The sequence below is a fragment of the Microtus pennsylvanicus genome, chromosome 10 (assembly GCF_037038515.1).
Source record: "Microtus pennsylvanicus isolate mMicPen1 chromosome 10, mMicPen1.hap1, whole genome shotgun sequence".
NCBI lineage: Eukaryota > Metazoa > Chordata > Mammalia > Rodentia > Cricetidae > Microtus > Microtus pennsylvanicus.
Window position 1 is genome coordinate 102,475,817 of NC_134588.1, and position 144,179 is coordinate 102,619,995.

Below are 144,179 nucleotides of genomic sequence, written 5' to 3' on the forward strand. Positions count from 1 at the left end.
GTGGAGCTCATACTGAACCCAGAAAGCAGACCAGCAGTGATTGAAAAATGAGGTCTAGAAGTTTCTACCAGCACTTGAGGTCTTTATGAATGGAACTCTAGCGGAACTCCATCCAGTTTTGGACCTGGGCGCCTCAGAGGGTCTGAAGACCCTCAAGAAAAAAATTACAAGACTCTTCTTCATCTTCCAATCCAACCATGGACTACAAACATGTGGACCTCAGAGGAGAAGAAACAGTGGAACATGGCAACTCAGGTTCTAGAAACAAGCTCTCTTCAGAAGGACTGCAAGCCCTTTAGTTTGGGAAATACAAAACAAAATAGAAGCTCCTGCCTTGCACAGCAAATGAATGTATTTATGACAAGGTCTAAAGCCGGAGGATTCAACAGTCATGCTGACTTTCAGCATCACAGCTTCAAAATCTAAACTGTGGAGAGAAAAGTTCACTCAGCATTGAAAAATGAAAAAAATGGATATAGTCACCTTACTTTTTCCTATAAAGAAAGTTAAGTATATTTATCCAACTTCAAGGAAACTAAAGATCTGGCAACATTCTTAAGTGAACTTGGCTCTCTCTGTCTCTCTCTGTCTCTGTCTCTGTCTCTCTCTCTCTCTCCGTGTGTGTGTGAGTTGATGTATGTACATGTATTTGCATAAGTGTGTGAAGACCAGAGATCAACCTCAGATGCTGTCCTTTAGGATGCTCTCCATACTGTTTTTGGCGGCAGAGTCTTGCTCTTTAATCCAGGATTCATTAATCAGGCCAGGCTGGCAGGACAGTGAGAGGCCAGGGGTCCACCTGTCACTATGTACTGAACACTGAGATTGTAAGTACTCACCATTAGGCCCATTTTTATGTGTATTCTGGGCAACTGAACTTGGGTCTTCATGCCTGTGTAACAAGTACTTGACTCCCAAGATATCGTCCCAACTCTGTGAAAGAATCCTGACTATTGTGGAGCCATGGACATGAGAATGAAAGACGCAGTGGGAATTGCCTAGCCTGTGTTCTACAGGCTCTCCCTCCCACCACAGATCCCAGACTAATTTACAGAAAAGACAGTTGCAGACACCGGAAGTGGACAGCCCAATGTCACAAAGGTGAGTAGAGACTTGGAATTGTAGATCTGGTCTGACTTTCCATCAAAAGCTAGACTCTCCCTTCATTACTTACCACTTCACTGACTGATCCAAAGTAAACCTGAAACAATCATGCCTTGTTTTGTATTTCTACTAGAACTCAGATTCTAGAGATGATGGACCATGTGTACCACACCTCCAGTTTCCAGATGAAGTGGTCAAGGATCAGGGACATTGAGGAACACTTCAGAGTCATATTGATAGTGGCAAGCTAAAACCAGAACAGACTTCCTGTTCCACCTATCATTCTTACGAGGCAAAGCTGTCTTCTGTCATGAATGTATGGTCATGTCTTTGTTTATCAACTCCATAGCATTGAACATAGCTAGCGAGGGTTCATGACTATACAGAAGTGAAGAAACATTAGGATGCCATGATAGGTTATCTGTGCTTCCTTCTTCCGCTTGGACAAGTATATTAGTTGTTTTAGATATTTTCCCTCTGCCCCATGGGTGGTGTTATTTGGGGTAACCAGCCCAAAAACTCACTGAAGAGAGCTCATCAAACATTAAATCAACTTGGCTAATTGATACCGCTGTATGTCTTTTAACCAGAGTGAGAAACTGGGCATATTTCAGAGCTAAATATGTCTAGTGAATTGATTCACATTACTTTACACAAAGCAACATCCTTGTTCTTAAACATGTGACATTGTGCTTTATGAAATGTGCTCTCCATAGAAATGTACAACATTGTGTACTTATTGATAAACTATGCTGCCTGAATCGGACTTTCTGTTTCTTTTCTCCTTCTCCTGTTCTTTTATTTTTAAGACAGGGTCTTATTCAATAATCCAGGCTGCTCTTATGCTCATTATGTAGTCTAAGCTGGCCTTGAACTCACAACAATCCCCTTACTTCAGCCTCCCAAGTGCTCGGATTACAGGGACATGCCACTAGGCTTAGCTCTAAGTCTTCCTTTTAAGAGAAACTCCTGAAATACAAAATTGAAAAAAAAAAGAATGACACCATGAAAAATGAATGAGATTTATAACAGTCATGCAGTTGGCTGAACTTGAGAAGACCCAGTAAAGCCCTGGTCTACTGTGGTCATCGCACATCCATCCTCTATATCTTAAAATTCAGCCTTATGCTTTAACTCTGTCGACAATCCTGGTCCAAGATGCCTTCTGATCTCTCCCTTACATGTGCTTTTCTTGTTTCTCTTCCCAGTTATGGTGTGATTAGAGCAGGGACTTAGTGTTGTTCATTGGTCTTTCTAGGCTTATAACATTTTCAAGGAGATGTCTTTGGCTCAATAAATATTAAAAGAGAATGTCACCAGTTGATAGTAACGGACAGTAATGGACAGTCTGTGTGTTTCTTCTAATCACTGGGAAGGGAACAGAGTTGTCTGAAGTACTTTTCCTAGTGGCTCATCCCCAATATATAGTCCATAAAATCCAAATATTCTAAGAACAGAAGCACACCAGGAAAAGGCAGGAAAAAATGCTGTACCCTGGCATTCCTTTCTCATTAAACCTCAGCAATACAAACTCTTCATCATTTGGGGAATCAGAGGGAGATAATGGTCCAATCTCAGGCAAACAGTGCTATTAAAAACACAAACAACCCAACTCAGTGTGCCTTTTCGTTTCCCCTGTGACTCCAATTAAGATCACATCAATTAAGTGAACTTATCATTTTGTATCACGGAGCATTTGAAAATTGCATCAAATTTGAGTTGGCATTTTCTCCCTTCCATGATAAGGAAGGCATCTAATTGCATCACCCTGATTGCATATTTAGTTCTGAAGCAGCTGCACAAACATCGCAAGCAATATAGGAAAAAAAAAGCCAGGAAAAAATGCATAGAAGCCAACATCAACAGACACATTTCTGAGACAGGGTGTCCTAGGGGAGGTTGGCTCTGATTGAGATGACTCAGAACTATCTGGGCATGAGGAGACAATGGGAAGATTATGAACCCCTTCCTGACACACAGCAAGTCCCTAAGTCAGAGCTTTGGTTCACAGAACCTAAAGTGGACTTCCCTAGTGACAACTGTGGACAGCATTCTGGCCCTCAGCGAGATGGACAGCTCCCTCCCGTGTTGGACCACCTAGCATAGTATCTCTGGAATGGGATCAAGACAGGGGATGGGCAGCTGCCTAGTCAGTATCTCTGGGTAAGTGCTCCAGTTTCTCTTGGTACCACTCTTCTGCAACCTCACAGAGTGCATGGATGACTTAGCACAGTTTCTTGGTGTGGGTAAGTTACTCAAGATAACCCAGTTTCCCCTCTATGCCCACGTGTTCACAGGTAAGAGCTTGTGCTGTGTGGCCAATCACAAGCAAACTCTGGCTCAGACTAGGCAGTACAACCTTGAGGAAGCTCCCTCACTTCTCTCTATGCCTTGTTTCTTCCTTTATAAAAACGGACAGAAAGGGCTTGTCGCTGAATAAATGGTAAAATGTGTCCTTAGTATGCACAGAGCTCTGGGTTCCATTACCAGGCCCCTCAAATGAATGACACAGGGGGAAAAATCATTCTCCCTGTGAGGTGGGGGTGATGTGAGAAGGAAAAGCAGGCTGCCTTTTCAGCACATTAGAAGCTCATTAACTCTCAGTAAGTCATGGCTGCTCTTCTGGCTGTTTTCCCATGCGCCTCTTGCTGCTTTTAGATTGACTTGTGCAGAATCTGTGTGAGAAGAGACTTTGAAAATGAACTGGTACCCAGATTGCAGTCCCCCATTTCCCTGACAACACCTTCAAGAGAAATTCCAGAATCAGGGGTGGAGGTACCAAAGGTCTTCTTTCTTCTGCGTGCATGCATGCATGCATGTACGTGTGTGTGTGCACATGCATGTGCGCATGCATGAGAGTGCATGTATGTGTGGTACTCCTACCCTCTTTCCTCTGCCGTGCCTTGCTTCCTGTTAAAGGGGGATGTGAGCAGAGGACAAGAGGACAAAATAGAGCTGTAATATTAGTTGGTGTAGGGGTGGGGCTAGTTTACTGGTAATAGCAATTTTCTTCTTTGTACTCTTCCTCGTGCTGTAGCATGTATACAATGCCATTTCACAAGATGATGTAAGCAAACATATATATGGATTCTGCTGAAATACAACTATTCATGAAGGTTTTGAGAATCAACTCATGTGTTTTTAATGACTCCATACACTCAGAGTATGTCCTAGACTCTTGTCAACACATACCTTCTTCTCAGCACTGTTCTTCCTTCCTTCCTTCCTTCCTTCCTTCCTTCCTTCCTTCCTTCCTTTTCCTTCTTTTCTCTCTCCCTCCCTCCCTTCCTTTGTTCTTTTTTACCTGCCCCTTGTACTCCTCCTCTTTCTCCTGGTCCTCCTCTTCCCCACCCTCTTCTTTATCTTTCTCTTCCTTTTTACTCTTTCCTTAAAACAACAATATAGAACAGACTTGGCACTAAGAGCTTAGAAAAAACAAAACAAAACAAACGGAAGAATGGATGAAGAAAGTATGGAATATATACATATTAGAGTATTACTCAGCAGTAAAAAACAAGGACTTCTTGAATTTTGCATACAAATGGATGGAAATAGAAAACACTATCCTGAGTGAGGTAAGCCAGACCCAAAAAGAGGAACATGGGATGTACTCACTCATATTTGGTTTCTAGCCATAAATAAAGGACATTGGGCCTATAATTCGTGATCCTAGGGATGCTAAATAAGAAGGTGAACCCAAAGACAAACACATAGGCATCCTCATGAATATTAACCTTCATCAGGCGATGAAAGGAGACAGAGACAGAGGAGCACGGGACAGAAATCTCAAGGTCCAAATCAGGAGCAGAAGGAGACGGAGCACGAGCAAGGAACTCAGGACCGCGAGGGGTGCACCCACACACTGAGACAATGGGGATGTTCTACCGGGATCTCACCAAGGCCAGCTGGCCTGGGTCTGAAAAAGCATGGGACAAATCCGGACTAGCTGAACATAGAGGACAATGAGGAATACTGAGAACTCAAGAACAATGGCAGTGGGTTTTTGATCCTACTGCACGTACTGGCTTTGTGGGAGCCTAGGCAGTTTGGATGCTCACCTTAGGAGACCTGGATAGAGGTGGGCGGTCCTTGGGCTTCCCACAGGTCAGGGAACCCTTATTGCTCTTAGAGCAGATGAGGGAGGGTGACGTGATCGGGGGAGGGGGAGGGAAATGGGAGGCGGTTGCGGGGAGGAAGCAGAAATCCTTAATAAATAAATAAATTAAAAAAAAAGAGAAAAAAAAGACTTTCAATTGATAAGGAAGCATTCTAGCTGTTAAAAAATATAAGCTCCTCTTAGGTTCAGGGGTTTCTCTGCCCTTCCCTGCTCCTTCTCAGTCTAGACTGTAACTGTCAGGTTTGTATGTCATTTTAAATCTCCCATGAGTAGCACACATAAATCTGTGTGTATTTAAGCATTCATTGCACGCCTGTCAATTTTTGTTTTGAAAACAAACTAGAAAACCTTTCTCCTTCCTGCCAAACCGTTGTCGCTATTGCCCTGGGAAGTCAGTGTTTGAGTCTGAGCTGCTGGGCAAGAGCAAGCACTGTACATATGCTTGTCCGAAGGCCACAGACCACAGTGACCTTCACACAGCCCTCGCCCCAACCTGGGTGTCCTCATGTGCCCACAAGTACAGTAACAGCACAGACAGGCTGCTGGTGGCTGCTGGCTGAGCCCGCTGCTGACAGGTGCAAGAGCCGCGTATCACATGAGTCCTCTAAAAATAGGGCTGAGAAAGGAAGGGTCTCACGTCCAGGCTTCTAGGTTGCCTATAATAAGTTGTTCACCTTGTGAACACTCATTGTCAACAGTATTTCAACACCATAACCATATCCACACTGACAGCTGCATTAAGCTCCTTGAGAAATCAGTTAGTTACTTTGATCAGAATAATACATTTGAGCTATCTCAGGGAGCTCTAGCATGAAGCTTTTTCCAAAGTGGGGAAAGGGGGAGAATAGACTCATTTGTCTAGATGAGAGCTGTCTCTTTCACAAAGCCAGGCAAGCTTGCCCTGTCTCCTCCTTGTGAGTCTTCATTAGTTGTGACTTTTCAATCATTTGGGATGCTCCTAGAAACATGAGGATTTTAGTCTGTCCTTGAGGAAAGAAAGCACTGGACCCTCCTGCATCCCATCTTCATGGTGAAAGAGGGACACTCTTCTACAGGAGTCAATTTTTTGGGATGAATTCCAAAATCAGAGTCATTCAGTGAGAAATCGTGTTCCCCACCTGGTCTGGAGTGAGCGGATCACACCAGTGTGTTCAGGGAATACATGAATGTCAGTATTAAAAGTGTTGCCCTAGTCATTTCAAAAGACTTCAGCATGACTTAATCTTATAAAAGAGCAGATAGTAACTTTTCCTCAAAAGAGCCTTCTTGTTTTGTGTGTGTGGTGCTGGTGGTGTTCATTTTATTTAGCTCTTTGATGTGTTTGGGGTGTGTGTATGTGTATGGTATCTATATGTGTGATGTGTGATGTATACATATATGTGTGTATGTACATCATATACATCATATATATATGTGGTGTGTGTGTGTGAGAGAGAGTGTGTATGCCTATGAGTGGTATGGGTCTGTAGTGTATGTGTGGGTGTGTGTGTGAGTGTATGTGTGTGTGAGTGTGTGTGTGTGTGTGTCCAGGTACATGTGTAATCATTTGCATAAGGATAACAGAGGACAATTTAGCGTCATTACTCAGGTCCATCTTGTTTGCTTTTTGTTGTTGTTTTTCAAGCAAGATCTCTAATCAATTAGGAAAGGCTGCCTCGCTATCAGGCCACAGGTATCTCCCATTTCTACCTCCCCAGTCCTCTGACTACAAGTGTGTAGCACCGCTCCTGGCTTGTTCAAATGGCTTCTGCAGATTAAATTCCAGTCTTCATGCTTTTGAAGCAAGCACCTTATGAACTGAGATATCTCCTCAGCCTTAGATTTGATGTTTTTTTTTTGAAGGTAGGATGTTGTGATGGTGCCTAGGGTTTCAAAGAACTACCTGGCTCAAGTGATCCTCCAGCCGTAGCTTCTCTGGTGGCTGGAACTACAGGCGTGTGAAGGTAATACTGCTTTGTAATATGGGTTTTCCCAAAGGACAAGGCATCTTGACAATCAACTATGAACAATTTACAGAGGTGTGGACATCACTGGAACCACAGAAGAAGGACAGTTTTAGACCACAATACAAATGGTAGGCTGTAAAAAACTTGCTCAACACTTCACATCACTTTTGAACTCATTTTATTTAAATTCTGCATTTTAGTGATTATTTTACAGTGTCTGATTGTTCTGTTCTCAGCTGTTCTATAATTTTATGCTTCACTCCCACCCCACCCCACCAAAAAACCTGAATGTCTGAGTTCCTTGAAGGAAGTCACTACACAGTCTGCCTGTGATATCTTTGCAGGGCCTTTGGGTAGACTTTTCTGGTTACATTGGTTGCGTATGTTGGTTGCGTGTGTTGGATGTAGGCACATGCACCCACTCCTGACCTTGCTAGGAGCCTTCTCTACTCTTCCGCGACTGCTGGGTCACACACAGCCCCACCCCCCAGTAAGACATAACTGGCAGGCAGAGCCTGGAATCTGTCTCTACCCCATACTGTCCCTGACCTGTGCCTCCAAACTTTCCACTTCACCTTCCAAGTCACAGTCAGTTCCTGCAGAAGGGACTTTCCCTTGACCGGGTGCAAGTGGACCTGGGCCCACATTCCTGGATGCCACACTTACTACGCAGCCATCTGCACACAGAATGCAGGTGTCCGGAACATCTGGGCTGACCGTGACTCAACCCCCTCCGGATCATGTGCCCAGTCTCTCTCCTGTGGACTCCTCATGGGGACAGGCCAGTGAACCAGAGCTATTTTTGACTGGCAGACTGTCAAGAGGGCTCTGCCTATATGTCCCAAGTAGCCTACACTTGCTGTTCTTGCCAACACTGAGTAGGGTGATTGGAATAGGGGTGAGGGCCAGACGAAGAGCAGGGCAGGGCGTGGATGGCATGCTATAGCTTAGGAGCTGGGGCTGACTGTTGCTGAACCTGACACCAGCCCTGGGTGTCCTCAGCACACTCTCTGTGGGTCTCGTGCCCGTGTGACACGGAGTAGGACAACTTCTAGAAAACATAGAGGATAGCTCAGAGGATATTAAACTGCACAAGAGGATATTAAAATAATGGCAAAAGATGCATCCAACACACTGGGGATCTGGTCTGAGGAAGGGAATTCTTATTAGCTATTCCATTCTTGTGATTATTGGAATGTTATAGGAAATTGCATTTGTATCATGGCACGGAATCAAATAGTCGTGAGATATAGAAAGATTGCTCTTGTTTTATAGAAATTGACACAGAAAGGAGAAGCTGCCTCTTGGGGCTAACGAGAATGTTCCCAGCAGGGACAGTGCCAGCCCCAGCAGAGGAAGCAAAACTTTCCAGTTGTTTTGTTTTGCTCTGTGAAAGTTTGAATGTATTTATAATTTAATCAGCCTGAATTATTGCTCATTATAACTGTTTTTCTCGGGGGCCGGGGGGATAGGTTGTGAAGTGCCTGCCACACAAGTTTGAAGATTTGGGTTTGATTCTTACAACTCACATAAAAATCCAGGAGTGTGCGGTGCTTATAACCCAAATGCTGGGGTAGAGACAGGTAGACTCTGTCCCACTGGCCGGAACCATCTAGCCTGCTTAGTTAGCTTTAGACCAGTGAGAGGCTGGCTGTCTTAAAAAGGAGGTGGATGGTGCCTGAGGGATGATTCCTGAGGTTGTTCTCTGATCTCCACACGCATGCACAGCTACACATACGTGAATACAGACATTTATACACAGATTGCTTTTCTCCTATAAGTAAACAGAAAAATGCATTGTCTCTTCCCCTCCCCATACCTCATGATTAAGTGAGCCCGTGATTAGCTTCAAAAAGGAAAGAAGGTCTCGTGAGCAACAGGGCACACTGTACTGTGTGTGTGTGTGTGTGTGTGTGTATGTGCATGTAGTTGTGTTTAAGCATGTGTGCACGTGTGTGAAGTGTGTGCATACATGGGTATGTGCATGTCTGTTCATGCGTGCATGTATGTGTGTGTGTGTGTGATGTTTGGACATCTGTGAGATAGGAGGCCAGAAGAGGACCAGAAGAAGACATTGGGTGTCTTGCTCTCAGCTGTATTTATCAAGATGCTGTCCTGAAGAGAGATACATGCAGTGTGAGCTGTGTGCAGTCATAGAAATCTGGGGTTTTGTTAGTTGCTGGAGTATATCTTATCTTAACTGATTAATGGTCATGAAAATTAATTTTAAATTTCCAGAGTGCATTGGCCTTAGTGCTTACTCCTCTTTTTCACGAAGGAGGTGGAAGGCCTGGTTCTCCAACCATTCCCTCAACTAAAGTTTGTGCAGCCCTGTGAACGTTAATGTGCATTTAGTCCAAGCAAATTGTGAATATGATCCTGTAAGACATTACCAGATGTTTTCAGTGAATGTGTTGTCCAGTTGAAAATATGCTTGGAAACCCCAGGAATGGAGAGGTTCCTTAGTTTCTAAACACATTTATTTTCAACAATTAGCTGTTAAAAGAAATTCTTTGAGCTTAGTCAGCCTTTCCCTGCAATGTGGACTCAATTGTCCCGTTCTCCAGTGCCACAGAGAACACGCCTCGCCTTTTCACCTCACCCTTCTGAATTGTTTAAACAGCAGGGACGTGCTAACGTAGTTCTGCCTGTTAAACTGTCCTCAGTTCATACGTAATTAGCCTGTCTTTTTCATTAGGAAAGGTTCAGCCTCTGTAATGTTTAAATAGTAGGTGTCCGTAAGCACACATAATATCATAGGAAAAATGCCTTAATGTGTGTGCAATAAAATAACATTATTATGTTCTATGTATCTTGTTCACTAGCAAATTTCACAAAACCTTAAATCCATGAACTTTAGCTCTGTTTGTTTTGCCTTCGCAACAGTCTTAGCTGTAACCATTGTGTAATGGAAGTCCCATCTATCACCATGACCATGCGCATCAGCCATGACCATGCGAGTTTTCCGAGCTCACCACAGCCCAGGACAGAGCAAGCAGCTCGAGCGAAGGTGATGACTCTAGGGAAGAAGTCCTTGAGTTCACCCACTGTACATTTGCATATGCATATTCTGCATTTGCATATGCGACTGGCCTCCTTGTGGGGTTTCACCGCCCTGTCCAGCACACACAGTCATCTATGATTTCTTGGCCCAATTATAGGTTCACTATAGGTCTATTCCTGTAACCTGCCATTGTGTGCTAGCCTGGCACAAAGCAACAGAAGGTTAGTTTATCTTGCTAAATGGCATCTCTGCTTCTAAATGTACAGTCTGTTGCTGACAATCACTAATATGCTTGCCAGTTTATCTGTGCTCCCACCCCAGAAATGCTGTTATCATCTCCCCAGCACACGTCCTGTTTGCCGTATACTTAGAGGAGACAGAGTGGGACTTGGCGGTGACTTGGCAGTGGTTATTTATATAGAACTCCAGGGCACTATGAAGTGGCATTTGTTACAATCCACAGATGTAAATGGCTTGTGTTAGCTTACTCCCCCCCCCCACTTATTCTAGTGACTATTTGTTCGATTCATCTTTATCTGAAAAAGTCACTCTCCTGTTAGAAAAGATACTTGTGTATTAAGAGTTTGAGACTTGGAGTTTCTAATAATGACTAATGAAATAAACAAATTAAAGACATGTCTCTTTTCAAGGGGTTTATTAATTTCATAAGCATATTTTTCCCAGCAAATCTGCCCACTCCTTTTCTCTGTCTTCTGTCTCTTCCCATCTCTCCACTTGCTTTCTGCTCACCTAAACTCTGAGCCATACTTCAACTATGGCTTGATCAGACTCTTTAAGGAATCTATGGTTCTTTAAAATGTAAATGAAAAGGAGGAAATATTCTCTTACTTTTCTCCTAGGAGATGGGCAGGTTTTTCAGTATGCAATGGGGGTATAGTCAATGTATTGTAAGTAGGTACAAAAAAAATCTTAGTGTTCTTCCCAAGAAAGGGTCTGTGGTTTTCTCTTTCTCATTCATGCTCTGAATATGTCTTTAAAAGAGCCTTCCTCCTCCTAAATGCCTTAGGCTTTAGCTGCACTATGCTAACACGCACGTTATCCTCCTTAAAACATTTCACTGCCTTTGGGATCTCACCTCTCTTCACACGAATTCACACTGGTTTCTTTAACTCCACAATTCTCCCTTGTCCTTTCAGCAGAGTTAAGATCAGGGTGGAGACCCCTGGAGATGCATCACTCTGGTCTCTATACTACAAGATCAGGCCAAGTGAGGACCACCTGGTTGCTGATCCTTCAAATCACCCTAGGGCTGTGCACAGGACTGCACCTGCCAAGCCTGACTTGCTGGGTCTAGAACCTGGCTCCAGCCCAGTGTTACACTCTGACACCATCGTTTTCCTGCTCAAGGATGGCCCAAGGATTTGGTTGAGGTCCTCAAGACCTCCTTCATGGCTGTCTTAGTGCAGTGGCTCAGGAACTCCATCCACAGCGTGACTTTGTCCCTTTTTGGTTCCTCAGGAATAATGAAGTAAGGAGCCCTGCAATGGGATTATTAGTCCATTTCTCAGTCCTTTATTTCCCTCCATCCATGGGAAGAATATGGAGACCCAGGCTAAGTGTTATTTCTGTTATTTGAGCCATCTTGCTCTTGACGAAGAAGACTTGTCCTTCCTTTTGCCCTGGAATATCATTTTTAATATCCTTTCTACAAGACAACTCTAAAACACGGTACCTGAGGGGCCAGAAGATGGTCCAGCTGGGAAAGAGCTTGCTGTGAACCCAGAAGCTGTTTTAGGGAGGTGGAGACAGGAGGATACCTGGTTCGTGGTCATTCAGTCTAGACAAACTGGCAAGCACCAGGTTCAGTGAGAAACCCTGTCTCACAATGTAAGGTGGAGAAGATGGAGGAGGAACCGGGCATTGACCTCTGGTCTCGATGTGCACAGACGTGAGTGAAGGCAATCGTGCTTATGGGTACACGCAAATAAACACACCATCATGAGATGGGTACACGCACATGGACACGTCATCATGAGATGGGTACACACATGTGAACATACCATCATGAGATGGGTACATGCACGTGGACATGTCATCATGAGATGGGTACATGCACGTGGACACGCCATCATGAGATGGGTACATGCACATGGACATGTCATCATGAGATGGGTACATGCACATGGACACACCATCATGAGATGGGTACATGCACGTGGACACGCCATCATGAGATGGGTACATGCATGTGGACACGCCATCATGAGATGGATACATGCATGTGGACATGTCATCATGAGATGGGTACATGCACATGGACACACCATCATGAGATGGGTACACACATGTGGACATACCATCATGAGATGGGTACACACATGTGAACACACCATCATGAGATGGGTACACACATGTGAACACACCATCATGAGATGGGTACACACATGTGGACACACCATCATGAGATGGGTACACACATGTGGACACACCATCATGAGATGGGTACACACATGTGGACACGCCATCATGAGATGGGTACACACATGTGGACACACCATCATGAGATGGGTACACACATGTGGACACACCATCATGAGATGGGTACACGCACATGGACATGTCATCATGAGATGGGTACATGCACATGGACATGTCATCATGAGATGGGTACATGCACATGGACATGTCATCATGAGATGGGTACACGCACATAAACACACCATCATGAGATGGGTACATGCACGTGGACACGCCATCATGAGATGGGTACACGCACATGGACATGTCATCATGAGATGGGTACACGCACATGGACACGCCATCATGAGATGGGTACATGCATGTGGACACGCCATCATGAGATGGGTACACACATGTGAACATACCATCATGAGATGGGTACACGCACATGGACATGTCATCATGAGATGGATACATGCACATGGACATGTCATCATGAGATGGGTACACACATGTGGACACACCATCATGAGATGGGTACATGCACATGGACATGTCATCATGAGATGGGTACACACATGTGGACATGTCATCATGAGATGGGTACACGCACATAAACACACCATCATGAGATGGGTACATGCACATGGACATGTCATCATGAGATGGGTACACACATGTGGACATGTCATCATGAGATGGGTACACACACATGGACATGCCATCATGAGATGGGTACACACATGTGGACATGTCATCATGAGATGGGTACACACACATGGACATGCCATCATGAGATGGGTACACACATGTGGACATGTCATCATGAGATGGGTACACACACATGGACATGCCATCATGAGATGGGTACACACATGTGGACATGTCATCATGAGATGGGTACATGCACATGGACATGTCATCATGAGATGGGTACACGCACATGGACATGTCATCATGAGATGGGTACACGCACATGGACATGCCATCATGAGATGGGTACACGCACATGGACATGTCATCATGAGATGGGTACACACATGTGGACATGTCATCATGAGATGGGTACATGCACATGGACATGTCATCATGAGATGGGTACACGCACATGGACATGTCATCATGAGATGGGTACATGCACATGGACATGTCATCATGAGATGGGTACACGCACATGGACATGTCATCATGAGATGGGTACACACATGTGGACATGTCATCATGAGATGGGTACACGCACATGGACATGTCATCATGAGATGGGTACACGCACATGGACATGCCATCATGAGATGGGTACACGCACATGGACATGTCATCATGAGATGGGTACACGCACATGGACATGTCATCATGAGATGGGTACACGCACATGCACATGTCATCATGAGATGGGTACACACATGGACATGCCATCATGAGATGGGTGCACACATGTGGACATGTCATCATGAGATGGGTACACGCACATGGACATGTCATCATGAGATGGGTACACGCACATGCACATGTCATCATGAGATGGGTACACACATGGACATGCCATCATGAGATGGGTGCACACATGTGGACATGTCATCATGAGATGGGTACACGCACATGGACATGTCATCATGAGATGGGTACATGCACATGGACATACCATCATGAGATGGATACATGCACATGGACATGCCATCATGAGATGGTAAATTCACTACTCAGTCATTTCAGGGTGCCCCATTCCATGGCTGTGTAAGTTGGGGGGGATAGTCTTCCTTAAGCCAATGTTTTGAAAAAACCCCTGTGTTTAGAGTTCTGTTGGTATACAGAGAGCTTTGAACTAGAGTCACAGGTAGTTGCGAGCTGCTCAGTATGGCTGTCCGGAGCCAATACCAGCCCTCTGTAAATACAACCAGTGTCCTTGTCCACTGAGCCATCTCTCCAGATCCCTGGTCCAGTCTTCTGGACTACTTGTTTTCCAGGTAAGAATAGCTCTCAAAGAAAGAAAACCAATGCCTCCCTCTCGACCATCCACTTCCCAACCTTTTCTGCTTCCATATTGTCCCAGTTTTCTCTTCCTGATGTATTTAGGAACCCATTTTTACTGTTTTCTCTGTCTGCGTGGTTTAAAGACCGCAGCCCATGTCCTGTGGCCATGCTGGATGGCCTTGGGAATCAGTCTCCAGACCCCTCCATCTTGAGAGGAGAGCATGTGGAGGGCCAACGCAGGAGGGGTGTTTTAGGGTCACAGTCTGTCTGGGCTCTCTCCTCCCCAGTGGATGTGTTCGCAGAGTGGATGGATGACCTCTTATTCCTGGACACCCAGAGGGCCAATCAGCCTGTCCTCGTTTCACTGAGAAAGACGGACTTGCCACTCGAAATGAGAATAAAAGATAAACAATGATAAAAATAAGCACCCCTCCCCCCAGCTTAGCCAAGGCCGAAGCACATTGTATTTTAGGGCACCCCAAGTCTAATAGATGAAGGAACCTTTTCTCTTATGTCTTCTGACAGTGCAAAAAATAAAATAAAAATCGCTATACTGGAGAATGTTTCCTACAAGCTAGTGTGTGTGTGTGCTTGTGTGTGTATGTGTGTGTGCGTGCTTGTGTGTGTGTGTGTGTGTGCTTGTGTGTGTGTATGTGTGTGCGCGCACCCCCTGCTGCTGCTGGCATGTTCTCTTCTCTCAGCAGCGCTGGGGCATTGTTTCCACTCGGGTGCTGGTGGGATGCTTACATAACCATCATCTGCCAGCAGGCCCTGGCATGCTCTCTAGACCCAGACAACCACTCTGCCTTGTCAGGCATGGTCTCACATTGGGTAGCCAGGGCAGCTCTGTCAGAATAGGTCCTGGTGGGGACTGCGGGGCTTCAGGACAGGCAAGACGATAATCAGGGAGAGCCCCCAAGGAGATCGTTAATGGGTTCCTACCTGCTGTTCTGGATGGGCAGCTGTGCCTTTCTCCTCAGTCCCCTCAAATCTAAACCACGTTCATTTCCCTTCTTTTGCTCTTGAAGGAATGGCATTCCCATTCCAGAACAATTAGAGCAAAAAAGTCGGACTTCATCAGCAGGCGACTAAGGGAAGCAAAGTACACCCCCCACACCCCCAGTGGAGGGCAGCCTGAACTGAGGACTCAGGGTGAAGGATTGCCTCTAGCACCTGGCCTTGTCCGTCTAGCCTACTGTTCTCTGAATCCTCCCTGGGGCAGACTCCTTCCTGGAACAGGCAGAGGCTTTCTCAGAGGCTGACCTTACTGGTAATTCAGCCCATTGCAATTTCACACACTGGATACTAGAATGTGTACAAAGGTGTAGCCGCCTGCAAGGTTGGAAAAGTCAGGGGAAAGGGCAGCAGTGTGTTGTGTTGTCATGCTTCCCAAGGGAGCCAGCGGGGAAGCCACTGCAGATGCCTGCTCTGTTGCCTTCCCAGAGTGCTGTCGTTCCCCATATGTAGTCAGCTTGGCTGTATCATACAAAGCTGTAAGTCGTCTTATTTTTCTTCTCCAGCACCTCAGACCTGAATTTTTGAACTCTAGCATACATTTGTTCATTCATTCATTCATTCGTTCGTTCGTTCATTCATACTTGTGCGCGCACGTGTCTGTGTCTGTGCAGGTGTCTGCAGAGCCCAGAAGGCGCTGTAAGATTCCCTGGAATTATAGGCAGTTGTAAACCACTAAACATGGGTACTTGGACCCAAACTCCTGTCCTGTGCACAAGCAGTATGCACCCTTCATTGATGAGTCATTTCTCCAGCCACTCCCCCTTATTTTTAACTGTAATGACAACAGGCTCATGAAGTCACAGCAAAGCAAATGGAGCTGTTTCCTCTTGCCTCTGTGGGTCAGTCAGGTTGTGCACGAACATACGTCAGTAACTTCCAATCAGAAGCTTCTCCCATCTTCTTCCTATCTAGAAAGCACCTAGAATTAAGGATGGGAGAATCCAGATGAGCTCTGGTCCTGGGGTCACTTTCAGTGCAGTGTTAGACAGGACCCTGGCTCTCTGTGGGTTTCCGTCTCCACAGCGGCTACTTGGACTATCCCCACAAGGGACTTCAAATCCTAGTATTCTCAGATTCTTCTGAGTCTCAACTCACTGTTTCTGGGGATCATTTTGTTCTGCTCATCCTCAGGAAGCAGGAATATGTCTCAAACTCAGGACAAGTCTCACTCAGTACCCATGACTCCTCCCAGCTCTCCCAGCATCCCTCAGCACCTGAGGTTCCTCCCAATATCCCTCAGTACCTGTGGCTCCTCCCAGTTCTCCCAGCATCCCTCAGTACCCAAGGCTCTTCCCAGCTTCCCTCAGCACCTGAGGCTCCTCCCAGATCTCCCAGCATCCCTCAGTACCCAAGGCTCCTCCCAGTTCTCCCAGCATTGCTCAGTACCCAAGGCTCTTCCCAGCTTCCCTCAGCACCCGAGGCTCCTCCCAGCTCTCCCAGCATCCCTCAGCACTTTTTTTTCCCCTATCTGCCTCCATGTGCAAACTCACCAGCACTAGCTGGACTCACTGTAGACACACCTAACAGCCTTCCCAAGTCCGTTGGACCTCTGTCCATATGTTTGTGAATAATCTAACGCAGCTTCATTTAGTGGATCCTTCCCACTGGGCTCTGTCTGCCACTCTTTTGTGGGGTGCATGCGGATTATTAGTGTGTGCCTCCGTGTTAATGCATGTGCACATTTGTGCATATGGGCATGTGGAACAGAGGTCAGCCTGGATCGAGATACTGTTCAAGTTGATTTTCGAGACAAATTATCTCATGTGGCTTGGGGTTTGTCTGTTGGGTTAGGCCGGTTGGTCAGTGAGCCCCAGGGATCCGCCTGTCTCTGCCCCTCAGGGACCTGGATTGTAAAGACATGCCACCACTTGTATCTTTCTTCAGTAGCTTCTGAGGACTGAACTCAGGACTTCACACGTAAACTGCAAGCACTGTACGTCAGCTCTCTCCCAGCCCAGAAGGACATCCACTTTGAAATAATAAAACCTTGCTAGAAGAAATGGACTCTGCTCTCCAACACTGACCTAAATGTTGAAATTCAATTAAGTTGGGAGAGGTCAGAATTAAGATGTAATTGAATTAGTCCTCACTTTGCATAAATGAGGTCTCTGATTGCGATGAATTGATAAGTTGTCTTCAGGAGTTCATCAGTCCCCAGTCTGCTTGCTGCTTTGTCGCTTTGCCACATCTCTAACCTCCAAAGGCAGACATGAGCAATGTCTTGAAACGCAAAGGCTGATAGAATGAAGATTCTCCACCATTTCTCAGAATGCAGCAGACAGACTGCTGCCCTGATTGCTTTCCAATGGAAAGCTTATTGTATCTCAAAGTCCACAAACAATTGAACTTTGCTTTTTGTTTGTTTGTTTTTTGAGACAGGGTTTGTCTGTTTAGCTTTGGAGCCTGTCCTGGAACTCCCTCTGTGTAGACCAGGCTGACCTTGAACTCACAGAGATCTGCCTGCCTCTGCCTTCTGAGTGCTGGGATTAAAGGCATGTGCTGCCACAGCTGGGCTCAATTGAACCATCTACTTAATCAGGGTCACTCTCACTAATGTGACTGAAAACATTCTAAAATGACTCCAAATCTATCTCAGTAGCTAATAGGCTTTAATTCCTACAAACATCTGCCCCCCCCCCCCCAGTCACGGTCATGTTTACCAAACATGTATTTTGGTCAGCAACTTAAATTAAAGGCTAACTGGCTATTAACCCTTTAAGAGGGAAAATGACACTGTAGCAACCCATGCCAGCATTCTGTTTTGAATTAGGGAATTCATTTCAAAGAGCCATCCTAATGGCTCAGTGACCAATCCCTGCTGGAGATACGAGGGTGCTGTCTAACAAACCACCATGCTTCAATAGCTTTTCAACTATTTGATGTTCTTTCTAATCCTGCAGTGCCCAGGCACACTGTGCTTAGCTGATCTAGGCTGGGTGAAGCCAGAAGCCCTGCTTCAGGCCACAGGCTTAGATCCAGCTGTGTTTATTTGGGCCTAAGCCTGCGTCAATCCCACCTATCATTCTCCAAACTAGGGAAGTGATGACACGGGTGCATTCTGGAGCTCTGCCAAGGCCCTGTTCACTGACGCTTCATTGATCAAAGCAAGTCCCATGGGTAGTACAGCATTAATGGTATGGGATAGTAAAACACACTCATAACTGGGGACACAGCTACTGAACAGTATCCCAAATGATCCCACATGGCCTTACCTTCAATATTGCAGAGCTCAGATATAATGGCTTGGAAATCTTGGACACCTGCACTGCGTTTTTCATGATATTTTGTTGTTCTATTATACATGCTAAAAGTCAGAAGTAGAACCGGGCAGTGGTGGCGCACGCCTTTAATCCCAGCACCCGGGAGGCAGAGGCAGGCGGATCTCTGTGAGTTTGAGGCCAGCCTGATATACAGAGTGAGTTCTAGGACAGGCACCAAAGCTACACCAAGAAAACCTGTCTCAAAAACATAAAATAAAGTAATGGAAAGCAGGGCTGGAAAGGAGAATAGCAAGGTAAAGGTGCTTGCTACGCAAGCCTCAGTTTCTGAGTTCAGTCCCTGGTACCCACACAGTGGAAGAAGAGAAACGACTCTACCGACTGCCCTCTGACCTCCACGTGTGTGCTGTGGCACATACAATGATAAAATTCTAGAATCCGAAGCATTTGAGTATGCTAACATAACTCTTAGCCACTTGTTTAGATGTAAAGTTTTCTCTGTGCTATCCCCTTTACAATGGGCGTGGTTAGTCTTTTAAAAAGGGAGGTATAAGAGAATGTTAGTTCAGGCCACTCATAAGCTTACTTAGCTCTACAAACATTTCAAGATGACTTTTAGAATTCAAATCCACCCATTGTCAAAAAGCTCCATAAATGAATGTTTTTCTTGGCATTTTGTTTTGTTTTGTTTTTTTTTTATTGTCAGAAAAGTCAGCCTCTTATTCTCTTAGAGTGGGAGGGGAAACTGAGTGGATGCTCTTGGTTTCTCTGGCTCTTCAGTCTCTGGGTTTTGTTTTCTCGGCTATCCTCTCCCTTCCCCCGCACAGGACCAGGACAGAAATGGCTGGGAAATGCACACCAGAGCACACACGTGGCCCGCTCTTGTCCAGGTTGAGTGTTTGTCTTTATCTCGTTCCCTCTGATGAGAAAGGAGTTTCTCTTGCCTAATGAAAACTGGGTCATTTACCGATGATTTCTACTAACCAGAGGCCAAAGGACAGCTTTTCACTTGTGGCCCTGATGACATTGGGGCCTGATGACTTTTTGCAAGGAGGCTGTCCACACACTGTGGGTTTGTTTGGAGTGCCCCTAGCCTTTATTCGGGAGATCAAAAAGTGCCCCCCACTTTGAGTTCACCCTACTTGATTTGTGAGGATGCTTGCCACTCTGGGTACTTAGCCGCACCCAGTTTCACTCTGCTTAGCTTTACTCAGTATTGGTACCGCTTCTGGCACAGCCAGCTTCTGCCTGTTATTGGCCCTTGTGCCCTTCCTTATGTCAGTATGTACAAGAAGAATGTCTTCTAGTCAGTTTCGCTGTTGCTGTCTGGAATATAATACTTCTGCTCTACTGGGGGATATCTGCTGTTTCTAGATCCACTATCAGTCATCAACGTCTTGGTGTCTTAAGAAATTATTTATAATTCTTTACTCAGGTTTAAACCCAGTGACCTGGAAAAAAGTAGAAATTGTTATGTAAGCGCAGTGGGGCGGGGGTGGGGGGAGGATGCTATCATGAAAAGACACAAAACATCAAGCATGCCCATGCGTCTCAAAGAAGCAAAATTGAAGATGATTCTTAGGCTTAGCTTTAGTTACAGCGCAAAATTTATCTAAGGACGATATGGGATTCTGTATCCTGAGAATGTGTTCCCTTTATTGATTGATGAATAAAACTGCTTTGGCCTATGATAGGGCAGAATATAGCTAGGCAGGAAATCCAAGCAGAGATACAGATGAAGAAGGGCGGGGTCAAGAAAGAAGCAGGGGCGCCGCTGGAGCAGCAAGTTGTGCTAGAGAACAGGAAATGCCACGTAGCCACGTGGTGGAACACACATTATTAGATACAGGTTGATTGACATGTAAGAGCTAGCCAGCAATAGCCTGAGCCATCGGCCAAGCAATCATAATTAATATTAAGCCTCTAAATAATCATCTGGCTGCAGGGACCTGCAGGAGGGAGAGAAAACGATCCAGGGGACTGGAGGGGGCACAGAAAAACTTCCGGCTACAGAACGACAGTTTGTAAGATTTAACAGAAAGGAAAATTCATTCGCAAATGTGACTTTTGTTTCTTGGATACTATTTTCTTGTACTTGGTTATCTAAAATGAAAACCATTCATGCTTCTTTTCAAGCGTCCCGGGTGCATTCATCCCTTCTCTTCAGGCTGTTTCCTGTAGAACTCCTCAGATACCAACATCCTTGAGTGTTCATGTGCTGTATGCAAAACGATGGCATGTCCTGGAACCTGTGGAAATCCTCCTGCAGCCCTTAATCATCTCTAGATGGCCTGCATACTTATGACAGTGTCAGTTCTATGCAAGTAGCTACGTGTTCCATTGTTCAGGTAATAAGAAAAGTGTACATATTCAGAATATATATATATTTTAAATCTATTTCATTGTTGGGAACTGAACCCTGGATTACACACACTTACCAAGTGTATGTAATCCAGGCTGGGTTCACAGGGGTCATCCTCAGTCACACACATTAGGACAGGGAAGGCAAGGAAGATAAAGGTTGCCCAGAGCAGATCAACGGGAAGGTCATTCACTCAGAACTCAGAACCCTTCCACCTTCTTCAGTTCTGTGTATGGATCCCTAGGACGGAGTCCACAGTTGAATAAAGCAATGAGAGTAAGGCCAAATAGATGAGCCAGAATAAAGCGTTCACCTTAGAGATGAAGACCTACAGTTTGGATACAACAAATCACATGGGGATGTAATTAATTCCTTATGGTATCTGGTTCCACTCATAGTCATAACATGCATCTTCTGTTCTTTTGCCTTTTCTTTTCAAAGTAACACAGAGATACAGGAAAGCGCACAAATCAGATGCATAAAGTAATTATGTTAAACTCAAGCCTTCGCCTACATCAATGCTTCCCTTTTCCTCCCCACAGCTCCCTTCCTGTACCTTTGTCACAGCAACCTCTAGCTGCCAAGTGTCGTCCTTCTGTGCTTATAATAACCATCTTCTTCATGGTCTGATCACTAAGATGCTTTAATGTTGATACCCTCATTCAAAATAATGGCTTTTGCTTATGCCTCTTTTAATTAGTTTTAAAAATACAACACAAAACTTACCATTTTAAAGAGAACGGTTCATGGGTATAAGTGCATTCTTTTTACTATTCACTCACCTTCACCACCTCTCTCTCTCTCTCTCTCTCTCTCTCTCTCTCTCTCTCTCTCTCTCTTTCTTTATTTTGCAAAACTGAAATTCTCCACAGATATGGAGTCCTAAATCTCCTTTCCCAAAGCCTTGGCAGCCATCGTCCTACTTCCTGTTCCTGGACTGGTGTAGATAACTTTCAAAGAGGTGAACCTCATAGTATGTGACTTTTCTGGACTGCTCTGTTTCACTTACACTATGCCTTCAAGATTCTCATTACAGTATGTATCCAAGTTTCTTCTCTTAAAAAAAAAAAGGTTTCTTGTGTGTATGAGTATGTGTGCATGTGTACATACATGAGTGTGCAGGTGTGTGTGTGTACAAGTATAAAGACAGGGTTAGAGACCAACTTTAGGAGGAACTACCCACCATGTGCTAAGTTCTCACTGCCCTGGAACTCACTGAATAGCCCAGGCTGGGTCCAGCAGTCTTCACCTCCCAAGGGCTGGGATTCTAAGGGCATGTCACTATGCCCAGCTTCTCTTTCAGTGTGGGTTCTGGGGACTGAGCCATTTAACCTTCATGTTCCAGGTCACTTGAGGTTTGACAGTGTCTACCAGAAGTCCTTTAGTTGGTCTCTCTCTCGCCATCTTGATTGGAAGCTCATTTTCCAAATATGTCAGTAGGACTTAGGGAAAGAGTATTTCCAATGTGTGCAGATTGAGGATGGTTTCCTGTCAGCTCTTGGCCTTCTCCTCCTGCCTCTGATCTCCACACTGCTCATCAGATGCTTATTATCTGCTTTGTGCAGGACACCAGAACTGACGTCTTTTATTATTTCCTCCCAGCCCCAAACTTCTAGGTTTTTTCTCCCATATTATGGCCAGCACATTCCTCGCTAGCCAGCTCCCCACTGCTGACAGGAACTGCCTCCTCGCCTTTACTTGAAGGAGTCTTTCTGGGTCAACACTCCTCAGGTATGACATACTCTTTTCATATTTTGTTAATTTTAGTTTGTTTAATTTGGGGAAAGTTCTCACATTCTGTTTTCACTTTCTGCTTTGAAGACCTCTTCCATAGTCTGGACCGATGGGTGTGTAAGGGGTGGGGTGCTGGGTACACAGGTGTGGCTCTCCATAGATTACAGAGGAGGATACCACATTCCATGGAGCTGAAGTTACACACATATAATGCAGGTTCTGGGAACTGAACTCTGGCCCTTTGGAAGAGTAGGAAGCACAGTTAACCTGAGCCACCTACCCAGCTCCTATAGCTTAAGTTTTCATTGTTGTCGTCTTCATTATTGTTCTTCCTCCCTTCTCCCTCTTCCTCCTCTACCTTCCTCCCCCTCCTCTTCTTCATTTTCTTTCCCAATATTTTCAACAGTTTTTGGCATCCTATACTTATTTATGCTTTTAAACTTTCTCTTCTCTTCTGTTTTTTTCTCGGGCATTGTTTGTTCTGTTTACTTGATCTTACACCTCATCTAGATCCAAAGTTTCTCAGAGATATTTTTTTCTTCTATTTTAAAGTCTTCCTTGAATTGTTTCATCTACTTATGCCTTTGTCTGCTTATGGTTTATATGCCGTTTATGCTGTCTGTTCTTAATTGCCCCTGCTGGTTTCCGAAAAGCATGGTATAGTTTTGATCTAATTCAGAGGCATCTCCTTCAGTACAGTTTCCTTGTCCAGAAGCACGTGGCTCGTTTCTTGTTCTCTTTTTCCTGAAGTTAATTTGGGTTAGTATTTGACTTTGAAACTTCTTTGTGGTTTATTTTTCCTCCCATTTGTCTGTGTTCTCTTTTGCACCAGGCTGGTACCCAAGTTTTTTTTATCATTTTTGATCTTTCTTGAGCTCCCTCTTCTGTTGTTTTTGGGAAATGTTGGAAGGACAGGCCTCTGTTCCCCATGCCTCTGACTGCTGTCTTGCCTGTCCTACATTGCTATCCCCTTTGGGTGACCAATTTTTATTCTATCCTCAGCATTTTTACGAGTACTTGGTTTTGTCACTTCTGTCTGCTTATTTTGTGGGAAGGTCTTGCCATGTGGCACAGACTGGCAAACCGCATGCCTCAGCCTCCCGAGTGCTGGAATTACAAACAAGGCCACTGTGGGCCTTGGTCCCAGCAGTCAGCCTTGAGTCTGGCATGCTGTGGTGGGAGGCCACCCCTGTGGGCCACTCTTGAGGGTTCACAGGGAGGAGGTGTGGTAAAGAGCAGATTGACAGCGTGTGGCACTAATGACAGCGCCCAGTCAGCCAACTTAACTCTGCTTCTTCCACACATCCTCCTACTTCAGATTCCAGTTGCCTAACAGTTTATGACTGCTGTGGTCTGTATAAGGGCCTCTCCCAGGCTGCTTGTTAAAGGCAGTTTCCACCTTTTTTCCACCCTGTAGGACTGCTGGGAAGGGACAGACCTTCAGGAGATGGAGCTTACTAAAAGGAAGGTAGGCTTTGGGATGGTATCCTTGAGGAAGATGTGGCTTCAATTCCTTCCTGTCTCTTCTGTTGTTTTCAAACTGCCAGGACACAAGCTGTACCACGCTCCCAGCATGAAGTTGATTACCTCAGCAAATGCTCCGCCTCAGGCCCCAACATGACAGAGACTGATAACTCCGGATCCGAGGGTTAAAATACCCTTCTTCTTCATAAGCTGACTAGCTCAGGTATTCTTGTCAGAGTGCCAGAAAATTGACTACACTTGTTTCTGATTCTGTGCATTTTCTTTAGATTATTGAATAGTATTTCATGTCCGCTACCTCTTGAGTTTTTTTCTCCAAACCATGTCAAATTTCTCTTAAGTATTTCCTGTTGATTAAAATGGATTATTATCTTTAAATACCAAGAACTCAGAAAAATTCATAATGTCTATTTTGGGGGTGGCAGTTTATGTGATACCTTTTATTTGATTTGCTATTCTCCCCGTCCCCCCACCCCACCCCCTGCTGGCCAGGGGAATAATCAGACTGATTCGCCCTCCACAAGGCAATAGTTTGAACCACTAGATTTCCAATTTTACTAATTTAAAGAGGATATTTGTTTGCTTTCAGGGGTTATTAAAGTGGCTACAACAAAAGAGAGGCAGCCCAAAAGGCAATTTAAAAAGACAGAAAAGTTAAGCCACTTTAGAAGAAAATATGTCAAACACATTAACCACCTAGATTAATATTGTCAGTGGAATAAACTAATAAATTTGACTCAGACTTCTAACAGCCAGGGCAGCAAGGGAAATCATGATTATATAAGCCCAATTACTTGATAAAAGGAGACATAATTTTATTCAAAGCTGTGATTTTCATGGGGTTGTAACAAGTTAAAAGATGCAAGGGTGGAGGGGAGACCAGAACCCCCAGATGTGGAGACCCTGCTCTTTTGTTCTCCAGCAGTTTGATCTTGAACTATTTACCTGGCACACCCTTCACAAATATAAAGAAAAATGACCATATTTTCTAAAGATGCTGAAGTGTAAAGATCAAAGAGAAATAAACACACAAGTTATTATTGCCTAATGACATCAAACATTTTCCCAGTAGGATCCTTCTTTCTTGTCTCCCACATCCTACCTAAAATTCAGATACTTTTTACATGTGCCACTATTCCTAGGTCATCATGAAAATTGTCTCTTAAATGTTCCTCTCTCTCTCTCTCTCTCTCTCTCTCTCTCTCTCTCTCTCTCTCTCTCACACACACACACACACACACACACACACACACACACACAGACAGAGTGGGGTGGGAGAAGCATGCATTAAAACCATGTGGAAGAACACTGGGCAAAGCAACCCACTTTGCGCTGGGCCTAACCTTAGGACACTCAGAATTGTGGCATCTTCCTCTGACCATGACTGGTACCATGGTTACTTGTGTGCCTGGTTTCTGGTGCCACAGTGGTGACAGTTGGCCCTGCCACATTGGAGACTGTGTTTTATTAATTAACCAAAGTCTTGATGGATCTAAGCAGTGCTGTGGTTTCTTAAATCTTTCATGCGTCAAAGGCAGGCAATGAGCTGGATGTGGCTTTCCTTATGCTATGTCCTCAGGGCACCTGAAGTTTCATTGTTTTGGCTTCTATGTCTCACAGGCACAAATAAAAACAATTTGTGTGGAATTCGCTCCCCACAAATTCTGTACCTACCCCAGATTCCATGCACCCATCTTGGGGGTCTCTTAGTCAGAAGGTGAAAGTCATGACTCGTACTACAATTCTTAGAATTGTCCTTGCTGGAATCTTCTGCAACAAGAGCAGGATTATTGGGATGGGTCTGTGGGCCTGATCCTCTATTTCTGTTACATAAAGAATTTTTAGAGTGATCCATTGGGTTCTCGCGTATCCTCAAACCTTGAGTCTCCATATGAGGACTCAGACATTATTGAATGCCACTAATGTAATGGTCTGTCCTGTCTCTTTAAGAGACAAGCCCTGCCCACCTCCCCCTCCTCCACTACATGCCCGGTGGTATGGAAAAGTCATAATTTTTTAGCTTCAGGGATTTTAAGTTTAATAATAAGAGAGATGTAGAGGCGTGATCCACCCTGTCGGTGAGCTACCATACCACAAGCCACAGTGGGAAGCAAAAGGCTAGAATTGAAAACAGCCACCTCGTGGATCCGACTTATCTTGTTGGCAGCAATAGCGGTGGCAGGGACAATTTGAGGAAACTCCTTCCATTTGTCTGTGCGCTGACAGTAGTTAGAAAGCTCCTGTAAAGTGGAGCCAGCAGGACACCAGTGGAGTGAGGGTAGGAGCTGAAGAAGTAGGGCATTAAGGCCTGGGGTTTTAGGGCCTCTAAAAGGCATCCCAGGAGGAGGCTGGTTTGATGGACATGAAAGGTTTGCTACCCATAGCTGAAACCATGAAAACCTGCGAAAACTGTGACACCGCAAGGCCTATAAGGGGATGTCTCCCCTCTACAGGTGGGGTGTGAATCAGTGGCAAACACCACAGGGCTTGTAGGAGAGTATCCTCTGCCTACAGATGGGGTGTTAAAGCCTGACTGACTCCAGTTTGGGCTGACTCGGAAGCCAGAGAGACCAGAGGCTGTTCCAGTGGCCCTTCATGGTGGGGTAAAAAAAGAAAAGAAAAGAAAAAGAAAAAAGAGAAAGAAAAATCCGAGTAAACTTGGTTGTGGGAGGACTGACTATTTTAACTTAGGAAAGCAATCCAGAGATGAATGTCAGTGAAGGGCTCAACCATAGCCCTTAAGACTGTGGTTGAGGGCAGCCCCCCCCCCCCCCCCCCCATTTCTAGGAACACCAGAAGATTGCTGGGAGCTCAACATTCAGTTCCTCGGGGTCGGAGAAGTGGTTAAGCGGACCAAAATGGGGGAACTGAAGCTGGTGGTGTGCGCAGCGGTCACATGTTGTATGTATAATGATCTGTCCTATCAAGCCATGCCCACTCCTTCCCCGCTTCTGCCGAGGCAAGCTCATCTCCAGCTTCCAGTCTGAATCCCTCCCTTTCTGTCTCTCTCCCAGAGAGGTAGCTGCTGCTGTGGCTCCTCTCCTCCCCGCTTTTGTTTCTCCCCCCCTCAAACAGCAGAAGTTGCTGAAGGGTTGGTCACACACACACCTGGGGGCATGGAAGCTTGGCAGCCTTTATCATGTGTGTGTGTGTGGGGGGGTGCATTTCCCTGGGTTCTGTGAGCTGCTTGAGTGAACAAACCCAAACAGGGGCTTGAGAGAGCCTTGTTAGTGCCACTCCACCAGAGGCGTGGTTAAAACAGCTGGCAGCTGTGACTGGCATCCAGGCCTGGGGGGAACAGGTATTTCTGGGATTGAGCTCTCAGCAGGTAAAGTAGTCAAACAACGCCCAGCTGTCTAAGACTGTGGGCTTGCTTGGTACTGCAACTGAGAAAGAATCTCACACTCTTTGGGGCCACACAAGTCCCCTAGGTTGACTGTGATTTGACAGCAGAGCAGAAACAGGAGGGACCGTGTTTGTTCAAAGGAAACAATGTATGGCGATATGAAATCTGTATGGCTGAGCTTCCTGTGGGTTTTCAGCTTTGTTAACTGCCATAATATATGTGCAAGCATAACCAATTACTGATGCTAATGAGCCAGTGTATTTAAATGCAAATCACTTCTGCTTAAGTCTCTGTAGTTAAAGGAAGCATTGCAAGGAGGTTAACAGCGTGAGGTCCTGAATCAGACCTGAAACTGAACTCTTTCTCAGCTACTTACTAACCTCAGGCCAGCTAATTACTTCCTTAACACTCAACTTTCTGTTGGCGCTAGTAAGAATTTCTACACAGGGTGACCATATTAAATCCAGTAACATATGTAAAACTCTTAATATAGTTGTAAGCATCCAGAATTAGGTTTTGTTTGCTTACCTGTTTATTTTAGACAAGATCTTATTCTGTAGCTGTGGTGGTTTGAAAGAAAATGCCCCCCAAAGAGAGTGGCACTATTACATGAGTGGTGGCCTTGTGGAGGAAGTGTGTCACTGTGGGGGCAGCCTTTGAGGTCTCATATATGCTCAAGCCATGTCCAGTGAGACAGACTACTTCCTGTGGCCTCGAAGTCAAGATGTAGGACTCTGAGTGACTCCTCCAGCACCATGTCTGCCTGACTGCCACCATGTTGCATCATGGTGACAATGGATTGGACCTCTAAAACTGTAAGCCAGCTGCCCTGATTAAATGTTTTCCTTTATAAGAGTTGCCATGGCCATGGTGTCTCTTTGCAGCAAAAGAAACCCTAACTAGGACAGTAGCCCAGGCTACCCTTGAATTGACAGGATTTATCCAGCCACTATCTCTCAAGTTCTGGGATGACAGACTCAGGCTTAGAATGATTATTTTAACTTCCCAGTTCTTGCTATGTGAAAGGCATGGTGTTTACAGGGGAGGCAGGGAAAAGTGACCTCGTTACCATAATGCAATGAGGAAAGCTGTGAGCACAGAATCTTTTCCAGCAGACAAATTTATTCATTTGAACTCGTTGCTACTGAGAGATCCTCTGAGAAATGTGTGCAGGTTTGAAAGGGATTATGGTAGCTAATACGGATGGCCAACTTCCAGAACTGAGAATCTTCCAGGAAAGCAGCTTCTGGTGTTCACTAAGTTCCTAGTTGCTACTGAGAGATGCTCTGAGAAATGTGTGCAGGTTTGAAAGGGATTGTGGTTGCTAATATGGATGGCCAACTTCCAGAACTGAGAATCTTCAAGGAGAGCAGCTTCTGGTGTTCACTAAGTTCCTAGTCAGTTAGGTGAGATGGAAAGACTGCCTCTAAATGCAGGCAGCATCCTTTCATGGGCAGAACCTCAGACTGCACAGAAGAAAAAGTGAACCTCTCTCTCTGCTTCCTGACAGGGGATGCGGTGCCACAGGCTGCTCCCTTGTGGCTGTGCCTTCTGCCCAGTGATGGATCCTGCTCTCAAACTGTGAGTCAAAATCCCCATCCTTCTTAAACTGTTTTTATCTGGTATTTTGTCACAACAGCAAGAAAAATAACTAACAAAGGGACTCTGGGGGGAAAAACCTCAATTCGCATTTCAAAAAAATCATATTCCTATGATTAGGAACTTAGAGAAAAGGGGTCCCTTCCAGGAGGGGCACTGTGGATACTGTTGAGTTTCAAACCCAGGACAAAGGGCTGAGGTGCCTACTTACCATATCAAAGCAGACATGGCCATCAGGTTCTCCCAGTAACCCTTAGTCCCTACCTGTTACTGGGAATGGCTGTGGGACCCATTCTCTACCTTGAACCCTCCAGCCCATGGTTGCCCTTTCCTATATAATCCAGACATTTTGCTTACTTGTTCTTTTGTACCTTTGCTCTCTTGACTATGACACCTCATTCCCTTCTTTTCCCTCTCCCCCTCCCCCCGTCTCCTCACATGGCCCAGTTCAATCTGATTATGTCCACGTTGGACTCTCCCAGCTGACCCTGCCTCTATATACACACTCTCTTTTATCTATAATAAGCCTTCCATACCTAGGAGCATTTATTTATTTCCTTTTATTTAATATCAGGGCTGTGGGCTCATGCCCCATGTTGGACTCTAGTTAAAGTGAGACTCCACAGAAGTCTCTTTATTAATGGATGAAATGGAAATAACATAATTACGAATACAGAATGAGACGCTGCTACCTCTTCATCCACCAGGGAAGGATGGGGAAACTCCAGACCAGGTCACTGAGCCAGGGCCTAAGGAAGCCTTTCATGTCCAAGAGAGCATGTGCCCCCCCCCCCACTCAGTTTTTACCCAGTCACGTACCCAGAGCAAACCATGCCCATAAGGCTAGTCAGCCCAACACCACTGGTTAAATGGACTGAGTTCCCACAGCAAGATACTCACTGGGTGTCTTTAAGGGGTTCCATTTCCCTGGAAGATATCACAAAAGTGACAGGCATCAGTTGTAGAAAGCATAGATGAAAAGGTAGAAGGAAGGCTCCCAAGAGCATAAAGATAGGACTTGACACATCACTATCTTGGTCTATTTGTGCTGCTGGAACAAAATACTCAAGTCTACATCCTTTATATAAAAAAATTTCTTGTAGTTTTGGTCAAAATTATTTATCTCATTTATATTAGTATGGCTTCACAGAATAGTTTATACTCTGAAATATAAGCCAAGACCCAAATTACTTACTTTGTTCATTAAATTGCTGTCATTTTGGTTGTTGGAGTTGAACAAAAAACAGAAACAAAAGGAAAGAACATGGCTGCTCCTAGGGATGGTCGGGGAGAGAGTTTATTATAGAGAGAAGGGAGAGTGTAGATAGAGGCAGGGACATCTGGGAGAGTCCAGAGACATGACCAGACTGAACTGGGCCACTGGAGAGGTTGGGAGGGAAAGGAGAGGGAAGAGAGGGGGACCAGGTGCAGCAACCAAGAGGGCAAAGATACAAAAGGTACAGGTAGCCAAAATGTCTGGAATATATAGGGAAGAGCAGCACAGCTCCCTGGGCTTGAGAGTTCAGAGTTGGGGGCAGAAAATGCAAGCCAGGGGGAACCTGTAACACATAAGGGTTGAGGGATGCTGGGAGAACCTGGCAGTCAGGTCTGCTTTGATATATTACCTAGGCAACTCAACCATTTGTCCCATGGGTTTGAGACTTAACAGGAGTCTTTTTCATTTGTCTCATGTTTTAATTCACTGAGACAAGACAAGCGTTGAGAATCACACAGTATACACTGAGAACCAAGGGAGGGAGTAAGTATATTGCAGAAAGCAACTCCCACCAAGGAGCATGCAGGACAAGCCAGACTCTCTGCATGAGCCATCTTGACAACATTCCAAGGGGATGCCTCTTGTCCGTCCATGTCTATTTCTGCCGCACACACAGGAAAGTCACCGAAGAGGCTTCATACTTGTCTTGACATGACAGTATATGACAGACTTATGATTAGCCAGGGTTCCACTACTGAAAATGGCACCAGCTGCTGCTATCGCTACTTAATTCCACTGATGGCAGAGGGATGCTGAAAACAAAAGCTGGTGGGAGCTGTATATGTTTGCAGATGTGTGCAAATGTGAACTGGCACTCACAGTTCCTGACAGTGTCAAAAGGAAGTGGGGTAGATGCCTCATGTTGGAAACTGCGCAGGGGATGAGAGAGGGATCTACCCTGCAGTGAGTGAGTTAGAACTCTCAACCAAGGGCCACTGGAAAAACAAGACTGTCCTGAAGTCTGTTGCTGAGAGCCTGGGACTCTGCTTTAAGGAGAGAAGGCAGGAGAGGTTTCAATGGCCAGGTTCATAGTCAGAAAAAGCTGCCCTGCTAGTTCACAGCTGAATCATTCTGCAGTTAGAGGTAGCCCGCTTGCAGCTAGCTCAGAGGAACTTACCAAGGAGCTAGAGAGATGGCCGTGTGGGTGAAGTTATTGCAGGGCATGAGATCTGCCCTAGATCCACAGAACACATGATGCATGCCTATGATCCCAGAACCAGGGAGGCAGAGACAGACAGATTCCAGACAGCCCAGTCTCCTTGGCAAGTTCCTGGTCAATGAGAGATCCTTTCAAAAAACAAGAAGGAATGACATCCAAGATATCCAAGATTGTACGTCATTCAGTTCCTGCCAGGACCATCATTCCTTGCCTTGTTAAGACTCTGGATATCCTTTTTCCTGTACCTGTTGGGCATCCACATACATGCACATATGTTGTAGGGAGGCTACTAGTTAGTTCCTGGCTGCTCAGTCCGAAAATAACCACATAGAAACTGTATTAATTATATCACTGCTTGGCCCATTAGCTCTAGCTTCTTATTAGCTAACTCTTACATCTTAATTTAACCCATTTCTATTAATTATTACTAGCCATGAGGCTGTGGTTTAGCGTGTAAAGTTCCAGGGTCTGTCTCGCGGGGCTACATGGCTTCTGTCTGACTCTGTCCTTCTTCCTTCCAGCATTCAGTTTAGTTTTCCCTGCCTAGCTCTGCTCTACCCTATTACGGGCTCAAGACAGTTTCTTTCTTTCTTTCTTTCTTTCTTTCTTTCTTTCTTTCTTTCTTTCTTTCTTTTTTTTTTTTTTTGGTTTTTTGAGACAGGGTTTCTCTGTGGTTTTGGAGCCTGTCCTGGAACTAGCTCTTGTAGACCAGGCTGGTCTCGAACTCACAGAGATCCGCCTGCCTCTGCCTCCCAAGTGCTGGGATTAAAGGCGTGCGCCACTACTGCCGGCCTTCAAGACAGTTTCTTTATTAACCAGTGGTATTCACAGCATACAGAGGGGAATCCCACATCACACACACACACACACACACACACACACACACACACTATCAAATCAACATGCTTTTCCTTGTATTCTTTGTATTACATTGTAGTTCACTATATAAATTCCAAATTCTATTTGTATATTACTGTTTCAGTCAACAGACATCCATTGTACCACTAATCTGTATACAGAGTAAAAATGCCATAGAGATATTGGGAGAAAAGCAGTGAAAAACAAACAAAGAAGCAGAGAAAGCAGGGCAGCTTAGAAATGTGGGTCTTTGCTATGCAGCAATAGTTCAGTGCAAATTAGGGTGGTTATGCTCCCTGAGTAAGAACCAAATGTCTATTTTGAAACCAGACTCCCCCTCTCCTCAGTTTCTGAAAATCAAAATCACTTGACAATGTTGCGTGCAGTGCAATCTTCTCCCACTTGTGGAGGGCAGTCACGCACTTCGCTGTGGAAAAACTGATGTGTGTGGCTCCAGAATGGTGCCTCAGAAACACCAGGAGTTTTTAAAAGCATTCGATGCCAGCAGATCATCTTTCTAAATCTGAAAACAGAAGCCGTGTTGTAAGGTCTCTCTGGCTTCAACAACATCAGAGCGCAGATGCCCGGTCCTTCCTGCACTGCATTCTATGCCTACTCCGGGTTCAGTTGGAATCTCCACCTCAGCTCCAGTCCTCCCTCCACCCTCTCCAAACCTGAACTTCTTCAGAAAGACCTCCAAAAGTCCAAGCTCCTCCCCCGAAGCTCCAGACTGCACCTACAGGGTATTTAAACTCCAGTTCCTAGACCAGCCATGTGATTTCTCCTCTTCCCTCCCCCAGCCCACCTCTGCAGGGCTTGAGAGGGCTTTGCTTAAATTAAACCTGGTCCTTTACTTTTTAAGTCAGCTTGATCTGGCTTATTGCGTCCGTAGAGAACCATACTACAGGGGATCCTTCATCTGTGTTATAGTGTGCACATGACAGCTCACTAGACTCTACAGTTCAGTGAGAGATGGCTCACTTGTCACCTCGTAACCTTTAGCTGACACGTTGTTGGCATTTGATGTATGTGTTTTATAAATGAGTAAACAAGCAGTTAGCAGAAACGAAGGTGACTGGAAGAACCATAGTCTTTTCTATATGTAAAGAGGGAGAATGCACGACCGGTCTCTGTGACTGATTATCTCCAGGATTCCCCAAGCAAAAAAGGCAAGGGAAGCTAAACTTGACAAAACTAGAAGAATTTTTAAGTGTTTTTTCTTTTTTATCAGGCTGGGAGATAGCTAAGTAGGTAAAATATTTGTTCTGCAAGCATGAGGACCTGAGCGCAAGTGCCCAACATCCATGTAAAAAACAAGGGGGTTCATGTCTTTAATTTTAATGCCGGAGAGACAGAGACAGGAGACTCCTAGAAGCTGTCTAGTCAGCTACCCTGGTTAAAAACTGTTGAGCTCAAAAAAGGTGGAGAGAAGTGGAGAAAGACATTCTGTGTCGTTTTCTGAGTTTCACACGTGCGTGTGTGGGCAAGCACAATTGCACACTCATGTGTACACACGTACATGCACACACAAGCACCCCACAAACATCTTGTCACTTTTAACACTCTCATCCCTGCATTAATGAATGCATTCACTCAACAAACAGCACACCACTATTCTGTACCATAAAGTAACCATAGCATGCAGATCTTAGGACAGTGTCTAACCACGCAACCTCAAAAGAAAAGCAGAGAAATCAGAGCAGTTCCAGGGGAGAGAGAACGGGTTTTCAGTCATGGCCAAGGTTCAGCAAAAATTACAATATTTACTCTCCTCATACATGAAGATTAATGACTATTTTTAATTTTTCATATGGAAGAAACATGTCACCGTTTCACTGGTAATCTCTACATCATTGACTTAGGCAAAACAAAAATATTTTGGTAGCCATTTTATAGGCACTGGTTCTAAAATAGAATGGTATGTTGAATTTCACTTCAAATATTGAGAAATCAGGGCCCCTAACCTCAGGGATTGGCGAGAAAAGCTGAAATGGTTGCATATTTAAAGGTGAAGAAGTGGGAGCCATCTTTGTACAGGACGGGGGGGCTGCTTCCTGGACACACAGAAGGACTGAGATCACCAGGAGTCTCAGGTTCTGTGGTCCCAGTGAGGGGGCTCTTAGGATGATCCACAGAGCCGCCAAAGGTCAGTATGGCAGATGGCTGCCACAGCGAAGCCAGTGGGTCTTACACAGCTTTCTGCAATGCAGCTGACAAGTGGCTCTCTATCTGCCTGAAGCCCTCTGCATCTGCACCCTCCTCTGTTTGTATACAGCAGCCATAGTTGAGCAGCGTCTTCTATTCGGGCCCCATCCAAACACCTCCCATGGGAGTTTACATTTTAATACCCAAAAGGATTCTTGGAAATACTGTTTAAAGACTCTAAGCCCCACAGCCCCTTTAAAGGGGGGTTAAGCGTTAAAGAACAATGCTTTTAACGAAGCATAAGAAAAGAAAAATAACTATTTTTCTTTACCTAAACATTGTGTCTTCCGGGAGTAAAACAGGAAGAGTAAATTTTCTTTTTTTTTCCACAGGTGGTGCTTTGTTTGGTGTTCTGACATTTTTCAAAGTGACTTGAAAAGTCAAAGTGACCATATGAAGATAATTAGAGCAAAATGTTCTCCTGGAGAAATGGTTCTGTGGAACTGAAGTGAATTAGGCCCCAGATTTCAGCTAACTTCTACAGGAGAAATGACAGCCTTATTAGATACAGTTCTCGAAAGCTAACTGAATGTGCATGGCTGCTTCTTTTGTTTTTTTTGCTTTGTTTTGTTTTTCGAGACAGGGCTTCTCTGTACCTTTGGAGCCTGTCCTGGAACTAGCTTTTGTAGACCAGACTGGCATCGAACTCACAGAGATCCGCCTGCCTCTGCCTCCTGAGTGCTGTGATTAAAGGCATGTGCCACCACTGCCCAGCTGCATGGCTGCTTCTTATATTTGGTTGCTCGTAGTGAACTTTGAAACAGTGTGACTGCATTCAGTTCATGCACCGTGAGGTCTTGGATTTCTGATTTACAATTTTAGGAAAAAAATCCACAGGAGCAGTAAGAGATGATAATTCATAATCAAACATATTGCATCTAATCTGAGCAAATTCACCTCTTAGGGAGGGCATAAATGCGTAGATATTCCTGTTAAAACATTTCAGTCTCTGCCTCTGAGCACAAAGTTCCTAAAACCTTAGAAGCTCCAAAGCAATAAGAACATGTTTTTCACATTATTGAAATCACTGTTGACTGCTGGGTCCTAAATAGCTCCTGGGGGCGGGGGCTTCTCCCCAGGTAACTGCCAGCCCTCCCCAGCCCCAGCCTCTAAAGAGGGCAGAGGCTGAAGATTGGTGATTTGGTGTCATAAGAACCCAAGGGGTCGGGTTTGGATCAGCTTCTGGGTGGCTGAACAGGGTGGAGACTCCTGGGGGTGACTGGTCTACAGAGGGGATGGAAGTTCACCTCTCCCACAAGGCCTTGGCCTATGCAACCCCTCCATCTGGCCCTAGGTCTACATCCTATCCTTAACAGAAAATTAGTAAATATAAGCAGAATATTGTCCCTGGTTCTAGCAAACCAGAGATGACAGGGGCTTGTCATACCCTATGTGTTCAGTAAGAAGGCCAGGCTAACACTGTGATTGTCCTTGTCTTCAGAAGTGACATGGTCTGGTGGGGCAGAGCCACCAGCTGATGAGCTGTAACACTGTCTCCAAGTTGGTACGCAGTTGGATTCAAGGTCACCCAGCCAGTAGCAAAGGCAGATTTTTATAGGACAGTAGAATATTGGGGGGGGGGAACCCCACATATGTTATAGAAGGGTCAAGCAACTGATGTGAAGTCCAGTAGGAGCAATGGAGTCTGCGCCCTTCCTCTTTCCTCTGCTCTAGGCGTCTGCCGAACAACTACAACTTTCTGTGCTCTTGAGTAGTGGTATACTTTCCTTTCCGGCTTCCTGTAGACCCACTATGGTCTTAGTATCAAAGCCCATGGGTGAGTACTGACCTCAGCCAGCAGCAGCCCGCGCCCTGAGGTAAGGTATTTGGAACGCTGAAAGGCAGGAGTGAGCAGGCTTCTCCCGGGATGCTGGAATATGCCTTCTAACCAACCACCTGTCAGCCCCATGAAAGGAAAGGCAACCTGCAAACCATATCCCGTAGATTCTATGAATTATCTGGGGCATATCTGGCAAATTAAAATCAATATTAAACATGAATACATTGAAAGATTGCATTCTTCAGCAATCCTCCAAAGGTTCCAGATTCTTTGAAGTGATCCATTTTTCTCCAGGATTCATGAGCTGCCTGTCAACAATTTTGATTGGAAATTTATTGAAATTAATGGCAACTGCAGCCAATTGAACAGGCTTTATTTTAGTTTTGGTTTTAATTTTATCTATATAGCGATATATTTATGTGTCTATGTATGTAATTATTAATTATTTATCTATCTATCCATCATCTATATATTCAACTATCTATGTATCTATGCATTTATCTATCTATGGGCTGTCTTCCCTTCTCTTGCTTTTCTATACTGCAAGCAGATGAGGCCCCAAGCAAAAATGAATGAAGGGGAACTACCACAGAGCTTTTCCCATCCTTGACAGAATGGCAAACCATTACCAGTGGGACACTGTCTCCTGCTCCCAGATTGCCTAAAGCGCCATTTCACTAGGTGTTCAGGAAGGAAGTGGCACAACTCAGCCAGGGTTCTAACAACTATGCATCTGGTCTGCCGTGGCCAGCAAACCCCTTAACCGTCTTCCTGACCTCAGTTTCCCTTCTTGACTATCCAAAGGCTTAGGACCTTTAACACTGCTGGATATCAGATCATAACTCAATAATTTGTTATTATTTAGCTCTAGCAAATAAAACATACAGAAGTATTTTATTTACCTTGATTTTAACAACTATACATTTAAAATTACAATGGAAATCCCAGACTGGTGTTGTGTAACAAATAGTATCAAAAGAAGTGGAGGGTGTTGCTGGAAGAGAAAAGCTGGATGGGACAGGGTGGCACAGCCTGTGACCCCGAGCTGGAGACCAGCCTGGGCTACCTAATGAGACTTTTTCTCTACAACCAAAGTGCAGCAAACAACACTGACACTTGTTTTCTTTGTTTCTTCTTTCCGTTCTCTCTGGATTATAAACAAATGTGCACTGGCTCACTTACATTGTCAAGAATTCACAAGAACCCCAAATCAGTTCCTTCCTGGGCACTTTCTCCTTTGTTCCCATCTCTGCTTTGAGACGCAGGGATTTGAACTCTTGATTAGTTCTTCAAGATCTTTTGAGGCAGCTGACTTCACAGGCTGTTTCCCGAGCTTGCTTGCTTCTCCAGCTATCCTTGAAGCTCCCAGGAACAGGAGTTGTTTCCGAGCTGATACACCACAGCTGAGCACGCAGGGACGCCTCAGCGAAGCCATATTTGAAGCACGTTTTAATAGATTCTGGCCAGGACAATGCATACTGAGGATTCCAAATTATAAACCAAAAACCCACAAGGCTATGTGTTTCCCACCTTCCTCCAACCACAGGTGAGTGTACGTCCTGATGTACTTCCTGCCTAGGCACCCACCAGCTACTGTGATCAAGCACATCCTAAGCTGTTGGGGCACCCAACCTTGTTTCCAGAAGTGTAAACACATGACTGGGTATCTTAAGTGATCAACAGCTCCAGCATTCCCTTATGTTATCTATCTTTGGGCAAGTGAGGCTTACAGGTTAGAGGCATCTTTCTTTTGTCAATCTCTTAAGCACAGTGATTTAAACTTAAAAAATAACTTTAGCCATCGCATTGAATTCCTACCCTCATGTCATTTAGTAAGTACTTTACAGGCTGAGCTGTCTCCCCGACAAGAGAAGATGTTTTGAAGCTGAAAGGGTAACACCTCAGAGAACATTGAGCTAGAAGACAAGAGATACAAGCCCTGGTCCCACTTGCTGGGGCAAGTCAGTCCCTAGAGCTACAACTTAACTTTTCAGATTTTAACTGACTAAAAGGTGTATGTTAGAACTGGGGTTTTCCAGTCTTTCCGCAGGCACCCAGGGAGTGCACAGAAGAGGTGTGGCTGACTCTTGCATCCCTGCTTCAGTTTGATTTGTAGTTTGTGGTTTCATGAAAGTCCTGGCATCAGAAATAACTTTCCCACTGAAAAAGAACAATGGTAGCATCAAGGTTTAAAAATGTCAAATAAATGATTCGTGAGACAGGAAGTGAATGGGGAAAAGGAAAGTCCCGATGATAAGGAAATACATCTTCAACTGCCTCTCAGGCTTGGGGTCTTTCAACTTAATTAAGGATGCTGACCCTTATCAGGCTCCTTCTGGTACAAAAAGAGTTGATCTTGACCTATGGCGGTAGACTTGGCCACTGTAAATTCTAGCACAGAGAAACGGTGAGAGCCAAAGTTATATTTTAAGCTTTAATTACTATGCCTTAGAGATCCCAGGAAGCAGAAATGCCTCTGATCTGTAAGCCCCTTGCCTGAGGACAGATAGTTCCTGAAATGCTGGAGGATCTTGTTAATGGGAGACAACAAGCCATGTTTCCACTCCCCTAAACAAGTTTATTTGCCCCATCTGCACCAGGCATGTTTAATCACATGTGGGCGGGAGGTTCACAGGCTGGAGGTATGTCAGGATGTATGCTTGACCCTGATTGGATGTAGGCTGGAGGTATGTCAGGATGTATGCTTGACCCTGATTGGATGTAGGCTGGAGGTATGTCAGGATGTATGCTTGTCCCTGATTGGATGTAGGCTGGAGGTATGTCAGGATGTATGCTTGTCCCTGATTGGATGTAGGCTGGAGGTATGTCAGGATGTATGCTTGTCCCTGATTGGATGTAGGCTGGAGGTATGTCAGGATGTATGCTTGTCCCTGATTGGATGTAGGCTGGAGGTATGTCAGGATGTATGCTTGACCCTGATTGGATGTAGGCTGGAGGTATGTCAGGATGTATCCTTGTCCCTGATTGGACCTGATGGGAAACACAATGAATTAAGGGTTTTCCTTTTTAAGCCCTTGCAAAACTTGATTTGGGGTCCTTTTTCTGGGAAACCAGAGATGGACCTGGTCAGAGTCCATCCACCTGGCTAGTATTTAGTTAAAGCTTGCTTCAAATTTGACCTTAAATTGTGGTAGTGGTCTTGTTCTCTACCCATGAGATTAACAGAACTACTGAACTAGACCACTCCACGAGTAAAAAGATTTATTGGGGATCAAACTGCTAAGGCTATCTCTTGGTTGAAGTGGGAATGGGGTGGGGAGGTGGGGGTGGATGGGTGGGGACAGAAAGAAAAGCAAAATGGTGGAAAAGCAAGCAAATTCTATTTGATAGCTAGCAGGATGGGGATGTGAGTTGATTCTGGGAGCTAAGGGTCCCAGCCTGAGATGGTTGACCTACAGGGGAAGGTTAAGGGTTTCACTGCAGGATTAAGGGTGGTTCCTGAAGGATTAAGAGTGGTCCCTGGAAGACCAAGGGTGGTCCCTGAAGGATTTAGGGTGGTCCCTGAAAGATTAAGGGTGGTCTCTGGAGGACTAAGGGTGGTCCCTGGTGAACAAGAATCTGCTTCAGGAGTTCTATTTAGGCTTGCTTATCTGATAACCAGTCCTTCTGTTTACTGATAAAAGTCCTTTCATTTCGGGCAACATCACCAGCATTTGGGGGTTGAGGGGGGTCATTGGACCTAACAAGCCACTAGGATCACCCCTCCAAGGACCCAATCCTTCAAAATGATACTTATTCCAACTGGATATAGAATGCTAAATGCTTTATGAAGACGTATAATGAAGATCTGGAAGGCCGCTCTCCCTTGGTAGCTATTTACATTGAAATCAACTAGAATAAGTTACAATCAGAAATTAATTTCTTTCCTCAGCTGTTATAACCATATAGGAAGTGCTCTATAGCTGCCTGTGGCCAGTGGATATCCTATTGGTTAGCACTAATCTAAAACATTTTCACAGCCAAGACAACTCTGTTAGACAGCACTAGAACTGGAAATGAGCCAAGGGAACAAGAGGGAAGATCTCCTGGCAAAGTCCATTGTCAGTTCTGCTCTCCAGACAAAATGAAATATCTCCTTTAAGAAAAGCAGTATAGGATGGTATAGTCTCCAGGTCTGCTAGCATTATTTATTTATAGCCAGAGAGACCAAGACTTTGCAATAGTTCTGGGAATGCAGCTGGAAAGTAATTGAAGATACATTTGATAGATACTAGATAGACTGGATGATAGAGGTAGATAGATAATAGATAGATAGATAATAGATAGATAGATAGATGATAGATAGATAGATAGATAGATAATAGATAGATAGATAGATGATAGATAGATAGATAGATAGATAGATAGAAGATATAAATAGAGAGTAGGATAGATAGATGATAAAGAGCAAGATGAATAGATAGATAAATAGACAGATAGACAGAGATAGATAGGTAGATGATAGATAGATAGATAGATAGATAGATAGATAGATAGATAGATAGATAGATTCTCATTATATAACTGTAATTTGGGAACCTTGGGGACCATATCTCAATTGGAGGCTAACACAGCAGTAGATGATGTCTTACAGAGTTTTTAGCTTAGACTCAAATGAGCCCTGATTGCAGCAGAATAGCTGCCTTAGTCTAGTTGGCCATGATAAAGTAGTATGACTTCTGCATACAAGGTAACCTGATTGGAGGTGTCTACAAATTGAAGTTTCAGGAACATTTAATCTACAACCATTTTATTTTTTGCTTTTCAATTTAACTTTGTATTGTGATTCTTGAAGCATGTAATTAAACATTTTAAGATTTTCAGTGGTTTTCATGTATCAGCCAGAGTTCCCAACTTTTTATGATCAGGACTTTAAACCATCCTTTTAATAATGCTGTTGGAACAGATGAATAGCTTAATCCCAGCAGCAGCATATTCTGGATCAAGGCCTACAGCCAGCTGTCTCAGCTCTAGAACCTGCATGCCAAATGCCACATAGGTTTCCTTCTTTGCCTCAGACTATTCTAATCATACAAATTCTTTTTGAGGCAAGGAAAGAGGAATAATTTATATCACACTTACCAAGAGACAGATTTCTATTTAGCAGTTTCTTTTATGTTCACGATTTATTATGAGCTTAGGAAATGGCAAGTTTTTACTAACATAGAGGAAATCTTTCATGTGCCTCGCCCCCAGCTTTGCCACTGTGAATATGCTCTTACTCCTCCGAGTTTAAGCAGAGTGTTTCTGTTGCTCTTCTTGTAGGCTGTTTGGGGATGAGGGTTTAGGAATTTGGGGTTTCTGAAATCAGAGTCAGTAACAATGAGGAGAGCTCACAGAATGAAGTGCCATCAGAATATAAGATGTGAAGTGGGAAAACAGATGACCAAAGTCTCACATGGCATTCATCTTCAGAATGTCTACTGCGTAGCTGCTCTGTGCTATGGGGCAATCTTAAAACACACCCAGCAATAATGATGAAAGAGGAAATAAGAGGAAAACCTCTGTGGGCATTAATGGACAAAAGAGTCGTTAACATGATGTCATCATTTGGATGTTGACTGTCTTCTAAAGTCTTGTTCCCCAGTCTGGAACCACCAGGAGGTAATGGAACCTTTAAGAGGCAGGAAGACCTTTAGTTCATAGAGAACACACTCCCTCTCAAGAAGGATGCAGGGACTCTGGTCTCTTTCTCTATCACATTTGCCTCCTCCACTCATGGATGCACTGGACCACTATGATAATGGGACCAATTGGTTATCAACTAAAATCCCCCAAACAGTCAGCCAAAATGAATTTTTTCACTGTGTAAGTTGATTTATTTCAGATCTTTGTTACGCTAATGGAAAGCTGACGACACATCTTTTTATATATATAATGAGTGAAATTACTGGGGTTTTGGGGGGAGTTGTTAACTTCTGCTCTTGACTTAGGTTCAGTTAACTAACACCCTTCTAGTGTATGTGGTTGTCCCTACAGTCTTGCTCTAGGATTCATGAGCCATATCAAATCCTTTCCCTATATTTTTTTATGAATTCTTCCAAACTATATATGACATAGGACCCAAGAGAAGGAAAAATGGACTGCCTATTGTAGGGAATGCTCATTTAGTTTCCCTTTAGATGTTACTTTAGGCTCTACTTTAAATTCTAACTACTTTGAAAATCCCCCAAATTAACCATTCCTTTTCCCCCCTTCCTTTCTTTGCTTTTGGAGCCTGAACCCCATGTTAAGGTGATTAGCTATCGTGAAACCCTCTAGTGCTAAGATCACACACAACAGATCTATCCTTAGGTGACAAATGATACAGAAAAATTAGAAAAGATTGATACCAGGAGTACATTATTAAATATTTTATTTCTTTAAAATTGATGTAAATATTTTCTGGTTGTTCAGTAAAAGGAACATTCAGTGGATCACTTGTGTTCCTACATGTCATAGAAGTAAGATTCTTTATTTAGTTTTTAATTTTTTAAAATTGTTTTTATTGATCTATATATTTTTCTTTGATCCTCTCCCCTTTCTCCCCTTCTACCTTCTCCCATCGTCCACATGTTCCCAATTTACTCAGGAGATCTTGTCTTTTTCTACTTTCCATGTAGATTATATCCATGTGTCTCACTTAGGGTCCTCATTGTTGTCTAGGTTCTCTGGGATTATAAATTGTAGGAGGCTGGTTTTTCTTTGCTTTATGTCTAAAAACCACATATGAGTGAGTACATATGATATTTGACTTTCTGAGTCTGGGTTACCTGACTCAATATAATGTTTTCTAGATCCATCCATTTGCCTGCAAATTTTAAGACGTCATTATTTTTTCTTCTGTGTAGTACTCCATTGTGTAAATGTACCACATTTTCCTTATCCATTCTTCAGTCGATGGGGCATTTATGTTGTTTCCAGGTTCTGACTATGACAAACAATGCTACTATGAACATAGTTGAGCACATGTCCTTGTGGCACGGTTGAGCATTCTTTGGCTATATACCCAAAAGTGGTATTGCTGGGTTTTGAGGAAAGTTGTTTCCTAATTTTCTGAGAAATTGCCACACTGACATCCAAAGGGGCTATACTAGTTTGCATTCCCACCAGCAATGCAGGAGTGTTCCCTTTATCTCACAACCTCTCCAGCATAAGTTGTCATCAAAAGTCGACTTGATCATGGTGGATTTTTCTGATGCGTTCTTGGATTCGATTTGCCAGTATTTTATTGAGTATTTTTGCATCAATGTTCAGGAGAGACAGGTCTGTAATTCTTTCTTAGTAATGTCTTTATGTGGTTTGGGTATCAGGTTAATTGTAGTATCATAAAAGAGTTTGACAATGTTCTTTCTGTTTCTATGATGTGGAACAATTTGAGGAGTATTGGTATTAGTTCTTGTTTGAAAATCTTGTAGAATTCTTCACTGAAACCATCTGGCCCTGGGCTTTTTTGGTTGGGAGACTTTTGATGACTGTTTCTAGTTCCTTAGAAGTTATAGGTCTATTTAATTTGCTTATCTCATCTTGATTTAATTTTGGTAAGTGATATTTATCCAGAAAGTTGTTCATGTTCTTTAAGTTTTTCAATTTTGCAGAGCATAGATTTTCAAAATATGACCTAATGACTCTCTGGATTTCCTCTGTGTCTGTTGTTATTTCCCCCTTTTCATTTCTGATTTTGTTAATTTGGGTATTCTCTCTCTGCCTATTGGTTAGTTTGGATAAAGGTTTGTCTATTTTCTTTTCTTTTTTCTCTCTCATTGATTCTTTGTATTGTTTTCTTTGTTTCTATTTTGTCAACTTCAACTTCAGTTTGATTATTTCCTGCTGTTTAGTCCTCCTGGGTGAGTTTGCTTCTTTTTGTTCTAGAGTTTTCAGGTGTTCTGTTAACTCACTAGTGTGGGATTTTTCCAGCTTCTTTATGTAGGTATTTAGTGCTATGAACTTTTTCCTCTTAACACTGTTTTCATTGTGTCCCGTAAATTTGGGTATTTTGTGTGGTCATTTTCATTGAATTTTAGGAAGTCTTTAATTCCTTCCTTGATCCATTAATGCTTCAAGTGCTCATTGTTCAACTTCCATATGTTTGTGGGCTTTCTGAAATTGGTGTTGCTGTTGAATTCTAATTTTAAGCCATGGTGATCTCATAAGATACATGGGGCTTTTCCAATTTTTTTTTTTATATGTTGAGGTTTGCTTTGATACTTAGTATGAGGTCAGTTTTTGAGAAGGTTCCATGAGGTGCTGGAAGGTATATTCTTTTCTGTTTGAACGGAATGCTCTTTAGATGTCTGTTAAATCCATTTGAGTCATAACATCTGTTAGTACCCTTATTTCTCTGTTAATTTTCTGATTTCCAGACCTGCCTTGTGGTGAGAGTCAAGTGTTGAAGTCTCCCACTATTAGTGTGTGGGGTTTACTGTGTGATTTAAGCTTTAGTAGTGTTTCTTTTTTTAAAGCAATCATATTTTACCATACAACTCTATGAACAGAGGATGAACAGAAATACACAATATACTTACCTGTACATGTGAACCTACTTTTTAAGCTACAGAGTCTTATTATAGCTCATACTGACTGTAATTTTACAGTTCATGACTATGTATAACCCTATTGCGTTAAGGACAGATTCTACACAGGAATCTGTGCACTCACAACCTGCACCTCAGCTGTGGGGCATCTTTCCTGATCCTGAAGCTCACACAGCTTCACAGCTTAAGCTCGTTTGCTATTTTGGATGCAATGTTCTTAAAGGCAATAGAGGTCCCAGAGATCCGCTTGAAGCAGACCCTTGGCTGCCTAAGCCAAGTAGTGTTTCTTTTACATATGAAGCTGCCGTTGTATTGGGGGGCATAGATGTTCAGTATTAAGATTTCCTCTTGATGGGTTTTTCCTGTGGCTAATATAAAATGTCCTTCTTTGCCTCTGTTGATTGATTTTAGTTTGAAGTCTATTTTATTAGATATTAGGATAACTATACTAGCTTGTTGTTTAGGACCATTTGATTGGAAAATTTTTTCCCAACCCTTTACACTGAGGTGATATCTGTCTTTGGATTCTGTTTTGTATCCAATCTATTAACCTGTGTCTTTTTATAGGTGAGTTGAGTCCATTTTTATTAAGGACTAATATAAACAGTGATTGCTAGCTCCTGTTATTTTAGTTTTTGTTGTTGGTGATGTTATTGGGTGTGTTTTTCCCTTCTTTGGAATTTGCTTCTGTGAGATCATCAATTGTCTGTATTTCTGTGGATGTAGCAACTTCCTTGGGTTGGAGTTTTCCTTCTAGTACTTTTTGTAGTGCTGTGTTTGTGGCTAGATATTGGTTAAATCTGGTTTTGTCATGGAATATCTTGTTTTGTACTTCTATGGTGATTAAAAGTTTTTCTGGGTATAGTAGTCTGGGCTGGCATTTGTGGTCTCTTAATGTCTGCATAACGCTTGACCACTACCTTTTGGCTTTCATTGTCTCCAATGAAAAGTCAGGTGTAATTCTGATCAGTCTGCCTTTATATGTTACTTGGCTTTTTTCCTTTGCAGCTCTTAATATTCTTCCTTTATAATCTGTATGTTTAGTGTTTTGGTTATTATGTGGCGAGGGAACTTTTTTTTTGGATCCAATCTATTTGGTGTCCTGTAAGTCTCTTGTATCTTCATATGCATATCTTTCTTTAGGTTGGGAAAGTTTTCTTCTATGATTTTGTTGTATATATTTCCTGTGCTTTTGAGTTGAACTTCTTCTCCTCCTAGCCCTATTATTCTTAGGGTTGGTCTTTTCATGGTGTCCCATATTTCTTAGATAATTTGTGTTAAACTTTTGTTAGATTTAATGTTTCCTTTGACTGATGAGTCCATTTCCTCTATTGTATCTTCAGCGCTTGAGATCTCTCTCCCATCTCTTGTATTCTGCTTTTTATGCTTGCATTTGTGGTTCCTGATTGTTTTCTCATAATTTCCATTTCTATAATTCCCTTGGTTTGTGTTTTCTTTAAATTGTCTGTCTTTTAATTTTCAAGTCTTAAATCATTTATTTCATCTGTTTGATTGCTTTTTCTTGATTTTCTTTAAGGGATTTGTTAATTTCTTCCAATTTTTTGTTTGTCTTTTTCTTCATTTCTTTGAGGAAATTTTTCATTTTTTCTTTAAGGGCCTCAAACATTCACCTAAAGTTATTTTTTTAGGTCATTTTCTTCTGCTTCTTCTATATTGGTGTGTTTAAGTATTGCTGTTTTGGGACCACTAATTTTTGTTGGTGTTGTGTTGCTCTTTGTGATGTTGCGTGTATTCTTACCTTGTCTACCCATCTTTTCCTCTGATTGGTGTAGTTGGTACTGTGACTCTGGTGATCAAACTTCCAGGTGCAAGGCTCAAATGGTTGTTCCTCGTGGAACAGACAGGACCACGGTTCTAGTCACTCCAGAAGTCACTCAGTGTTTCTGGAGGTCGCTCATCACTCCTGGGGATCACTTTGCAATCCCCCGGGGTCCTTCGGCCTTGCTCCCATGGAGGTTGGTTGCTTAGGGATACACCCAGTAAAGTAGTTGCCTTGGGATTGCTTCATTAGAGGTCTCTGGCTTGGGCCTGTTCCCTTGGTGGTTACTTCCTTGTACCTGCTTCTGTGGAGGTTGCTACCTAGGACCTGCTCCAGTGAAGGTCACTGGCTCAGGCCTGCTCCTGTGGAGGTCGCTGCCTTGGGTCTGCTCTGGTGGAGGTCTAGAAGTAAGATTCTAAGTGCTGTATTTTTCTTCCGGAAGACAAACATGTCTGTGGCTTCATAAAGGATTTTTTCCTAATCTTAGGGGTACACTTACCCAATGCAGATATCATCTAGCATTCTGTGTTATCTTTCAGGATTGGTGACTGCCAGACAAGTATCAGGTACTTACATTCTGGCTTATTCTTTTGCTCTAAATGAGCATTTTTGTGAATTTCCCCATCATTCATGAAATTGTGGCAGGCTAACTTATTATCTTGAAAGTTGAATACAAGCAAAATCCAAGGAAAGACTCCATTTTTGCACATGAGCCATAATTAAATGGGCTCTGTTAGGCATGCTTTGACCCTCAGATAATCACCGACACTAGTGCAAATAGCTTCATCAGATTGGGTTGCATGCTCCAGATCTGGCCTTGCTCCAGATTGAGGGATGGCAGACTCTAGGGCACAGGACAAATCCAGTCTGTGACAGTTTCACAGAGAGAATTTCACAAAGGGATTTGCATTCTTAAAGCATTCTAACAGGGAAAAAATATGCATCAGTAGCCGTATGTGGTTTATAAACACTAAAGCTTTCACTATATGAATCTTTACAAAAAAGAACAGGGTTTGCCCTTCCCTGTTCCAAATGTCTGTGCTCTTTCCTTAGGTATTACAAATCAGAAAGAACAACATAATATCTCTTACATAATATCTGAGAACTGTGTCTTACAATTTCAGCATAGCTCTGAGCAGAGATAAGTTCATTTCTAGCCCATTAAAATGGAGGCTCAAAGTCCATGTATACAGTAATCTGTAGTAATTCATAAGAGACAGAGGGGATAGAACACGGGCCTGCCAGATGGTGCTCAGGGTCTACACTCTCAGAGATGGAGGGCAGAGAACAACCCTTTCCTCAGCATATCCCTTTTGTAAGGAAATGGGGAAACTGTGTCTGACCTAAAATCCTGGTCAGTGGGTTACTGAAGAGAAAAGCATCATTAATACACCAAGACAGCTGATGCCTGTACTCATGCACTCTGGTCCCTCCAGAAGCCAGGATATCAGAGACTGATATAATTCAGAGTTCATTACTACTGTGATTGTTATCCAGTAGGAATAATTGTGTCTCTGTGTTGTCCTGTGTTTCAAAAATGATCTTCATAATCATCTCACCATGGTGGTCTAGAGAACATGTGTGGAGAAGATATTTCTCGTGGGGCCTGCTTTGTGGATCTGCACAGGTCCTCAAGGTCCTCAGTGAATGAAACTTCTTTGCTAATTTCCCCGCACCACTAAGCTTTCAGTAGTACGTGTTGTTCTCCTCTCTACCCTCAGTCTCCCTCTCTTCTTGTACATGTTCTCTACAAACTTCCGTACTTCTCAATGTTGAATGCTTGGATTTGCTGCCCCAGCTCAAACGGTGTTTCTTCAGAGGCCTCCCAGACTCTTCATAAAAGAGGCCTACTTGTTTCTCTTTCTGCCCTATGCTGTGTTTTCCTTTCCCTGTCTTCATTGCGTTTAAAATTCATTTGCAGAACTTACCACCTCATTAAACACAGGTTGCAAGCACCAGAGAGTGCTTGATCCACTGTCCAGTGGGTAGCACAGCTTTGGACACGGAGAAAGAACTCAGCCATTGTGGAGCAGAAACCTAAAACAGCCATTTGCAGACACATTATGTAGATGAGAAAAATGAAGGGACTCTTACTCTGATAGATTGCAGCTAGCCAAAGACCAGAACGCAGCTAGCTCATACATGAGTCCAGAATGTGGTCTGAAAATATGTTCTTATTTCGCTTTTCCCTGTTGAATTTAGCAGCACAGAAGAGATAGAACCCTGTTCTGTGACCTAAGTCTGCTTTGGGATCCTGTGGTCTATAAGCTCTTAAGATTTGTGGTGCTTACTTAGGCAATCAGTAAATGTAAGACCTATTTTAAAAGGAGAAAATGGAGACTGGAGAGATGACCCCATGTGAAGAGTTCCTGTTGCTCTATCATGATGGCCAGATTTGGAATTCCAGTTCCCACAATAGGCAGTTTATAAATTCCTGTAACACCAGCTCCAAGCTCTTAGCTATTGCTCCAGTGCCAGCGGGCCTGCCTGCTGCCTTGCTCCCTGCCGTGGTGGTCATGGACTTTAACCCTCTGGAACCATGAGCCCAAATCACATACTTTCTGCCTTAGTCATGGTACCTTAGCACAGTGACAAAAATGTCGCTAAGACAGTGGCCACAGAACCAAGGATATATGGAAAGCACTAATGGGAATCAATGACTTGAAGAAAACTCAGGTGGATAGGGAATTAGGGAGTAGCCTTGGGAGGGGATGGGAGAGGGGGTGACTATGATCAAAATTTAATATATGAAATTCTCAAAGAATGAATAGAAATATTTCCAAAATAAATCCTTAAAAGGAGACGGGTGGGAGAGAGGAGAGGAAGGAGGGAGGGAGGACAGACATGAAAGGCAACCCTCCCTCTTCGGTGGTGCAAGGCATCCTTTCTCGCCTGAGCAGAGCTGTCTGCCTCTGTCCCGCCTTCTGCACTTGGAAGAAAGCATGACTTTGACAAATGCAGGTAGAGAGTCCAGGTTGGTGACTGGGTGAACCATCTCCAGATTCACAGGTCCCGAGCACACGGGAGTTTAACAGTCCCATAAATAATAGGCGCTCCCTCTCCTACGCTCTGACAGCCCCCACATCCGTTCATCTCAGTGTTCTGCTACCTCCTTCTGCACACTGAAGAATTGTCCACGGGTGTTTTATGGTTCACCTAAATGGCTTTCATGTCCGCAGACCACGGTAGGGATGAGAAGAGAGGGTTGTGGGGAGACCTACTCAATGCTGTAAATACCCAGCATGGATGAAGCCCCCTTCTCCACACCATCTGACTTGTTCTGGAAGCTTGACAGATGCTGAAAAGCTTGACAGACATCAACCCCTTTATGTCACTGGAAGAAAAGAAAATCCTCCCTGTGTGAGGATTTCCCAGACTCCTCCTTAGAGTGCTCCTCCCCAGAGGAGGAGACAAATTCAAGTTACCTCAGAACCCACCTAGCAGAGAAATTTCCACAGATTAGTGACTTAATAAGATTATATTGGACAAATAAACTAATAACTCACCTCTATGACACCACAGAATAAGTCTAGAAAATTCTCCCCCAGCATCGTGTGATGCTCAGCCCTAGCCAGCAGCTTTTGCAAGGTTATTCCAGGTCTCTACTGTATCAAGAGTCTAAGATCCTTTGAGAAGACCAATTATGAAGAATCTTGGCTGAAAAACCATCAGGGTGGCTGAAAGATTCTTGTCCTAACCCTAAGGATAGCTGCAATCAAACTCACTTATATAACATCTGCTGCAGAAATGAACTTGAGTCCTTGAAATATAATCACATGATCCCATGCAGAATGGAGGATCACGGCAGACAAGATTAGCTTCTGCTTATCTCTTCCTGGTGAATGAACCCTTTTATCAGCTCATCTGCATCTTCTCACACATAGCTTTAGCTGAGAGTGAAGGACATAAACTCAAATGTAGAACAACTAACAGATACTGCCATTATTTTCTCATGTTGCAAAAAGAACTTTAACCATGTCACCTGGATCTCCTCCTACCTTATTTATTGTTTCCCCGTGCTCTTCGGGGTGTTGTAAGAATGCAAAGGTTATTTCCTTTGGTGACACAGAGCAGTGCCCATTGCTCCAAAGAGCTCCAGCACCCATGTCCTGGAATGGAGTAACATTTTTGAAGCTACACTAACTGAAGAACAATGATTCTAGACATAGCAGCTTCAAGAGTAACCAAAATTTGGCTCCTTGGCAAATTATTATAAGAACTAAATTAATTTCTTTACATTTAATGCTCACATGCAAGTGTCTACATGTATATATATGTACCACGTGTGTGTGGGTACCCACAAATGCCAGAAGAGAGTGTCAAATCCCCTATAACAGGAGTTCCAGATGACTGTGGGCTGTCATGTGAGACCCAAATTCCAACCTTCAAGAGCAACAAGTACTCTTAACTGCAGAGCCACCTCTCCAGCCTCACAAGAGTCAAATTTCATGAAGGAATGGTGGGCTTCTACTTCTGCATCGTTAGTGCGTCTCAAGTTCACATGTCTTGGATGTAGTGATGAGAGACAAGGCAGGGAAGGTTCACTGTGGCAACAGTGGGCTGTTCTTTGAACACCTAGAAACAGCAACCCTCAGTTTCCCGAAGGTCTCCATCTCAACAGTTGTGCTTTTGCGTGTCTTTAACAAGTTATTTTTGAGATCAGTTGTTGATGGTGTGGTGGTGATTGTTTTCTAATCTGTAAAAGTTTCCATCCCCACCCCCAGCATAGTCCATTCAGCCTCTTTCCCTGACCAAACCCCCACTGGCTTCCTGGGGCTGCTGCAAATAGGGTGACTTCAAACAGACACATACATTCCTGCCTGGTTCTGCAGGCTGCAGATCTGAAACCAAAGTGTTCATTTGTCACGCTCTCTCTGCTCTGGGGGAGCCAGATTGTTCCTTCTAGCTGAGGTGGCTGCAGCCCCCTCCACATTCCTTAGCTGGTGCTTGTCTGCTTCCACATTTTGCCTCTTTCCTCGCATGGCTTCATGTTCATCTTTTGTGCCTCTATATCGGAACTTCCCTTTCTTCCTCCTACAAACACATCAGAAGTTGAATTCAGAGTCCTCGATCTAGCATAACTAGATCACCTTAACTAGAATATTTCTTCAGATGCTTTTTTTCCCCAGATAAGTCCCACTGCCAGTCAAGAGGTGAAAACATGAATCTACTGTCTTGAGTGACAAGTTTTTTCTTCATAAGCTAATGTACAGAACATTCCATGGCAGAGACCATGAGACCAACATGATGAACCAGACTGCCATGTTTAATGTAATCCAGAAATACTATACTTATATAGTATAACACTAGTACTCAGGTTGCTGAGACAGGAGGATTAGATGAGTTCAAGGCCAACCTGGGCTATATAGCAAGACCTTTTCTCAATAAAACCAAGCAAACAAATGAATAAAAATAAACAAAACAAGAACAAAGGAATATTTGTGGATAAGCATCCAGCATACCAGAGAACATCATTGCTGTGTCATTTACTTGTATCAGTTAAAAAGTCAGCATAGGGCTGAGGAGGGCTATTTGTACAACAGGCCCTTTACCTGATGAGCCATCTCCCCAGTCCCACAAACTGGCGTGTTTTATTCTCTCTCCTCTTTTACTGTTGGCTCAAATGGTGCCCAACATTAGCAAAAACATTTCATGTGTTCCCCAGAGTCATCTTTCTCTCGGAGTTACTTTTTGTTCCTTCCTTCATGGGTTGTGGCGTACATCAGGCCACGGTGACTACGGAGCAGTTCTGAAATCCATTACCACCTAATCAGCTGAATTGTTTTCAACTTAACTATAATTTCGTTATTGACACAAATTGCATTTCATAGGTTACTTGCTCCTTATGCAGGTCTGTGTTTGAATATCAATAAAAGCTGATTAACATGGCGAAGGTGTCAGCTGATGTCCTTTATAACTCAAGTGTTTGCAAAAGAATTATCCTGCCTGTTTAGAAATGCTCAAATTGAAATAGCAGAGTGGTTTTGAAGCATTCCCTGAAGAGGCAAAGTAAATGTTATGTGCTTCTGTATTCTTCATGGCACCATTGGGCTTGATACTACAGAACCCTAGAAACAGGCTACAGGAACTGTCTGCATGGACTCACGTAAGTCAAGCTATGTGATTGTTGTGTCCAAATACATTCAGGCAGAAATGAAAGTTATGGTTTACAATAAAATGAAGACAGTTCTTACACCAAGTTGTTGCTGAAGATGTTTTCCCACATCTTTATAAATCCATTTTAAGTTGAAAATATAAATCAAAACTCCATGAATACAACTAGCAGACTCCATGTCCTCCCTTGGCAGCATGGTGCCTCACAAGCAAGGGTTGATGTTTTCTTCTTTGTTGTGATAAAAGAGTGAAATCAGCTTGCAGAGGAAAGAGTTTATTTCAGCTCACAAGGTACAGTCCATCATTAAAGGAACTCAAGGCAGAAACCTGGAGGTAGGAACAGAGGCAAATACAATGGAGGAATTCTGCTTACTGGCTTGTTCCCGCATTGCCTGATAAGTTTGCTTTCTTATATAACCTAAGACCACTTGCCCAGAGGATGCCCTGCCTATAGTGGGCAAAGTCCTCCACTGTTGGCATACAAAAGAGTTCCACAATAGCCCAGAATGGAGTATAACAAAGGTTTGTTTATCTGGGGATAAACTCACAGAAAAAGTAGCAAGCCTACTCCACATCATTCATTCATTAAGAAAATGCCTCCCGGGCCAGTCTGATGGAGACAGTTTCTCCCCTTGAGCTCCCTCTTCCCATGTGGCTCTGGTTGATTCTCAGGGTTACATAATTGCTCAGGAGCTGTGGCCAATTGCTGCTGCCCAGCATCTCCCAAGTGTCAGATAGCACAGCACTAGCCAGGTCTGGATGCAAATCCCAGCTTCAGGGACAATTTCTGCCAATTGCATGTTGGCTTTGCACTGCTGTAAAGCCTCTGTTTAAAGACAGAAGGACCGTAGTCAGGGATTGCCCATATATTTTAATCTATTACATACTTAAACGGTTTTTCAAAAGATAAAACAGATATGCAATGTATGTATATGTTGATATTTTTTTAAAAATTTTCTTGTGGGTAGAAAAATTAACACCTGCACTGCTTTTGAATGAACACTGGATTATCTGTCATATAGACTCAACTTCCCAAGAACAGGTCCAGTGACATGGAAGTGTCAGTATTATGTATTATTCACTATTGCCTGTGTGGTAAGCAGCAGATCTATATCCAACTCTTTATAAAATGTGCCACATCCTTCATTTTGACATAGTAAACATTTTTCAGCTGAGTGACCATGTGACTATTCAGAGGCAAGGTTTGTTATCTTGGAGTAACAAAAATGAAAGCTGATAACATTTTATTTTAAAAATTATGATTATTGTAAGAAAAAAGTGTCAATTCTAATAAACTCATTTACATATTTAGTTCATCTACTGAGTATTTTTACAATGCTCATATGAATCACAGGAACAGCTGCAAAATGCTGTCCTATGAGAGGCTGGTTCAGAGACCCATTCAGATTTAATTCCCATTCAGACTTCACTGTGGTTAGGGGAAGTATCCTGGAAATCTGTCCAGAAAATCAGTCTTCTCTAACAACCAGAGTATGATGCAACTGTGCAGCTTTGAAGAATTACAAACACCGTTGCTTCTCTCCTCTTATGGCAAGATTAGGGGTGTTAGCAGATGCCTGCCAAGGATCAAAGCCAATGTTAAAAAAAAAAGGCTTAGGGAAACCGTGGAGCTGTGTTATGTTCTGAGAAGTGTTTGGTGATGACATGTGGTGACGGCAAGTGTGGGCTTTGAAGTATGGCCTGTCCAAACTACATGAGCACGAACCCTTGGAAGGGTAAGTACCAAGTCTCCTTCACACTCCATCTGAAGATAGAATGGGGCCGGGGGAAAGGGAAGGAACAAACACATGAGAAGATTGTCGTGGAAGAGTGACCCCAGGAGTAGAAGAAACAGTAATAATGAAATACAAATGTCTTCTAGAGACAAAAGAACAAACATCAGTTGACTTCTGGAGATTGTCTCACTAACTGGTTTTGCAGGAAGACACATTTTACCATATAAGCCAAGCAACTTAGGCCAGCCTCCCCATTGCAGAGCGAGAAGCAAAATGACGGAGCAAGCAAGCAAGCTTTAACTCAATAACGATCTGTTAAGCAATGTTTTCCCACCAGGGCATGTTCTACTTTTTGATTGAATGAGTCAATAAATACAATAAGAAGGCAGGGAATAAAACAGTAATCAGCACTACGAAGATAAAGGACTATGGGCATTCAAAGGAGTTCATTTCCAGTTCAAGGATTTCAGAGAAGGATCTGTGCAGGTGGCCACATTTGATCCTCAAATGAGGGCTACCAACTTGTAGATAGTATGATAGCACTGTAGGTCAAAGAAAGATTAAGCTAAGACCCATCACACTAAAACACAGAATAGTGAATATGACCCCAAGGAAACCAGTCTTAGAGCAATGAAGCCAGAGCCCCAGGGTCCCACTTATCAGGATAGAATGTTTTCTTTATTATTGAGGCCTAGGGAGTCTTTAAGGTACCTGAGTAGGGTCATAATTCACCACCAGGGCCTGTATTAGCATGATTTATCTTGTAACAGTAGATGAGGCGTGCTGGAGGCAAAGGAAATGAACTGCAGGAAGATCCACTAGGAGGACACAAGATCTAAATAAAAGATAACAAGGGTTTGGGTTAGATTGAGAACAGTAAACACAGGGGGGTGGATAAAAGGGGGCACATGTCATAGGCACATGAAGCAGGTGCCAGAGCCAAGATCAAGGTAGTAATGAAATTCTTATGTAACTGTTTAGTCTGTAGTGATGGCCCTTCTCACAGGGATAGAGAGGGATGTCTGAGGAGAGAGGCTACAAATTTCATCTGGAAAGCCCCATCTTGTAGGGGTGGGCATGGCTTCTAGATGAAGAGATTTGAAATATTATCTATAATAGATTCCAAGAGCTCATCAGGATGGGAAGGACTCAGAAGACCCTGGAACCGTAGCTTTTTCATTATAATCAACTGCCAGAGTGTATTGGTGACATGAGAATGTAATCAACACTCTTTTTCATACCATCTATATCAAAATCTCCATCTCTATATCTCCAGCACTACTGTGTGAATACTCACTGTGGAGGCTTCAGGAGGCTCCTTTCACCTAGGCAGAGAAGGGTGCAATGCGTTTCTGAAGCTTCCCTTAGAGGGCAGAGAGCTCAGTGGATAAGTGCTTGCTAAATAAATGTCATCAACTGAGTTCAGATCTCTAGCATCCACAGGGAATTTGGGTGGCCAGTCTGTAATCCCCACACTCTGGAGGTGGAGACAGGACCCTCATAGCTTGCTGGCTCTCTATCTAGACTAGCTTGACAGGTGATTTCCAGATTCACCAACTACACTGGAGATAACAATTAGCCATTCTCTGCTTTCTGATGCATCAAGTAAGGGAGTAGAGCCTGCCTGGAGAATCAAAATAAAGAGGCTGTTCAAAGCCAGCAGCCACGTGCATAATAAATGAGAGAGTTTTTTATTATTTTTGTACCTGGTACAGTGTCTTATATACCCTCAAGGGGCTTTCTGCACACAGAACATGGAAGCTAGACTCTGATCTATAGGAAGACATTTGAATGACTCTCTCTCTCTCTCTCTCTCTCTCTCTCTCTCTCTCTCTCTCTCTCTCACACACACACACACACACACACACACACGCATGCACGCAGACACGCATGCATGACCCCTGCCTCATCCTCCCAATTATGAATTTATAGGCAAGCATCACCATGTTTAACCTGCAGAACTCCATTTTTAAAATCCATAGTCATAATACATATAAACAACTCTCAGTCTCCCCATTTGTGCTGCTTATTTCTTAAATGTGCATCAACATCAATAGCATATGTGATGCTTTTAATGGAGATATGGCTTATTTCAAATTCAGAACACAATCTAACACACTAGAGTTCTCAATAGCTGTTATAAACATGTTAAAAACTGAAGAGTTGTAAACATTGTGTTACACCGGCTCCATTTTTTGAATGTTTTTCTTTTTTAAAATAAAACAAACTAGTAGATAAACTGAAAACTTGCATTGTCCTGTTTTCCCCTCTCCTTCCCCAGCATACTTTGCTATAGATCCCTCCAGGAGTTGCTGAAAACTTCTTCCTGTGTGTTCCTGCACAAAATACACTATTCACATTAGTGCATCAGACTCTGCCTTCTGTGCTTGCTTTTCCCACTCAACACTGTATTTCGAAATTTGGGTTCATCTCTAATGCTGAGAACAGACTCTTATTTTGGTCTCTGGCTCTGAATGTTTTTCCAGCTCCCATGAGTTTTTGGGCGTTAGCCACAATAAAAAGTCTAAAAATATCTCTCCCACTTACTACGTGCATCAAGTTGCCCTCCAAAGCATTTATATGAATTCATAGCCTCAAGAGCACCAAAAGAAAGTTTATATTTCCTTTATTTTACCAGCATTTGTTATGAGTTTTAATTTTTTTCCAGTTTCATGGACACAGAACACTATTTTCTTACTGAGTCAGATCATGCTTCCTGTTTCTTTGTGGGTTTGGGCCGTACTAGGTATTTGTTGATCTTGTATAGTTCTTTCTTTTGGAAGTAGCCTGTGTGTGTCCCTCACACACCTCAGGAAGATGTGTATCTTTAGTGATTCCAGAAGACCTGTGTAGTTAGGGGTAAGCATTGTGAGCACCTTATCCTTGTCTCAAGATAGTCAGTTTTGGGGTTTGTTCCTATAGAAGCTTAAAATTCCAAAGTATTCAAATATGTCAATATTTCCAGTTAAGATTTGTGTGGATGTGTGTATTGGTGTGTGTGTTTAGGCTACTTAACAAATCTTCCATTTTATCAAGATGAGGATGTTATCTACATTTTTTATTCTATGACTTCAGAGTTGTTCTATGTTATATACACAGAAACATACATACATACATACATATATTATACATATAATTTCTAATTTGGTATGTGTATTAGTTAGGGTTCTCTGGAGAAACAAAATCAACAGAACACACACACACACACACACACACACACACACACACACACATATATATATATATAGAGAGAGAGAGAGGGAGAGAGAGAGAGAGAGAGAGAGAGAGAGAGAGAGAGAGAGAGAGAGAGAGAAGAGAAGAGAATTTAAGATTTAATTGGGCTAGATTAATTTACTCAATACTGCCTGAGTCCTTCTATATAACTGATGTCCTAGAACTGGTGAGACTGAAAACTGGTAGTTATCCAGTCCCCAAGTCTGGGTGTCTCAAGAGTCCCACTGTGATGCTGCTGGAGATCTGGAACACTGCTGGAGAGCCACTGGTACACGAACCGTGTTGGAAGGCTACAGAACCGGGCTGTAGTTTCAGTATGGTAACAAAGAGCAGCAACAAAAGGCTAGATGAACCCAATCAGCAAGGTGGGCAAAGTCAGCAGGCTGAAAGAAAGTGTTTCCCTCCGACTGCCTTCACCTGGGCCTCTGCTAGAGGGTGCTGCCCACATTGGCTCAGCATCGCCAGTTAATAAACCTAAGTGAGAAATCCCTCACGGATGGTTCCAGAGGCTGCCTAACGTGTGAGAGTAGCTCTTGTTAAGAGAAGAATCCACATTAACCACCAAGCAGGTGTGACATGTGCTAGCTGGCGTGTCAATATGACTGAGATCAATGATGACAAGACATCCTAGTTCTGGATCTAGCTTGGTGGATTTACCCAGAGGAGGATGGCATTTATGCTGAAGGCCTAAGGCATAAGGATGCTTTCCCACATGTGGGTGGACATCATCTGACCTCTGAGGACCCAGAAAATGCCCCAGAAGATGAATTCCCATCTGCTTCAGTGGGAACACCCATCAGTTCTTCTCATCAGAGCTTCAGGGTCTCAGGCCTTCACGCGGGACTGACATCAATACCCCCTTGAGTAAACATCCCTAGTTTGCATGTTTCACAAATTTACTGAGAGATACCCCCACTGGATCCCTGGTACTCAGGCCTTTGAACTACACCACTGGCTTTCCCAATGTTCCAGCTTGCAGGTGACAAGCTCACAGGGCTCTGTCTCCATATTTGCATGCTGAGTGAAGTCTTATAATGAATCCAACCCTCTTTCTTCACATGTGCACATGCATGCACACAGAACTCCAACTGTATGAGTGCAATACAAGCATCTGCACTTTCATTTTCACTAACAAAAATGGATATGTGCACATATGTGTATGTATATACTATACACACATAAGTATATGTATGCATATACATAGATATGTGTGTCCACACAAACGTATGTGAGTGCATAAACACATTGTGTATACCTACATATTTACATCCCTCTGAACAGAATTCACAACTGCTTACTTCCTGGCTTTCCTTGGGTCTCCATGTTATTCACTCACCTGGGATGGGAAGAATTATCTTAGGAGACTTGGGCTAGCTCAGAAACACCTTACTCCCAAGATGCCTTGTTCAGTGGCTTCTTTGGAATTCAGAGGAGACTGGGCAACTGTGCTGGTCCCTTTACTTCTGCCACCAATAATACAACCTCACAGGTGTGACAAATGTTAATGAAAAGTTAGCTTTGGCTCACAGTTTTAGAGGAGCAAGAAGTGTGTATATGTGTGTATGTGTGTGTGCACATATCTGCATATGTATCCTTGTGTGCCTCTGTCTATGAGTATGTGCATCCACACACAAATGCATGTGTGTGTGTAGTCTGATTTTTCTTCCTCTTCTATCGTGTTTCCAAATATAGACTCTACTTCAGTGGTTCTCAACCTTCCAATGCTTTGACCCTTTAATACAGTTCCTCATATTACGGTGACCCCCCCAACCATAAGAGTATTTTCATTGCTACTTCATAACTGTAATTTTGTTACCGTTATGTATTGTAATGTATATATCTGATATGCAAGATGGTCTTGGACAACCCTTGTGAAAGAACTGTTCATTCCCAATGGGGTTGCAACCCACAAGTTAAGAACCCACCACTCTACCTTAATGATCTCGTTAAACCCCAGTCTGGCCTCATCTCTAAACATCAAAGTTAGGAATAGTTAATACTTTACATTAGAGATCAAATCTCAATGAACAAAACTTGAAGTACACACATAAATTGTCCCCCAAACCCAACAACACTACTCTCTAGTACTTATAATGTTTGTTGAACTGCACATCCTTGAAGACAAACCCACTTTGATCTAAGCACATCACAGGGTTGGAAGGAGATGGGTGAAGGAGTAAACACACCTTCAATTTCATCCCTGCAAATGCCCTTCTCATTCATTGCTGGAATCAGGGGTGGCTCGTGCCATTGTTGAGCCATAAAAATGTCAGCCCATAGGGGCAGCACTGACAGAGTCCAAGTTAGAGTAAACTGTGCAGAACAAAGTAGCATCTCTAGATGCATTTGGTCCAAGAGCAGATGAAGCTCAAGTGCAGGGCCACTTTGCTAGCCAGTCCACTTTCCCATTTCCCCAGCCATTGTCCCACTATAGAGTGAGATCATTTGCCTTTGCGAGTCTTTTCTAGAGTCCAATGTTATCTTCATCTGTCCTATGCCAACAACACTCTATTTTAAACATGATGGCTTTGGAATAATATTACTATCGAGTTGTTTCAATCTCTTCATGTCATTCTTTTTCAAAATTCCCTCATCTTAACTCTATCTGGACATGACTTTGAAGTTAATTCTGTCAAGTGCTGCCCATAACTCTGTCATGCTTGCTGTCAGAAATATATTGAATTCATGGATACATTTGCAGAAATGTCTTATGATAACGTCTTATAATAGCGAGTATTCTCATCCTCTGATAGACTTTGTTTTTCTATTTAATCTGAGGCTTTTCCTTTCTAAGTAACTGGTGTTAGTTTTCTCTCTGCAACAATCTCTTTTGTGAGATTTCTGGGAATGTTCTTTGTGGCTTTCTGGTCTGGGAAATATCTTACTTTTTCTAAGCACTAAATAATTGTAATGCTAATGTGCAGAGTTCTTAAATCTACAGATCTCATATTCAGAAGTCGCGCTCATTGCTTCTTATAAATTTTTACAGATTTTGTTGTACTACCTATAAAATACCTCGGCACATACATAAAAACACTATTAACGTCCCTTCCTTCCCAATTCTGAGATCTGCATTTCATTTTCTTCCTCTTTCAAAGCGCGGTGCCGACTATAAAGGAATATAAATAAAAGGCTTGCAATCATTCGTTCGCTGTAAAGGAGATGTGTCTAGTCTATGAACATTATGAATTTACAAAGCCGCCCTGAGTCAAAGTAGTTAGGACAGAATGCAACAAATAAGTGCTTCGTGGCACAGCAGTTTAAGCTGCTGAGATGGTTCTTTTGTCCTTTAAAGGGACAAATAATTGATTATAGTTACTCAACAAACTTTAAAAAAAGAAATTAGGGATTATATATTATGGTGTGTTTTGTAATTACTTGATTCCGATTAACGCTTAGTTTCAGCATCTGTTTTCTCAGGTGATAACAACTATGTTCCTTTTGGAGCGCTATTCTGGCTGTATCCACTGCCATGAACTTGCCTGTAAAATGCACAGAGCACGTTCTTAAATGTCCTGAGTTCTACGGCAGCTTGTGGAGATGCCGGCACTTTCCCTGTGGCTTCTGCAAACTGGCAAGTAGAAGCTTGTAGTGTTTCGTTGTTTTGTTTGCTTGCTTTGTTCTTTAGGGAATTTTGTTGAATAAATAAGTGTTTTATGGTTTTCCAGCTTTGTTTCTCTATTATATTACTCTTTTTATTTTTAACTATTTCTTTTATTTTGAGATTATAATATAATTATACCATTTCCTCCATTCCCTTTCCTCTCTCCAAACCCTCTTATGCACCCTTCCTTTCTTTCAAATTCATGGCCTCTCTTTTTATTAACTGTTGTTGCATACATACATGTCTATGCATATACACACATATTCCTAAATACATAAATACAGATCAGTCCTTTGTTTTAAAGATCAGAAAAAGATTTTTTAATAGCTTAAGTTTTATACTGTAATTTGGTTATTCTATTAGTTTTTAAAATAGAGTTGTCTCTTTTTATCCTTTGCCTTGATTGATAATGGCAAGGCTTTGTTTACTTAACCCTTGTTCAGCTAAACATCTCGGTTGTGTTTTTCTGCTCTGTTTTTATTTATATTCCGTTTTCTGAATGTCTGTCCTCAGCATTGTTTTGTCTTCCTTCCTTTTTTTTCTTTTTCCGACCTCTACACTTGTAGGTTGTGGCAATTTATTTTCTTTTTAAAACTTTCTTTTTATCTGTTCTTTGTGTCTTTCACATCATGCATGCCTCAGGGTCCCACCTATGCCCTCCCCCCAAAATGATAAAATTTAAGAGAAAAAAAGAAAAAAAGGGGGAGGGGGAATCTCGTTATGGAAGCTGCAGTGTGACACAGTGAGTCCCGAAGCGAACCTCTTTATCCATACGTCTTTACATGCAGGGGTTCACCACAAAGAATCATTGGTCTGGTTCGAGGCCCCTGGTCTGCTCCACCATCGATACTGGGCCCTCACTGGAACTCTTTCTGGACATCCTGTTGCTGCCCTGTGTTGTGGAGATCTTGAAACCCTGAATCTGAAGGACAGACACCTCCCACTCAGATGCACCCCAATGTGCTCCAGCAGATCACAGATGGGGTAAACTTTGGGGTGGCCAACATATAATCCTAACCCTTATTCTGGGTCCAGGCCAGCCTGCCAGCTCTCCCCTGTCCTTGCCAGGGTAGTTAGCTCTCTAGCATTGCTCTGGCAAGTTTACCCTTGCAGCAATGAGCAAGGGGCAGAGTCAATTCTCCTGCCTTTTCATCCTCGGGGTAGGTTCTCCACATTTACTCCTTCAGGGCCAGCTCTAGCGTGCTGCCCAGGTGAGGTGAGGGGCCACTTTCCCAGTGCTGCAGCTGGTGAAGGGCCGGGACGGCTCTCCTGCTCTTTCCTGCCTCAGGCCTTGATGGGTCAGTGGGCAACCTTCCCTGAGCCTCCCTCACCCATGCTACCCAGGTGAGGGTTGGGGCTAAGTCAGGCTCACATTCTCAGGGTTGGCTCACCTGTGCCCTTGTCAACAGGGTCAGTTCTACTGTGCTGCCCTGACCAGGCAGGTATAAGGCCCACTTTCCCAAACCTTACAGCTGGTAAAGGTATCAGCTCCCCTGCCAGTTGGAGGCCCGTAGGGACGAGGTGGGAGGGCATCTTTCCCTAGCCCCCCCCCCCACACACACATTGCAGATAAGGAAGGCAGTGCCACCGATGGCCCTCTCACCCCCTCAGGGCTGGTTCTCCCATGCCCCTGTCTGCAGGGTTAACGCTACTGTGTTGCCTCATCAAGGCCCAGGACCCCTTCTCCCAAGTGCCGTAGGTGGTGAGGGGTTGGGTCAGTGGCCCATTTGCTGTAGGTGATGAGGGATGAGGAAAGGAGGAAATCTTCCCCTCACCCATACCCCCACAGGGCACAAGAGAGGGGAGTAACCTGCTCTCCCATTTTCCTGCCCTCAGGGTCAGTTCGCCCACCCCACTGAGGACAGGGTCAGCTCTATTATGTGATCCAGGAGAGGCATAGGATCCTCTCCCTAGAGCTTCAGCCAGTGAGGGGCGGGGCCAAGTCAGTACAGCCCTATCCTCTCTGCCTTTGGTGGTACCAGGAGCCATGAACATCAACAGAGACCATGGCTATATCAAACCCTGAACCTAGACATGGGCCCCAGCACAAGCCCAGGCCCAAACATCACCATGGCTCTGGGTGGCAGTGAGGCCTCCCACTTTAACCTGCTCCCCATCTATTTTGCCTCTTGTGATATCTCTCGGCACAGGATATAAACCTTTCTGTCTCTCTCTTCCATATCACACCATACATTTGCTCACCAAAATAGTGCCCATCTGCCTGGTGCCAAAAGATGCCCGGTGGGCCAGTGTTTTGTCCTTGGAGCCCAGGTCAGACTGCCCCATGCCCTCGTGCATGTCTGCTTGTCCTGTTTAGACCATTATGGTATTGGGCAGGACCATGACTCTCCTCACAAAGAAATTATAATAGTGCTCAACCACCCTGCGCCATGCTGCATGCTGCTGGTTGGCGCGGAGGTGTTGCTGGGGTCCTCTAGAGGGACAGGGCTAGAAAGCCCAGGCTTCAATCCATTTCAGTTAACTTTCTTTATCTTTAATTTTACATACAAGGCTCTAAAGACTTTTCTCCAAGAATGATTCTTATAATGCCAGTTTTTAAAATGTATTATTTTTATGTTATATGTATGTGTGTTCTAACTGTATGCATGCTTGTTTACTATGTGCATGTGGGTGGAGGCCAGTCCAGGGTATCAGATCCCCTGGAATGAAGTTACAGACGACTGTGAACTATCATGTAGATGCTGCGAAACAAACTCAGGTTCTCTGCAAGAGCAGCAAGCACCCTTAATTGCCAAACCATTTTTCCAGCCCAAGGTTTAAAGTATTCTTTTTATTTTTACCACTAAATATTTAAAAATATCTAATGTATTATTTATTTGCCTCATAAATTTTTCTCCTGTAACTTGAAAAGACTCGGGAGATTGTGTTTATAGTTATGTTTGTCTATGTACATCATCCATCGTAAGTCTGTTAAAGGGTTGGAGAGGTGGCTCTGTGGGTAAACCACTGCCACCTGAGCTGGAGGACTGGAGTGCAGATCCTAACGACCTATGTAAACGTGGGATGGGCATGGTTTCCTCCTATAACTCCAACTTAGAAAGGCAGAGACAGGGTCTCCAGGGCAAACTGGCCGGTGAGATTGAGAGTGTGGACAGGTTTGATTGCGAGACTCTGCCTTAATGGATAAGGTGGGGGAGGAATGGAGAGTGATTCTGTGTGTCAACATCAGGCCTCTGCGTGCACACTCACCCATAGGCTCACGCACCTGCACACACCTGTGAGCAAACACACACACACACACACACACACACACACACACACACACACACAATGGGGGAAACTGTTAGACCGTCTCTACAAATTCTGAAACAGGATGATATAAAATTAACATACAAAAACAGTAGTGTAGAAGGAGTAGCGGGCTGTGGGCTGCGTTCCTGCTGCCCAGCTCTGGGTCACCTGGCTAGCTTATGCCCCGAAATAACAACACACTAATTGTATTTATTTAGACACTGCCTGGATCGTTAGTTCTAGCCTCTTACTGGCTAACTCTCATATCTTGTTTAACCCATATCTAATAATCTGTGTAGCACCATGAGGTGGTGGCTTACCGGGAAGATTCTAACGAACGTCCATCTTGGGCCAGAGCTTCATCGTGTCTGCGAACCAGAGAGGAGAGGCATGGCAATTGCCCAACTTCCCGTCTTCCCAGCATTCTGTTCTGTCTACTCCACCTATCTAAATCCTGCCCTATCAAAAAGCCAAGGCAGTTTTTTTATTAACCAATGAAAGAAACACATAGACAGATCATAATTTCCTCCATCACAGTAGGGTGTGGATATACCAATAAAGAATAGTGAAAGAAATTAAGAAAGCAATCCAGTTTACAATGGCTGAAAACATACAGGAATCAATTTAACCAAGAGAATGAACTATCTCTCCCACAAAAAATTGTAACATACAGGTGGAAGAGATAGAAGACATTGACAACCAGAATACCCTAGGCCATCTACAGGTCCCATACAATTCCCATCAAAATAGAAATGACTTTTTCTTGCAGAAAATTTCTTAAAATTCATATGGAGCCACAGAGATCCAGAATAAATAAATAAATTCAACCAAGCAAACAACATGCTGTAAAATCACAAAATCTAACTTCAAAACACACTACAAAGTCACGGTTACTAACACAGCATGGTACTAACATAAACATACACGTAAGCAAACAAGCAAATAGAATGTAGTGTATAAGCCAACAAGCCCACATCCATACTGCTCACTAATTTTTGACAAGGCCACTGGAGCCTTACAGTCATGTCACTACATACATGTCAATTTCTACAATAAATGGTGCTGGGAAAAGAAACTACACACACACAGAAGAGTGAAATTGGATCTCTTAATCTCATCACCCACCAAAGTCAATACAAAATGAATCAGAGAGTTAAATGCTCAGTCTGAAACTATGAAGTTACCGTGGAAAGATAGGGGAGAAACAAATGCCTGGAAAAAGTCCTCTGCATCCCTAACCATCAGAGAACTAGCTATCAAAACAGCAGTGAAGCATCACCTCACTCCGGCTATAGCTGAAGAGACAAAACAACAACAAACGGCTTGTGGGTTTGCAAATCTGCTAGCCATTATGAAAAACAGTGAGAAAAAATAGCCAAGAATCTAAAATCAGAACTGCTGAGTCATCCAGAGCCCCGCTACAGGGTGTACATGCCAGAAAGAGGAAATGATCCTACCAAAAAGATACCCCACCCCCACACTTACCAAAGTGTGATTCACAATAATTGAAAGACGAAGTCCACATAAAACTCAGGCAATGAATGGGGAAGGAGAGTGTGGCATACTTATGTAATGAATTAGTCAGCCATAAGAAGATTGCGGTCCTGTCATTTGCAGTCATTTACATGGAGTTGTTATTTTAACTAAAACAAGCCAGGCACAGAAAGTCAAATGTCACAGACTTTCACTCCGTGGTGGGAACTGATCAGCCAGTCTTAGAGACGAGCGGAGTGGGATGATGGGCGCTGATCGTTGGGAAGGGCACAGGGAACGGGGTGGGAAAAGTTCAAGAGAGAACATCCAAACCCAGGCAGAGTAGGAGCCTCTCTCTAGGACTTGGTCTAGCAGTGAAACGGTGCATCAAACACCCTTGGCTTGTCCACAGTGCCTAGAAGAGCATGGGCTTCCCAGCACACAAGCCAAGGAATGCTGAAAGGGACAGAAATGCTGGTTAGTTGGTTTGACTCAATCATATTCGTACATATATGGAATTAGCATAATGTGCACGTATTATGTTTCAATGAAATAAGAATTGAAGCATCAACTTCTCTTGGTTTTTTGAGTCTATTTTCTTCTTGTTGCATGGAGACAGAAACTGCATCAGGCTGCTTGGGGTATGTTGATCTTGAGGAAGCCTACTTAAGATGCAGAGACATAGTCTGCCTCATACAGATTATTGCATAAGCCTTGTCTTGCTGATATAATGTCTTTGGAAAACCAGAAGGGAGTTTTTAGATTTTTATTTTCCTGAAGAGTATAAATAGTTTTAGTCATGAAGGGAGAAAGACAGCATTTTCTTTAAAAATCCAGTAAAGATTAAAACATCAGCACTCAAAAAGTTTATATTAAGCACGGTAGACGATTCTCTGTCTCCGCAGTAAAAGAACTGAGACCATCAGCTTGAAAAGGAGGAAGGTTTATTGTGACTTAAGGTTTGGGAGGTTTCAGTCTGCAGGCCCAGTGGGTCTTGTGACTTCTGGGCCCTTGGCATGAGTGCAAGGGCCGAGCAGCAAAAGATGCTGCTCATTTCATGCCTGGGATACAAATGAGAGAGAATTGGAAATGTCTTCGCGTCATACATCCAGGAACACCGAATTTCTCCCAGGTCCTGCCTCTTAGAGGTTCCACTGTTTCCCACCTGTACCAAGCTGGAAACCAAGGCTCTAGCATGCCAACCTCTGGGGGAACATTCCAGATTCAAACCACAGCATCACACTTCAGTTTGCTTTTATTTCAAAGCAGAGCTTGAGAGCTGGCTCTGAGATTAAAACATCGGCTACACTAAAATGAAGACCAACCAGAGTTTGATCTACAGAACCCACATATATACTAGGTGAGCAGGGCAGGACACATGTAATTCAAACTCTCTGAAGGTAGACAGAGACATCACTTAAGCAAGCTAGCTAGCTAGATTAGCCATACAAGCAAGCTCTGGATTCAACCAAGAGACCCTGCCTCAGTGACTAAGGTGGAAGGCTGCTGAGGAGACTCCCTATGTCAACCTTTGGCCTCTACACAAATACACACACACACACACACACACACACACACACACATACGTGCAATGGAAGAAGAGAGAAAGAAAAGACTTCAAAGCAAAGAACAAAACCCTGTGAATCACCCTAGATATAAAACAAAAGCACCCACAAGCTCATTGTTTGGGAACAAGAAGTGTGTGGGGGACATAGGATGTGCCACCCTGGAGTTCTAGCCTTGAGGAGCCCTGAGTGGAAAAAAGGAACTGGAACATTCCCACAGGAGGAGACTCTGGGTGCAATAATGGGAGGAGAGGAGATAGCAGCTCTGGGTTGGTACAGTCTGCAGCAGAAGGCTGACTACCTCTTAAAGGTTTTTGCTCAGGCCAATTCAAAAGCACATTTAAATTTAAATTTTATTTCATTGATTTTCCTTATCCCCATGAGGATTTGCATTTCTCCTACATCACTGTGTCCTTAAAAAAATCAAAGATCTCTCTCTCTCTCTCTCTCTCTCTCTCTCTCTCTCTCTCTCTCTCTCTCTCTGTATATCCTTCTGTCTGTCTGTCTTTGTCTCTTCCCTGACTGTCTCTGTCTCTCTCTCTTTCCCCTGTCTCCTGCTCCCTCTCCCTTTTCTGAGGAGGAAAGTCCTACAAAACAAGAATAAGAATTGTTTTGCTTCAGAAATGCAGCCTGCTGAACACACGCGCGTGACCTTTGCTTGTTGGTTTGTTGAACTGGATATGCGAGTGCTCCTGATGCTGCACATTCCCACCAATATGAGGGGTGGAGAGATGAGGAAAGCAAAATTCTTTCCCAGACAGACAGATGGCACAGTGGGGCAAAGTTCTTGCCACAAGTCTAACGGTCTGAGTTCAATCTCCAGAGCCCATATAAAACTAGACGGAGAGACCCTCCACATAGTTGTCCTCTGGCCTTCATAGGCATCCCACCACAATAATACTAATTAATAAAATTAAACAGAAACCCATACTTGCCCAAAGTTTCTCATCGGAATAAGCTGTTGCAGAGGGTTTTGTAAAGGGACAAGGAAGATATACTCAGGACACCATGGAATGACACCAAGGACCAATGAAGACCACACCACACCAGCTGATGCTCACTCAGGAGGGTGCATGATAATTAGCATTGAGCACCCACCTGACCTCGGAGAGGAACCTCTGGACCTGACTGCGAGGGAGTTTATAATACGGATGGCATCATCCCATGGGCTGGGCTGCTAGGCTGGGTGAGAAAGAGATTGCAGGGTGCGCACCAGCACCCAGCGCTCTCTGCTTCCTGACGGAGGGCACAATGTGACCAGCTGCCTCAGACTCCCACTGCCAAGCCCTTAGCTGCCTTGCTGGGTAGCACCCCTAAAGTGTGATCTAATTCAGCCCTTCCATTCTTCAGTTGAGCTCAGGAAGACAGGCTAGTTCTCCCTGCTCTCCCCTTACTGTCTCTCCCAGGCTGAGCCTCTACCTGTAAGCTGATTCTTATAGGAATGTATTCAATGAGAAAAGTGACAAGTACAAGGTTTTACAGGAAATGGCCCACTATCAACCTATAGGTAAAGGCTAGGGGTTGGAGAGAGAGAGAGAGAGAGAGAGAGAGAGAGAGAGAGAGAGAGAGAGAACTGTTCACATTCCTGGGCTTACTCAAAGTTAACAGAGAGTGGGACCTTTGAGATGTGTCTGTCACAACTGCTGCTACTTGGCCATCACCTTCTACTCTTTAGGGACCATGCTCAGCATTATGCAACATGTTTTTGCTTTGTGCTTAGGCTGATATTTTTATCTCATCTTACAGGTTGGAAAACGGAGGTCAGAGTGATCAGATAGCTTTCTTATGATCACAACAGCTATTAAAGTGGGGGGAAGTCCAAGAGACAACCAAATCTTTGCTCTTGACCCCACCACTGGATTTCTCATTATTTTCCCCTGCCCTATGCTAGTTTTAGGGTTCTGAGGTATGGGCAGGTCAGACGGTTGATGGATAATTGTATGTGTCTAGATATTTATATCTGTCTCCCGAACTTGTCAGTTATATGAAGTCTTTATTTAATGATGTGCATGGGTACCAGACAGAAGAGGAATCAACCATTATGTCTGTGATGAAGTACTATAAATCAGGATGGAGGAGAGAAGACATACGATTTATAGAATTTTTGGTTATTAGAAGATCCTAGTGATGTATGGATCTCCTCCTGACTAAACCTTCATAAGTCAAGACCTAGGCACATATAAATGAAATCCTGGGCTCAAAACAAGTAGCTTTCTCAATTACCACTCCAAAATAAAGAGTAAAACTATAGGTTCTAGGAACATAGTGGCTATCCTGTACTTTTTTTCCTTGGGGGACCAATTAGAATGTGCACATATGTTGACAGAGGTTTCTCTGTTCCACCAGGTCCCACATCTGTACAGCCCCAAAGAAATATACAGAGGTCTACATTAATTAGAAACTGATTGGCCTATTAGCTCAGGTTTCTTATTAATTAATTCTTATAACTTATATCAGCCCATAATTCTTGTCTGTGTTAGCTACATGGCTTGGTACATTTTTGGTGAGGCAGTCACATCTTGCTTGCTCTGTGTCTGGCTTCCTTTGCATCTGGTGATGACTGCAGAGTCAACCTTCCCTTTTCCCAGAATTCTTGTTGCCCTACCTCTATTTTCTGCCTGGTCACCCCGCCTATACTTCCTGCCTGGCTTCTGGCCAATCAGCGCTTATTTAAAATACAAGTGACAGGGTACAGACCATTGTCCCACAAACATATACAGCAAAATTCACAGGGAAGGCAGAATTCCTCCACAAAGCTCCCGTCTGCTGTGCAGTATCCCAGGTTCTCCAATGCAAGCACATGAAAAGCACACCAGGGAAAGGTCTGAGGCTTTCAGAGGTAAGAGACAAAACTCTTGTTTTAAAGTCAGTGCTTGGGGCATGCGGTTATAAAGCAACTTCCTGAGTTCAGTCCCTCACCACAGTCATCTGGTGAGGCAGTTCTACTGAGGTAATGGATGGGAAACACATAGTGAGACAGTAGAGGCCAACCCCATGAACTCTAGGGTGGTTTGTCATTCATCGGATACCCAGGATGGTTTCAAATGTGGGGAAAGAGAATAATGCAAATCACACTCAACCTTCTGCCAACACAGGGAGAAACTGTTCGGGCACAGACTGGTCCTCAGCATGGTTAAAAACTATCCTCCAATTCTGTGCCTGAGCAATAAAAGCAGATGCCTAGACAGAAGCATTGTACCTAGATACAACATTTGAAGCGAGTGTTGCTTAAAAACACCTTGGAATCTGGCTTTAATCCACCTGAGGATTCTCAGATAGACCTAAAGGAAGGTAGCTGGCAAGCAATTCTTCTCACTGGACCTTCTCAGGGGATATCTAATGTTAGACAGCTGCTCCTGTTATGTGATTTTCTTTCTATTTATACATGCATTTACCCATAAATATCCAACTAAAACCCATGCAGGTGGCTCCAAAACCACACATGCAATGAGATGATAAGGATGTTCAGAGTCACAATAACAATCAGCATGGTTCAATAATCCTAAGGGGGCAGAGGTGGCACACATTCTTCGGTGATAACAAAATTTCTCTAAATGGACTTAGGACCTATTCAATAAGAGAGAAACCATGCCTGGTACTGAGAGCCTAGCCAACTATGCAGGGCTAATGAAGTCATGGATGTTGGAGGATAACCTATAACCACAACTTTACTAAACTAACATTGTAGCATCTGTACTACTACGTATATTATGGTCTTGTAGTGCTTATACTACATGTACTATGATACTGTGCCTGTAACATACTGCCTGTACTATGGTTCATGAGTCGAGCAAGGGCCTGGAGATTTAAACACACACAGACACACAAGAATGTGTTGGCCAAGAATGCCAACTTTATTGTGTTCTAGGGCAGCATATATAGCATCTTCTCGGACCAATAGCAGTTTCTTTATTAATTAACCAATGAAAGCAACAAGACCTACCTCCATCATTTCCCCTTTTTTCTGTTTAAACAAAAAAGAAAGGCTTTAACTTTAACATAGTAAAATTACATATAACAAAAGTTATCAAACAAGAATTACAGTTACAATATTTATATCTATTTTATCTTTTATCATAACAATGAAAAACTATAATTATATATCCATTTTTTAACTCCATCAAAGACTCTAGAAGGATATTATATTACCTAAGTAAACAAGAAATAAGAAAACTCTAGAAATGACAGAGACCTCTCGCTGCCTGGACAGTCACCCAAAGTTCTTTTGTACCATTGGGGCATTTATCTTTGGCCTTCAGGCCCATAGTATCCAGCAGACTTTTTCATGAAGCAGAAAAATTCCAAAGATAGTTTAGTCATTTTCTGCTGTGTTCTGCAGAATGTCTTGCAGACTCTTTCATGAATCAAGAATCCCGAAAGATCATCTCACCTTTAGGCAAGTTTAACAGTCCTCTCTCTGTGGGTTCTCTGTGTCCAGTTTATGCAACAGTCCAGGCAAGAGGAGTTTCTTGCCCAAATGGCTAACCAACTTCCTAAGGAGCCTCTTCGATGCCCATCTTCCTCTTGAAGTAGCTTGTGCTGCCAGGAGCAGACGTGTCTCATTGTCATGAAAAGCTGTAAGTTATTAAAACATTGAATGCCATATTCTGCAGTCTTTGAAAGATATGAAGAATGTCTATCTAATTGAAATATATCTCTATATATCTAGAAAATCTAACTAACATGACTACAAGCTTGACTATTATTTATGATTATCCATCAACAACCTATATTTTTTAATTATACATTACATTTTTAAATGAACTACATAATCACAATATCTTAATCAAGATCAGAAATATGTATATACATATAACAAAATTAACCTTAAAATCCATACCAATGTAAATTATTCATATCTATATCATCTCCCCCTTTAAATGTAAAAGAACATTTTTAAACCATATTTGGGAACATAAGTGTAGTTTTTTTAAACTCTTTTTTGTTGAATGGAGGCGCTGTTAATCAGGTCTTTTATGGTGTAACCTGTGTGTCAGGGTCATTTTAGTTGGCAGTTGAGTGAAGTGATATTTTGAAGGTGTTTACAGTAACCTTTTAGGAGGGCATGGTCTATCATATCATATTGGGATAGACGCAATCCATAGGGTTTTATCCTCTGTGAAAACAAAAGAAGACCCTCTCTAAAGCATCATATCCTTAGGCCCAAATTTTGAAATTATAATACCTTTATGATATCCATTTTGGTTTTATTTGGTAGTTTATATAATGAAATGTTTTTTTGTATTTAGTTTCTTTATAGTCAAAAATTTTAAAGCAAACATAATGTACATAATCCAGAATCTCTGTGAATTTTTTGTTATGTGGCTTATTTTTATTTTATATTTTATTTTGTTTTTTTAAAGACTTTATCCTTTTTTTAAAGGCATTAATTTTATTTTTCATATATATATATATATATTTAAGCCTATGTACATTCATCCAACACTGTGGTTTTTTATGTCTGAATCTGTCCTATTGTGAATCTGTAATTTTTTTACTATCTAGGAGCACTTTTTAAAATGTTAAGTAGGTCTTAAAAACTTAAGTTGTATCATGTAGGGGTAATACGGTAATAAGGTACAGCCTGTTTGCTGCCCAGCCTAAACCTTAACTGCGCTATTTTTACGGTGATTATGGTAGTTTCTGTAGGCGTCCAGCATAGTTCAGCATGGTGGAGCTGAGCTGCTCCTGCCTCGGAGCCATTGGGTGTCCCTGAGCCATACACAGTTTCAGGCACACAGCAGTCCACATTGTCATCAAGCAAGCCATAGAGCTTTACTCCGAATGCTCCATTCAAAAGCTCTGTCTCCTGCAGGAGCCAGACAGAGATTGCAATGGTGGCACAGCCCAGAAAGCCGGCATTTTAAAACAGCCAGCTTTTTTCTGCTGCTGAGTCAGGACAATTTCTTTGCAGCACGCAACCCACAAAGAGCAAAAAGCTGTCTTAAATTTTCTCTCTCTCTCCTTTTTAAGCCCTCTCAGGTTTTACGTGGAGTTCATTAACACGTTGGGTGCCACTCTGTAGTGAGGAGCAACGGGCTACGTCCCCAGCACCCGGCCGCCCGCATGGCTAGCTTATGCCCAGAAATAATTACACGGAAATTGTATTTTTTTTAAACACTGCTTGGCCCATTAGTTTTAACCTCTTATTGGCTTACCAGGAAAAATCTTAACCTGTGTCTGTCTGGAGTGGGAGAATCATGGCAACTCCTCACTCAGCTTCTTTCTCCCAGCATTCTGTTCTGTCTACTCCGCCTACCTAATTTTCTGTCCTATCAGAGGCCAAGCAGTTTCTTTATTACTTAACCAATGAAACAACAGATAGAAAGATGACCCTCCTCCATCATAAGAGTACCATGGTCATGGTGTCTCTTCACAGTAATAGAAACCCTAACTAAGACAATATATGTTTGTACATATATGTGCATGCATATAACATCAGTTAGTGAAAAAGGAAGCTGTGAATTTGAAAAAGTAAGGAGGGGAAAATGGGATGGCTTAGAGGGAGGAAAGGGAAGGGTGGAAATGATGAAGTTATATTCATCTCAAAAAAGAAAAAAGAAAATAATTATCAACAACAAAAAGATGTTTAGCAGCCAGAGTCAGCTGACATAAGCTCCTGTGTCATCCTTTTCCTGATATTTTGGAAAAGTGTCCTTGAGACTGCTCTTGTTTCTAGAACTTTGCTTTCTTTTTGCTTTTGCTGCTAATAAGCAAAAGTGAGTAAAAGGGGATGTACCGTGCCCACCACCACCTGGCAGCCCCCCGTTCCCCATTGCTCCTGCCTTTGGACTCTATCAACAGGAAGTGCTCTGTAAATAGTGAATATCACAGTTAATGGGACCTGTGCAACAAGCGCTCATCCAAGAGCCCAAAGACTTAGATAAGGAGGAACATGCCATAAGGCTGAGGGTGAGGTGGACCCTCCACTGCCTGTTGTCAGAAAAAGCTATTCTTCAAGTGACAAATGTCTCCCTGAAGCCCTCCTGGTTGAAAAGTCTCCCTGTGTGAATATGGGTTCATTCACCATAGGGTGCTGGGTGAAGGGCCCAGGGAACAATTCTACTTAGAGGGTGGTCTTCACATACTTCAAATTCACTAGTCTTCCATCCCTCATTCTAAATTCCAGGAGAGTCACCCCAACTTCCTGATCTTTCACTATCTTGTCCCAAATTCAGTTACCATGTCTTATACAGTCTGCCCAAGTCTCCCCAAGTCTGCCCTCCGCTCCTCTGGAACCTTCTCAACATCTCCCTTCTGTCTACGTGCACACTTCCCGCGTGATTGCTCTTTCCTCAGCTGATGGTACTGCCTGTGCCCTGACCCTGGCGGTCTCTCCATCTCATCATGCCTTTGTGACTGAATACCCATCTTGCTTATGCCTTGTGCCTGCCTTTCCACCCCATACTTCATGCTCTCAAATGATTTCTGGCTTTTTGAGGCTATGAACCGCTAGATGAAAACACTATTTCCTTTCAGACCATCATCAAAGCTGTCAGCTCCCGGTAAGGCTACCCACCTGGGAAATGCAGTTACTACTCGAACCCAGGTTCTGTCTGTGCAGGAGCCCAGTAGGGCACACCAAAGCCTCTGCCGCTCTTTCATCCTTTGTCTCTCAAGGGAAACCTGCCTCCTAATGGGTTCCTCTGTGCAAGACTCCATCTTCTTTGTTTGAAGTGAATGGCTCAATTTCCAGACCTCTGGCTTACATTGCATCTCAGTTCCTAAGGAGTCGAGTAAACTCTGCAGCTGTAGATGAGACTCTTAGCTGGTTTTGGTTGTCTGTTACCTTCACTTTCCTGCCATTTATGCAACACACCAGTCCCGGAGGCCCCACATTATAGCCCACACTGTTTGGTACATTCTTCAAATCCTGCTCCTATTCGAGTCTTGTCTTGTTGTCTGGTGAACTTGTCAGTCCCAGTTCTAATGCCTCCTCTCTTCAAAGTCTTCCCTAACCTCCCAAACGAGTGGGGCTTTTGTTCTTTACATTTTCATAAAATTCTAGTAACACCACCCAGGGCTGGGAGTGTAGGTCAGTGGTAGATTGCTTATTTAGCACATGTGATGACTGGGCCCTGTCCTCAATACTGAAAATCAAATCAAACAGAACAAACAAACAAACAAACAAAAACTAAAGCCCTTCCTTTTAATTATCACTTTCCTTTTTAAATCTGCACTTATGTTGTTTAAATGCATGCCAGGAGACATGTGGTTTCCTGAGCTCAAGGGCTGGAGAGATAAACTTCTTAATTTGGTGTGCATGTGGAGGTCAGAGGACCACTTAGAGGAGTCAGTTCTCTCCTTGCACTGTGGCAGTCTAGGGTCTCGACCTCAGGTCGTCACTGTGGTGGGCACTTGTACCCACTGAGCCATCTCACCAACCTGAGCCAACAGGTTACAAAGGAGGCAAAGCCTTAACATTCAGTCCATGGACAGAGCACAAAGGCTGAGTGAGGGAATGTTCATCCTATCTCTCTCTCTCTCTCTCTCTCTCTCTCTCTCTCTCTCTCTCTCTCTCTCTCCCTCCCTCCCCCCTCCCTCCATCCCTCTCTCCTTGAATTCAGCTGGGAAATCAATCTCTGAATACTGATAAGATTAGACACTAACAGTTGGTCCAGAAGCACTCTGTCTGTTCTCCTGGGTCTCTAGTTTGCCAATTGTGTACATTAGGATTTAGCCTTGGTAACCACAACACACACACACACACACACACACACACATACATTTATGGAGAGAAAGAGTTATGGATATATGCTCTATCTACCATCTGTGTATTTTCATATATATATCTCTTGAAAATACAATCACTATATCTTGAACATACTAATACTAATTTATCTGTATAAATACATACAGATATATATCTTGAATATATGTCACTATCATATAGAGATGGTAACTGTCATCTGTTTTTCACCCATATCCCCGTTTTCCCTTTTCTGTGGAACTCTGAATAGTACACACATTTGGGCAAATTTGCTTTGAGAACATAACATTAATGTTGAGCTCTGAAGAATATAATAAAATAAGAGCCAGAAAAAAAAATAATTCTAGCAAAATGGGAACATGAGGATAAAAGCCTGAGGCAGGAAGAGCCAGAGCACCGGTGATTATCAGTAGAGTAGATCAGAGAGGGAAGCAGGGGCAGCTGGAGGCAGGAACTCGAGTTCTGCCCCTGAAAACAACTGAGTTTCAGTAAATGATTGTTTGACAAAATGAGTTCCTGGTAAGTAATTTTCCAAACACTAAAAGCCGTTCTCAGGCGCTGGGAAAAAGACACCGCTGTTTTTATCCCCATTCTTTGATGGTTTTCACCGAGCAAACCGTGGTGAAAGCACTGGAAGGGGAGGCTGCTGATAAAAGCCGGCCACATAGTCTTAGGACGATGCAGCCAGCCTCCTTGCGGGCTCGTCCTCCTTGGCGTTTTTGTCTGTTGTTGCAGAATTCCAGGCAGTGTTGCGGATCCTGAAGGTCCTGAGCACTTACCACAGGCTCAAAACAGAACCAGGAGACTTCTCCTCCCAGGAAGCCAGTCCCAGCTCTGCACACGAGCGCCCTCTTCTGCACAGTCGCAGACCAGCCTTCAGAGGAAGAGGAGGATTAAGGTGACCCCTTAGCTGGCTGGCCAGGGACTCCAGTGAGCCCACTGTTAGCTAGTCAGAGGAGTCAAAGGTATCCTTATGATGGACCACCTCCACCCACGGGCGCACATGCATCCAGGATCCTTCTAGAATTAGCTAAGAGAGTGAAAGGGATGAAGGAAGGATTGAGTCCAGGATACTTTCCCAAAAGGAGGAGGAAACGCTTTCTAGCTAGGAAGATTCCACTTCCTGGTTCAACAGGACAGCAATGAAGAGGATGTTCAGATCTCTGTCCTATGATGACCTCAGAATCCATAGTCAGAGGGAGACATAGAAGTAAACACAGAGGGTGGAGCTAACGTGCGCCCTGAACTGAAGTCAGCGCTGCCAGGTGGCTTGTGGAGTCAGATGGGTAAGAGAACTGGGCCCCTGAGATAACCCAGCACTACTTGCTGCCTGCACGCTTCTTCCCCATAGAATATTTTCATTTTTTTTCAGCTTTTCTTTTAATTATGCACAACTACCTAAGGTTATATAGTATATCAAAATATTATATATTTTAATGAAAATATATAATGTGCCTCAAGTGTATTTCCGTCTGTACACCCCATTCATTGCCCTGCTTGCCTTCCTACTCTTGTGAACTCCCCAAAGAACTTTGCTTCCCCTTTCATGTCATCAGGACACATATGGCTCTGTGTGTCTGTAACATGTCAGACCCACAAATGAAAGAAAATGTGTGCTGTGTGGTCCAGAACACACCATCAGACCCCCAAATAATCAGGCCAGTCAGATAGACTAGATATGTATCTCCTATATGCAAGGAACTGAGACTCAGAGAGATGAGCAACTTCTCCACAGACACAGAGCAAATGCAAGAATTAAGATGAGCACTTTGTTGTGGTGGCCCACACCGGTAGGATTTGCTGAAGAAGGTAAAGGCAGGAGGATCATGAGTTCAAGGCCAGCCTGGGCTATACATTTTTTGGCCTGGTGGTGGTGGCACACGCCTTTAATCCCAGCACTCGGGAGGCAGAAGCAGGTGGATCTCTGTGAATTCGAGGCCAGCCTGGTCTACAAGAGCTAGTTCAGGACAGGCTCCAAAGCTACACAGAGAAACTCTGTCTCGAAAAACCAAAAACCACCCCAGCAAAAAGATGAGCACTTAAAGGGTATGCATGCAACATCCTGTTCTAGACAAATCTGAACGAAAGAAGCCGAGGGTCATTATGGATGCTGTTGAGGAGAGCTGTTGATTTTCCTTACAGTTAAGGCTGGGGTTTGGAAGGCTTGTGGCCACATCTCCCTCTGTTATCTTATAGGACTTTAAACCAAAACACCCTGTGGATGTGCAGAGGTCAGAGGTCAACCTCAGGGCCACTCCTCTGCTGTCATATACTTATTTTTGAGACAGAGTCTCTCTCTGGCCTGGGACTCCACAAGCAAGCAAGGCTGACGGGTGGAGCAAACCCCAGGGCTCTGTCTGCCTCCATCTCCCAACCCCAGGAATCTGCCTGTATCTCCCAACCCCAGGAATCTGCCTGTATCTCCCAACCCCAGGAATCTGCCTGTCTCATCTCCCCAGGCAGACGCCACCATGCCTGGATTTTTACATAGACTCTGGGGGACTGAATTTAGATCCTTATGATCATGAGGCAATCCCTTTACTGACTGAGTTATTGCCCCAGCTGTTAAGCCAGAACATTCTACAACCACACTGTTTCAAAGGCCTCTGCATCTTTCCTGGAGTGTCGCAGCAAGTGGGGTTCCTAGGTAAGCACTCTAGATATAGGAGCCTGACTGGCAGCGAAACCTAGACACGGGAAAAAGAGCTCCAGTTCACGTCTCTGAGCTTCCCTGTCCTCGCCTTGGAGGGTGGAAGACCCCGGATGTTCTTATCTTGTTTTCTTTTTCACTTCCAACTGCACAGCTGTGTCCTCAGAGATTGATCTCTCCACCCTTCTTTCCCCACATCAGAAAAAGACCCACCCAGCCTCCCTCCCCATCTCGACAGCTTCACCCTCAACCCTAACCCCCATTCTGGAGTGCATTGCTTTCCCCTTGGCCACGGTCCTGTGCCCAGAAGCCATCAGTTACCAGCACTCCGAACCTGGGGCTGAGGCTTAGTCTGAACCAGTTTCCCGGTGAGTGTTCAGCTCCCTATCAGTACCTAGCAGCTCCTGCTTCCCTGATGGGAGAAGACTAATGAAGATGACAAAGCCAGCATTGATGTATTACCATTAGGATGAAAACAGTAAACAGCCCTGACATTGCTAATGGGATTCCTCTCTCCAGCCCAGCCCCTACCTACACTGTTCTGTAGGGGAGGAGGCAGGTGTAAAAGTCCTATCTTCCCTTACCTTTGGGGCTTCTCTGCTTCCTCACCATGTCTGCTCTTCAGATGAGACACACACATATATATACACACACGCACGCCTGCATGCACACACACACACATAAACATACGCACACACATATGCACATACACACATATACAAACATACACATGTGTATATACACACGAATGCTTACACATACATACATACACACACATATAGACACACGTACAAACACATACAAATGCTTACACATACATACATACGCACACATATATACGCACGTACAAACACATACAAATGCATACACATGCATACATACATACATACATACACACGCACCTCTTTCAGAATCGTGTGAAGGATGTGGTGTGATAAGCTTTTGGCACCTCCTCTCATCTAGAGGCAGGTGTTAGCATCTGCACCTGACAGGTGAGGGCACAGGAGGGTAAGGGTTAACTTGGGACCAGGAAGATGTAAGAATATTAATGAGCTCTACCATTTGATACACCCAGCAGTTCTCTCTTCTCTCAAATTACCTTTATAATAGTTAAGGCAACAGCAACTTAGTAAACACAGGACACTGGTTATGAAAGATGCTGATTTCCCACTGGGAACTAAGTGACATGATGGAAGTGACCTGGCCCCTCCTAGAAAGAGGCTGGCACACTAAAGATGGTGAGACCTGTAATTCCCAGGATCCCAATGATACCCGTGGTCAGATGCCCTGCGTGCCCAAGAGCAGTCTCAGCTCTATCAGGCCCTTCTTTGGCCTATTCGTGTAAATCCTCTTTTGCTCTCAGCTCTGCAACTGGCCAGTTTATCTCATTTCTCCTCCTTTCACAGCAGTGGCTTCTGGGTACCAGGCACATCTTTCCAGGTGGCCACTTAAATTGCACAGTCAAGTCTCGGGACATGAGCAAGCAATCGACAATTTCTCCTCAGGTTGATCACCTTTCCGTGGCTGTGACCAATGTACTCAAGAGAAAAACAACTGGATTGGGGAGTATTTATTTTTTCTGTCTGAGGGTTGCAATGCTGTCAGGAACATGCAGAGGACAGCTTCTCGCCTCTTAGAGGACAGGAAGGAGAAGGCAAGGAAAGGAGGAGGCCATGCATGATCCTCCAACTCCTGCCCCCAGTGATCTACTGTGTCTAGATACGCCCTGCCTGCCAAGGTTTCACTAGGTCTCAAAATAGCCCCACTAGCTGGGGAGCAAGCACTTCACACAGAAGCCTGTGTCATTTCAACAGTGACACCCACTGTCTCCCATACTAGCTTTCCACTCTTACGCTTTGTATTTTTTTTCTCTAATACTCGATGCTCTAAATTATCTTAAGACATTTTGTATTTGTTTGTTCCTCCTTTTCCAGGGACAAAACTTAGTGGTTGCAAAATTAGGACCCAGAATAACAGTTAGAATGTAGGTGACCAAAAGTATTTGCTGGATGAATGACTGAGTGAATGAAAGTACTTACTCCATGCAATAATCGGTCACCTTCTACCGCCTTATTAAATTCAGTGTAAACAAATGATCAGAGATGAATGTCACACAGGCCACCATTCAGTCCTGTGGTGCCTCTCATGATATGTGTTAGCTGTCCACAGTCAGACCAGGCATGAGGTATACATGATAAAAGTTGGCTTTTTCTACAGAACAATCATCGCTGTGTTTTATGAATCTGTCAACAATGAGAGAGGGGTCCCTTAAAATGGAGCTAAGGGTTGGGAGATGGCTCATCGGGTAAAACACAGGCTGCAGAAGCATGAGGACCTGAGCTTGTAAAAGGCAGACACAGCAGCATGCTTTTCTAATTCCATGTCAAGATGAGAGGTGGAAACTTTAGAATCTCAGGAGGCCAGCAGGTCAGTCAGACTGGCTGGCGTACACACCAGCAAACAACACAAGATCCTGTCTTAGGGCTGGGTGAGATGACTCCCAGAGGGAAGGAGCTTGTCTCCAAGCCTGACAATCTGAATTCCGTTCTTGGAACCTACATGGTAGGAGGCAAGAATCAGCTCCTAAAAGTTGTCCTCTGACTCCCACACAAGCGTCGTGACAACTGTGTCCACAAGAAAACACACACACACACAACACACACACACACACACACACTGCCTCTGATCTTGATGATGTAGCTCTTTATCTCTATGCACCATTTTACCTTATTTATAACACAGAAATCCATACAAATTAGCAGTTCACTGCACTCAGTAGCATTCAGTGGAAGTGAAAGGGCTAAGTGTTATTGACTAGTGGGCTTGGAATTTTCATCTAGATTCTTCCACTTTCTGTCCGTGTGATCTGATACAATAGCATGATATTATTTTCACCAGCTTCATAAAAGACTGTATAATATTTCTTAGATAGATCTGTGGTGTATATAAGATCATAGTAGAATCTAGAGTGAACTGAGGAGTAACGAGACCTATGTATAGTGATTTCCTAGAGCTAGGCTTCCATAAACGTTAGGTGTAGCAGCCACCATTGTATTGGGTTGAGAAAGCACTTTTTAACGTTTCCTTATATACTTTCATTTAACATTCATGGGTTTTAGCTTAAGCAGGTCATTAGTATTCGAAGTGTTAGCTTATTATAATAATTATATGACTGTCTCACCTCAGTACCTGACATATGATTTATCATCAATAAAGAACTTAATGTCTCTGCTAATCACACTTCATAGTGTTCAGACTAAGTCTAAGGTCTCAAGAAGATGGACATACTCCATACCACTTAATGTTATCACAGCCACAAGTCACCTAATGGTCGGATTGCATTCTAAGCGTGGTAAACCAGGTGGTTTAGTTGTGTGAACATCACACAAGGCACTTTCATAAAACTAGATGTTGTGCCCAGTCACAAGAACAGGCCATAGGGCACGCATGTAGATATAGTATATTGCTCCTGGGGCCTTACCATCAAACCAACACAATTAAGTCAATTCAAAGAGCAAACGAAGCAATCCAGGATGTCGGAGACTCCTCTTTTTATAGAAGAGCACTCCAAATAATGCTTCAAGGTGCAGTACAGGAAATGCGTGAGCCGGTCACACAGTTGTTTGCTATCAGTCACAATCATGACTGTGTGTGCTGCACTGTTACATGACACATGAGCCTCTGCTGTCATGTGCACCGCCACACACATGTACTGTTACATGACAGATGAGCCTCTGCTGTCATGTGCACCGCCACACACATGTACTGTTACATGACACATGAGCCTCTGCTGTCATGTGCACCGCCACACACATGTACTGTTACATGACAGATGAAACTCTGCTGTCATGTGCACCGCCACACACATGTACTGTTACATGACAGATGAGCCTCTGCTGTCATGTGCACCGCCACACACATGTACTGTTACATGACAGATGAGCCTCTGCTGTCATGTGCACCGCCACACACATGTACTGTTACATGACAGATGAGCCTCTGCTGTCATGTGCACCGCCACACACGTGGGAGCCATGTGTTTCCTTGCCACATTGGTATGGTCATGATATCACTAGATAAAAGGAATGTATGAGTTCAATTTTGTTTACTTCTTTTATTTTTATTTGACTTCACATGCATGTATATGTATGTGTGTGTGTGTGTGAATTCAAGCTCATGTGTGCTCTGGTGAGCATGCAAAAGCCAGAGGACAACCTCATCTGTTGTTCTTGGTCTTGGTTGATGCCGTGTCTTTTAAAAAAATCTCTCTCACTCTCCGTGTGCGCGTCTGTGTGTATGTGCGTGTGTGTGTGTGTGTGTGCATATGCGCCCAAATGTAAAATTTGCTGAAATGAGTGAACCAAGCTCTTCTTCCTTTGACCAAAGAGTAACAAAGAATGCAGCACACAAGGAAGGGCTGGAACTTTTAAGTATCAACCAAGCCCTCCGTATGAGGATGGCAGCAACCAGCACAACTCCAGATATCACCAGTGTTTCCACGGAAAATCAGTGATGATCTCAGCCGTGGAGGGAGGAAGAAGGGCGGGGCAGAGCCAGTGCCCTGGGCAAAGCTTGGAACGTTTTGTGGTCTTGGGGCTGCTTAAGACAGAGAGACTGGGAAAGAGTAACAGGAGTCAAACCTCACTAAGTGCCTAAGGGAAGAAAGATGCTTTGCTCCCCCTTCCCTTTTTCCCTCCTTCCTTTGCTCCCTCTCTACATCCCTCCCTCCTTCCCTCCCTTCATCTCCTTCCTCCCTCCCTCCCTTCTTCCTTCCTCCCTCTCTCCTTTCCCCTTCCTTCCTTTCTTCCATTCTTCTTCCCCTCCCTGCATCCCTCCCACTCCCTCTCCACCTCAGCCCCCTTCCATTCTACTTTCCTTCTCTTCTCTTTTCTCTCTTTCCTGATGCTTTCTCCCCTCTTCCCTTCATGCCTTCAGTACCCTGGCAATCGTTCTAGACGTCCATCAATGAAGCAGTTGGTATAGTGCCAACACTCTCTGGCCTGGGCAACCGATCCTTATGTCACCATAGCAGAAGGGTCTGCTTGACCCTTCTCTTCAGACCTGCTTTTTCCTGGATCTTGTCATACTTCTTCTGGAAAATGTCACAACCTTGTCACGGCCCTTCTTATATTTACTGCCCAGTGGTTTCTGGGAAAGTCACAAACACAAATAACAAAGCCATGCGAAGCCCTTTCTTTATGACTAAGTGACTCCCCTTTTCAGACCCTTTTGTGGGCAGGACCGAGGCATTTCATAGCCTGTCTCTTCTTCACTCTTCCTCAATCTCGACCCTTTACAGTAAGCACTTCTAAAATACTAGGTGCAGAGAAAATTAAAAGTTTAGGAACCCCCAGGCAAGGCGGCCTCAGACAGGGTGACATTTAATTTTAGGATCTCAGGGGGTCAAGACACCCTTTGCAGCCTCGGCCTGCTGGGGAGATAATGAGCCTCTTCCCTTTTTAGCCTCTTCCCTGAAGTAACCGAAGCTCCTTCTCATGGTTACAAGGGTCAACTAGCACGACACTTCACGGAGGGACGCGTCTACTGCCAGACCAGTTAATCCTGGCTGGTTTGGGCAACGACTGAGTTTGCACAAAGCTAATCTTCCCGAAGTCCTGGGTTTAGGAAAACCAGATTTCTAATATATATATATATATATATATATATATATATATATATATATATATATATATATATATCTGCTTCCTGAGAATCTCCTCAAATTTATTTTTTATTGGTCTGCAGACCAAGCCAGTTGGACCATACAGCTTCTTAGACCATGTCCTTCTCAATACATTGAAAATAAAGTTACCCAGGAAGAAACAATGTAGCACTGGCTACAAGTAGGGAAATTATCTACACCCACAGGCTTTGAAAAAGAGAGATGAAATTACCCCCATCTCACGAAAAATTGTTCAACCCGACTTCGCTGGCTGTGCCTCATGCAGTCATTGGAAAGTACTCATCACTTCATTTTGAAATTTATTTCCTGGCTAGAAATTAGGGCTTGGAAGGAAAAGAAAAGATTCACTCTATTACTCAGCGTATAAAGCGTCCTGTTTGTCTCATGTCGATCTGTCTCTGAACAAAGATGCTCTTGCTGTTTACTTTTCTTAGATGTTGGGGTGCAACATGACATGGCTACAGCCAGCAGCAATGACCTTTTCCTTGCCTGGAAAGATCTGGAAGTTATTCTCCACGCAGGACCAAAGGGGAAACAAGGATGGAGGGAGAGCAGACAGGCTATGCTTTTTATAAACATAATCACATTTTGACTTGAGGTACTTATGTAACTTCAACACCCACAGCCTTCTCATCTGCAAGGCTCTCAAGTGCTGTTTACCAAGTCAGTGTGAAGGGAAGTCCTGCCTTGTCACCTGTTTTCTTAGCACACGTGTGTCCAGTACCTACAGAGACCAGAAAAGGGAATGAAGTTACACATGGGTGTCGGCTTCCAACCCAGAGAAGCCAAGCGTTCTTAAGTGCTGAACCATCTCTACACATACATACCACACACACACACACACCACATACACCACACACACACACACACATACACCACACACACACACCACATACACCACACACACACACACACACACACACACAGTCAACTTTAATTTTAATTTTTTCTTTTGTATATGCTTGGGAAAGTTCCAGTTTCCCCTTAGGCCCTCCAAGCATCTATGGGAAGTATATATGAGTTTAACGTGAAGCTCTTTAGAGAGAGCAGACCCCTTGAAGAATAATACCGATGAAAATGTCTCCTGATGTGATCTTTCACAGCTGCAAGAGGACCATAAACATTGCCTAAATATTAGGCAGAAACCCCCAGCACAAAGGCGCTTGGTCTAGTTCGAAAGTAGTCACACCAAAGATGTGTTATTTCTCTAACAAAATCCAATACACGTGATGCTTGAACTCAGAATTCGCTGCTGCAATCATACAAGGACTCCTTTCTTTAAACAGAAACCTTCTCATAGATATTTGCCACCAAGAGGTGCTTGTGGGAAGGTCTAACTTAACGGAAGCTGAAGAAATTCATAACTGAGATAATCAGGAATGCAGAGATCACTGTTCACTTTAGATAAACCCGGACTCAAAGCAGCTCTAAGATGAGACCGTGAAAATTAGGGGAATTTTTTTTTATATAAATACAAATTGGATTTGCTCTAACTCTTTCAGAAACTGGGGGCAGTCCAAGGCTTTTTCCTTCCTGTAACTCCATCTGCGCCATTGCAGGTTGTCTCTCCCCCAAACAACTGTTAATAGCTTGGTCCCAAGAAAAGCGATACTGTATTTTAGCTTGTGTGGTGGGACTGTTGCCTAGCACGGCAGTAAATTTTACACAGCAGTTGGCTGTGGGATCAAACTAGCCGGGCTAACTGAATTAAGCAATCGTATCTTACTGCAGGGCGTATTAAGGAAGCATGCCCGAATTAGGGCACTCGATACTCCCGTCTCACAGTCCCGCTTCCGCCAGCGTAATGCCTCGGCCCAGCAGGCTGTAATTTGATATTAAACAGGGTTCTTATTAAGTAGATACAATGAAATAACAGTGAGGTTTGCTGCATTAGTGGAGTTAAACGCACTTTATTAGCACTCATTAAGAGGAGGGAAAGGCTAGAGCTAAGGATTCATTAGCCAAGAGCAGCCCCCCAGAGGACGAGCGATTAAACAGCTTGGGGCCCAAGACCAGGATCCGGGCCACACACAGCAGTCTGAAAGTCCGTGCTCTCCCCCGTGACTCCAGCTTGTGAGCTGAGTTCGGGAAGAAATGTTAGGTCCAACTGCAGGTCAGCCGAAAGTATGCGCTTCTTTCCAGAGCTGTTAATTTGACAAAAGGCAGAAGCCCCATAAAGAGAGCCCAAATTATGATTTATGTTTTAGAATTGAAAGGAAATTGTATACTTTGGGGAATTTGGGGGCGGGGTGGAATCCTGCTACCAGCGATTTGATTTTTAAAGGATATTCCGTGAAAATGGCTTTTATTCTCCTTTGATTTTAGGGGGGGAAAACACTTGCAGTGGAAACATTTGTACACAATGTGAACTCTATTTCATAAGCTCCTCGTTAATAACGCCTGCCCTGTAGGAATAAACTCCCGCTAAAGAGATGGCTCAAGAATTAAGAGTGCTAGCGGCTCTTCTCCGGAGTCCAGAGTCTGGCCCAGCCTGTAACTCCAGCTCCGGGGGTTCCGACACCCGCTTATGGCTTCTAGGAGCACTCACATGTATGCACATATACTCACAACAACAAAACATTTTAATTAGCAAGAAACAAAGATCTTTACAATTTATTCTACTCTATTCAACCATGACCTAAGTCCCTACTCTTAAGAATGATATCCCAAGGGGCTCCTTCAAGGCCTCCATGGTAGTTCTTCTTTCTGCTCTCTCTCTCCCTTCCTCCCTCCCTCTTTTCCTCTGTCCCTTTCTTCTTTCTTTCCTTCCTTCTTTTCATTTTTTACTTTTTTTTCAAGACAGGGTTTCTCTGTATAACAGCCCTGGCAGTCCTGGAACTAACTCTGCAGACCAGGCTGGCCTTGTACTCTCAGAGATCTGCCTCTCTCTGCCTCCCAAGTGCTCGGGTTAAAGGTGTGAGCCATCACTGCCGCTGCTTTGCCTTCCTATTGTAATGTTAACACTTGAAATATACAGAAGTAAGAGCTGGACCTGGATCAAGTCATATGCACAAAATCACCCACACCCTGGTTCTCTGAAATGAAATGTTCCCCTCAAATGATGCAAATGGTATTTTAATTCGGCATCTATCCTTAATTAAAAATCAAGGAGTATACTCTCGAGTTAAATTTTAGCTAACGCTGGACTTCAGAATTGGGGAGTTTGATTGTCCCTGATGTGTCTGATGTAACCTTGAACAGTGACCAGTTGTGCAACGCTCTGGGCCACTGTTTGAATAATGTTTGTTCTCGTCTTTCTGAGGACTAAATGAGCACTCCTCAAATGTCCGGTGATAAAGGCTTGGCTTCCAAGGGTCACTGTCAAGGGACTTCTTACAGAGGGTGGGGCCCAGATTCCCTTTGCTGATGTTTGTCTTGATAACTCCTAGTATGTGCGGTTTCTCTGGCACATGCTCCCTCCATGGTCATCGCCCTTGCCAGAGGCTCGAAGTAAGGCAGCCTTTTAATCTTCACCTGACCCTCCAGAACTGTGAGCCAAAACAGACCTGTTTTCTTCATATGCTAAGCACCTCAGGTGTGTCGTTACAGGAGTGGTGGCTGGCACACATCTACTCTCCCCATCCCTTGTCTCTTGAGTTCTAGCTTCCCATTTCCGTCTGCTAGGGACTACACTAGCTAGCCTACAAATGTGGTGTTTCCAAAATAAGTCCTATCACCAGTTTCTCCAAGGTCCTGCTGCTCTTGTTAAAGAAAGTAGTTATGATGGCCGCCGCCTTCCAAGTCATCCTTGTGGAAAACATCAGCATCACTGCGCCGGCGTGATTGGGTTTGACACCCACAATATTCATCCGCACCCCTACATTGTAGGTTTATAACTCCAACCCATGGCCACTGGCCTGACTCTGCAGAGAGGCCTCCATTCTCGTCAGTTCCCGTGGCTGCTCCTCAGCCGGAGCCCATCTTTCAGGAGCAGGGATCTAGCCGAGCAATTTTTCTTGCTCGAATCTCCAGCTGGTCTCCCTGGTTCCGTCTCGAAAATGAGCACCGGCACTTGGAGCGCTCAGTGCAGGAGCCAGGGCCTCCTCTGTGCTCTGGAAAGCAGAACTCTCTGTTGTCCACCCGCTTCCTCGAACCAAGCTCAATATTTTGCTGTGTTCCATATCTGCCACCCATGATTCACTGCTTCTTGCTCCCAGTCACTTTTCCTGTCCCAGAGAGCAGCAGATGGCCTGGACCTGGTTCCCAGGACACACGTGACAGCTGTCATCTTTAAGTCCAGTTCTGGAATCTGATACCCTCTTCTGGCATCTGCCAGCACCAGACATACAATTGGTGCACATACATACATGCAGACAAAATCCTCACATTCATACACATAGCATAAAAGTAAATCATCATCATCATCATCATCATCATCATCTAATCCCCGGCATGCATGTGTGGAGGAGGAGACCTCAAGGTAAGAACTTCAGGACACTGGGAACCTTTCTGTGTGAGAGCTTTGAGAAGCCCTGAAATAATGACTTTGTTGGTTTTCTCAAGTGCAGAATAAAAGAGGCAAATCTTTAAGTCCATGAAAATATGGGATTCTGGGAGAGAAGCTGTCAGCGTAAATTTTCCTAGCACCGAGGAGAAGAATAATCTTTAAAAGTATGGCGAACGAATGGGCCAGAAAGAAAGTTAAGAAAACAGTTCTTTCGATAATGGCACCAAGAAGAATAACACAATGGCAATAAGCTGAGCCAGGGAGGCGGAAGATATTAGACTCTGAAAACCGTAAGACATGGCTGAAGGAAACTAACGTAGATACAAATCAAAGGAAATGCAGCGTGCTTGTGGGCAGAAGATTTAGGACTGCTAAAACAGTACACTGCCCAAAGCTGTTTACAGATCCGAGTCTGTCCCCCTCAAGTCCCAATGGCCCTTTTCAAAAACAGAAGAATTCACTATGTTTAATATGACACCACAAATGACCCAGAAAAGACAAAATAATCTTGAGAAAGATGAGCTATTTTGGAAATCTTATGCTTCTTAGTATCTACTCATATGAGAAAGCTGTATGGTCAAAATAGTGTGATCATTGCATAAATGCAGGTGTCAAGACAACAGAACACAAGTAATGGACAGCTATAAACCAATACAGATGAGGTCATGTGACCGCTCACAATGATGAAAGGGTACACAGACTGGTACATCACCTTGAGAATGCAGAGTTCAGATAACTGGTAATGGTAAATAATATACAGCCTGGGGTATATGAGAATGACGGGGGGGGGGGAGAACGAGCTCATATGTTTGTTTGGTGTTTACAACAAAGACTAAGAGGTAAAACTTGCCACTGATGGATGAATAGATAAAGAAAATCTGGCATACACAAGGAAATATTATTCTGACTTCAGAGAGAAGGAAATTCTGTCATATGTTACAACATCAAAGGCCACCTGATATCCCTGATAAGAAGTATCTACAGTCCTTCGACTCAGTGAGGAAGAAATGATCACGGTAGTTGCCAAGGATTGGAGGAGAGGACCACTCAGAGTGATCGTTTGGTGACTCTGGAAAGAGATGCTGGAAATCAGCTGAACAGCAATGTACACATGGTTCCTGCAGTGCCCTTTACAATAGTCTACGAAGCTAGGCGTGTGTGTGCGCACGCATGCGTGCATGCACATGTCTGTGTATATACGCATTTATGTATGTTTACACAATCAAATAGAAACAAAAGTAGACAGAAATCATAGTCAGACAATCACTTGGCTCTAAACCCAGCTTCATATGTAGAAGAAAAGTCAAAGCTGTGGCCGGCCAGCCATTGTCTGCTGACAAGATGGAGCGAGGTTCTCTCTCCACAGGCACCACTGGTGACCTTTGTGGCCAGTAATAAAATCTGTGCTTCCAAGGGAAAATTTGAATTCGGGGAAATACATACTCCACCACTGGGACCTGAAAGACTTCCTTGAGCCTACTGGCTTTTCCTTATGGGAGGAAAGGAGATATTAATATAAATTCTTGAGGTTTTAAAAGAAGATATTTCCACATTTGGATTATTTGTTTAACAAGTAAATCAATATTGGTCATGCGAGTTGTGCACAGTCCTTTAAAACCAAACCAGCTTAAAGGCCATGCTCAGAGAGTGACCTTTGAAGATGGTTTTAGAGAACTAGAGTACAAAAGCTCCCAGAAAGAATTGCAGGCACACATGAAAACTAACGGTCAATAAATTATCACTTGTGAAATTTTAGTGACTATTATACACAATTATCTGAGGGGATATTAAAATTCTTCTTTCCTTTTCCAACCATGTAAACACTGGAAGCCAGCTGTACTTCAGCCAAAATGCACAACAGATTAAATTAAGGAGTATATGTGAGAGTCTAGATTTTAAAAATTAAAGTAGCTACTAAAGACACAACTTATGATACGATGCCATTCTTCTCTGATGATTTTAATGCTAGGAAACTTACCTGCTGCCATAAGGCAAGGCATTTATCTTACACTCACTGTGTTCAGTAGTGTGTGAGGGTTGGTTATCTGTGTATAGGTTCAATATGTGTTCATAAGTACCTTTGCATGTGCATATACGTGTGACTGCTTGCATGTGGAGCCCAGAGGTCAACACTGGTGTCTTTTGTCCCTCATTCTCCACCATATTTTGTGAACTAGGGTCTCTCACTGAACATGGAGTTCATCTACTGGGCTAGACTGATTAGCCGATGAGCTCCAAGAATCTACTTGCTTCCATTCCCAACCCCACCACAGTGCTGAGTTTATAGACAGGAGCCACCATGTCCTGTTTTCTATGTGGCTCAGCAAAACCCCTTATCAAGTGAGCCATCTCTCCAGTCTGTAGTATTTCTACTTTAAAAGTTAACAAATATTTTAGAATTTCCTGTTTTACTTAATATACATCAATGCTGTTAGATATGACCCACAAAACAATAGCTTTTTGGAGCCCGAGTCCATTAGAAGATGTTCCAGGTGTATGGAGACGGGTGTGGAAGCTACTGGCTCTCACTGTTTCTCCCTCCCACAACAGAGACATCTTGGAGCTCATGGGATTCACTCAGCAGCACTTCAAGGCTTCCTGGTCTCACTTCAGCCCCAGAATACAACTCCTGAGATCAACTTCTAAAAGAAATAATTTTTACAAATTCTTATCTTAGGGCCCATTGGGGAGGGGTTTCTTAGAACCCTGGCCTTTTGGGGACATTTTAAAACAACTGAATTTTTCACTTTCATTTTTCAGAGCAGGAAACAACATCAAAGAGGTAAAATATCCTGGGGTCAGTGGCGTGCTAGGTGGTTTGGTAGGCTGTCCTAGCAGCCAAAGGCATGCCAGATGGCTGGATCCTTGGGGACATAGAGGTCCTTGTTCTCACAGAGAAGCACTAAGAGAACCAGGATGGTTAATCCCCTCAGTGGAGGAGATATAGATCAAATACCTACATTCCATCCAGAAAGCTGAGTGTGAAAAAGTCAATTACCTGGTGACCTTCTTGCTGTCGCTGGAGGCAGACCTCCCCCAAATTTCCCAGAATGTTTAGCCCAGACTCTCGTCTCCCTCTTCCTTTATGTATCCTTAGGGAAGATGTTGCATGTACTTTCGGTCTGCTGACCTTTGTGCTATAGGTCAGAGACCCCACTAGATTCTCTTTGCTATAGAACCCATTCTCCCTCATGGACACACGCAGTTTGTAAAAGAGTTTCTCTGTAGTTATCCCTTAAACATTATTGTGCCCCTTGTATTGGATTGATTAGACTGATTGTTGCCTGAAGACTTTTCCCCCAACTGTACTGTGTTTTCCCAAAGTCTGATCCACGTTGACGATGTCAGTCTGCACCAGGGTTTCATTCTGATCCCATCTCTGCTTGGGTGCCTGCCTGGTTCTCCTCACTAGATGGCTTGGTAGAATCTCTGAACAGCCAATGACATGCTGAATAGCACCCTGACTGAGCTGGGGCATCATTTTTGGTGGCTGCATCCTTCTCAAAGCAATGATATCCAGAGATCTATACATCTTCGTGATCATCTTTCCCATCAGTTTCGCTGGGCAATGCCGAAAACCATCAGCCACTCCCTGAGTGCCCCATCATGTGTCTGTCTGCACATCTGAGCTGCTCTTGAAGGCAGCAACTAACAAGTTGCTGGAGCTTGAGTCTTCCTCCTGTACGTTCAGAAATCCCCAGGTCCCAGGGGCTCTTGGCATTAGAGAGAGTCAACTAGAGGAGAGGAGTGAGCACCCGCCTTTCAAGGACTTCAACTGTGGTGTCTCTTTTTCACCCTGAGAACACAGGACAACCTGTGTTCCAATCTTACCGAAATTACTCACTGGCCTCCTTGATTTATTTTTAGTAGTAGTCGTTGTCATCATCAGCAAAAGTAGTGTTTTGTCTGTTTTCTCTTTAAATGGTAATTTGCTTGAATTAAGATTCTTAAGAATCAATTTTTTAGATTAAGTGAGTGAAAGAACAGAAAACCCATAACCAGCGTCACTTTCTTTAGTGCCTTGGGATTCCATCTTGTACGTTTTCCACGTGCAGATGGCATAGTCTTGGCTCACTGATGGTCCATCGCAGGCCACGCTATGGTCCAGGCTCACTGATCGCCCATCGCAGGCCACACTATGGTCCTGGCTCACTGATCGCCCATCGCAGGCCACACTATGGTCCTGGCTCACTGATCGCCCATCGCAGGCCACACTATGGTCCTGGCTCACTGATCGTCCATCGCAGGCCACACTATGGTCCTGGCTCACTGATCGTCCATCGCAGGCCACGCTATGGTCCTGGCTCACTGATCGTCCATCGCAGGCCACACTATGGTCCTGGCTCACTGATCGTCCATCGCAGGCCACGCTATGGTCCTGGCTCACTGATCGCCCATCGCAGGCCACACTATGGTCCTGGCTCACTGATCGCCCATCGCAGGCCACACTATGGTCCTGGCTCACTGATCGTCCATCGCAGGCCACACTATGGTCCTGGCTCACTGATCGCCCATCGCAGGCCACACTATGGTCCTGGCTCACTGATCGTCCATCGCAGGCCACGCTATGGTCCTGGTTCACTGATCGTCCATCGCAGGCCACACTATGGTCCAGGCTCACTGATCGCCCATCGCAGGCCACACTATGGTCCAGGCTCACTGATCGCCCATCGCAGGCCACACTATGGTCCTGGCTCACTGATCGTCCATCGCAGGCTATACTATGGTCCTGGCTCACTGATCGTCCATCGCAGGCCACACTATGGTCCAGGCTCACTGATCGTCCATTGCAGGCCACGCTATGGTCCTGGCTCACTGATTGTCCATCGCAGGCCACACTTTCTCTCCATCAACTGTTCCAGGGATGGCATGAGAACTCTAGTGGAAGGTCCTAAATTGAGAACCCACACTGTGAGCTGTTTTCTGTCAAAATGAATACAATTTTATTTAATAGATAAAAACATTTATTTTTGGAGTCTGGGTAACCAGACTGCCAATGTCCTCAGGTGTCTCAATATCACAGGAGTTTGGCTGCACACTTCAGACATGCAGCTCGGCTCCAGGCTTTGATTTTCCACTTGGGTTTAGCCCTGTTTCCTGGAAGAATTTTATAAACTATTTATGTATTCTAGGACTGTTACCAACCACTAAGACAGCTCCACTATTCTCCCATCAGCTATAAAAGGAGTCAGAATTGTTCTCTAATTTAAAAAATGTGAACCACATCAACTTCCTTTAGACATGGTCTTTTAAAACTGATTTGGGATTGTGGGTTCTGCATAGAGTAACCGGGTTGGGAGCAAATGCTCTTCTCCTATAACACAGCTTGGGAGCCAAGGTTGTGGAGGTTTATATCATAATTGAGAGTCGACACCAGGCTTCTTTGACACGCCAAACATGGTGGTAGACTCCTCCCTGCCCTGCCGCCTTATAACTCAGGACCTTATAGGGAGGGAATAACCCAGAGCAATTAAAATTTTTTGAGGCTCCTGTTTGAAATCCATAGATGAACATTATTTCCAATGACCAAACATTACATTTTGCCCTCCTGAAAGAGGGCATTAGGACAAGTCATTTTTTTTTTCTAATGGAAAATAATTCAGACGTGAAGAGTCATACCAGAAGCTTTCTGGGCCACATTGTGCTGACTGTAGCAGCTGACGGAGGGAACACACAAGAAGACACAGAAAGATACAAAGATCGGGTTGCCTTGGGAACAAGAAATGACATATGCAGGGTGCCAGTCCAGGCATGGCTGGGGCAGTGTGCACTCATGTAAACATTAAGGATCCCCATTAATTGGCTAAGATCTCACATCAAAATTCTCATTTAAAGATTGAGCACTTTATTTATTTTTATTTTCTAGCTAACCTGACCTCACATGTTTCTCTTCTGATTGCAGATCAAATACTCATTCATTCACTCTCTATTCTTTTAATAGTTTAATACCTTCTATGTGTCAGGCTTGACTCTTGAGGATATAAATGCCAACTAGATATGCTCCTTGCTCCTCAACAATTCACATATTTTGTAAATAGAAGAAAATATAAAATTTTACGCATAGGTGACAGAAATATGTGGTATGAAGGTAGCCCTTGTGGAAGTCAGAGTCTCTGATGCCTTCCTCTATCTTCCCCACCCTACATCTTAGACAGCTTGCCATGTAGCCTTGTCGGCCTTGCCAGCAAGCCCCAGAGATCCACCTGTCTACCTCAGCACTATGATTAAGCATCTCAAGAGTCTCCACACCAGCCACCCTTCCACTTCCTGTGCCTTCTGCATTCTCAAGACCACGAGCATCTGAAGGGACGGGAGGAAGTGGGAGCTGGGAGTTCAGCTGAGGGTGTGTGACCTTCCCACATCTCCTCCCAGGAGGGAATGGTGAAGGCCGCACTGCTGCTACTGTTGCTATGGACACAGCTGCCAGCGAACCGCTTTATTTCCTTGCCGTGACTACCTGACCAAGCATTCTCAAGCTTCGCCTGATACTTCCGCCTCATGACCACCAAGGCCAAAGTCAAAATGGAGGAAAGCACTGTACAGCGGAGCATTAGCAAGGCTAAGAAGAGCAGGAGGATAACTGTAACTGGAGTTTTAGGGTAACGGTCCGGGCTCCGCCCACTCCAACAAGCGAGGCTCGGCGGCTTGTTCCCATATGCCTATTAAAGTAATATGTACCAGCGACAACCAAAAAGGGTTTATTCACTGTGGCCATGTTGGGAAGAGGTTGCGTGTGCCCGAGTTTGGCTTTGCTGTAGTCATATGAGCTCCTTTTGAAAAGAGGAAAAATTGGGGTGTGTGGCAGGAAGTTTGCACAGTTATCTAGTCCTGGTCAAGGTTACCCCGTGCAGCATTGGCTCTGTTCTGAGTCTGCAGGTCTAGTTTCTGCGAGATGACCGCTTCTCTTAGGTGAGCCCTGCTGTCCTGAAGAATCGTCTTCATCTGGGGGTGATTCGCCATGCCTCGTTTCCTGCTTACTTCCTGTAATCCCAGGTGTAGGGCAATGATTCAGTTGTGTTCTTTCAGCTCGGATAGGGCTTGAGACAAGTTAGACAGACACCTCTACACCTCGGGGATAGCACTCCAACCTGTTCAGGTAAGCATGTGACCCAAAGTAAAGGAGACAGTCACATATTAGGGCAGAGATACCTAGGTTTCATCCTGTGTTGGGTTACCTATGGGTCCAAATGAGGATGCTGCGGTTTTGAGGGGAAGCGGGGGAAATGAACTTGCTGCTCTTGCAGAGGACCAGATTTGGGTCCTTGCTCTACTCTTTAGGTGGCTCACAACCACCTGTAATTCCGGCTCCAAGGGATCTGATGCCATCTTCTGTTGTCTACAGGGACCTGCACACACTTATACAGGCTCATGCATAGACACAAAAAGCATATGAACGAATACAATAAATCTTTTAAAAGAAGAAATCTCCAAGGCGCAGACTACAAAGGAAAGGCAATTAGTAAAACTTTTGCTTTTTCTGAATGTAAGAGTGAAAACTTCCTCTTTCAGCTGGGCTGTGGTGGTGCATGCCTTTAATCCCAGCACTCAAGAGGCAGTGGCAGGCGGATTTCTGTAGGTTCAAGGCCATCCTGGTCCTCAGAATTTGTTCCAGGGTAGCTATGGCTTTACACAGAGAAACCCTGTTTTGAAGAAAGAAAGAAAGAAAGAAAGAAAGAAAGAAAGAAAGAAAGAAAGAAAGAAAGAAAGGTTCCTTTTTATAGAAAACTGCAAAGTTGAAAACTCCCCTCAGGAACATCTGCCACTGACAGGCAGATAACCTAAACCACAACATGAGCAGAGAGGGGGACCTGGGAGGAAAGCTTGATGGGACATCCCACAGAATAGGAAAAGGTGGAGACCAGCATGTCTGGAGGGCAAAGGTCACCTGAGGTTACAACAATCCCTCAGTTAAAACAGCCACAATTTCTTCCATCAGACAAACCCCTTTAAAAATTCAGTTCAGGCTTTTTCAGTGCTTAAATACAAAAATCATTATGTTTATGTAAGCATGATTTTATATCAAAAATTATATCTTAGTGAACAGTTTTTATCTCACTTAGTTCCCCTACTACATCATGAGAATTTTTCCATGTCATTAAATGATCTCTAAATGCATGCTTTTAGTGGCTGGACAGTTTTTTAACACATGCCTTTATTTAATGATTTCCTCCTTTTTGGACACTTAGGTTAATCTCCTAAAATGTTCTTTAATGTCAAAATAAACATCGAAAAAGCTTCTATGTGAGTTGGTTCCAAAATGATTATTCCTGCCCTTTTCCACTGGGTCTGTGTGGACCCTTGGAAGCTGGGTGGTCTGTCTCAGAGGCACAGACCCCAGAAGCTGAGGTTGTACTTTTGTCTGGCAGCTACAGAGTCATGGGTATGCTCGGTGTAGGTCCTGGTAAATGGCTACTGCATCACATTTACATTCTGTTCTTACTCAAATATTCTAGTTTTAAAATCAGAGGTTGGGCCAGGAGGATGGCTCAGAAGGTAAAACCACTAGGTGCTCAAACCTGGCACCCATAATTAAATCCACAGAACCTGGATGTCATGCTATTACATGCCCCCAGAACTCCTACAAGGATGGAAGAGAGAAGGAGAGAGGAGAACTACCTAGAAGTCATGTTCCAGCTAGTTTAGACTATGCAAGCTATCAGAAGCATAGACAGGCTCTTGCTCCTGTTGCACAACAAAGTGCAAAGCAGCAACAATTCCTGAAAATCATCCTACGGCCTCCACAGGCACGCCTCAGCACACACCTGTGCACGAACAAATTAGAGGTTGATCAATGTTAGAAAATAGGATTGCTTTACTTTCTATCTCAAAGTCTCCTAATGCTGCCTTCAGCTTTACTTAGAATAAGGACATTCTAGAACGTGATAGCAGCATCCCGTTTTGTGTCCCCAGCAGGCTCACTGAGGCATTTGCTGACTGTTTGGTCGGTGTCTTTTCTTTCCCTGCTTTTCATCTGCCCTTTACCATGAAGAAAACAGTCCCCTGATCCTGCCCTCTCACAGAGTCTGACCACCTTTGCTTCCTCCGTTTATGGAGTAAAGCTCAATTCCTGTAGTTTAGTATCCAAGCCATTTTGCTCAGGGCTCCAATCTGAATTTTGTAATCTTATGTCTCATGTTCTATTTCTGTTCCCAGTTTCATTTTGGTTGCTATGATAAAACAACATCTAACAGGAGCAAGAATCTATTGTAGTGCACACCCACAGTCATTTGCAGGGAAGTCTGGGCAGTAACCTGGTGTAGTCATGAGCTGATGGAGAATAACACATCGAGGCATACAGGTACCAAGACCCATCCACTCTCTAATCCAGTAAAAAGGATCTTCTGCCTAGAGAATGGTGCCACCCATAGAGGGCTGAATCTTCTCACATCTGCCAACAGTCAAGACAATCCCCCATAGACATACCTGCAAACAGCCCTGCTTTCGACAATCCTTCACGGAGACTTTCTTCCTGGGTGGGTGTAGGGTGTGCCAAGTTGCCAATTCAGAACTAACCACCAAAGCTCCACAGACCACTTGATACGGGCCAGCCAAAGTTGATCTCAGCAATTTCTACTCACTGTTTCCTGGCCTGTGTCAGGTGGGTTGCATCTGTTGTCTTAATCACCATCTACAAAGCTGCCGAGTTCAACTACTGTCTTCATTATGTTATAATGAATAGAGCCTAAGTGGGTGAGGAAGGGTTCAGATTTTGAGTTTTGCTACTATGTATGTTTTTCCTTGCCATAACATTATTCCCACCTTCTTTATTTTTAAGAATACAGTTGAGTGACATCAAACGCATTTGGAAGGTGTCATGTGTCACCATCATCCATCTCTATGAATTCTGTCAAACAAATCCAAACCTCTATACCTCTGAACAGTAACCACCCTTTTCCTCTCCCACTAGACCCCATGAGGACTAATTTTTCATTCTGTCTCTATGATTTTGATGCCCTTCTTGTCATGAAAATGGAACCATTCAGTAGCTGTGATTTTTCCACTGGTTTGATTCACTTAACAGAACATCCTCAACTTTCACCCACATCACAGCCTATTGTAAAATTTCCTTGCTTTTAAAGGCTGACATTTTTAAGCTTTTAAACAACTCTGATGTTTCCACTACTCAGACCCTAGAGCCCTCTCACTGGCCTTTTGCTTTTCTGCTGTCAAGGTCTTCTCTTCACTGGCTAGCTTTCCTTTCTCATCCTGTTTTAGCTCCTTGTCAGATAAAATTCTGCATGTTCCATAACAGCTATCATGGGTTCTAAGCTCAGTCCCTTGTACACAGTAGGTGCTCCATACCCAAAGACTAACTAGATAAATGCTTGCCCCATCTCCCATGCAAAGTTTTAAGGCCACATGATATCAAATCTCTATATGTTAGAGAGTTTAGAGGAAGCTTGCTAAACAAATGAAGTCCTCGTGTCTTCTAGAACAGAAAGCACATAGAGCCCTGTTCTTCACAGGGCTCCCAAGACCCCATGGAAGCAGGAATAAAGGATGAGTACGCTGTTTGAGCTGAGTCAACTCTAATTTGGCACAAACAGGCCTACTACTTCTCTCCAGGGTTCTTTATCCCAACATCATATATCAATGCTATTTAGTCAGGGTGTGCCCTGATACAGAACACTGATGCCCCTGGTTATTAGAGGGAGTGCTGTTGTTTCTCAAAGCTCCCCACACCCACTTAGGAGCAGCCTGAGAAAGTGAAGGGGACAGAGAGGAGATCCATGGCTTCTCTCCAGAGATAAGTGCAAGTGAGATCAGGCCCAGTGTGAAGAACTGGAGACAGAGTCCGGTGTTTCCGCAGCTGGGTTTCTTTGCTTAGAACACTCATCTCTTCCTTCAGGAAAGTCCCTTCTCCACAGGAATGGGCTGGACTGGTCACAGAGGCTGACCCCTTGGGGCCACTTTGACTCTGAATTTCATTTCACTCAGACAAGCACAGGGATGACTTCTAAGCAAGGGCTTGGACTGTCACCAATTCACACCAGGTTGTTGTAGTAGGTCACAGATGGGGAAACTGAGGTTGGGCTTAGTGTACCGAGCTGCATTCATGACATTCTCGGTATTTATATCCAGACCAGGGCTCTGAATTTAGACTGTTGCCTGGGAAAATATCAGCGTGGTCTCCATGGTGCTGCAAACACACCCCTTGAATGACTGCCTTGTGGCTTATCCTGGCAGATGAGTGGTCTTCTCCCAGAAGCCTTGGCATCCTTGGTATTTCCTGTAGATATCAGCAAGGGGACACAACAGAGGCTTTGGTTTCAAAGACCAATGCCATAGGACATGACTCAACACTGTGACTCACTGTTAGGGACTTTCTCCTGAGAAGTGCCACTCAAATAGCATGGTGACAGACTCGTCTCTGCAGTGAGTGGAATACACACCCTGCGTCCAAATAGTCAGGACAGCAGCTGTGCTAAGGAGAACGACTTAATTAGCACGAATCAATACTGTGGAGGCCTGTGATGACAAAAGTCTTCTGATGCTATCTGTCACTCATTTGCTATTTCATGAGAGATGGGCCAGAACACTATGTATGGAAGAGGAGCTACACATGAGTCCCATTCCAATATGACTGTGGTGTAGTCAGCATCGCTATCTGATTAAAAGCAGTACTTGCTTTGGTCAAAGTAAAACAATAGAGTTGAGAAGCAACCGCAGGAAGCATAGAGACTCTATCTTAGTCAGGCTGCCATTCCTGTGCTCCCTGGTCCTAGGGACCATGCTCTTTTCTGCTCCACATTTCTGAGTGTCAGTCACATAGTTCTCCTCGTCTTTTGGTCTCATTTCCCCACCCAGTGTCAGATCCTCTTCCCAATGCATAGCTGCCCCCACAGGCCTCACCTATGCCTTTTGGCATCTTGCCCTGCTCATCATGTTAGGGACAGGGTGTCTGATGCACACGCTGAAGATGGGATGTCAGAGTCCACGGGAATGCATTGGACATTCTTCTTGAATTCTTCTTTTCTATGATGTACAGTCCTCCAGATTTTAATATCTGTAGTCACTTGTATCATCATCATAACTAGGACACAGCAGGGTACCAGCACCCCAAACCTCTTCAGTGCTGCCCTTAATGTCACACTTGCAGTCCCCAGCTGTCACTGTTCTCATGGAACTTTACCTTTTGAGACCAGCTTTTTTGACAGAGCATTTTATCTGTAGTGCAGGCTACCTTTCTTCATACTGAAGGAATTTGAATTGTTTCCAGTTTGGAATAATTTGAATACAACTACACCCCAAACATATATAAACTGGTAGCAAACTACATTTCCATTCTCAAAGGACTGAAGTCTCTATAATTTTATAAAGCCATGACAGCATGGTTTTCTAAAGTGGCCGTGCCATTTTCCAACCCCAGCCGTGGTAGATGTGAGTTTCTGTATTACAAGGCCGTTTCAATACTTACTGTTGTCTGTATTTTATTTTGGGAGGAATGCTGTTGCTGGATCCTGGGGCCTCACACAAGTATGAAGCTGATCACCAAACTCTACCCCAGGTTCTACCAGTATTCATGTGTTTTAGACTTTTAAAATTTTTCATCATTTTTAATTTATTTTTTATTATTTTTGGACCTTGTCTCTTTTTCTTTTTTTAGTTGATTTTATTGAGTTATACATTTTTTTCTCTGCTCCTCACCCTTCGTCTCCCCTCCCCTTCAACCCTCTACCATGGTCACCATGCTCCCAATTTACTCGGGAGATCTTGTCTTTTTCTACTTCCCATGTAGATTAAATTCATGTATATCTCTCTTAGGGTTCTCATTGTTGTCTAGGTTCTCTGGTATTGTGGTTTGTAGGCTGGTTTTCTTTGCTTTAGGTCTGAAAACCACTTATCCACTTATGAGTGAGTATATATGATAATTGTCTTTCTGGGTCTGGGTTACCTCACTCAAAATGATATTTTCTAGATCTATCCATTTGCCTGCAGATTTCAAGAAGTCATTATTTTTTCTGCTGTGTAGTACTCCATTGTGTAAATGTATCACATTTTCGTTATCCATTCTTCGGTCAAGGGACAGCAAAAAACCCAGGATAGCCAAAACAATCCTGTACAATAAAGAAACTTCCGGAGGCATCACAATCCCTGACTTCAAATTTAGGACAGAGCTAGTGCTGAAAACAGCCTGGTATTAGCATAAAAACAGACAGGAGGACCAATGAAACCAAATCGAAGACCCAGATATCAATCCACATACCTACAAACACCTGATTTTTTGGCAAAGAAGTAAAAAATATCAAATGGAAAAAAAGCGTATTTAACAAATGGTGCTGGAATAACTGGATATCAACATGTAGAAGAATGAAAATAGACCCATATCTATTGCCATGCACAAAACTCAAGTTTTAGACTTTTTTTTTTTTTAGGGTTTGTGTGTGTTTCTTTGTAGGCATGGTGCAGTGCCTGTGGAGGCCAGAAGAGGGCATCAGATCTCCTGAAGCAGGAGGTACAGGCAGTTGTGAACTGTGGATATGAATGCTAGGAACCAAAATTGGGTCTTCTGGAAGAACAGAAAGTTCTCTTAAGCACGGAGCCGTCTCTCCAGCCTCATATTTCAGGCATTTGGATATATGGTTAGCTGTATCTCATTATGGTTAACTGTGTGGTACCCAAATGGTTTATGATGCCAAGTATCTTTTCTTTTGCCTTAGAATGAAATGGTGGGTCTGTTTCTGCCAAATTGGAGCTGACCCAACTTGAACAGTTCTCCAGCATCCCCAGTCTCCCCCTTTGTTTCTGCTGCTATGGATCCTGGGAGTCCTATGAAGTGTAGGGCTCTGTGCCCTTTCTGTTCTAGAAGACGTGAGGACTTCATCTTTCTCTGATGAAGTGAACAGTCAAGACTTTTATCTGTCTTTAATTGGTTCATTTGATTTTTTGAAACTGTTGATTTTCAAGGGCTCATAATCAGTTCTAGGTACAAAGCTCTTGGCTGAATGTGAGATCTGAAGATGTTTTCTCCTAGCCTGCTTCTTGTCCTTCAACCCCTGTCAGATCAGCAGGAATTGAAGACAGCTTAGCCATGTCTGTCCACAGTCGAGCGTGGAGAGCACCGAACGCTTGCACGGTGCTTCCTGACTTATGCTCAGCTCGATTTCTTCATTCTCACAGTTCAGGGCCTCCTGCCTAGGGAATGTTGCCACCCACGGTAGGCTGGCTCTTCCCCCATAAATTCTTTTGACAGAGATTTAGCAGAACAATATTTTTCACTTAAAAAAATAAAATCTTACTCTTATTTTGTGGACTGTGATCTTGGAATCATTTCTCACTTTTTCCCTCACATTTCCTTCTAAAAGTCTTAGAGGTTTATGTTAAACAAAGAAAGTAAGTGGCTCAGTGGGTTCCTTGTTGCCTGACCAGTGGGTTCCAGGAAAGATCCCCCTGGACTGCACGCCTGTGAGGAGCTCTTCCATCACACAGACATAAAACCACATTGTGTTACTCACCGCTCAGAATCTCTCTCTCTCTCTCTCTCTCTCTCTCTCTCTCTCTCTCTCTCTCTCTCTCTCTCTCTCTCATGTGCACAAGTTTCCTTTGCTGTCAGCACTTGGTCAGGGGCAGTGTGAAACCATTAGAAGTTCTTGGCCCCTTGTTCTGTGACAACCATCATAAAACCATTCATGTGACAGGTAGTTGCTCCTTGGGTGTCAGACCCTCATCATTAATGGTCCTGAGGATGGGGAGAGATGTTGCATCCAGTCTTCATTGTCAGTCAGACTGAATTTAGAATCACTAGGAGACCCAGCACTGAGCAGGTCTGCGAGAGTGTTTGCAGGGGCTTTAACCGAGGAGGGAACACCTTCTCTGAATGTGATGGCCCCAACCTATGGTTGGAGTCGAGAATGAATATAAAGGAACAAAGGAGAGAAAAAGCTGAGCATGGGGTCCTCTCTGGCTGCTTCCAGCCTGAGTACACAACGTGAGCAGCTGTCTCATGTCACCATGATGCCACTGCCACGATGGCCTGCATCCCCGCAAGCCACAAGACACACAGTAAATAATCCCTTCTTCTCGCTTTTGTCAAAGCAACAAGAAAACTGACACACACCCATGATGTCACTGAACTGTTCACATGAGTGTGTTTTACTGTGAGAAAGGAGGGTTTTTGATATCCTTTCCCATTCTTCCCATAGGAAAACAAGACCCTGAATGTACATTACCACGTGTCTGTTGTCTTTACCATTCTTGTGTGTGTGTGTGTGTGTGTGTGTGTGCGCGCGCGCGCGCGCACTCGTGCTTGTGCACACACACGCATGCACACACGTGTGTCTGAGTATGTACGTGTGTGTGTGTTAGACAAAGTTAGGAGACCTGAATTAGACTTAAGTATGGGTACTAGACCCTTATCTTACCACAACAGAAATGCTGTGCACCCACCAGGCACAGCCTGAAACACAGGCAGGAAGTCGGGGCTGAGTGACCTCACACATTGAGCACAGTTGCAAACATAGCAAAGGCTCAGAGCGACCTACAATTGTAGCAAAGGAGATTCAGCCCTGCTAGCCATGCTTTGCCTCCTGGGATAGCTGGAGAAGAGACAAAAGAATCTTCAACTACAGTGTGTCACTTCACACGCACGGCACGCACATGCGCAGAGAGAGGGCAGCATCCGAGGGGAGGCTTTCCATTCCTTTCAGGTATATATGTGCTTCCATGTGGTGTTCAATTTTCAGAATCACACTTAGCCATGATACGGGATCAGATCCAGGCTAGGCCTACACACAGACGCTCAAAACGATTATTTCTGTAGTGCCCAAGGAGCTCACGCTTTTGGCGGACACTTTTTTTTTTTAACCACAAAATAAAACAGAAGCATATTGTTGCGACAGAGGAGGGGCAGGCATTTTTAGGTTGAGATCAAGAGTTTCCCCAAACACTGAAGCTCCTGCTCAACCTCTCGGTCAAAAGATTTTAATAACTTTAATAATGTTAGCATGATGTGCTGGCCAGTTTCAGAGAACTTGGGACTCGGAGCTTTCACAGAGCTGATGTAACTGTTCTGGAAAGCTCTTGACTTGAACTTAAGAGTCACTTCCACGCAGCTGTGTTATGTCCACCTTCAACAGCAATCTGGACCCAGAAAGCGGGGAAGGAATAGGGATTGGGAGAAGCCCAAACTAAATAAACCCCAAGAGCGAGAAATCACAAAACAATCCAGGGTTGCAGTTCCAGGCATTGGCCACTAGGGGTCTGTCTTCACACAAGGAGCTGTGCTCAGGGGCCGTCAAAAACCAAAGCATTTCTGGATGTTGCTATATCCAGATGTTGTTGTAAAGGTACAAACGCAAGGAGAGTTCTCAAAGCCAGGACAAATAATGCACAGCTTCTCGTTTAAGTATTTAAGTAGTGTAATGGCTGGAACTCGTGCCAGTCTTAGGGAGAACGACAGGACAGTAGGCGGCTTAGACAGTGGAGACCCGGAAAAAGTTAAAATACAGGTCATCTATTCTGGTATCCCTTTCTGCTTCCCCTTGTTTTCCCTCTCAATCCTGTGCTGTTCTGCAGTTGAAAAAATATCTCCACCAAAAAGTGCTGAGATAATTTTCATTTGTTCTCCCTGGACCCCAGAACTCAGAGGGGCTCTGCAATAGAATTAGGGAACTCAAACACAATTTAACGTTTACAATTTACATATTTGAGGCCATCCCCAGGATCAAGAGCTGTCTTTTGCTATCTGTTAAGAAACTGCGCAAATTTAAAAGTTTCTGGCTTCTCTCTAGGACTTTTAGTTGTTTTGTTTTAAATTACCCAAAATATTGTCCCCACCTAATGACTTATCTCTTTATAATCTTGCTACTCTGAAAGTGGATGCTACCGAGAGTCCTAAATATACATACCTTCTACACTTGTAATTAAACTCTGAAAAGATGTGGCTCAATATTTAACTAATACAGGAGGGATGATTTGTTAGACATAACTGTTAGTCCGTCAATTGTAGTGGACTCTGGGGCAGGAAGCTTAGCTGGGCCTGAAGAGTTCATTTCCTCATGGCTTAGTTTAGTTTTCCTTGTTGATTTTGGTACCTTTGGGACATCAGACTTAGCTTATCCAGTGGCTGTGTCCATCAAACTGGTTACACCAGGAGCGAGATCTTAGAAGCACGGCTCTTGTTCAATCTGTCTTCCTAATTCTAGTTCTTGGAATACTTAGAGATGTCTTCATTACTGTTTTGATTCCTTCCAAATACTGTGTTTCTTAACATGATTTCTTATAATACGTTGTTTATTTAGTACACACTGAGAGCTTCATGCTGTAGCTTAAATTAAAACGAGAAGTCTGCTTTCTCAAAAAGCTATTAAACCAGTGAAAAGAATTCTGTTATTTTTAAGTTTTATGTAGTGCTGTGTGTGTACGTGTGTGTGCGTGTATGTGTGTGCGTGTGTGTGTGTGAGTGTATGTGTGTGCGTGCGTGAATGTATGTGTGCGTATGTGATGCACTTGTGTGCAAGCGCTATCAGAGGTCAAAAGAGGGTGTTGGATCCTCAGGAACTGGGGTTAGGGGCAGATGTGAGGCACCTGTTGTGGATGTCAGGAAATGACTCAGGTCCTCTGAAAGAGCAGCCAGTGCTCTTAATCACTGGGCCACCTCTCCAGCCCCAGACATTTCTTAAATTCACTTCTGGATCAGATGAACCACGGGGGACACGATGTGCCACAGGGATTGGCAATATAGAGCAACGCTCTGTTTTATCACCCACAGGAGACTCCTTCAGTTCACAACTATTGTGCTAAAAGATCATTGTCACTGGGATCTGTGACTCATAAGTTACCTCGGCAGAACACTGATCCACACGTTTATATAAAATCACTGCGCAGATTGCCCCTCCAATATCATTTCATTAAACTGAGATTGTTCTACCCAGCCTATAAAAAGGGAAACAGAAATTCTCTCGGAAAAGTCCTTCTCACTTGGCTCAAGCTGTCTGGATATAATTATTTTTACTTGATTATTGTATTTAAGTCATGACATCTGTTTCCAAACTGTTCTGGACTGGGAGAATTAACAGGAAGCAGGTTCCGCAACCGAAATCCTCTTCTCTCCAAGTACAGCATCTGTGGGGAGCGATGAACATGGAGAAAGAACAGCGGCAGGAACCTGAAGATGGGACCTCCAAGTGCTTAAGAAACTGCAGAAGGTTACAGTGGAAAGGATACACAGCTCTCCGGCTCTGCTTGAAGCCATTCCCAGCATGCAACGGACAGCAGACTCAAAAGCTAGCCAATCGGCTTTTCACTAGGAGGGATGAAATGGGAGAGAAAATTTGCGTGGTGTTGAGGTTGCCAAATCTCATCCAGTCACTGTGTTATCAGAAGGACTAAGCAGGGCCACAGAGTTTTGTTCAGCAAGTTTGTAGAAGATGATTCTGGGCCCAAAGTGGTCCTCTGTGTGCGTTCATGTAACTGCTGAAATCTAAGTATCTGCTGGATATGAGCTCAGCCTTCTTGCTGTTTTCTATGTGTTCATTCCATTAAAGTTTATTGCATTTCAGCCTACGTGCCAGAATCGGCTCATACATCAACAGACGTGGGTCTTATCGGCAAGAGATTCCCTAGACAGCCAATACTTCCGTCAGTTCCCCAAAGAATAGCAAACGACCAAATTTAATGTTGTGGCCATGACAAGAGTTCATAGAACTAATGATGTCAACCGTGATCTCTTTCTTTTTAATTTTTTATGACATTTGTTTACTTATTTCATTCTTGGAGCGGATACATGCCGTGGCGTGCCTGTGGAAGTCACGGGGCAAGCTGCAGGAATCAGTTCTCTCCTTCCACTGTGTGTCCCAGGGACCAAATTCAGATCACCAGACCCAGTAGCAGGAACCGTTACCTGCTGGAACATTTGAACGCCATGGATCTCTGCCTTGAACTCATATTCTTCAGGGCTCTCCCTAGTGAAGACCCTTCTTTTACCCCATGCATACCGTTGAGTTCCCTACGGATGGCTCACATTGCCGGCTCACGTCGCCAACACGTGGTACACCCCGGCGGAGGAGGGAGGGGGTATCTGCAGCTTCATGAATTATTAGGAATTTCTCTTCATAATAGGTTTTTCTTTCATAGTTTTTCTTTTCTTCATTTATTTATAAAATCATTTATTATGTGAACATGAAATGGTGGATATTTATTTTATATATTGGATTATAATCCAATATTGTGCCATTGATAATGTTGCTCAAATGACTCTAGCTTTGACTTATTAACAGATTTTTAAAAGCTAAAGCAAATAAAACCTTTAGGTTTCAAAGTTATGTGTTCATTTCTTTCTATTTAATCACATGTTGGTTAGAGAGTACAACATATAGGATCCTAATGCTTTAAAAGTTATTGTGTTGGTCAGTGTTCTATCGCTGTGGAGAGACACCATGACCACAGCAACTCTTATGAAGGAAAGCATTTAACTGGGGCTTGCTTACGGTTTCAGAAGTTTAGTCCATTACCATCATGGGAGGCAGCAGGTATGGCTGTCAGGCTTGGTTCTGGAGAGGTAGCTACATCCTAATCCAGAGAGAGAGAGAGAGAGAGAGAGAGAGAGAGAGAGAGAGAGAGAGAGAGAGAGAGAGAGAGAGAGAGAGACTAGGCCAGGCATGAGATTTTAGAACCTCAAAGCCCATCCCCAGTGACATGTTTTCTCCAATAAGGCCACAACTCCTAATCCTTGTAATCCTATCAAAACGTTCACTCCCTGGTGACGAGGCACTCAATATATGAGCCTATGGGGTCATTCTTACTCAATCCACCGCAGTTATGATTTCATTATTACCTACCAGATATGTGAGCCTATGGGGGCCATTCCCACTCAAACCACCGCAGTTATTATGATTTCATTAATATCTACAAGGCATTGAATGCTGAAAAGAATCTAAAGTGCTTGGAAATAATTTTTATTTTCCAATTACTGAAAAGAATTTCTTAAGCATGCATTTTTTTTTATCTTGGGTGGACACACACACATACACACAGAGACACCTACAAATACACATAGGCACAGACACACACAGAGGTACAAACACATACACACAGACATATATGCAGACATACACACATAGACACACACACAATACACACAGGCACTGAAATACACACACATATGCACACGCACACACAGGCACATACACATACACACACAGACAGATAGACAGACACACACACACAAGTTAGCTGTTAAAGTCTTCCACTACTATGGTAGATACCAAATGTCTTCCATTTCTCTTTAAAGAGCTTTTACAGTTATTTATACATTCTGTAACTACATAATTAAAACCCCCCAAAACTATATTTATGCGTTTTCCCTGATGAATCAATGCTAATGTTTTATGCAGTAAACTTAAATTTGATTTTTTAAAATTTTATACACATATACTTTCCTAACATTATTTCCACCCCTTCCTCTCCTCCTCCAACTCCTCTCATACTTCCCCATTCCCCCTCAAGTTTATGATCTTTTTTGTTTAAAAACTGTTATATATGTAATTATTAAATATTTTTAAATTATTACAATTATTTTCAAAACAATTATTAAGTGTAAATATAATTCACACTTATGTATATATAAATTGGGTCTGGGGAGATGATGGCTCAGTGGTTAAGAGCATTGCCTGCTCTTCCAAAGGTCCTGAATTCAATTCCCAGCAACCACATGGTGGCTCACAACCATGTGTAATGAGATCTGGTGCCCTCTTGAGGAAGAGACCTGGTCAATTGTCCTCATCAACTTAGACCATGAAACCCTATATGGACAAATTCAACAGAATCACAATATATGGGCTGCCCATGCATGCTTCAGCATTGCCAGGGCATCAATTTCATATTTTTCATGTACATATAAATCCAGCCTGTGGAGCTAGTGTTGCTCATGTGTGTGCATTGAGAGCCGACCACTCAGGGATGGATAACCTATCAGGGGTCTTGTCCCTGGAGAAGACTGATTTCTCCCCCAGTCTTGCCTGTAGCTCTTTATCTAAGGGAGAAATATCCCTGCATCTATCACCATCATAATGAATAAAAATTAAGTTTTTCTACTCAAAGATGTAGATTATGAAACTAACCAAATGTTATAATCCAACCAGAAAGAATAAAGCTGAGTTAATGATAGAAGCACACACAAGGAAGGCACTGGGCAGGAGGAATCACAGGCAAACACCATGTGGGCAGGTCAGATGTTTTCATGGCTAAGGCTGCCATATTGAGATATCACAGATGCAGCTCTCCTGTCTTTCTAGAAGACACCGTCAGTATGCCTTCTGGTCCTCTGGCTCATACAGTCTTCCTGCCCCTTTTTCTACAGTGTTTTCTGAACCCATGGCACAGAGGTTGTGTTGTATACATAACACCTGGGGTCAGGTAACCAAAGGGTAGCTGTTCTCTGCATTTGGTTCAGTTATGGGCTTATGTAAAGATCTCTGTCTGCTGTACACAGAAGTTTCACTGATGAAGGTTGGGAGATACACTCATATTTGAAGATATAAGCTATAAAAGTCATTAGCTTTAATAATGTCTTTTTATCTAATTCTAATCACCTGGTAGCAATAATTTTTTTCTTTTACTACGAAACCTCCAGGAAACTGCTACCATGTTGGAACATGATGTTCAGGGTTCACTTGAACCTATGTTCCTATGCCATGGTCACTCGTGTATTGTTTCAGAATAAACTAGGGAGGTGTGTTTTTTGCATGAACAAGAACACATAAGTAGGCTCATAGTTGCATTAAATTGCTTTTTAAAAGTACAATTTATTCTACACTTGGAGGTTTGGGTTGGTATTTTTAAGTTGTCTTACCTTCACACTAAGCTAGAACTGGAGACTCCATTCTCAGTGTTTCATTTCCCAGGGGACTCTTTAAAATATCTGCAGGTGTGGCTGTCCCAGCACCTGTCTATCAAGTGAATGTGATACACAAGTATGGCTCATGTGTCCTTGGATACAGCGGTTCTCAACCTATGTTCCATGACCCCATTGGCATACCCCTATCTCCAAAAATATTTACATTATGATTCATAACAGTAGCCAAATTACAGTTACACAGTAGCAACAAGAGTAATTTAATGGCTGGGACTGTGTTAAAGAGTCACAGCATTAGCAAGGTCGAGAACAAGTGTTATAATAAGAGGCTCACGGCACAGTGACCCACACTGGATAATACAATGTAGACTTGAATTTGAGGCAGAAATAACTGAAGCTTTCTGAAAGCCATTTGTCTCAAACTTGATTGCTGCTCTCCCTTCCAGAGAGGGAGTAATAGTTCTTGCTATCCTTTCCATCCAAAAGGTTGGAGGTATGCGTTATTTTCGTTTGGTTTTGGAGGATCTAAGTAAGGATAAGTTGTGTGGGTCTATGCGCACACACGTGCAGAGGCAGTGGTGGAGGTTGGTGTCTTACTCTGCTGCACCCCACCTTGTTTTCTGAGTCTGAGTCTCTCACTGAACCTGGAGTTCAACCATTCAGCTACATCAGATAGATGCTAAGTCCCAGGGGTTTCCACTCTGCCTCCCCAATGTTGTCATTCCAGGCCTGCCCTCTCCATGCCTCCTATGTGGGTGCTGAGATCAAGCAGAAGTCCTCATGCCTGCACACCAAGCATTTTGCTGTCTAGGCCATCTTCCAAGGCCCATAGAAAATTTAAAAACTATCCTATGCAACCACAGCACACTTGGCTAGTCTGTCTTGTTACAAACCGGTTCCATTTGAGAATTTGTTTCTGTAGTAGGGGAAAGAAAATCAAAGCCTACTTCCATTCTGCAGTAAGATCTGAATGTCTGAGTGTTAACTCCAGCAAGCACATCGGGAACCCAAAAGTGTGCGAAGAACGCACCCCAAATGCACCTGCCACCCTTACAAAGACAATACAAGATCATGGAGCGTAGACGAGCTGATGGAGCAGCCGTGAGGAGGAGACACAGCTTGTGAAGTACACCCCTTATTACTGCATCTGTATTCACTAACAGCCACACCACAGAGCCCATGACTCACGTGTGGAAGAGGAGATTCATTCTTGGCTGAACACACTCTGTCAATATGCCTACTCTGAATCTAAAGCCATCAAATCCCAGACTGTCTGCCAGATTTCTTCTGGGTTTCTCAGACTCATAAAGTCTTACTTAAACATCTCCATTCCAAGCATGACTGTAGCCAAGAGTGACAGAGCCAGGATAACTGCCTGTGTGGGGAGAAGGAAAGCACTCTTACCCAAGGGCAGCGGGAAATCGAACGCCATCCTGTCTCTGCCTGAGAGAGGCTGCCTACTGGCCTTGATTACAGCAGCCTACTCTGGGAATCCCACTCCCACCTGCAAGGAGCAGCCTTTGGATGCTTTAGAAACCATGGATATCAGCATCAGGAACCTAAGGGATTGTTAAGGTGGCTATTCCCTCGTTTCTTGTGTTCTATTGTTCGCCCGCGCTTTGTTCAGACCTTGCTGCAGTACCCAGCTCCTTTCAGATTACCTCGGTGGGTACCTGCACTGGCCAGCAGGGCCTGGGGGTCCTGCTGGAGAAGCCTCAGATCTCTCTTCAGTTTCTGTGGTTTGTGCTGTCCCTGAGCTACACGGGGAAGGGGACTAACACCGGCTTCTGGACCTGGGAGCAGAAAGTGTGGTTGTCACGTCCTGCAGGGCAGAAAACCGCAGTGAGGAGTTGTCTACATTGGGTTGGCATGTGGGTACGATGGCAGAGAATTGTTTTCATTAAGTAATTAGTTGATGTGCAAAGACCCCAACTGCTATGGGCAAAACCATTCCTGAGGCAAAAGGTTCTGAACTGTGTTAGAGAAGTCATGCTGAGCTCATGCCAGCAGGTACCACACATGACACATTCCAGCTCTTCCTGTTCTTGACTGTGGATGGGACTAACTCCTCCGTGTTCCAGCCACTGTGACTTCCCCACACCATGGACTTGAGTTGGAAACTGTGAACTAAAATATCTCCCCATGGAAGCTGCTCTTTGCTCTGTGTCTTTTATCTCAGCAACAGGACAGAAACAAGAGCACCGCTTCTCCCTGAGATCCAAGCTGTCTGCCTCGCGGTCAGCTTGTGTGGATCTTAGATGTGCCCATGTAGTAGAATTCTCAGCCACTTGGCAATAGCAGATAAAGTGCCTCCCATCAGCTCTTTTTTAAGGGCCTGGCCCTAGGCTACTGCTGGGACATGGTGAGAAGTGGAGCCTAGTAGGAGACCTTAATCTTTGGGGGGCATGTGCTCTCAAAGAAGATTGTGGTACCTTGGTCTCTCCCTCTTTTTCTTCACTTCCTGGCTGCTGATGAGAAGCCTGCTATGCCAACCCCTCCAGACATGGTGAGCTGCTTTGCCAGAGCACAAACCAAATTGATCATGGACTAGAACAACCAAAGTTAATATCAATCATCAATCTTTTTTCATTGTTTAAGCTAATTGCCTCAGGTGCTTTATTATGATGGTGTACAGTTGAATACAAGCAGCACTGAACACTGCTCTGCCTGCAGCCCGTTGGGGTGGGCACCTCTGAAATACGCTCTCCACTAGGACTAGGCTCCTTGGGTCCATTCACAGACGATAGAAAGAGATAGGCCTGCCAAATATTTGATCTGGGTGACATGCTAAAATTCTCCACCGGGGACGTGGCATGTACACATAGGTTGAAGCTAGGGTGTGACCATCATTTGGCTGCCTTAGCCACCTTGTGCCTAACAAAACCTCTTTCTGCTGTCCTTTCCCCTCCCCGCTGACAAGGGCTGCGTGTGTGACCAAATCTAAATTCAAACACATTAACTCCAGCCGAATAATTGGCATCACTGCCAGAAAGGATCAGACTCTCCTCTGTGTACCAGGTCTGCTAGTGTTTGCCTGTGATCCTAGACCTGGGAGACTGAGGCAGGGGGATCACCAGTTTGAGGCCAGTGTGGGCTATGAGTGTGAACGGGATGCCAGCCTGGGTTACATAATGAGATCCTGTCTCAGATAAACACAACAAACAACAACAACAAATCTTTATTCTTTAAAAAAAATTTGTTTTTTTTTGTAGATTTGGGTGTAGTGATACCTTCTACTGCTTAATTTTGAGTTCTGTGCGCTATGGAGTTTCACCGTCTTCCTGTGTGTAGCCATCACATGCCTGTGGTTTTCAGAGTTCTCCGTATAGTCTGTCTGCCTGGTCGTCTGTCAATTTAAATTTGGATATTTTAGATATTATAGTATTCACTTATTGTAAAAATGTATTTTATTTTTAATTCTGTTAAAATTAAAATGTATTTTAATTTAATTACATAGTTACATGTATGTGTGTGTGGTGGGGGTGCGTGCTGGGAGCAGGTGGCAGTAGAGCCCAGAAGAGGTCCTCAGATCCCCCGAAGCGAGAGAGGTTCACAGAGGCTGTGATCTGCCAGAAAGTCGGGTCCTCTGAAAGAGCGGTGTGTACGCTTACACTGCACCGTCTCTCCAGGTCTCTTGCCACATTCAACCCTCTTGGTCCCAGCTACTGTACCTTGTGAAGGATTCTCCCAAAGTAATCATCTGTTGACAATTTTATCCCTTCCCATAGCATTTGAATTAAATTTAATAAAGATTTATGTTAGAAACTTTGATCTCCTCTTCTGTGGAATTCTGTTTCTCTAGCTTTAACTCATGCGATGGCTAGTTTTATGCCAACTTGACACAAGCTAGTGTTATCTGAAAGGAAGGAACCTCAACTGAGAAAATGTCTCCCTAACAACAGTTCTCAACCTGTGGGTCCCAACCCCTATGAGGGTCAAATGACCCTTTCACAGGGGTCACCTAAGACCATCAGAAAACACAGATGTTTACAACTGTAGCAAAATTAGTTATGAAGTGGCAATGGAAATGATTTTATGGCCGGGGTCACCACAACACGAAGAACTGGATTCAAGGGTCTCAGCGTTAGGAAGGTTGAGAACCCCTGCTCCATAGGATCCAGCTGTCAGGCATTTTCTTAGTGACTGATAGGGAGGCCCAGCCCATTGAGGGTGATGCCATCCCTAGGCTGATGGTCACGGGTTCTATAAGAAAGCAGGCTGAGCAGGCCATGGGGACCAAGTCAGTAAGCAGTGCCCGTCCTCTGCATCAGCTCTGCCTCCAGGGTCCTGCCCTGTTTGAGTTCCTGTCCTGACTTCCTTCAGTGTGAAGAGCAATATGGAAGTGTAAGTCAAATAAACCCTTTCCTCCCCAACTTTTTTTTTTTTTTGGTCATGGTGTTTCTTCTCAGTCAAGAGAAATCTTAACTGAGACACTGAGAACATTTTTTAGCTGTGGATTTACCTGAACTCCTCCTAAGTCTCAAGAATGCAGTTTCATGTCTAAAACAGTCAGTTAAAACAAACAAAAAAAATTATCATAGCGCAATTCTCTTTGCCAAACACCATTATTTTAGTGTTTTACCATGCAAAAAAATTATATAGGTAAATAAATGGCCATCAGTAAGGAAACGGCTGAACAAATCGTGGTAATATTATTACTAAGAGCCCATCTTGGAGAGATACCTTTCAAAGTGTTTGTGAATGAGAGAAGCAATTGTAGAAAATTCTGAATAAAATGAAAAATTCAAAATGTAAAATAATATGTATGGATACCTATACTAATACATAGTTGTCTTGGTGTTTGAACACAGAAAAAACAGGGAGGGGCATACTGTGGGGGAGATGGGAAGTCTGATGGGCAGGAGGAGGAAGAGGATGTGGAAGAAAGAATAGCAGTCAGAATAGCGATCAATTAGGAAGTAGCCAGTAGAGGTTCAAATCCTAAAATCGATACCTGAAAACCACGACCTGCTTCCCATGTTTCCTTCTGCCGCTATACAGCTCATCCTTCATTTCCAATCGTGTCACCGGGAGACAGAACTCCATCATGCTTTGGATGACAGAGCAGAACTGAGCAGGAAAAAGTCAGTCCTGGACTCCGGCTAGTTGGTGTTGCGCATTGTGAATGCGCATGGGGAATGTAGATGGAGCATCTCTGGTGTCTGGAGCTGTGGCTCCGTGTTGGAGAAGGGTGCACTCCTAGTCCGTGGCTTGTTTGGGTACCTCATGCGGGTCTCTATACCTTTTATATAGCCAGCAGCAACCAGTCCAGGGGCGGCCACCATAAAGGTCCAGGGACGTTATAGACGTCCCTTCAGAGAACACATTATCCAGACTTGAGGCACTAATCTAATCGGAATGGCTACTTTAAGTTCCCCCTGAACATGTTTGTCCAGTGTCCCTTTTGATGGCTTCAGTTGTCCTGTTGGAAGCTGACCTCTGAGTTATGCCAGTGACCTTAGTCTTGATTAAGTGTGTGTCACCTTATCGCTCATGTGAGGGGGAGATATGAGCTTGTTTTCCGATCTTCATTGCACAAACAAGTTAGAATGACTCATTCATTGTGGGCTCAAGGAGCCTCAGCCTCAGGTGCTCGGGAATGTTCACAATAAATCATAATTATCTGAATTGTTTTGAGCCACTCTTATGCAGCCAGGGAACAATGACTTGAAATTTTTTGAAAATGAGGCCAGTTCCGATGAGTTGGCTTCAGCCCCCAGTGAGCACGTATACACAGGAAAGGCTTTGCTATTTATTGCTCTTTTTAATCTCAGCGGTCAGAAGACTGATAAAACTGAAAAGCCAAGCTGTAGGAATGAGTCGGGACCATAAGAATTCGCAGGTTTCTGAAGTTCTGCTGAAAAGAAATCCTCTGTATTTGGACAGAGAACTCTGGAATTTTGAGTAGCCCAAGTGTGCGCCCCAGAGAACTCGCTGGATGAAACATCCGGGTTACCGAGGCAAGGGCACACCCCCCACCCAATGCCTGAACGTCCCTTTGCCTCAGTCCTTCTCTGAAGTAGTTGTCTGGGATGCTGAGGAAACATAGATGGCTAAGAGACTTTGTGTAACACGCATAGAATCAGCTACCTGAGTCTCTTTGTTGTTGTGAAATTTGGACTCCATCCCCAGTAAATTCTCTAAGAAGATTCCCTAGTCCCTGCTAGGTAGATCAACACCAGAAAAGAAGGGAAGGGAAGGGAAGGGTAAGGGAGAAGCTTAAAAGTGAGCCAGAGTGAACTGAAGTTTTAGGATATGATCAAGCAGGCGACAAAGGTGTGAAGGTCTCTGATCAGATGTGACTTCCATCCAACAAGAGAGAAGCCATGCCCAGTACTGGAAACCAACTACCCAGGGCCGGTGAGTCATGGCTCTTAGAGAAGCCACAGCCACCACTCTACTCTACTAGCATAATCGCCAACTGCATATTTGTCCTTCTACCCACAGAGATGTGCAGACTTCGCCCCTCCTCAAGGAAGTGTCTTATAACAGACTGTTACAACCATAACCAATCATAAGGCAGAATTCTGGAGCCAAGTACCAACTGATGCATCTACAAATAATTTCTTTACCTAAAGCTCAGGGATCGTTTCAGAAGAAGGGGTGGGAAGATTGTAAAAGACAACGGAACAGGGAACCTGCTGTGAGATTGTGTCTCTAGGAATGTCAGAAGCTATACCCATGAAGTCTCACCAACATGCCTTCCCAAACAGGAGCTGAACAAGAACAAGAACAATTGGCAAGCTAACATGGACAGGGGAAAGCCCAGGAGGTCTCAACCGTACACAAAGAGCTACAGGCAATTAAGAAATGCTGAGGGTGGGAGAAACACTCTTCCCCAGCAAAGAGCACACCAATCGGCTATCCAATACCAACAACTGGTTGTCCAATACCATATAGTCAGACCTGCAAAACTATATATAGATGCAGTATCATACACACTGAGAAGGTTGTACTTACCTATTTAGGAATATATGTGTCTATCGAGCTACATAAGTGCATGGAACAACAATTAATAAAAGAAGAGGCCAGGAATTTGAAAAAGAATGAGGAGGAATATATGTGAGGGCTTGGAGAAAAGGAAGGGAAGAGGAAAAATGAGGAATAATTTTTTAAAAAGCATAAAGGAAAATCAAGAGGACCATCAAGACAGTGCAAGCTACGTATCACATCTGAGGCAAGAAGAATTCAGGTTTTATAGTTTCTGAGCTGGTGGCAGCAGATTACTGCTCTTGACCTGAGTGTTGGTAGCAAGTTTGCCACCTACACAGGGGCCCATGAAACTCCTGTTGGTATGTGTTATAAACTTTACCTTCTATTGTTTCCTTCATTTATGTGTTTGTTTAATTGCTTTATTTGAATTTATATTTGTGGAAAACAAAATGGGAAATGCATAAAATAAGCAGCTAGAGAAATGTACTGGCGGCATGCAAAGTAACACCCTCAAAGCATGGTTCTTATTTTTCTCATGTTCTAAGAATTAATACTGGAGAATAATTTTAACAGCCTCTACTTTAAAGGTTCAGGAAAAATAGTGGAAGAAGGGGTGATCCGGGCTATCTCCTGTAAGGTAGTGTCTTCTAAAGAGAGGGACGCTTGTGCTCTTGAAATCTCAAGGATGTGGTGACCTAAACAAGAGCTGCATAATGACAGCACCGGTTGTTAAGCCATTGTGGGTGGGGGGAATTCACAAGTGTCACCCCTAGATGACGAGCTATAGGCAATCAATGGCTGTTGGGGGGCAATAATAATCAAGAAGTGGTCATGAATTTGAGATGGAATGGGAGTGGGGGACACAGGAAGCACTGGAAGAGGGAGATGGAGGGGTGGGAACAGTATAAATACAGGGCCCACTTAGGAAATTCTAAAAAGGAATTAAATTAAAACTATACTGAAACCATAACACTGAAAAAATTAAACACCAAAAATTAAAAAATAACAATTCAATCTTCAGCCTAAAGTTTTGCATGGTATCTATTTAACTCAGGGACATAGTATCATATCTAAAATGAATCTGTATCAAGAGTATGTTCCCAGAGGTCCCCTCCCATTGTGGTCAAATCTGCATACTGTAATGGTGGCCTGGGACAAAATAATCAGCAACAGACTGATCAATACTCAAAGGCCGCCTGACCATGAAGACTGAGAAAGGAATGACTGGCCAGGGTTGGTGCCAGGGCCAGGGAGTGGCCACGAGAAGCACTTGTTGACCGTCTAGATCAGATCAGTCGGAAATTCCCCAGAGCAGCCGTAAAAGGATCCTGGACGTTTAAGAGTGTCCCAGAGCCCCAGAAGATGTTTGCTTCATTACTGCGATGTTTCTCCAGCTGTCCGCTTGTCGAAAGAGCTGCCGGAAACCTGTCATCTGTCTTCAAAACAACCAAGGGTCACTAAAGCCCCATTATTGGCCCAACACAGGAAATACAACAAAGCCCAACATAATACCACCCTGCTGAAAGGAATCTGCCTTGGGAAAGAGTTGACGGGGTTTCTTTAGTATTGCTAATGTAAATGGTTCCCAGGACAGTCATGATGAAGAGGCGCACTTATTTAACAACGCAAGAGTCTATGACATCAAAACGGCTATCAGGAGGAGAAGGAAGCCTGTGCATCTGATGCCGTTCCTTCCTGGTGTGCCGGGAAATATTAACCGCTGATGACAAAGCAAAATAAAACGAAGGTGGCTGTTGACATGCCAAGTGCTATTCCTGCCCATAGCAGTCACGGGATGCAAGGCAGAGCCACCCAGTTCTGCCATTGGTCGCTCCCACAAGGCACCTGTGTAACCTCAGGTATATACAGCATTAAGCCACAAAAGAGAAATTTCTTTGTTCTAGTGAATAGTGAAAAACATGAGTTTGGTTATTGCCTGTGGCCTTCAGTAGCAGAGTTATTAGTGAAACGGGGCACATTTTGATAGACAGACACTAAGTCCTAAACACCCTAGAAGCTTGTATAGGACCTTGAGTCATGATACTGAAAAATTATGCAGCTATCCACATCCTGCTAGCAACTGACAGTGTACAGCATCTCAACTTTCATCGAAAAATTGGTACTTAGGGTGTCCAGCAGATATTTTTTTGAAGAAGTTAAAAATGGTTTATTCAGATGTTTGTCCATCTACTCAGACACACATTTTATAAAACGGATGTTCAGTGTGTGCCTGTCAGGCTTGGCGTGCTCTGGCTTCACTCCACTCCAAATACTAACAACTTCTCGTGATCATGATTGCAATTCATTAAGCCCGGGGCCTCTGAGCAGCAGGCATATCGACATCTCTACAGCTTCTCTTTCTCGGGAGCGTGTAGAAGGGAGGTAGAGCTGATGTCCAAAGCCCATATTCATTGTGCTGGGGTAATAGAAACCTTGAGCCTGCAGTGGCCATTGAGACAACCTAGAAACTCAACCTCCCTTCTCCTAGGTGTCCATCTGCCTCTGGCCTTTTCCCTATACAGCCCCTCTGTCTTGCCAGTCATTTAGTTCCTTTCTTCCCCACTTCTTTTCATTTTTTTCCTTTTGTTCCTTCCCCCCTCCCTCTCTCCTTCCTTCTCTCCCTCCTTTACTCCGTCCCTCTCTCCTTTCTTCCTTTCTTTGTTACCTCTTTCCTCCTTCCTTTCTCTTTTCTCCCTTTTCCTCCCAGGCTCACTGCCTAATAAGAATTATGGAATTCTTATTGATGTAGACTGATGTAGACTGAGCATTTCAAGGTGTGGGGAGGAGGGGCTACAGTTGAGCAAGGCTTGGGTCTTTAAATCTTAGACAATGTAATGAGCTATATGTCTCTGGTCCTCTGGGTCTATCATACTTTAAGAGTTCTAAGGGTAAATAAAACCCTCAAAATTATGTAGCAATGGTTCCCAAACCCAAGCAATATATTATTGCCAGCTCTCAAAAGAAAACTTGTACTCCTCGGATCCAATACTACACAGTTGCCAATAATCCCTGGCCAGCATTTCCAAAGTTCAGAAAGCATTTGGGGGCAAATATTTATCTCAGCTCAACTTTGCGGTTTATAGGTTTTCCATGCCAAGTAAGAACATGCATACATACTTGGCTCCTAAAATCGGAGTGGTAGATTATAGGGTACTGCTAAAGACCCTGCTAGAGTTCATGTGAAATTTCCCAGCCTATCAATAACTCCGTATCAAGAAAGACACAGCCATGGGAGCGCTACATAGTGAACTGTGGGCCTATATTTCCAAAGGCCAGTGAAAATCCGAGTGGACTAAGACAGGTGGGGATTTAATTTCCTCAGCTCTCTGAACACCTGAGTCAGGCTGTAAGAATTCATCCATGGAGGCGTCAAAGCCAACTTGGAGAAATGGTCTAGCAGAGATTAATCTTGGCACAACACAGTTATCAAATCCCAGGAAGAAATCTCTCCGTAATTCTGTCTTTCCAAAGGCCACTTAAGGCATTGTTGTCCCATGCCAATGTGAGTCACGTGAGGGGCTGTCCTCTTTACGTGGTGCTTCAGTGGCTCCCAAGTCCAGCAAGAGAGGTTGGCTCTGTGGGAAACTGTGCTGTAAGTGGCTGTTCGAATTATATCTGCTGACACGTCATTGGCCAAAGCAAATGTGGACAAGAGGGCCAGGCTGACTCTAAAGTGGAAGAGAGTCAAGAGCGTATTTCAAGGGCCGTGGCTGCAGGGAGGTGGGAAATCCGTATCTGCTTGTGTAACCTGTCACGAATTCTGTTCACATGCAGAAAAATTCATACCAACTCAATACCCACTGCCATGAAACTCTAGAATTTTCTCTCAACTTCTGCCTGAACTTTGTTTTTCCCTTCAACGTTCTGACTGATTGACTCCCATTTCCTCCCAAGGAGAAATGGAGTCTGCCTACCAGGATGGAGTCACCCAACAACATAAATCTAAGAGCGAACGGAGCCAGACACGCAGCTGCTTCGGCACCAGGGTGAAGCAGATGCCTGGACTGTTTGAGAATGCTGAGAAAAATCCCAGAACCAGCACATGCCACAGCTCTGCGTTTCGACTGAATGGGAATTCCCTTTCTTCCTCTCCTTTCTCTGGCTAAGTTGCTAGATGGAAATACCATGGAGGTATATAAGCTCAGGATATGAAGAGAGAACATGGAGGCCGGAGAATCTGAGCTGGATGACCCCCTTCTCAGTGTATTCCAAAAACACCCACGTTAGGACAATTTTCAAGTTATTTGTGTCTTGGCCACCTAATTTAAGACTACCTTAATAACATACCAGTAACATTATATAGGCTGAGAAAGTTGTATTTATGTGTTTAGGAATATATAAAATATGTACCTATATACACACGTACATGTATGTAACAACAGTTGAAAAAAAGAGGCCATAAATTTGAAAGAGAGCAAAGAGAGGTTTATGGGAGGGGTTGGAGGGAGAATATGATGCAATTATATTTTAATACCAAAATAAAAGAAATAATAAAAATAAAAATGCTAAATAGAAAGTCCTATCTTAAATAAAATCAAATTAACTGTATTCAAATAAACCCAATTTTACTTGCAAAGAGAAAAAAAGGCACTTTTGCTTCATAACTACATTTTCTTTCTTATCCCGTGACTCAAAATTAAAACATAAGCTGATCATTGATGTAGTCTTTGCTGAATGGCACAGATCACCCATTAAGGGTTTCCTTTGGATACTGAAAGCCAATTTTAATGTGATTCCATACGTGTTAGTTTCTGTTGGTTTCATACATTTCACACTCTGAGGAATCTAGGAATGAACAAGTAGTGGTCTTTATTCACCGAGAGAGAACAGGTTTAGGGGATGACAGCAGGACAGGAGGCGACATAAAGGTTATGTGGGCTCTGCACGGGAGGATGTGTGCTCAGACCACAGGGCTGTCAATCAGGGAGAAGCTCCTGAGCCACGCCCTGTGTCTAGTGCAGAATATCTGTGACGGAGGTGAGGGAGCGAGTGGGAACACGTCCAGACACGTCCAGGAGGAAGCAGGGAAGTGGCAGACACCAGGAGAAGCAGAAATGCTTGGGTCGGTCTCCCTGCTCCTCCTCCAATCCCGTTCTCTCACCCACGCATTTTTGTTTCAGAAATGAACAGAAGTGGGAGGTGAAGTGTTATTAGAATGCATTTTATTCATGTACGAAAATGTCAGGTAACAAATTTAATTAATTAAAAGATTGTGCTGAGATACAAAGGTAAATGAACAAATATTTTACAGGTGGGAAATGTGAGCTGTATTTGTGAGACACTTGTTCCTAATGCTTTTCTGACTTTGAATTTTTCAGTAAAATTATATTTGAAATGTTGCATTTGTATTTACATATGTATATACATATATACATATTACACATACACATGTGTGCACAAATGTGCGTGTGTATGTGTATGATCTGTGTACGTGTGTGTGTGCACATGCGTAACAGCTGTTCTTGACATACCCTCATGCCAGGAACCATCTTCATCATCTCTCTCACACTATATCTTCCTCCAAGCGTGTGACAGGCTCATAATGTCATTTATACTGCTGTGAAATCCAAGTACCCCCTTCACTAAAGACATTCGCAGCCACCTTGTAAAATACCTTTCCTTAATCCAACAGCCACCCAGCAGGACACAGGTCTGTTGAGAAGAAACCCTAGACCATGCCACATTCCACAAGGGCTGGACTCTATTTTGGCTGAGTCAGCTCAGTTTGCTGGCTTTTTGGTAGCTTTGCCAGTCATATAACTGGTTAGTCGAGCATAGAAGACATGAAATCCTTGTGTGCGAAGAAAACTGCCTTTCTGCCATGACTTCGCTGCATTTGCTGGATTAATAAATTCTGAAAAGTGCTGCTCATTACTGACTCTGCAAAACTGGAAAGTTCCATGGACATTACTCCCCAGATCAAATGAGCAGGATATAAGTCAGGGGGAAAAACCCCTGTGATTCTGGAAGAAGAAGAGAGGAAAGCACAAACAAATCATGTGGTTTAGAGCATATTTGACTTCAATCATACACACAATGAGTGAGCAACAATTAACGAATTGTTATTCACAACCATTTTTGCAAATTTCTGCTCCTGACCACTTACATTAAAAAGGATTCGATCTATCTTTTTAGCTTATACAATCAAATACACACACACACACACATACATGCACATACATGGCATGCCATGCAAGGGGAAATGGAGCAATTAACAGCCTTCAGGGACTGTACACCAGACAGAAAAGAGCTGTGATTCCTGAGAAATGGTACTTAAAAGAGGTTAGTCCCATGACTAACCACCGCTTACCACCTAGATGGAAATGTCCAGGCTGTGGACCAAGGAAGGGAAAATCTAGGCAGGACCTGAGTCATGCTGAGTTGCTGAGATAAAAACTGTGAGTCCAGAGAAGGCTATCGGTATTACCAGGATGAGTGCTAGGGGTCAGAAGGGAAGAGAAGAAGCCATTCTTGAATTTCAGGTTAACAACAGCTCAGCATGAATGTTGCAGAATAGCACTTAAGGTGTGGAGGGTAAAAGATGCATTGTAAACAGGGGAACAAAGATAACATCGATAGGCACTGTGGCCACGCCTTCAGTCTCAGCACTTGGGAAACAGAGGCAGATGGAGCACTGCAAATTCAAGGCCAGCTTAATTTAAGTAGGGAATTCCAGAACAGCACAAACTGCACAGTGAGACCCTAGCCAAAAAAAAAAAAAAAAAAAAAAAAAGATAACTGTGTGATCAGAAGCAATGCCAGCAAGAAGAAAGTGTAAAGTGATGTTGAAGGGACTACCGCAATGACTCAGTGGGCAGCGATGGCTCCATGGTTGTCAGCTTGCCACTTTTTCAGAGGACCTGGAATTGATTCCCATCACCCACATCAGACAGCTCTCCGTACCCTGTAACTATAGTTCCAAGGATCCAATTCCTCTCTTTCTAATTTCCACAGATATGAACTATGGACAGGCATGTGGCATACGTATAAACACACAGGCCTGCACAAATTACATATAACTAGAAGGCAAAACAAACCCTTTCTTTAAAAAAAGGTTGAAGCAAATTCTTAGCAAACTTGAATTCTGTAGCTAGAAAAACGTATCAGTTAAAACACAAAACAAAATAGAGATACTTTCAGACACACAGAATCTGAAATGGTCTGTCATCAGTACATGGGAGTATGAGATAATAATGACTGTCCTTCATGAAAATGAAAATGTTGTGGTATGGGAATGTGTCTGAATGCAACAGAGGAAGAAAGACGGACCCCAGCAATTATTATTTTTGTGTATGCGATTTAAAATATAATTTTAAAGATAACTGGCAATTTAGAGAAAACACAATAAAAGGCATAAACAAACTGTACATTGTAAGTCAAAAGACAGATACTTAGAACATTCAGAGTGCACTATCAAGATGAATAGAGATAAAATGGGATTCGTAGAACATATTCAAAAAAACCCCAAAGAAGTCAGCAAGTAGGAAATTATAAAGATTCTATGAGAAAAATAGAAAATAAAGACCAAGATGGTAAGTTTCGGCCATACTATGCCATTTACCTTACTAAGTTTAAATGCTTTAATCAAAACTCAGGTGGTATCAGGTTACATTTTCTTACCAAAACTCTCCAATGTACTTAGGAATTAGCAGTCAACATAATTTTACAAGAAAAGAACAAGAGGAAGCCAAGAGAAGAAGTGGAACTCTGTAGACCAAATATAGAGAAAACACACCACGTCAGACTGCATCAGATGCCCAGACGGTAGGGGTTAGAGCGGGGTTCATAGCAAACAACAACAGGTGTACTAGAAAGGAAGGGTCTCCAGTTAATGACCTTGACTTTAAACAATCAAACCAAAGCAGAGGCCAGCAGAAGAAAAGAAATATTAAAAATGAGAACAGAGATCAGTAAAGCATCCTTTGATGTACCTAAGCCAGAGATCAAAATCAGTTTAGTGCTATGGGGATATCTCTTGAAATCTGTTCCCTTAGGGAATTATTCTGGTTACCACTTTCGGGTGGGGGAGATGAAAGCGGAAGTGTGGACCACTTCACAGAGGAGGGGAAGTACAGCAGCAGGAAGCAGGAAGACGAGCATTCCTGCTGATTATTGACTCCGTGGAGACAGGGCTCTCCTTACGTGGCGGAGGAAGGTTGATGGACAGGTGAGTTTGGAATAACAATGCATTCTCTGGAATTACTAAAGAAGTGTCAGAATTGATATAACCCAATGTACAAAAGTCCTTCCTGTTCTTTAATCTCCTGATATGACAGCAACAATAAAATGAGCACTTTGGACACAGTGGTTACATTCAATAATCTGTCGTTACTTCAGTATCTCAGGAAATAATTGCAGGAACTGACAGATAGGATCACATAAAATCAAAATGACTCTGCCCAGCAAAAGCAACAATTACCCAAGGGAACAGACAGAAAAGAGAACAGGAGAAAGATTTCTGCTAGCTATACATCTGGCAGAAGATTAATATATAAAGTCTAAGTACTCACAAAACAAAAACAAAACAACCAAATACCAAGAACCTAAATAACATAGTCAATAAATGGACAAATAAAGTAAACAGTTCTCAAAAGATGAAGTACATATGCCCATTAGATAGATAAAAATTTAACCTCTGAGACCGTCAAAGAAATTAAAAATAAACTAGATTAAGAGCCTCTGAGACATGCAAGACCAACAACCTGAGTGTGATCCCTGGAGCCCACAGGAGAAGGGCAGGGCCAACTCACAGAAGCTGTCCTCCGATGTCCACATATGCAAATCAGTAATAATAAACAAAATTATCAAAAACCTATATGGGATTCTATCTCACCCCAATCAGAGTAGTAATCATTAATATCATTAATAAAACATACAACATACAAGGTACAGTGGTATATGCCTTTGTACCAGCACTTGGAAAACAGAGGCGAGTGGATCTCTGTGAGTTCCAGGCCACTCAGGACTACATAGTGTGATCCTCTCTCAAAAGATGAGAGACAGAGAGAGAGAGGGAGAGTAAGGGGGCACAAAAGAACCATTATATGAAAATCAGTGTGAACCTCCCCCCCGACACATACACATATACACACACTAGTACACTAAACACAGACCTACAATATCACCCAGCCACAGATACCATATCCCCCGCCTCTCCAGTGGAGCTACCCCCCCCCCCCTCAGAGCACATGGGACCCTGAGTAAACTCCACGAAACTCCTTACACCACACCGCTGTTGTTTGGGGCAGTGAGAGGAGTCGCTTTGGTGGACCAAAGCTTTGTTAGAGCAGCATGACTATGAATCACATTTTAGTAATGTTCTAGAAATTGGACCAAGTGTCCGACCAGATTAAGGCTCTCTAACTTAGACTTCAAGTCCTGTCAGTCCATGCGGGTTTAAAATGAGTTTCATTTGATCCTGTACATTGCTCTTTCATTGCGCCTTCGTTTCCTTTGTCTAATCTCTTCTTTAAAGATGCTAATTGTAACCCACAATGCCTTCTATTCATAAAGTACTGTATAAAATTATCTGCAGAGCTTCTTGAGGAACTTCTAGGATCTTTTCACATTGGCCACATAATTTTACATTCCCATCAGCGGAGCCCAGATGTTCTGAGTTCTCATCCTGATAATGAGTGTTATTTTCTGTTTATTTTGTTTTTGTTCTGTTTGTGATAACAGCCACCGTTCCTAGTTTTATTCTCATAGCTGTGATAAAAACACCCCTACCAAAAAACATTTTAGGGAGAAAGGGCTTATTTTGGCTTTCAGTGGCAAGTTCTAGTCCTCCATTGCTGGGAAGAGACAGTGGCAGGAACATGAAGCAGCACGTATCCACGTCACATCCACAGTCAAGAGCAGAGAGCAAGGGGAAACACATGCTCACTTGCACCCTTGGCTTCAAGACCCTCTATCAGGGATTATACAAATGAAAACTACATGAAGATTCCACCTTGCCTCAGTCAGAAGGACTATCATTAGCAAACAAGCAAACAGCTGGTGAGGATGCTGGGAAGGGGAAGGATCTGTATCCTGCTGGTGAGACTGTAAGCTGCTCTGGCCATCAGGAAATCAGTATGGGGCTTCTTCAAGACACCCAAAATTAGGCATACCATCTGACCCAGAATAACCATTTCTGGGTTTGTACTCAATGCACCCTGAGTCAATGTGCCACAGGGATACCTTCATGTCTATGCAGTACTATCCACAATAACCAAGATATGGAATCAGTGTAAGTGTCTGTGAAGAGAGGACCGTTTGCAAAAAATGTCATATGTATGCACAATAGGGTGTTATCCAGCTATGAACTAGAATGAAACTCTATGATTTGCAAGGAAATGGATGCAACTGCAGATTATTTTAATCAAAATAAATCAGATACAGAGAAACAATTATTGGGTGTTCTCTCTCACTTGTGTAGAGAATTCCAGAATTCTCTATAGATATATAAAACCCTTTGTGACCTGTCAGGAGGATTTGGCTAAGCTCCAGTTCTCAGCGCCATCTGCTCCTCGGCTGTGCATGCGGCCACTCTTCCTGAAGCTTGTGCTTCCTCACAACATGGTGATGTCCACGGAACTTAGGGCATGTGCCCACTGGCCTCCTCAGAGAAAGAGTTTGAAAGCTTCTAGTTGCTTCCAGACCTTGCCTCAGAAGTCTTAGAAAATCACTTCTGCTTCATAGCCACGGGAAGGCACAGCAAATGGCATCGACTTTCCTAAAGAACGGGTGCATTCAGCCTCCAAGGGTGGCAACTTGGAAAACAACACATCGAGCACCTTCAACTATGGTAGGAGGAATGTCTTAAACAAGAACCAGGAAGATACCTTACAATTTGCCTTCTAATGGTTTCCAGCCCTGAAGATGTAAGACCCCTCACTCTCCTCTCTTTAGCTGGGGTTGACTGGGGGAGGGGTGTCTTTCCCTAATGTATTTATCATTACATTTTGTTTTATTTTTTGAACAGAGATTTTCTTTTGCAGCCACCTGCCCTCAAACTCACTTTGTAGCCTAGGGTAGCCTTGACTTCCCAATCCTCCTGCCTCAGTCTCTGCAGCTGCACGATTGCAGGCAGGCATGCATCACCACATCCAACTCCTGCTATGTTTTACTGGGCAGAACAAAGGCTTTACCCAGCTGACATGTGGCAGGGGCTGGATGAGAGTCCATTCTCAGGGGCCATTATGTGATTCTGAGAAAGGAAACTTGGGTTCGTTCAACACATCCTCTGTGTGGACGTCAAACGTCTTCTGACGTTGGTTCTTCGGGGCTGTTTTTAGTGAGGATACTCCAGTCTTACGAATGTGACAGGAATTTGGCTCTGTGCCCTGGCAGAATGCAATGTAGGCATAATTTGATCTTCCTGCAATTGTCTTTTAACTTGGCAATCCAGACTAATTTTTTCCTGTGAAGTGAGCCCAGAACGTCACTGGGACAGTGGTTGGGTTAATTAATGAGGCGTAATAATGTGTATAATAAAAGCATATGATCTGAGTTTTCTTCCCCTGTTTTTCTCTTTCCTTCCCGTGGAGAATGGCGGGGCCTCACTGGAATCTGTGAGTCACATTCTGTCAAAGGAATCTCTTTTTGTAAACAACAGCAAGGAGAAAATAATAACTCGAGAAACATCTGCTTGATTGAATCCTTGACTTTTGTTTTCCATTTCCCCCTATTGCATGTTAAAGGAAGTAAATAGGAAAAAAATTCTAATTATATTACTGTTTACCGATTACAGGATAAGTTTTTATTGTATTTATTTTAAAGGCCACTCTAAGACACACCCAAGGCCTTGATCCTCCTTTTTCTTACTGCTACTTGAGCTCCCTCGCTTTTTCTCTGCAGTGAGCAATGACCTTTAGGGTCACCACAAGCTCTTTCGACCCCTTGCAGCTCAGCTGCACCAGCGATCCTTGGAATCCATAGTTACTGGGGGATTTTCACAGGTGTCAGTGACAAGACACTGTGGAAATAAAGAATAGGATGTGGCTTTAAGTCCCAACAGCTCACCCGTGTGTCCGAGTTTGAAGACACGATTAAACATTCTTTCCTCATCTGAAAAACAGTCCACCAACTTGAATTCTTATAGAGTTTTCAAAGGACTAGCTATGCAGTAAGCGCTGAGCTAAGCCTGACACTTGGTGAGAAGAGCGATGGTTTAGGGAACCATGTGAAATCTGTGTTAGGCTCAAGCTAGAAAAATGTGTCCTGTGGCTTTTAATGCAGCACCTGACGCTGAGTGTTCCTGGTGTTATTGTATAAGGCGTCTTCGCAACTGAAGTGGGTTGTCACACAGCTTGAGCAAGGAAGTAATAGTTCACCAGGCAGAGCCTCACTTGAACTTCCCTTATATTTAATCCTTTGAAAGATGAGAGAGGGAGAGAGACAGTGAGAGAGCCAAACACTGTCTCTCTATTAAGGTGCCTAGCTTAGGTTATGTTGCCAAAGACCTATCATTTAGCTCATGATTTACTTCAGTTGGAAATTCCTTGATTTGATGATTCCAGTTTGTTTGCTTTTTATTTTTTACTGAAAATGAGTGTTATTTTTGATCAAAGTCAAAATTCATCTAACACAACTTTTGTTCAGAAGAGAACATTAACACAGCAGTGCCTGGCACACAACGTTACACGCTTGCAGTTGGCTCTAGATGCTGCCAAGAGCTGGGAAGTTAACAACAGACCAGAACAGAAAGTTCCACTCATGCCATGCAAGTGACAGGTAATGAAGTCAGAATGCAACCTCTGGCCTGGCTGCCTTTATGAGAACAAGTCACATCAGGAAATAAAGTACTCCAAAGGGAGGATGCACCCATCCTGCCTCAAGGACTTCACCTTCAGTGGTCAACTAATGCTCTCTGCTCCACAACCCTACTACCAAACCCTGGCTGGCCTTTGAGGACTGTAATAAATGTATCTACTGCTCCTGCTTCCCAAAAGCATCATAGAAAGACTCCCTGGCACACAGAAGTTTAAAATAAAGTTAATCCAAAAACATTTTTTTTTTTTTTGAGACAAGGTGGCCCAGGTTGATCTCAAAACTTGCTGGGGTCACAAGCATGCACCACCATGCCCAGCTCATTTTCTTTTGATAATTAATTATGACCGTATATTTTTCAGAGAAGGAAAAGTGGCTATAAATAAAAAACTTTATCAGATTATTGAAAAATTAGGGCTTTGATCGACTGTTCTCAGGACCATCATACAAGTACATTAACTAATATCTACAGGGCTAGAATTTATAATTTTGGCTAGTATCAATCTCCATATACATATAGAAGCACTCAAGATTAAAATACGCATGGGTTAGAAATTCAGGGAATTCAGGACAGAGTGACAATGGTGTGTGGCAGAGTGGAAAAGATAAAAGTGGACTTAGGAACTACTTATAGAAAGTACAGTTTAGAATTTAAAAGAAGTCAAAGACCCAGGCATCGAGTTTAAATTGTCTAACATGTTCTACAGGTAGTGTTAAGCTATCATTTAACAGACTTCATGCGTTGATGATGCCCTAGTTTCATTTCCGTTGCTGTGATAACATATGGTGTTTTTTTGTCATGCTATAATTCCAAATTACTAAAGTCCATCACCAAGGGGCTGTCAGGGAAGGAACTTCAAACAGTTAGTCACTTCACATCCACAGTCAAAACCAGAGGGAAATGAGTGCATACGTGTTTGCTTGCTGACTTGTACTCGAGTTCTAACACAGCTCAGAACCCCTGCCTAGGGAATGGTGCTGCCAATAGTAGGCTAGGCAGGTGTTTCCATGTCAACCATCATGGTTGGCCTCATAAAATTGGACTATGCCATCTTATTGAAGGGAAGCTCTATTTCTAATTTAATAATCCAAGTAAGCCCAGCAAAACACAAGGCAGTACAGGCCAAAGGTCACATGAATGACCAGCTAGAATGGTCCAAGAAAGTCTAAAATGGAAGAAGTATTTGAAGACAGCCTTGAAATCATTTTTCAGTGGCTCTTTTCTCTCTCTGGTCTTTCTAATTTTGTTTTTCCTCAATCAAGTTCTCTATCCAGAAGCCTAGCCTTGCTTCATGGCAAGAAGTCAGTCTTCAGCAGCAGGCTGCTCTATTCATTCGTGAGATTGTTTTGGGGTCTTTATCAGCCTCCTCAAACATGTAGCCTGTTCTCACACTAAACTAGTCATGTTCCCATCCTTCAGGTTAGAGCCATGTTCCTGTCATGTTTCCTTGGCCTTTTAATTTCCTGTCTGCTCACAGCAGCAATGGCTTGCATTCCAAGCCCACTTCCTTGGTGATCCTTAGCCCTTCCTTCCATCAACTCTCACGACATTCTCACTCTGTCGCTTGCTCCCTTATGTGGTTGGTGGAGGTCTTTGGTTAAGAGATGGTCCTACTGTCTTAGGGTTTCTATTGTTGTGAAGAGACCTCATGACCACAAGAACTCTTATAAAGGAAAACATTTAATTAGGGCTAGCTTACAGTTGAGAAGTTTAGTCCATTATCATCATGGAAGAAAGCATTGTGGCTTGCAGGTAGACATGGTGCTGGCAATGAGCTGAGGGTTCTACATCTGGATCAGCAGGCAGCAGAAAGAGACTACCACACTGGGCGTGGGTTGAGCATCCTATACCTCAAAGCCCACACTGACACACTTCCTCAACAAGGCCACACTCCTAACAATGCCACTTCCTATGGTCCTATGGGGACATTTTTATTCAAACCTCCACACCTACCATTTGCATCCTCTTTTTATTTGTTTTTTGTTTTTTTATTTTTGAGACAGGGTTTTGCATCTTCTTAATGGATCTGTAACAGATGGACTAGCTTCAAGCACATCTTCCTAGCTAGAGAAGCAATTGATCGTAGCCCATATCATAGCTCTGGCATCCAATACTTATTTTCTGAACAATCTGTCTACACCAGGCCTCTGTTTTAGCTATTTCAATAGACATGAATTCTACCATCTTAAAGATTATATATAACTGAGGAAAGCACTATGAATAACCTCAAGATAAATAAGATCAATTCAGATTCATATAACATATATGAATAACTGCCACAAAAGAGTGAATAAGAATAGCTTACATCTGTTCTGCATAAATCATCCTAAATACTTTATATGGACTATTACATGGAATCCTAGGAAATAAGAATAGTTATTATCCCCTCCCTGCAGGTCGTGGGAGCATAAGAAATGTCCTCGAGATCTTACATCCACTAAGGGCCAAGACGAAGATGTAAAAACAGGCATCCTGACTCTGGATTCTTTTTTCTTCCGCCCACCTGATGAGGAGAGTCTGACTCAAGAAGCAAGGAGAGTCACCGAGATGTCAGTGAACTGCAGCATAGAGCAGGAACACTCAGCTTTTCCCTGTCCAGTGGTTGTCCTTGGCAAAGGCACCCCTAAAGGACTTTGAAAGGTGTGAGGTTGGAGGCTGCTTCTCTCCTGTAAATTTCATCAAAGGAGATTCATTCAAACCTGAGCAAGCTTCAGGGTCTTAGAAGATTTTCCTTAGTCAAATGCAGGCACTTTGGGCTCAAGAAGAGACATTTATTTCCAAGGGAAGTCCAAGAGCATCAGGAAGAAAGACCACAACAGTCAGACATGGTGGCAATACCTGCCCTTCCAGCACTTGAGAGGGGTAGGCAGGAGGATACCAAGTTCAAGGCCAGTTTGGGATTTATATTAAGACCTCAGTTCAAAAATCAAGGAAATAAGGGAAGGAGGAAGGGAACGAGGAAAGAAGGAAGGAAGAACAAAGGAAGGAAATAAAAAACCATTTCCTCTATCTTGTATCCCTCGCCTTCCCAGAGGGCTCATAAATAACTATTTCTTCTCTAGAAGAACGTCAAAGATCCAATGTCTTCTCTGTTTCTTTTCATATTTGAGAAGGTGCATTCTTGTTATACTAGCTTTAGAAAATGTTTAAATAATGTAGGCAAAGCCTTTACTCAGTGTCAGTCACCCAAATACTTCTCTATTCTTCTTGCTTTCTGTTTTTATCATTTTTTCTGCACAGATTTTAGTATGTGCTGAATTTAAAGTGCAGATTTTTATTAACTCTTACAGAATCACCTAAACCACACTTTCCTGTGTTACACCTCATTTAAAGGCTGCATGCTATTCCAGCATGCTACATACACCACATACTCATAGATAATTCTCCTGATTCTGGACTGTTGCTTATTTCTAATTTCATAGTAATATAAATAATAATAAAGTTGACATCTTGATGAATATATGAGTTGTATTTTCTTGTATTTCAAATAAGTTCCTTATGAAAAAAAATTCTCTAAGTGAGAATAAGAGGATATAGATGTAAGTAGATATATCTCTGGTGCTCCTGGATTGTGAAGCCCACCAGACTAACACCAGGATAGCCAGCAAGACTACCATTACCAGTGTCGGGTATTTAAAACAAAAACCAAGGAGTTCTGAAGAAAGATGCCCCCAGTGCAATTTTCTCAGCCCAGTTTTAAGCACCTCACAGGGGGTCATCTAGCTCCTGGCCCCAATAGTCATGACCCCAATATAGGGCTGCTTACCTGAATATGGAGTCTCCTTAAAAATAAGATGACAATAAACAGTTTCTGAATGCACAACAAACAAAAATTAGTTCAAAATCAAGTGTTTAACGACTCTGAGATGTTTCTAGAAGTGCTGAGTGGTGTTGTAGCTCATGACTCCACCCTAACCTTGATTCTGTATACTACACCAAGTATACCCAGAACACAATACTGCCTGAGCCCGCTCTGGGACACAGCAGCTCAGATTCAAGACTATAATGCGTTAGGAACTGCGGTGTTTAACTGTCTAGTCTTCTGTTCTTACCAAAACACAGTGGTTTGGTTATGGAAAACAAAGACTTCCAATATTTCCTAGAGACTTTCCCCAGCCAGCGGCACTGAATTAGCACGTCTTTGGGTTGCCCTGTGTTAGGATGGTTTGATTTCTAAAACTGCTATTGGTGTTGCTGACTTGAGTTTCATAAAAGTTTCAGTGAATTATGGTTTGGGACAGAATTCCCAAATTTAATTACTTTAATTTCTGAAGTAGAATTTGTACCAGATATTTATGTCAAGTGGTGTTCTCAACATTGACAATTATGGAATCAAAATAATGACCAGTTCTTAAATCCTTGAAGATCTTCTATGTTATGCAGTATCAAATACACAGCCAAGATTTAATTCTTTGTGCAAAATTTAAAAAGAATATTTATTTATTAGTATGCAATGTTCATCCTTAATAAATAACAGAATTATTTACATTATTTTTAATTATTAAAAGTTTATGGATATTCCTTAATATTTGACATGCATTTGTTTTATAAATTATCATAAACATTTCTCAGGCAAAAAAAAGGGTCTTGGGTGGGAAAGTTTAAAAAGACCTGGTCTAAAGAAGAAATCTCGGAGGTAAAAAAGAAGAGGATTGGCTGGGTTGCAGCAAGGAGACTGGGGGATGGGTGGAATTAGTCTTTATAAAGGGTCTCAAAAGATAAAAGGTCATGAACTCCTGGAATTTGTAGAAATAAGTATGCCCCTCCAAGAGCTAGAACACTGTGTAGCAAACAGCCAATATAACCAGTAAGTCCCAGGACTTATTTGGCTTTTGCTATCTAAATAGTTGTTTGTGCCACAGAATGGCTTGACTCAGAGAGTCAAGCTGTCTTCATCTATTTCCCATCCATGACCCTTCGAGCTGCCCAAGGACCAGTGGCTAAGCAATAGGATGAGAAGGGTCTCTCATATGGAGGCTTGCAGTGTTGCAGAAGACTTTCTTTAATGTGCTAATGCCCTGCAGATCCAGGCAAGATGTGGAAGAGGCGAGGGATACAGAACTGTCTTTGCCGAAGCAAACATCTTTATTTATTTTACCCTTGGCAGCAAGACAAGTTTATTTAATTACCACATAATTTATTATCAACTTTGAGATTAAGGGTACCTAAAAACATCCCTTTCGCTTGTTCTTTGAATTAGCCAAAGGCAAATTAGGAATTTAGCCAAACAAGGCAATAAGGGAAAATCATCTACTGGGAAATAATAAGGTTTGGATGAGTCAAATTAAAACCATTCATTCTCCTCATAAATAGTTTAGGAAAAATGAAATAAAATAGTTACCACTGCTCTGATCCATGACAAGCCCTCAGAAACTTCACATGGCTAAATGCCAGATGCTCAATCAGTCACTAGGGAAACTGAGAGTGCTGGAGAAATGCAAAAAAAAAAAAAAAAAAAAAAAGTCTACCTTAAAGAGAAGCAAGGCATCATCACCGAGAGAACTCAAGGTCTTTCCACGTACTCATTGCCTCTAGAAATAGCCAACATATGGGAGGGGGGGTCCAACTAGTTCTGCAGGGAGGGTGTGTGCAGCCCTCACATAGGTCCATCCTGGCAGAACTCTTGTCCCAGATCAGAGTTCGCAAAGAGATTTGCTTTATTGTAACTACCAGTCAGTTATCATCAATAGGTTAGCCAGTTATTCATCACAAGGGTGGCCATAATCCTTGGCTTGAACTGGGCAGATTAATATTTTAACTTTCAGCCCAATATGAATATGAAAATCTACTGTGTAATTAAAAAGCTAACTTTAAAATATCTCTATTTCATGGCCAGACTGTAAGTTTAAACCTAAGTATTTACCGAAGCCCCAATAAGTGCAGACAAAGACGAATCAAATATTCAGAAATTACCAGAGGAAAAATGCACAATATCATCCTAGCCCCAGATGCTAAAGGTAGAAAGGCTCTGTTTGCAGCCTCTTTAGCCATCTTGGAACTTCAGTGATCGATTAAGTTCTCAATGCCCATGCTAATGGCTCTGAGATTCAATAAAGTCTTCCAGACGCAAGTATTTTCCACGATGGACTTGTATTCCTTAACAGCGTGTCACTAAGGGATGAGGGTTTCTCCAGAACACTCAGTCCATAGTGAGAACTGGAGGGATGGTATTTCAGCCAACCATGTCTAGAAGGGAAACTTAGTACTCACATGGTGGGGAGAAACTTCAGGAGACAACTGGGCTAATATCAGTGTTGATGGAGGTATGGAAAAAACAGATTGGTCAGAACAAACCCAGATAACTAAGAGGAATGAAAAAAATAAAAAATAAAAAAATCAGAGCAATCCTGACAGATGAAGATGTTTGATATCCTTGTTTTTCTAGTCCTTATCATTTTAATTGCATGAAATTTTCATCTAAGGCAAAGAAATGATAACACCTCCCTATGCAGCTGTCATTGGGTCAGTATGGATGAAAACTACAAGCTGATATTGGTGGTTAAAGATGGCATTCTGCAAATATATATGATCATCCTTTCATCCCCCCGCCTTTCAGTTTTGTGAAGAATAAGTAAGCAAGCCGGTGTCGCCTCCTTCACACCAATACCTTGCACCCAGTCAGTCCCTCAAGAGGCTTACTATTACGTCCTCATTCGCCTTGCCCATCAGAAGAGCCTCTGGTCTTAGCACTCAGTGTTTTAGCCCCAAGGATGCCTGGGATAGTTATCTCAGCCTTCCAATCCCTAAAGACCATAGAGGCAGCCATTCTTGCTCTGTTTCTGGGTCTTGTTTGCCTTGTGCTAGGCTTGGCCTCTGATTGCCCATGGGATTCTACCTGAGATCTAGCCAGGGCAGCGCAGCAAGATCATGTCAAGACACCACCGGTGTGCTTGATTAAAGCCAGAGGAACCCAGCTAACGGCTGCTTCTGCTGCCTATTCAACCCCTGGCCCTCAGTCTGTCCACTTTAACTCAGACATTACAACACATCCACCTAGGTTTTTGAATGACAGAGTCCGCAGAAGGTGCAGAATGCTACAGGGTTCAGGTGCTTATTATCGCCTGTGTACAGTTTCCTTACTTATAACCCATGGCAGCTTTTTGATGATTTTGTTGTATAATGAAATGTAATTATGTAATAATACACTCCATATTTTGCTTATTATATGTCAGACTCACAATCTGCTCGTCACATGTGCCCACAGTCAATTATTCCCCTTTGCAAATTAAGTCCCCTTGATTCTCTTCCCGCTCACCATATGTGGACCAATTGCTCTCACTGCAGAGTGGACAACACTCTCTCTCCAAACTCCCTCTGTGGTGCCTGATGAGGATCTTAAGATGCTGTGGCTCTCTGCTTTCTGTTATATCTTCTTCTTTGTTTGGACCAGATCTTCTAGCTCTTGTTCTCCACTTTTATCGAGCACAAGATAATAATATTTCAGATGCTCTTTGCTTTTTCTAGAAGCCATTTGTTCATTATGTATAGGATGGCATCTTGTGGTTAAAGACCACTTAAGCACCAATCACAATTACCTTGAGGCCTACTCGATCACTAATCACTAGATTACATTCGTTTGCTTACATCAATCTGCACTTTGACTGTCTTTTGTCATTCCAGGAGCAAGGCTGATGCCCTAACTGGGTTGTATATGAATTATTGGACAGAGAAATGCCCATCTCCACAAGGAGAAGATTGTAGAGTGTGAGGAAAAGTTTGGGATGGCTTCTGAGTGTACCAGAAACACTCCTGGGTATTTTTTTCGGCAGAAAATTGGGTGTTTTCCATAGCTCTCTAGGTCATTAGAGTCTATCAGGTCCCTATAATTCTTTTATTTTTTGAAGGTCTTTGTCAACTTTGTTAAATTGCTGAAAGATGATTTTGTAAATTATTCTAGATTATGAAAACGCACATAGGTTTTGCCCTGCAGAGATGTAGTGAACATAAGTGTCTTTCTGTCTACACAGATCTTCATCTATGAAATTCATTTTTGCATCCCTGATTGTCCCAAGAGTCTTGGAAGACATTTTCCTCATTCTCTTGTTAACTAATTAGTTAACGACAACCTTTACACACTCTCATTTATGTCTTAATTTCAGGCCCTATCCTTTGCTTTTCAAAAGCAAAGTGTTATTTAAAAATCTACTTAGCCTTTTATTTTGAGGGTGCGGAGTCAGAGGACACACAACGGACACAGGGAAGGCACTGCATGTTGCCCTAAAAGTCAGCCCAGGTCTGCTAATGTTTCATCCTGTTTCCTTAACTCACTTAAACATCACTGAATTTTGAAGCTGGCGTCTTTAAATTTTCCATCGTTTCAGGCTAAAATATCCATATAAGTATACCTACTGTTTCTTCCTTTATATTAAAAGCAATTATGTTGCATAAAAATTGGTAACACATCAAAGAAGATTTTGAGCACATATTTCTGTAGGAGGGAATTAGAAATGAAGCAAGTGTCAGCAAGGGAGCCTCTGGGTGAAAGGAAAGTAGGGGAAGTCAGCCTGTGGTGTGTGCCCTGTGTGACTGCAGGACCTCCAGGGTCCATGGATGGCGGTGGGTGCTCTTTTGCTCATGAACTCGCTTTGTGGTCTATCTTTCCAAGTGGCCTGTAATGTCCGTGAGAGCTGAAATTAAGTCTATCAGTGCTGGGATATATTCAGGGCGCAGTACTCCCATGTTACATTAATGAGTGAGTCAAAGAACGAGGCTGTGAAACAGAATACAGATGATGGGATCGCAAGGGATATTAACTTCTGGTGTCCTCCGAGGGTTCGCTGTGCTCTGGTCTCCGTGGTGCTGGCCTATAGCACTTACTGGCTTTACGAGCTGGGAGAGTCGTTCTCGTGGTCATCCCTGGCTTGTGCCAGAGATGACGGATGTGGAGATAGCAGCTGCATGATGACAATATGATGCTCAATAGAGACTCATGAGCAAATGGGGCTTGGGAAATAAGGGACACAGCCACCGTCAGCTGGGAGATCTGGCTGTCATGTGGCACAGAAGGATGTTCTAGAGAAGGGTGACAAAGGACTAACAGAGTGACCTAGGTAAACTCTGAGAGTGACTATGAGGTCACAAAGTAGACGTTTCCTTGGTTTGAGAAATTCTTTCTGATAGAAGGGCCTACCACCTGTTCTTACACCGTTGCAGGCAGGAGACATTAAGCCCTGCTGAAGTAGAACGTTTTCCAGACGACAAAGGCCAACATTAGCCAGCTGCATCCCTTCCCGCTTCCTGCACACAGTGTGCAGCTCAAATGGGGCTCATTGTTCCCACACCTGCCTTGCCTTTCTCATGTCCATCCTGCCTCTTCCTGGAATTATCTCCCCACCAGCCCTGCCTGTTCAGCCACCGCCCCTCAACGCATGCTTCAGTTACAGTACAAGAATGTTTTGCCACCCCCACATCTTTTTTGTTTCTGAATCTCTTACAGCTTATGGCTGTACCACATTACCTCTGCGTTGTCAGTGACTCTTCTCTCCCAAGTAAAGAATAAGGTTTCTCAGGTCAAGGAATGTCTTACTCAGATCTCCATTATTGGATTGTTGAGGTCATTGTGTTGTGTGTCAAAGACTTTGGATCGGGTTTCCTTGAGGATGGAGGTAGCTGGAGAGATAGCTTTGTGAGGAGAGTGCTTCCTGAACAAGTGCAAAGATCTGAGTTCAGAACTACAGAAACCACATCAAGCTAGGCTGTCTGTAACCACAGTGTCTCTGAGGCAAGGTGTGGAGGCAGGGACAGGAGAATCCGCAGAAACTCGTGTACCAGCAAGCTTGGTATATGCGCGCCCAGCAATAAGAAACACTGCTTCAGAGGTAACGATGGACACCCAAGGTTGTCTTCTGACCACCACACACATGCTGTGAAACATTTGTATCCCGACTCACACACATTATATGTATACACACACATCATATATATTATACACACACGTGCGTGCGCGCGCGCACACACACATGCATACACACACACTCATGAATTATTAAGGGACGAAATATACAAATGGATGGACCATACACCAGTTGTTGCAATTATCTCTACCAGATGTGGAGGAGCAAATTTAGACCGTTACGAGAATTTCACAGATTGAAACAAACTTCAAAGCCTTTTTCTGGGGAAATTTATGCTGGGGCTCCAGACTTGTTCAACACTGGCCGTTCAGCCATCTAGAGCCTGGTCCACGTTTCCACTCTTCTGTTTCGCTGCTGCTAGTCAACATGCACATCTTCAAAGACCTTGCATAGGGTCTCCCAGAGACGCACTGCTGAAAGGCGCATGCGTCTTTCCTTGACCTTTACAGGAGAGGCTGCTGTGCAGACAGCGTTCCAGATGCATAGCACGCTGGGGCGACACCAGCCCCACATGTTCCACGCTGATGAATGTTGGAATATAGAGCACAGTAAAGAAATCCAGAGGGATAATATTAGAATACCAAGTATGGGTTTGTTTGTCAGGGCTGTGTGATAGATGAATGGGGTTGATTCTCAAGGAGTTGGGTTTTTTTTTTGTTTTGTTTTGTTTTTGTTTTTTTGGTCTTCTCCAGGAAGGTTATTTTGGAGCATTAAAATATTTAACATAAGGAAGACAAGCTATTTCAGTGTTTTCAGTTGCTTGTTAAGTTTCTTTTAATCATAGTTGTGATTAGAATACAGAAAAGGAGCACCTACACACAGGGAGGCCCCAGAACTAGAAAATGGAGGCTTCTCCCTAATGATAGCTCCACTTTGGGGTTCCCACCCTACACTTTACTATAGAATCTTCACACTCCTATTAGCAAACTGCTCCGGCTGAAATAGAATTGCTTTGATCTTTCCTTCTCTATTTAAACCCTCTCTTGACCCACATTACTTCGTTGGCTGTTACACTTGTCAAACTCAAGAGCTAAGAGAGGCATAAGGGACAATAAAGTTGGCAAACACAAGCAACAAGTGACTGCGAAGCCTCACTTGGAAAAGCCATCTGTACCTTCGTCTGCAGGAGCCTGCCCTCCAGGGCGGCCCTCCAGGTACCTCTCTCCCTCCCCATTTCAGGCCTGCCTAGGCAAACCATGCTGGTCTCTGGTTTTCCAAGGAGCCAGGCTACGCAAGCTATACCCAACATGTGGGCTGCCGCAAGCTGTCTTCATGGTTTAGGATACTCAAGGGGGAAACAAAGCCATCTATAAAGACCTTCCAGTTTCTAGTGTAAGCTTCTGCTTAGGCTGTAAAGTGTATCGTATTGGTCATCTCAGGTCTGAAGTCCATTCCCTAAACTCATCAGTGTGAAACCACAGCAGCTGCAAGCCCTGGGCACCTGCGGGGCACCCCAGAGAGGCACTCTGCAAATGGGCTGCTTTATAGGCAGTGGGGCCTAATGGCCAAATTTCAAGATTTGTTTTTCAAATAAGTGCATGTTAAGTGAAAAAAAAAAGTTTACGATGTCAACGAGCCAGGGAATGTTCCGTTGGTTAATAGAGTCTTAGGAGAAATCTATCTCCCAGCCTCTGATTTGGAAACGTAAATCAAAACAGATTGTCCTAGATTCAAATAAGGGAAGAAAGGTTGAAAATCTTTAATGAGTGTCATGCCAGTGTTCAAATCAAGTACTCCTTCCAGCTGTAATGATTATGTCTAATGAAGGAGTGTTTCCTAAGTTAGGGACTAATCCTCAGAAATTGCTGTGGAGGCCAGAATGTTCCTTGGGTTTAGGTGGTGTGTCTGTTCACTTTGCCTAAATCCCCTAGGGCTGTAAAATCAGTGAAACAGACTGGATTAGAAATCAGGGGAGCCAAGCTCTGGTCGGCCATCAGGGATTCTTTGCTTCCATCAAAGATTCCAGTTCCTACTCTCCGTGTTGCATTTATCCCGTGGGCAGGTGACAGCATTTATCCCGTGGGCAGGTGATTTGTTGACACTTCCCAGGCCACAGGTGGGGGTTGAGATCTGAGCTCTGTGGAGATGAATGGACGGTCCACCCCAAGTCTGACTGTGAGCATGGAGATGGGAGAGAGGAGAATGTGCCATCCTGAGACTGGCTGTGTAACAGCCCTTTCAACATGACCATTGGCTTCTTAGCAAGGGTTAGGGGATCTTCTCTTATCCCTCTGCCCAGGAAAATGTGTATAACCATTTATTTCATTTGTTTCTCTCTCCAAGAAAAGAAAATCTTGCTGAGTTAGGAAGAAAAACAAAAGATATGGTGCAACTATCCTTTTTTCCCATTTTGAAGTATTTTATATTAAAAGGTGAGGGTGCTTTACGGAGTCAAGTAGAGAACTTAGCTCTTTCTGCCACAACACAAGAGGCTTCAAAGATTTCTAGAATTTACTTAGACCTTAGGCAAAATGCAAATCTAGGTTTCAAAAGTGGTTCTGTTCTAAGAATGTCAAGTGAAAAAGGCAGAGTAAGTGGTTGTCAGCATCCCTAAACTCCACTGCAAGCTCCCTGCAGATTCCAAAGTGCATCCCTAGCAAGCAAAATATGGACTGAGCCACACAACGTGTAAATGCATTTTGTCTTTTCCTTGGTGGCACCCAAAGAATGGAACAGAAGGGAACAGAGGCAATGGATGGTTGCCTGCTTTGGTATCTCCATCAGTTGGGTGCCTTGGGTGTCAACGTAAATCTGTTTTTGAATCACTTAAGTGTCTTCCTTATATGATATCACTAGCCTGATTTACTGCCCTATTGACCGCTGAGGTGACAGAATAAAATCCCACAGAATTTAAAGTATATGTGCTATTTGTGCCTCTATTATATTGCATATGCATCGTTCATATTTGGAACTCCTGAAAGGGCATATTTGCTATACAATTGAATCTATACTAGATGATCTCGTATGTATGTGTGTGTGTGTTGTATGCACATACATGTGTATATGCGCTCACCCATTATACATGGGAAAATAGAGGTTAACTGAGGGTCTTCGTCAGTTGCTCATCAAGTGAGAAGATAGAGTTTCTCACTGAACCTGGAGCTTGCTGTTCTAGCGATCTGGGCAATGAGGCTCTAACTGTCTCATCTTTCTCTAGTACTACACTTACTGGCATGTGCTGACTCACCTAAATTTTATGTGGTGCTGAGCATCCAAATTTAGGTCCTCTTGCTTACACAGCAACCACTTTGCTAAATAATCATTTCTTCTGATTATTATTATATAATAATTAAATGATTATTCAGACCCATTTTGGGGGCCTGGAGAAACATCGTTAGATTAAATGTGTTATTGAACTTCAAGGTCTCCCTCCTCACCAAAGAGATATCATTTTGGGGATAAATTCTTAAGAAAGACTATCTCAAGTTATAAAAGAATCTTTGAGGTTGAGCACAATAAATATTATTGATTACAAGCTTTGCTGG